At 41.9% G+C, this 135,913-nt stretch overlaps 11 protein-coding genes and 2 long non-coding RNA genes across 18 annotated transcripts; 11 read left to right on the top strand and 2 right to left on the bottom strand.

The window, feature by feature from the left end:
* Positions 1 to 18,108: 18,108 nt before the first annotated feature.
* evx1 (even-skipped homeobox 1) lies at positions 18,109 to 21,460 on the bottom strand. Its single transcript, XM_038725417.1, has 3 exons — positions 21,058 to 21,460; positions 19,844 to 20,079; positions 18,109 to 19,312 (listed from the first exon to the last, which is right to left on the bottom strand). The coding sequence occupies exons 1-3, from the start codon at positions 21,419 to 21,421 to the stop codon at positions 18,785 to 18,787; spliced, it is 1,128 nt and encodes a 375-aa protein (XP_038581345.1). The 5' UTR covers positions 21,422 to 21,460; the 3' UTR covers positions 18,109 to 18,784.
* Positions 21,461 to 29,172: 7,712 nt separating this feature from the next.
* On the top strand, positions 29,173 to 32,049 carry LOC119906723 (homeobox protein Hox-A13a). The gene is made up of 2 exons (XM_038724057.1): positions 29,173 to 31,069; positions 31,556 to 32,049. Exons 1-2 carry the CDS (start codon positions 30,409 to 30,411, stop codon positions 31,801 to 31,803), a joined length of 909 nt encoding a protein of 302 aa, XP_038579985.1. The 5' UTR covers positions 29,173 to 30,408; the 3' UTR covers positions 31,804 to 32,049.
* Positions 32,050 to 37,401: 5,352 nt separating this feature from the next.
* LOC119907612 lies at positions 37,402 to 40,231 on the bottom strand. Its single transcript, XR_005445124.1, has 2 exons — positions 39,662 to 40,231; positions 37,402 to 37,905 (listed from the first exon to the last, which is right to left on the bottom strand). It is a non-coding gene; the product is annotated as an uncharacterized LOC119907612 (long non-coding RNA).
* Positions 40,232 to 41,868: 1,637 nt separating this feature from the next.
* hoxa11a (homeobox A11a) lies at positions 41,869 to 44,879 on the top strand. Its single transcript, XM_038725692.1, has 2 exons — positions 41,869 to 42,709; positions 43,508 to 44,879. Exons 1-2 carry the CDS (start codon positions 42,043 to 42,045, stop codon positions 43,738 to 43,740), a joined length of 900 nt encoding a protein of 299 aa, XP_038581620.1. The 5' UTR covers positions 41,869 to 42,042; the 3' UTR covers positions 43,741 to 44,879.
* Positions 44,880 to 49,486: 4,607 nt separating this feature from the next.
* Positions 49,487 to 51,465, top strand: LOC119907791 (homeobox protein Hox-A10). The gene is made up of 2 exons (XM_038725472.1): positions 49,487 to 50,354; positions 51,191 to 51,465. The coding sequence occupies exons 1-2, from the start codon at positions 49,487 to 49,489 to the stop codon at positions 51,463 to 51,465; spliced, it is 1,143 nt and encodes a 380-aa protein (XP_038581400.1).
* A 4,310-nt stretch (positions 51,466 to 55,775) lies between these two features.
* Positions 55,776 to 60,252, top strand: hoxa9a (homeobox A9a). Its single transcript, XM_038724313.1, has 2 exons — positions 55,776 to 56,459; positions 56,843 to 60,252. Exons 1-2 carry the CDS (start codon positions 55,910 to 55,912, stop codon positions 57,082 to 57,084), a joined length of 792 nt encoding a protein of 263 aa, XP_038580241.1. The 5' UTR covers positions 55,776 to 55,909; the 3' UTR covers positions 57,085 to 60,252.
* Positions 60,253 to 60,728: 476 nt separating this feature from the next.
* Positions 60,729 to 63,524, top strand: LOC119906878 (homeobox protein Hox-A7-like). Its single transcript, XM_038724315.1, has 2 exons — positions 60,729 to 61,214; positions 62,109 to 63,524. The coding sequence occupies exons 1-2, from the start codon at positions 60,848 to 60,850 to the stop codon at positions 62,420 to 62,422; spliced, it is 681 nt and encodes a 226-aa protein (XP_038580243.1). The 5' UTR covers positions 60,729 to 60,847; the 3' UTR covers positions 62,423 to 63,524.
* A 637-nt stretch (positions 63,525 to 64,161) lies between these two features.
* hoxa3a (homeobox A3a) lies at positions 64,162 to 94,844 on the top strand. 6 transcript variants are annotated; one of them, XM_038724305.1, is made up of 6 exons: positions 64,162 to 64,441; positions 70,749 to 70,844; positions 76,263 to 76,399; positions 86,298 to 86,358; positions 90,090 to 90,669; positions 93,123 to 94,844. In XM_038724305.1, the coding sequence occupies exons 5-6, from the start codon at positions 90,207 to 90,209 to the stop codon at positions 93,914 to 93,916; spliced, it is 1,257 nt and encodes a 418-aa protein (XP_038580233.1). In that variant the 5' UTR covers positions 64,162 to 64,441; positions 70,749 to 70,844; positions 76,263 to 76,399; positions 86,298 to 86,358; positions 90,090 to 90,206; the 3' UTR covers positions 93,917 to 94,844. The 6 variants fall into 6 exon arrangements, with proteins under 6 accessions (XP_038580233.1, XP_038580235.1, XP_038580234.1 ...); XM_038724307.1 differs by lacking the exons at positions 64,162 to 64,441; positions 70,749 to 70,844; positions 76,263 to 76,399 and adding an exon at positions 81,407 to 81,709; XM_038724306.1 differs by lacking the exons at positions 64,162 to 64,441; positions 70,749 to 70,844; positions 76,263 to 76,399 and adding an exon at positions 83,887 to 84,039.
* Positions 64,436 to 70,175, top strand: hoxa5a (homeobox A5a). Its single transcript, XM_038724311.1, has 2 exons — positions 64,436 to 68,412; positions 68,987 to 70,175. The coding sequence occupies exons 1-2, from the start codon at positions 67,818 to 67,820 to the stop codon at positions 69,235 to 69,237; spliced, it is 846 nt and encodes a 281-aa protein (XP_038580239.1). The 5' UTR covers positions 64,436 to 67,817; the 3' UTR covers positions 69,238 to 70,175.
* On the top strand, positions 76,429 to 79,933 carry hoxa4a (homeobox A4a). The gene is made up of 2 exons (XM_038724314.1): positions 76,429 to 78,272; positions 78,802 to 79,933. The coding sequence occupies exons 1-2, from the start codon at positions 77,855 to 77,857 to the stop codon at positions 79,131 to 79,133; spliced, it is 750 nt and encodes a 249-aa protein (XP_038580242.1). The 5' UTR covers positions 76,429 to 77,854; the 3' UTR covers positions 79,134 to 79,933.
* Positions 94,845 to 95,827: 983 nt separating the features above from the next.
* Positions 95,828 to 100,281, top strand: LOC119906874 (homeobox protein Hox-A2a). Its single transcript, XM_038724310.1, has 2 exons — positions 95,828 to 98,616; positions 99,207 to 100,281. The coding sequence occupies exons 1-2, from the start codon at positions 98,253 to 98,255 to the stop codon at positions 99,935 to 99,937; spliced, it is 1,095 nt and encodes a 364-aa protein (XP_038580238.1). The 5' UTR covers positions 95,828 to 98,252; the 3' UTR covers positions 99,938 to 100,281.
* A 3,078-nt stretch (positions 100,282 to 103,359) lies between these two features.
* On the top strand, positions 103,360 to 105,896 carry hoxa1a (homeobox A1a). Its single transcript, XM_038724082.1, has 2 exons — positions 103,360 to 104,419; positions 104,735 to 105,896. Exons 1-2 carry the CDS (start codon positions 103,813 to 103,815, stop codon positions 105,112 to 105,114), a joined length of 987 nt encoding a protein of 328 aa, XP_038580010.1. The 5' UTR covers positions 103,360 to 103,812; the 3' UTR covers positions 105,115 to 105,896.
* Positions 105,897 to 106,825: 929 nt separating this feature from the next.
* On the top strand, positions 106,826 to 127,247 carry LOC119906806. Its single transcript, XR_005445038.1, has 4 exons — positions 106,826 to 106,942; positions 109,627 to 109,711; positions 124,460 to 124,577; positions 126,738 to 127,247. It is a non-coding gene; the product is annotated as an uncharacterized LOC119906806 (long non-coding RNA).
* The last annotated feature ends 8,666 nt before the right edge of the window (positions 127,248 to 135,913 follow it).

The following is a 135,913-nucleotide window of genomic DNA, read 5'->3' as shown; positions in this document are numbered from 1 at the left end:
ATAAGGTTTTCTTTGTGAAGTTTTTCCAAAATTCAAAAAGGAAACAGATCCGGTCATATTCCGTACAGATTGTGATGCCCGTCAGGGCCAAACTTGTGTTTTGGCCTATTTAAACAAACTTGACTTGATTACTTAACAAGTTAAGGTGACTAACAGGACAATAACACAAAATTACTTAGCAGTCCTTTGGTTTTTCAACATTATATTTCTATCCATGTGCCATCACTGTCTTCTGGTTCCATTTTTCAGAGGCTGTTACACAAGTCTTATTTAACTTGTGTGTTTGCTCTGATCTAGCCATCCTGATGTTTAGTTGTTCCATTATTTCTCCAGAGCTCTTCAGCAGGCGCTCATATAATGCTTAACGTCAGTCGGGGAGAAATAGCAGCACTAATCTCAGAATGATGCCCTTATTTCCATCATTACAATGAAATGAGAGGAAAAAAACAAATGCGGTTTTGTTTTATTTTACTGTCTTTTTTTCTGAGGGCTGGTGTTTCTTCGCGACTTTTTATGGAGCTGCTGTCGTCTAAGTGGCAGCCATAGTTGTAGCAGACTGCGGCAAGCCGTTGGTGGTGGGAGTCGTGTCGTGGGCTTGTGACTCACTCTGTTATTGTTCTTTGGGAAGTACTTGCCCCGGCTGTGTTCTTTGAAGATTATCTCCATCTGATTTAAAAGAAGAGAACTTCTAGGTTTAGATAAAGAAGCCATTGCTATCACATCTCTTCCCATGAAAAAGCTGGGGTCACATGTCAGGCAGGATTTGGTATCCTTTAGCCTCCAACACCATCTTGGCCTTTGCAGACAACAGACTGTGGTCTTCCTGAGGTCTCACTAAAGAAGAGTTACGCCTCTGTCCTGGCCTGCTGAATTAGACAGTGTAGCTGATTCATATTTGGGTGTTTTCATTTGCCTGTGTTTAATAGCAGGCTGCTGAGCCGGCGGTTTCCTCATTAAAGGACACATGAAAGCAGGCTGTAAAGGAGCCTTGGTGAGACCGGCCTGCGCTGACGTCTGAAAGGGACGCAAGTGACTGAAGGACCAACCAAGTCCCAAGCCAGCCAGTCTGAGCCAGAGGGCCTCACCCTCTCACCCAGGCAGCCAGTGGCGGGACACCAGACACACCACAGTCAATTGTGTCCACACCAGGATACAAAACCAGTCTGATGTGTCAGCAGGAGTTCACTATTGACTTGTGTCTGTTTTGTGGGATTCAAACAATAGTCTAATCTGACAGTACTGAGCTGAGAGGTATCATAGTCTTGCACATGCACATTAACCTGAGCTACATTAGTCTTGTAATTAAATGTATGTACGTTAAACACAGATGATCAAGTTTTTTATCTTCATGTTTCTGCTGGTTTTTCAGACTTTGAAGTTAATTGTCCACCTGGTAAACCCCTTCTCTGCCATTTAGAGAATAAAACAGCATCCGCTCTGAGAGTTGCTGCTGTGATAAATACCTGAGACAACAGCATTCATTATTTTACCATTATAACGGATGGTGGATCCTCTCTGCTGTTTAACGACTCACTCTTTAAGGAAGTAAGAGAGGTGGGTTCACACGGGGGAGAGGGGGTGCCTCTAAACACCCTGTGATCCATATCAAACGCATGTTAAGTGGCATGTGGCTAAATTAGTGGCTGGAATCTAGCAGGTATAATAGCTCGCCCAGCGGTGCGTAACGAGCCACTGTCTCCCTGGGTAGTAATGTTGCCATGATATCTTTTCCATGGACCCACCATTAATAGTCAGGCTATTTAGCCCTAGCCCATATCCACACCCACAGCATCTGCACATCCGCCCAACACCCACACAAGTCTTCTTCCTGTTTTGTAGACAACATTCCCCCATCCTGAGTCATTGACTCCGCTTAGGTTCATTAGAGAAGATAATTCTATTGCAGACAGCAGGTTAGCACATAACATGTCATGACGACAGCGAGGCACGTAACAGCAGCTAATTATAACTATGAAGGCCTCATTAGAATATCTATGGGGGTGTGGTAAGTTGATGTGAAATACAAAGCCACTACCTGGTTAAAAGGTTATGTCTCAACAATATTAGTAAACATCTGAGGGAGAAAGGGCCCCGTATAACCTGCCCAGGCTTGTCTTGGCACACTATCCTGTTTTCACTCACTTTCACTCTCACTTTTCCTGCCTATGTAACTTTCTGCATGGATGCTAGACATGAGGTGTTTAATGTTGTGCAAATAATTTAATCAATGTGTCCCCTGATATCTAAGATGTTATCATCCCTGCTATCATCCAACGTTATGTTGATTCATTCATACTTTCCTATGCTGCTCTGGCTTTCTCTTACGGCCCTTTCCTCCTCTTTTACATTACCCCCCACACACCCTATGTCACCTGTGAGTAATGACAATATGTGCACTCTATTCATCATAGACTACTGCACATGCTCAGTAGCTCTTCATTATATTAATTACTCTCATTGGAAGAGTGATCATCAGCCCCGTCAGAATCCACCACCGCCCGGTTCCCACAAAGACCCAAGCCCGGTAAATAATCACCGGTGTCGGTAACAGGGCTTCGGCCCACCGTTCCCGACGGGCCCACCAGGGTGGGCCCTAAGTACCCAAGGGGGTGCAGCTCCCGCTGAGCCACATTCATCTCTGCCATGGAGAAGGTAGCTGTAGGGCTGGTTCCAGAGGCTGCTGGTGCTGCTTCAGACCTGTAATGGGTGAGAGCAGAGTAAAGGTAGTCTGAGCCCTGCTCAGCAGTCAGAAGGGAATAACACATTCTGTTTTACAGCAAACTCTGGAAAAGTGTATGAGGTTATGTGGATTAATCTATGTGGGGTAATAATGGTTCAAATGAAAAATTAGATCTGGACTCCAAACAAATATATGAACTGTACAAAATCAACCACAGGACCATGAGGGAGACCAAAGGGTAGAGTGCACACCAAGCATGCACGTTGTGGTTTATCAAACTGTGGAATGTTAACTTGATTTGATTTCAGGTTTTTGTCAGGTGAAAAAATTTCACTGAAGCGACCTTGCACATCGCCTTAATATTAGGGATGCACCAGTGCAACTTTTTATCCTAATAGAGATACCCACACATCCACTCAGTATCTGTTGATACGCAGTAACAATCCAATACCATTGCCCTTCCCAAATTTAAAATCTGTGAACTTTACTGCACTGACTTCAACTGAATCATTTTGACGAGAGGTAACATGAGGCCAGGGACTGCTGTGGCATAGCCAGCCATGATAGAATGCAAGCAATTGTTGTATTTAGCGTAACTTGCTAATCATCTTTCTTTGAAAAACAAAATTAGTCTCTGAAGGACATACAAGGCAGTGCCACGTAAACAATTCATGGTTCCTGACTGTCTTTTGTCACACATCATTCAGGAAAGCCATACAGATAAAATGGTAGTACGTTTCATAAATAGAGTTGAAACTATCCTCTTACCAGAGGAAGCCAGTCAACCAACCAGTTGGCCGTGATCGTATAGTTGTTAATACTCTGTGTTGTGGCTGCAACAACCCTGGTTCAAATCCAGCTCATGACAGCAGTGGAGAGCCATGTTTCTATTATTTTGTTGCTTAAACATACTCCAGGCTCTGCTTCATTTTAAATAGTTTAAAACTGGCTAATTTTCCTGTGTGACGCCCCATATTTCCCAACCTGACCACTCGTTTCACCTGCTTTCCCAACACATAAACAAAGTACAACACCACTGGCTGTTTGTATTCAGTACTGTGAGAACCAAGCTGTTCCCAAAGAAAGAGGCAGGCAGGGCTAGTGGTGCAAGGGATAGTCCATCTGATTACAGATCAGAAGATTCTAGGTTTGACTCCTGGCTGGCTTGTTGTGACCTTTAGTTTGTAAATCAATTGCAACATTCTGTCTCTATACACCAGGCTATACTTTGTATCAAATTACATTGGCATGTCAATGTAGCCAAATCATAGATGCTGAAAGATGTCTGAACCCTTCACTTTCACTCACTAACAGCAATCGTGAGGCTACTGTTGTATTTAACATAAACTTGCTAATCATCTTTCATAAACCGTTCATGTATCGTGACTGTCTTTTGTCACACATCATTCAGGAAAGCCATACAGATAAAACAGTTGTACTTTTGATATATAGAATTGAAACTATCCTCTGACAAGTACAAGGCCCTCAACTAATCAGGTGGCTGTGATCGTATAGTGGTTAGTACTCTGCGTTGTGACCGCAGCAACCCCAGTTCAAATCTGGGTCACTGCTGCAGTGTTAATTTTTTTTTTAAATTCTTTAACCTCCTTAAGGCTCTGCTTCATTTGAAATAGTTTTAAACTGAAGCTAAAGCTAATCATTTCGTGCATGAGGCTCCATATTTTCTTACGTGAATGAACAGTCGTGTATACTGATTCATTGTATTTTCATTCGTTATCATGATAAGAACATGCACAATAAACACATTGCATATACAATTTTGCTGAGAGAATACCTTTTTGGAACACAGATCAGGACAACAGCACCATTTAAAATGCTAATCTGATACTTCAGGACTCCAAAATATACCAAACTCCAGCCTTGTGTTGTCCTGAGCATAGCACTTTGTAATGACCTCATCTTACTCTGTTTATAGCTCTCTTCATGGCCAATTGACCTGATACCTCACTCTTGTCTCTTGCTAATTGAACAGAAAAGAAAAAGAGTGAGGGGAAGAGGGAGATAGAGAACATGAGTGGGATTGAGGAGGAAGGAATGATGTGATAAGAGGACGAGTGAGAGGAGAGAAGCGAGGGGTGGTGTAGCATGCAAAGCCTCATTGATTAGGTGGTGAGCGGTGCAATGTTTCTCTCCTGACGCTTACACGCATTAAAGCTACATAAACACCCATAATTGGTTCGTTTAAAGTAGAGTGGATGGAAACTGCACACACACACACACACACACACACACACACACACACACACACACACACACACACACACACACACACACACACACACACACATACAGCCATCATCTTCTGTACGTTTATGAGGAATATATAGAGAGGGAAAAAAGTAGCAAAATTAAATGCTGATAAAATAGCTTGCAGAGTGGTTGGTGTGGGTGGAAAGATAAAGTGTGTGTGTGTGTGTGTGTTTTGTGTCAAATGTGCCAGTGCTGTACTAAGCAGGAATGATAAAACCATCCTCAGAGACTTGGGATGACAATAACACTCACTTCAGGGAGAGGAAGAAATGGGAGGGACGCTGCTGACTGTGACAAATTAGCTCTCAAATATCGAGGTTGCCGATTGGCTGTAGGCGTCAGGAGGGAGAGATACGGTTGGCTGGCTGAGTTGATGAATAGTTATTATGCCATTCTATTAAAAGAAGATGCAACTTTGGGGCTTCGCAGTTCAATGATAGTTGTCGAGAGCTGCTCAGATTTGTCACATGGGATCCTACAAAGTGTGGGTGCTCATCTATGCATTTGTGCAGTTCTGTCTGTGCATGGAACATACAATCAAACACAAATGTGGTAAAGCAAAAAGACACTATGAGAGCCTACCACCGTTCTTGGAAGTGTGTGAGAGAGGCAATATTCAGGGTGTTCCCTGCATCCTGTAGCATCACATCCATCTGGTCCTATGACCACCTGACAGAGCATAACTGGCACCCCCACCTCCTGCCCCACCCCAGAGGGCTGTGTCACTGGCTGAATGGAGCGCTCCCTGGACATGGAATGATCGGATTCCTCGGTCGTGGCTGTCATCTCTAATCTGACACTCTCACCCACACAGCTGAATCTTCATCTCTCTCCCTCTCATGCTGTGCACCGCATGCACACACACACACACACACACACACACACACACACACACACACACACAGCTTCTCCCAACACTCTGGGCCACAAATGCATTTGCATTCACTGCCAATTCAGATGCTGCATCAACATCGCTGAATCTACATATTGTTGACGTGTCCAGGTGCTAAGTCACCATTATGTCTCTCTGCAACACACACACACACACACACACACACACACACACACACACACACACACACACACACACACACACACACACACAAAGGGGCAGGCAGGTCACAGTGGCCCCAGAGCACTGGACTGTGCTAAGCAGGTAAATATAGCGCGGACAGGCTTTATTAGAATAGAAAAAGCTCTGTTACTGTCACGGGTAAGCATGACCGATTGGGACCTCCACGCCCAGAGTCCAACAGTCGTCCTCAGCTATTCAGAGAAGCCTCCACACTCTGGGTTGTGCATATTCTGTTTTACCATTCCTAAAAGAAGAAATGTCTCATAAGGCCATGTTTGCTCCCACGTTAACTATTTAACAGTTTAAAAAAGAAAATATCTGGGCTTTGGTGTGTGTGTGCAACTATAATTTACTACTAATATCCTTGGTCTATAAAAAATGAGAAGGTGTGTGTATGTCATGTCTTCCTAATGTAACTGCCCAACAGATTACTGCCTTATTGCCTCCAAATCAATACCCCAGAGTGGGTGAAAAATAAGACTCATTTAATCTCAAGTCACCTCAGCATCCGCCCTCCCACATACACTCACACACACTGTCAATACATGCGTTTCCACATGCATGTCCATTGTAGTGTTCAAATGTAAAAATATCATTGGCAAATGAGGTAGAAATAGAGAGATGAGAGAGATGTGGAGCCCAGGTCGTGTAATCTCTCTGGCCTTGTTGCTGCCACTGAGCCTACACACAAAGAGCCATCCATTCTCAATCCTCTAAAGCTCATTGATCCGATCAGCATCCAGACAGAGTAAGGCGCCCCCCCCCCATCTCATTGCCCCACACTCACTCTGTAACTGGGATCAATATTGATCATCGTCTTTAAACTGCCTGTCTTTGACCATGTGTTTCAGGGGCTTAAATACCCTAAAAAATGGGTTGTGGAGCTTTGAGGAAACAATAAAAAACGGTAATGACTTTAGTTTTGGGCTTATCATTTTTGGGTTTTGTGACTCAAAGGGGTAGCGGTAATGGAGCATGAGAAATCACATGAAGAGAAGAATGTTAACGATATGGAAACATATGGATATGAGAGGCAAAGTCAGTCTTGTAAATTAGTTTTCTAGTTTGTGGGATGAGCCCTGAATCACTATGTTTGTGTACTTTCTCTCCGTATTGCTCTGAGTTCATCAGTAGCTGGCTGCTGTACCCTTTTGCCACCAAAGGCACGTACATGTCAGCAGCAGTGTCCAGCTCCCTTCTGTCCTCCTTTATCCCACTTTCCCACCCCACAGATCTGACTCTATCCCGTCAATCATGCCTCTCAGATAGCCCCATGATCGCAATCGACACTCAAATGATGGAAGTGAATAAAACTCATTACTGACAGTCAGTGTGAGTCATAGCCGGACATTAAAAGTTGCGTCTGGCCTGCAGCCGCTCATCTCTCAGCCATGCTTTATGATAGGGGAGACCTGGTCGGGTTCCCATCGCCTTTCTGAGCCAATCTCCATCAATCCACCACACCTACAGACATCCCCACCTCCTCTATCCTTAATGCACCTTGTGTTGTCAGACATCTTTGCCCTTTTATCCAAGTGGTGGGAGAGTTTTTAGTTGTGGGGTTTGGGCGAATGGTGTCATAGAAGTCTTGGTGTCTGGGGTTGCAAATGTGGTTCTTGCAATAAACCAAATGAGCTACTACTTTTTATTTTTAATTAAACACCCATTGCCACTCTCTAGAACTTGGGACCAATTATTGCTCATGCTGGTGAAGGCAATGGTTGGACAAAAAAAGACCTCTGTGCAGCCATTATACTGCTGTTGTCCATAGTCTCCACCTGACTATGCTAACCACTGCTTAAACAAGTCTTTACCTTATGTAAACTAAGCCGGACCAGCGAGTCCCCCACAGTCTTAAACCTCCTCCTAACTGGTCCTGTCCTCATAAACCCAATGCAGTGAGACAGAGCAGTGTTTACAGAAACACAGGAGCGGCTCACCTCTGATCTTCCCTGCGATAGGGGGAAATGAAAAAAAAAAGAGAGAGAAAGACAGAGAGAGAGAAAGAAACAGAGAGGCAAGAAGACGCCATGGGTTACATGATTGCAGGACAAACTCATAAAAGTTCCATTAACCCACGAGGAGTTAAAGAGGCCCTGTTTTCATCCAGCAGACAGCCATCACAAACAGAGCATCACCATAAACCGTATCCTCCTTCCTTACGTCCATCTTTCTCTTGATCTCTGCCGCCCTCGCTCCACTGTCTCTTTGTCTGGTTCTCTGTCACCCCTCTTTTCATTTTCTTTTCCTCTGCTTTCCTGGTGTTTGATTTTTGACTAATTTCTTTCTTCCTAAGCACAATGTACAAGCACAGACATAACAAACACAGATCTATAAAACAAGGATTCCCTATTACCTCTCCTCTTTCAGCTCTTTGACACTCTCTCTCCCTCCCCCAGTCCAATCTGGGTTCCTGGTCTGTGAGTCACAACCTGAAGACGCCACAGGTCTGTCAGCGTCAGTCTGTCTGTCTTATTAAACCAGCTCACCATTCTTCCATGTTTATTTGCTAACTACTTTGCAGTTGATCTGACTGCTTTAAAGAGAAATTTGCATCATAATGTGATTATAGTCTTTTATAAAGGGTATATATGTGATCCGCAGATAGCACGCATTATTTAAAATTTTGTTGCAATCTTTGGTATTGAGCTCAGCATCTGCTCTACTCAACTCTGCACTTTTCAGAAAGTTCCCTGTAAATCCAGTCTCTGGCAATTTCATTCCTGCTGTCTCTTGTTCAATATGCTAACTAAGCAGCTCTTCTTTGATTGATTCTCAGTGAACCACTGTGGCTTCTGCCAGAAACAAAAACACATCACTTGCTTCATCTTCACTAGGGTAATTAATTGTAAAGGTTTTCCTGAACAGGGTGTGAGCTGAAACATAACAGTTTTATCAATCAGTGATTAGTAAGAGTAATAACTGATGTAATATAAGTAAAGGTCTTACTTCAAATTCAGCCATAAAATTCTAACAGTTATATTTAATCTTAGTCTTCACTACATTATGAATTGAAATCACTGCAATTAATTTCACAAGCAAAAAATATATATTTCCCAATTTAAGCTTTACTTATTTAGGAAGTCTCATTATGAACTCTTTTGCAACAGATACGTGAGAAAAAATTGCATGCAAGAACAAATCACACAACAATCACACACATACTACCTAATAACAATGAAATATCATTAACACTGGGTCTAACAATTTAATAAGTAATAACTGCAGAATAACTACAAATAAATGACTAAATGGGTTATATCTGCATATCAGGATTAATAATCATGCATCTAGGGAGCCATACATGGATAGTAATCAGATACTTTGATCCTACAGATAAATGTTTTTTCTGTTGAATATTCCCGGCAAATTTGTTTGTGGAGATACTGTGAGCACTGGATACAGACACAGCCCCCCCCGACCCCACATTTACCTTGTCTATCACAACAGTTTTATGGCGGTTTTGGAGGCCTGCTCCCAGCCAAACAGTATGAGTGTTCTTTTAAATTATCCATTAAGACACTAAGTACAGGCTCTTTGCTCCTCTTTTGATGCCCTCAGTATCTGGTACCACTATCTCCCTTTCCCATGGTGTAACCTTACCTCCCAAAGTTTGCCTCAACACATACACTCATACACGCCACATTGGTCCTGCTTGATTCGTACTAGTATGAGCTGCTTCATTGGGAATTAACCGTTTGTTACTGCTGCTATACCTATGCATACAGTTAACAATCATAACAGGGGCAGATTTACTACACAAATGTCTTTGTAATTTTTTAAACACTGGCTCTTTGATTTCAAACAAAGGAAGACAAAACAGGCCTCTCATTTCTAGCTGGATGTTTTGATGTTTCTGGCAAACTTAAAAAAGGCTACAGGTCCCAGGCAAAACAAAAATTATCCTCACCAGTCAATGATCCATGTAAAAGCCATGGAAATAAAAAACAGTGTCAAAGTAGGCTATAATAAGAAAACGGGAAAAAGGACACACTTGTTAGTATTTTCAAACTGTATCTCCAAATACAATTGACAACAGGACAGACAAGCTAATGTCAGCCTAAACTCTGATAAACACACCACCCTCAAAACTCTTTAAATGCAGAGTATCCTATGTCCATATGAGGTCACTACACATGACCCTCAATTCAGCTGTGAATAATTTCCCAATGTAAGCTTTTTATGTTCATTAACATTACCAAACCGTAGCAGTGAAGAGGTCAGCAGGACGACTCAGCACTTCACCCTGAATGACGGTTGGGGGATGGTGGGGTTGGAGTCCGAAGGGCAGGGGGTTTGGGAGATGGAGGAAAGAGAGAAGGGGAAGCCCAGACATCCCGTTCCCCCAGGAGAGGACCAGTAGGCTGGGTGTGACGGTCATGGGACAGGGGCATAATGAGGATACATCACTGCAGCAATGAGGTGCTCTATCACAGGCACACCAACAGGCAGACAAACCTCTGAGCTGATCATGGCAGAAGATGTCAAATAAGCCTCAATCTCAGCTCATTCCCACTGTAAAAGTCAACGTGCTGCATTTTGAGTGATGGAAGTTCAGTACGACTGTGGGAACAGGCTTTTCCTTATACTCTGCTCTGGAGTCTGGTGATTCTCTGGGAAAGAAGGGGTACAACTTTTCCTGTCGCTTTCAGCCACCGCTATTGCCGAGTAGTAAAGCAGCCAGCGTGCAGTAAAATAAAATGAGGTGCGGAGAGAATTGGACTGATCTGCAAAGCCATTGGCTGCCGAGAGGGTCATAAAATAATAACACTCTGTCGTAAAACAAAGTGCTTATTAAATCATTTTGAACAATATCGCACAATGTGGTGTACTCCGTGAGTGGTTCCACAAAACAAAAAAAGATCTCATGGGGAAAGCAGCTGAACAATCAAATGAAATTTAATAAGTTGATCATCATCACAACGCTGAGTAAGACTTTTGGGAGACCTTGGTGGCTGAGCTCCTCCCACCCCTATCAATAAAGTGACACTTGGCCATTATTTGGCCATTATTTGGCCATTATTTGGCCTTTAAGTGACAATTATACATCAGAGGAGCACAGCCTCCCTTGTATTATTAAACTTAGAAGCATTGAAGGGCTGATAAAGGACCTTGTGACGATTGTCACTCTAACAGGAGGTGCCGTATGGATTTGTGCATTAGTACAAGTAAGAAGAGGATGTAGAATCAGTTCAGGAGGACAGAAAACATGAGCTGCACTATTGTTAGGATATTAACATGCTCAGCTACAGTGGTGGACTCGGTTTCCCCATGTTAGGAAAAAAACAAAGTGCCCTCTTGAAAGCCCCTTTCATAGATAAAACAAGATAATATACCCTCTATGGTGGCCCAGTGTGCAAGAAAACAGGATGTGGTGCCCTCTAGAGTGCCCAATCGTGTGAGAAATTGTGATGCAGTGCCCTAACAGGAGCCCTTTAAATAGAGAAATTGTAATGCATTGCCCTCCAAGGTGCCCCTTTGTGCAAACAATGTGATGGAGGCTGTAATGGGAATTCCAAACATATTGCATGTAACCCTGGACTCAGGGTCTGTGATGTGGCACTGAATCTGTGTAAACGTAACAGTCAAAATATCTCTGTTCTCTGTGTTATCCAGACTTCAGGGACAATGTGTCTCTGTGGGATGATATGATTGACTCCACCACAAGGCCCAGAATCCCAAAGCAGCCCATAGAACTTTATCAATAATTGCCAAAGTTACGCTGCGCAGAAGTTTGGTTCCAGGGGCACTCTGGAATGATGATCGTCTACGCTAGCTTTTTGACGCTTGAAAGTCATGAATTTCCAATGATTATGCATCAACATGCGTTGTTCACTTTCTGTCTGCTACTGTTCAGCTATGGAAGTTGGATAGACTAAGTCACTTTGCACAGAAGAATCTGCGAAATTAATGTGATGTAATATAGCTACAGTGTACAAGTTACAAGTGTACAGTTTTCGGTTATCTCATGACAGGACAGCATCATCACCACAGAGTTAAAACTTTCCCCGTCCTCTTACTTTGGTCAATTCACCAGTTCTTTACTTGCAGACCTGTATTAATCAATGTATTGGGCACTTCCAATTCAAAAGCTTTTGTTTTAATAAAGATCCCTCATGTATAATATAAGCCTCAGAATACCAAGCTGTATTTATCACTGCAAATTGTTGTATATGTCTGAAAAATAAACTGATTCAAATGTTTGATGCAAGTAGTGAAATCACTACCAGAAAGGAATAACACAACACAATTACTTAAGTACTTTGAGTTTTCGAAGAGGGATGACTATAATAACAGGGACAACTGCATCACCAGAAATGAAGACCAAACAAAAGGCAGCAAGTACTCATATGTTAGGTTGAAGTGCAGCTGCTCTGATCATGACTGCTACTCATTTTAAAAATCAGCTTTGTATTGTGTTCTTTGAATTTGCTGATGAAACTTATCCCTCTCTGTCTCTATGCTTCCTGTTTGTGTTCTGGCCAGTATAGGTAAAACACCAAAATCTTACCTTTGAAATAAAGTAACCATACGTCACACTTGCTCACTCTACATTTGATGATTTTTCTACAGGAAAATTCAGTTTCCTCACCTGTGAATTTCAGTGTGAATGATTACAGCAACGTGTAATGTTTTTACCATTTCCTGCACTATAAATCACGGCAGAAAAAATGCTTCCACCTGGACAAAGCATAATTCCTTATTGTAGCACAGAGTGCCTGCAAATTGAAGTATGATGATGACTAATTTGTGAAAATTAGAAAAAAAATTTATTGTGCTGGCATACACACTCATTTACACATGTAAATCAACATTTTGCTTAAGGTTCATAATCCATAGATCATGATGCAAAACACCTGCATGGTATTTGCCACTGTACATTGCCTTGGTTGTTTTCATGTGTACAGTACTTCTGACATGGATTGCACATTATCTTTTCATGTGTAATCCATAACCAGCTAATGTCCAGCTTCACAACATTTTAGAAAATTGCACTAACTTGGTACCTTCCTGTGATGGCCCCCTTTTCTAACAACTGTATAACTGAATGTTGAGTCTTGGTCATCCTCCAGTATAGACATATTAACACCCACCAGGTTCCCTATCACCAACATACAAAAGAAATCATTTGAAATTATGCTCTTTCTGTTGAAAAAGTCTGATCCTTGTGAGTCAAATCAATAATCAAATCATGCTATCCTTTCCCAGTCTGAAATGGCTCAAAGTCCAAGAACACTAATGATGGCAAAGAGGCTAGAAATGAGTAAGGATCAATACAAACAAAATAAACACCAAATAAAAGTTCCCCCAGGAGACTGTTCTGATTCACCACCCATCAACCCAAAAGATGTGACACTAACCAACCCTGTCCATGCCCTTTACTTTCACTATAATCAATGAATAATCAAACTGTTCTCTATGATATATTCATATTTTTTTGTTATCTCATCTCATATCATTGTACTCCGTATTCTGTGTTTTTTTGTTACACAACTTTAGTGCCCAACATAACACTTTGCATCTTTGTTAACTAAACACAAAACCATAATCTGGAATATGTCATTCAAAGCTTTACTTCGAGGGAGAATAAAAGGTGACTGGGACACTGAAATCCTGTCTCAGCTCTTTTTAAATTGTTAAAATATTAGAAATTATTGTGAGGGGTCAGTGTACATGACTTCAGTATATTCTAAACCATCCATCAACCTTGTCCTGATTTACTTACACTAATTATTAAATGTGTATCATAATAATAGCCTTAAAAAGCCACAGCTCATTGTACAAATTTTAGTCAAAACTCAAGACTGCTTTTGTAAAGGAAAATAACTTGTGTTCAAATATGGGCGTCGGTGCAGAATTCATTTGAATGGATTGTGAACGTCCAAATGGTTGAAAGAAACATGCCAAAATCATCTCAGACAAAGTGCAGACAAATGATTAATTGTCAACAATGGTGCTGCTGCCCAACATCCTTTAATATGTACAACAACACTGTAATTTTCACCATTCCCAAGCAGCACGTATGCTACTACATTAAACCTCATATATTTCCTTATTGGAAATAAATATAAAAGCAGTGATTATTTGACACAACATCCTTAAAGTTGACAAAGAACAATCAGTAATGAATTAAAAGTGTTCCTGCAAGGGATGGGCTGAGACAGAAGGTTCTCAACTTCATTTGTTCCTAGCTGAATTTCTCCATCTTGAAAAAATGTCCTAAAACTTTAATATACACTAGATTCCATGCTAAGCTAGGCTATATGTTTTCTTATGCTGTATTGTATCTTTATAATTGGAGGCTCTATTACCTTAAAAAAAAATCATTGCCCAAGCCCACTGATTGAATTAGCAAGCATATGTTCTATACCTAAAGGATTAATTGTACAAAAGATGTTGATTTTCAATTTTTATTGAACACTGACACGTTCGTTTCTTTAGTGCTAGGAAGGAGGCAGATGGTGACTGGCCATTTCTTCATTTTAAATATAAAGCGTAGGCCTATCCCTTTATTTTCGAAAAAGAGTGAGCTTATAAAGAAAGAAAAACAAATGGTTATTCAAATTGGTTATAAATACTCACCTCTTCTGTGTTCCCATCAGCATAGTTTTAAAGGGCCACACACCTGCTTAAAAGCTCCAGGAGCAGACCATTAGTAAAGAGGGGAGTCTAGTGCAGACACAGCATGGATTTGTGTTATTATATTTTATACTGTGTGTCACTGTATCAGTTACGTGAATTTGCACTTGGGCAAATATTTATTTTGATGTAAAACATTAATATTTGGTGCGTTTTTGTAAATATGTATTCTCTTAGTGTCTATGTCCCACCTACGTGGTATTTTCCAACGTCTTACCTGCGGATCTATAAAAAGCATCGAGTTGCTCCACTTTTTCCTTTCTGTTTGAATTCCCACTTAACATCAATAGACTTACACTGAAATAAGTTAATGGTTCATCTGGTGGCCAAAATATTGTTCTGACGCGCGCGAGATTATGTGGTGGGCCTGTCAAATAAATCTCAGAGTTGCCATATTCTAAAGTTTACATATATGTAAACTTTAGAATATATTCTAAAGTTTAGAATATATTCTAAAGTTTACATATGTGTAAACTTCACATATATGTAAACTTTAGAGGGATGTATATGCTTTTGGGTATAGTTCACACTGTGACAATTAACCACTTTGTGCGGATGGGAAAGATAACTGTGAAGCAAAACAGGCATTATAGGCTGTATCTGCTCTCTTATTGAATGTTTTAAACACAGTGAAGGAACCCCAACATAAACTACATTTGTTGACACAACACAAATAGGCCTATGCATATATTTTGAATGTGCAATGTGTTTTGTTAGTCCTGCCCTCCGTTCAACGACCTGTGTCTTTTGCAGAAATATACAGCAAGGAACTCAAAACCCCAACAATGTGAGTTTATTTGGATTAAAGATGTTAATTTTCAGTCCAAATTTTAGCATGAATGCGCACAGAAACGCTGAAAACATCTTCGTCTCCACTTGATTTAAACAACTAGCCTAAATAATAGGATTTAAGAGGAGCTTTTTATATCCTGAATCCATCCTGCTCCGTTTTTCTTGTTCTTGTATGTCACATAAGCACGTAGCAGCCGGCCCATTTTCCAGCTGCATATAGCCTAGCTGTCTCCGGTGCACCGTAAATAAGGTTGATAAAGACGCCGCCGAAAACGACTTTCACGCGTCCCCCGATTGATTTAACGTGACCCCCGTTTCCAAATGATATTGGAAGCCTATTTAAACAGATGAAGGCTTAAATTGTCTTGCTTGTATGCGCATTAATCTCCCATTCATCATCATTACTGTGTGATTGGTCCGTCCACGCCTCCGCCAGCCCCTTGCGTTACGACAAGGGCCTGTAAATTAGGATGTAATCCAATTTAAACAGCGGTAGCAGCAGCCACAGATCCATTTGGTGTCTTTTTTTTGAATTGGCTGTCGGTGGACAGCTGCACTGCACCGCCCCTATCAAAATGCTTTGTGCTAGTTGTGGGAGCTGGGGAGCCCTGAGCCAATTCTCACAAATAGGATCTTATAAGGCTGATGTAATTGGTGTTATGCGCGCAATCTATGAGCCCATCATATCTTGAAGCTCAGTCATAGGCAATCTTTCAGCGATTAAATGGCATGTTGATGCTGGATTAGGCCACTGAGGATTCAGCAGTGTGGTTTACCAGTGAAGAGAGATAGAGATCCATATGCGTGGCTGGCTAAATGTGGCTGTAATTTGCCTCACTTTAATGTGTCATTTTGGCACAGTGTGACGCGGGTTTAGAAGATGATCGCATAGTGTTGCTGCTCCTGTGCATCCAAATAAAAATCAGCTCCAAGCTTTCCAGGCTGATAAAAATAACCAGACTTTTCGAGAGACTGCGCCTTTTGAATATTCAGCTAGTCTGACCGTTTCGTCTTTATTTTATGGCACCATTTTATTATGCACAAACCAAAGCCATTTTCCCGCATGACCCGTGTCCCTATCAGGCTTAAAGACACCGTCTGATAGTTTACATAAATCTGTCTTGTGGTTTCGCTCCGACTCGGGCGGCTTAAACGGTGTATTATTCCAAACATATGCATTTTAATCAGCTCGGTCACACTTACAAGAACTCCAGTTAATAAGGCCATCAATCAAATGCATGTGCGGGAGGGAGTAGGGGGAGAGAGGGGGCTCATCGGTGTGGTGTGTAGGCTATGTGTGGGTGGGTGCAGTACTGTCTGATGAACCTTTTACCTCAGAAAGCATATGTGGAGGAAGAAGAAAGTCGGACTTTAGAAGACATTTTGGTGTTAGGTTTTCCCATTTTGGGCTCAGAATTCGTGTTCACAATAAAGATCACTTGGAAATAATAATAGAATAATTTGTTAGTTCGTTAAATCCTGTAGGATTATGCTTCATCTAAAAAAAAGAGCATTTTGAATTGCAATCTTACTTGTTAAATTATAGCTGCAGTGACTCAATTGGCCAGTATTTTTGCCTGTTGGACTTGAAGGCCCACGCTAAACGCCAGCCTTTTCTTTGCACATTACTGCAGTAACGTCTGATCTCTCTCCCATCTACGGCATAGAAACACCTTTTAAAATGTGATTTGTGGGTGTCTCTGCGGGGCCAAAACGCCTCGCAGATCCTATTACGCTCAGAAAACTCTCTTAATTTGCGCAGCCCCGGTCAAACGCAGCCAATTAAGAGCCCGCTGATTGGTGGCGTGCCTCTCTGAATCATCGATCTCTTTGCATTCCCAATATCTCCAGACAACTAATTCTGTCGTGTTTTATTAAGTGGTCGGAGAGAAAAGATGAGAACCGTTAACGGAGCCCGGGGACCACTTAACTGTCACGGTCAATCTAGCGCTCCCATCAGGAGATATGGGGGCACACTGGTGTTTTTGACACCGACCGCTTGAGAACAAAATTATTGTTATTATTGGAAGGGGGGTGGGGGTGGTAGACCAATTGTGAGCATAGAAAATCCTTAACAGCCTAGAAACGAAATACAAGTAGCCTACCTGAATGGAGGAAAATTGTTTGTAGGCCTATCTGATTTTTATTCGGTTATATGGATTAAAGTATCATTTATGTAGATAGAATAATTCTCATTTATCCTGGTTCTGCGTTCTACATAGGTTCTATATAAAGGTGTTTAAACACTTACACACTTTACACACACTTCGTTGCTCCATTGATTCGTTGACAGTGTTTATTGCAAATTAGAAGTTGAGGACAACCCAGCCAAAAAAAACCTAGATCAAAACAACAAACAAACAAACAAACAAACAAAAACAACATAAAGACAAAATCAGTCACTTGTCTACTTTCTCCACAAAATGCCACTAAACTGGTGCCATTGTAGAAGTGCAAAGCCAGAGAAATATTTTAAAGGCCTAGGATATATTAATCACATTTTCATAATAAGAACTGACTCTCGTATCATTAAGGGAGAAAACAAAGTGTTTGATGGCCTTTAAAAATTTTCACTTTTATTATTATTATTATTTTTCATTTTGATTGTCCTCCCTCTCTCTCTCCATCCTCTTCTGGGACCCCCCCCCCCCCTCCTCCTCCGTCAAACCGTGCTGGCTGTAGTAATCCGTTCCCTTGGCGCCTTGTTACCTTTTGGCAGTAACGATCCCTTTCTGGTATTATCATTAATTCAGCACTCAAAATTCACCGGGTCGTACATATACATCACTTACTAATTTTACTAGCATCTGCACATTTCGGCCGGGGCCGCCTTGGAGGGCCCCGGTGTGGAGAACTGCTTTATAATGAGACGGCCACAGTCTCAACTAACAAATCCCCTTGTTAAAAAGAGAGATGGAAAACATCATTCTCGCGTAACTAACAATAGGCCTACATGTAGGTTTGGACGCGTAAAGAACAGGACAAGTAATGATAAAAAAACATAACGCTATCCATCACGTAGATTTAAACGTTATCTGGATCCCCCGCCCCCTCACACATCAAATGAATCTTCTAAAAATCAAATGTGGTTTTGTGTCCATGCCGTCATATTTCAGCCCGCTGTCCCGGCTCTGCAATGGGATTAGCTATTATTTTTCAGTAGTGGGAGATCCACTGTGCTGAAGATCTGGCTAATTATCTTGCCCCAAGTTTAAGCTGGCGTTCACTGCTTACAGGCTACCTCTTCATGCTGTTTCAGTCCTGATCATATAATATGTTAGGTTAAAAAGCTTATGGTAAAGGCTTATATAGGACACGTTTTGGTTTTATCTGGTCAGAGGCACTTCTTCCCTCTGATCTAATGTCACAGATGAGGATTTGCTGAGCACTGAAGGCGTGAAAGTGACAAAAGCGTCAGTCCTGCTAGTTGGGGAGCAAGCGAAGTCCGAGCCGGAGGGCCTGGTTGAGATACCGTTGGATTGACTGGAGTGACAGGCCAGGCAGGAACAGGGGCTTCCCCCGGGACCGAGGCCGTGGGTCGGACCCGGGTACAGGGAGGGGTGTCTGAAGGCGCACAGGAGCTCCGGCCTCTGGTAGGGGTGAGACAGCATCCGGAAACTGTCGAGGGAGCGCAGAGGGTTGGAGAAAGGGGTGGCGGCCGGAGCCGCGCCAGCTCCTACACCCAGGTGGGAGTAGTAAGGCAGCGGCAGGTGGGATGGGAAGGGGTAGGGCAGGTTCCCCGTGGCCGCCGCGTGGCTCATCATGTAGGTGTAGAAGGCCGGGTCGGCGGGGTGAGGCCACGTCATGGCCAGACGCTGGCGCTTGTCTTTCATCCTGCGGTTCTGAAACCACACCTGTGAAAGAGACACACAGAGTCAAATATTAACCACAACTACCGGTGATCCAAAGACAATAATAAAAGCATAGTTTCGCTTTTCCGCACCTGGATGGGTTACAGCGAGTTTATGCTTTTTTTTATTTTTGTTTTGGGTTTTATGTGGGATTTTACTGTAAACAAGCAATTGCAATTTGTACTTCTTATGCCAGTTGAAAATAATAATATCCTACAAACAATACAATACAAATAGCCTAATTTAAAAATCCAGGCCTCTGCTCTCAGCAAACACTTATTCTGTAGGTTTTAGTCTCTTCTCAACATTTGGTTATAAGCTATTCTTGGTGTTCGGCTGATTTTATGGGGGTTTTTTTGGGGACATTTCCTGCATATATAAAATGACCTTTCGGCATCAGTTATTTAAACACGAAACCGTTGTGCAACACTAGTTTTGATAGACCTTTATAAATACAAGCTCACAAAATGTGAGCTCGTATTCCCAGCCCGAGGCCTGATGCAGCTCTGCTCCTCTGAGACAAAGTCGTCTTACCTTGATTGTAGTTTCAGGTAGATTTAAAGCAGCCGCCAGTTCGCATCTCCGCGGCCTGGACACGTAGTTCTCCCGGTAAAATTCCTTCTCCAGCCGTGCGATCTGCTCTCTAGTGAACGCTGTCCGGTACCGGCGAATCTGATCCGCTGAATAGGACAGAGAGCCCTGACCCGGGACAATGTTACCCGGATCTGCACCAGTCTCACTCGGGTGACTCGGAGAATCCCCATTTCGACCTGAATTCGTATGCAGAATAACGAATCAGATATAATTAGCATAAACTTTAAAACACACTCATCGGAATAATTGCATTGCAATAAAATCACATTGAAACGTTTTATTTCTTTCATTCGTTTATTATTAATAAGCTGGTTTCCTAAGAGGAGGCATTCAAAGACTAGGCTAATTTTATTATTTTAGCTGCACTGTGTTTCACTTTTATTAGGGGCCCTCCTGACATAGTTCAGGTACAACTAGGCCTACCTGCTAATATTTCTGTTGTAAATATTATTTTCCAGATGTAGGCTATTGGACGGTCATTTTACTTGACAAAATTGCTGAATAATAAAGTTGTATTCTTGTCATTCGTTTGTATTCTTGCTATCCTTTTGGTTTGAGGCAAGTACAAATTATAGGCTACCTATATTTTTATATTAAGTTTAATATTTGTTCACATAATTTCGGTAGCCTGTAGGATGGGACACATTTGCAGCAAGTATTAGAGTATTAAGTATGTGCACCTAAGAAGATACCAGATAGACACTCCAGAAATTCCCATGTCTGCGGCCTCCACTTCATGTTTTTGCTTGTGGTTTACATAAAATCTTGCATTCTTCCTCATTCCGTAAATATGCGTAGACCTATAGGCTGATTTGCCGAGTGACTCATTGTCAAACTCAGAGGGGAAAATGCATCGTTAGATTGTGGGTGTCACCACAGCGTGTTTCCAGCCACAGTGGTCACTTGACAGCACAGCTGTGCAGCACCGACTGCAGTTACATTCTGTTACTGAGCCTAAACTGTATTTCATAGAGGATCTATTTCTAAATTTCGATTTAATTATGCATGTTCATATAGACAAATGATAATAACAATTTTTGTCCGAGTGTATACGGACATTTTTGAGTGGCATCAACCACGTTGGCATTCAATCAACTTCATTAGTACAGCCACAGAATATCCGCAGTGGCATGCAGCTCGTAAACATCGCCTACCTTTAGCTGTCGGGTAGTCCATGCTTTCAGGCGTGCAGCTGACATCAATTTCCTCGTAGAAGTCCGACTCCGTGTCTGAGCTGCTGCCGTCTTTGTGGAGATGATCAGTCCGGTGCCTCTCTCCGGAGGAAGATGTGCCAACTGGCCTCATTTCGGCGCACATATTCCTCCGTGCGCTTTCCTCCATCACCACCTCCGTTCTGTCCCGAGAGTAAGGCGCACCGCCGGGGCTCAAACAGCTTCTGTGACCAGGCTTTCCCTGCGGTTCTCGCACTGGGCTCCCGATGGCTCCAGACAAATTAGAGCCGCTCTTGCCAAGCTGACCTCCCTCCGCCAGCATCACCATCTCCTCTCTGCTTTCCATCACAAGTACGACTTAAAAACCTCGACTTCGCGGGAGAGTGCAAGCAGTCAAAACCAAAGGCGATGATTTTCAGGTCGGAGGGGTGTGTGTGTAGTGGTGGTGGTGGGTGGGGGGGTTGAGTCCCAAGGAGAAGGAGGAGAGGCTTCTGGAAAAGAGGGGATGCAATCCGGTCTGACCCCGAGAGAAGAGCGCTCCAGAGTGCGCAGAGGGAGCTCTGGGAGGGATCACCATTTACCCTCTCTCTCTCTCGTCCTCCAGAGCTGTCATTCTTAATAGGCCAGTCGTCATGATGGTCCCCCCTCTGATGACGACACGCATTGATTGGATATGGGTAAACAGACGGAGAAATGGCAGCGTCGAGATGGAGGTGGGGGGTGTCGTGTGGGGGGGGGGGGGGGGGTTCTCTCACTCTTGCATTTTGAACTGAGTTAAGAAAACATAGCCTATACAGATATTTAATTATTATTTAGGGTTTCAAAAAATGTACAAATAAATTTTCTAAATAAATAAATATAATTACTATGAAATTTAAACGAAAAAAAAAACAAGTTAACAATTTTATATGAACTTATATGCATTTTATCCTTAGTGATTACAACTAAGTGCAGTGCAGTTTTATTAAAGTTATAATTTAAAAAAATCTCTTTTATGAATCAAAGTGAATTCTTTACTTGCATTTTAGTGTACCATCACCCCTCCATTCTCCCCCTTTTCTCTGTCTTTAGTGCCTCTCTCATCTCCAAGTGGAGTCAAGTCAAGTCCTCAAAGGTCAAGTCTTGCAGTCAAAGTTTAGATAAGAGGCCATTTGGCAGGAAGGTTAAAGTCAACAGCACGGATTAGAACAACAGCCAGGCAGAGAACCTCAATTAATTTTCTGTGTCTCTTAAACGAGTTATGATGGCTATCATTAGCTTGCTGTTTAACTGTGGAAGATGCAGTGCACAGAATGTCCACTGAATGTTTTCTGAGGTTAATGCTTCTTCAGGCTGTGATCCAACTTGCAACATTATACCAAAAATATGGGTGCCATTTGACTGTGACAAATGTTCACTTCTTTGAGCCTAAGTAACTCTAGATTGTATCCTTAATAAACATAATTGGAAGCAAATATTGTAAGTGTATGGGAGTCATAATGGGTTGTGGTGGTGGGGCATCAGAAAGACCAGCACTCACTCACTCACTCACTCACTCACTCACTCACATTAATGTACTGAGTAGTAATATTTCCAAGAACTGCATCAGATAACTGCCTTAACTTGTGATTTATGATAATATGTTGTCAGACATATTGTTCCACTCTGTCCTCCTGATATTTAATCTCTTTAATCAGAGCTTCAAGCTGTGGTGATAAATTACATTATAAGGCCCTAACTATACTGGATTTTTAATCAGATTCGAGATCTGCAGCTGTAGGGCATGCTGGCATACTTGGACGGCCATGATGTTGTGTAGAGAGGTGGAGTCATGCGGTCTCAAAGAGAGGAGAGGGAGGCAGACTGTGGAGCTCCAGCAGCCTCCGCTGTCCTTGTGCGCCCTCGCCTGTCCGAATGAGGGAAAAGGCCGCCCCCTCCCCCAGCCCGGCAGCTGAGGAGTGAGGGAAATTCCTTTGGCTTTCTCCCCTGACTCTTTCATCTGGCCAGCAAAGGAAAAAAAGTAACCCCCTCCCTTCTCCTCACTCTCTGACAATTTGATGTAGCTGCCTTTAAGAGTTTGTAAAGCAGACTCGGATAGTTTTTTTTATCAGAAAAGTAGTAGGTTATATCAGAAAAAGTTATCACTGTTATCTACTACTATCTAGCTCTCATGTAATCTATTACTTGTGTAAATGTGCTTTAAGTAGCCTAATGAATGTGTTTTAGTGGCGTAAACTCCGGTGGTATTTCAATATAATATGAGTAATAGTTTTGGAGACAGAACCAAGAGCACTATAGATGAGACTTAAAGATCAGTCTGCAAATTGTTAATGAAGAACCAGAAACTAATAGAAATGTACTGAAGGAACGTATCAGTTTAACCATATTTATCTTTTTGAGTCAGAAGAGAGGAAAATTGAATTTGTTTATTTTCGGTCATTTTGGCAAAAGTTTGCTTCTGTAATGTATGGACCTGATTTACATTGCCTATACTGGGTTAGTTAACTGGCATACAAGTGAAATTATAAATTATGATTAGTCTTGTAGTTTCTTTCATATTAATATGCTTTGTGCTGCCAAGATTTAGTCTAGTCTCTGTGTTAAAATGTACTAAAGTATATACTTTCATTTAGGCAGATTCTTTGGCAGACTCTAAACTTCCCTTGCTTTTAGAGACGAGATTGTTCTATTTCTCCTCTCAAAATCATAAATGTGGGGTTACCATGAAGCCTTTTAGTGAAGCGTCCAAAGATGGCAAAGGTCTCTTGTTTTGCTGCTTACCAGGAGTTATGCAATGGGTCTTGGCTAGGGCAGATGGATCTTGTGATCATCCGGAGATAACACTTGGAAAAGGGTTTACGCAACAAATGAATGACCTTGCAGGTTTACAGTAGTGTCACTTATATTGTGTGTGTTTTAGATAGGGAAGTACAGCAGATGGGTTTGGAGAGTTGGCTGATTGTGGAAAATGTTCTCCCTATTTCCACGAAGAAATTAATATACTTATGCAACATAGTTCTTTTAAAACACGTAGTTGGTCCAAATCGCGCACATTTGTGGTTGCAGAAGTGCAGAAAACTGGACTGCAGTTTTGCAGGAGGAGATCAAAGAGGGGGAGCGCCCCCCGCGGCAGACGCTGCAGAATGCGCCCCTCAGTTTTACTAGCCAGCCCAACTTGAACTTGACCATGGAGCTTGCGCAGTGCGCATGTAATCTAATCCATGGCCCTAGCAGCACAGACCTGCCAGAATATTTGCTTTTAGCACAAAAAAGTGTTTCAGTGTGATAGAAAAATGCATGAATGCGTTTGGTAGATGTTCAGCATGCCGCTGGCTGAGGTGCACCGTGTTTCAGACGAGGAGTCAGAACCTGGAAGAAAATAACAAATCCTCTCCTTCATTATCGTGGCCCCTCCCGTCTCCATTGCTTCAACTTGGCCTTGAAACAGGATGACGCAGCTACCAGAGAGTTAACTCGATGACCTTGGAGCGAAACATGTCCTGATGACTATACAGCTGGAAATCTCTGCGCTGTAAGACCCGCTTTTATCGCTCTTCCCTGCACCATCCTGCAAACCCCGCGCTATTCAACGTAGGGCTTAGCAAGCCACTGAGATCAGGCCTGTGTTACACCATTAAAGGGGGAAACATCATGGGGTATGGCTTACCACCAATTCAGCAGTAGCAAGGCAACACACCAGGTGCAAAGCCCTGACGTTTCACAAGACTGCATGTAATTCTTTAGACTGGTCGGTGCGTCCCTGGCATCTTTGAGAAAGGTGATATTTACAAGTCTGTGTGGTTGCAAATGGCTTTTTATTTTTAGAGAGTGTTGCTGTCATCAGTTCCATTGCAAGTATATCCCACTGTTCTTTAAATCTGGTCTAACAATTTGTAGCTGTTAATAATCTATATTGGACCAGGGGGTAGATTTCGTTGTTACTATACTTCTACTGATTTTTAAACTGTACTCGAATTTAAGGTGTTTTGCGAGTTCAGGTGCTGATGTTGTGTGGGTGGAATGTAACGCTCAGACTGGCATTTGCATGATCTGTCATGCCGGCCTGTAAGTTACATTATTTGTCACAGCTCAGTTGACTAATGTAAAGAGCATACAGGAAATGAAAATAATGCTGTTTTTGGATAAGTTTAATGGTGAACACGGCGTTGCTTGTAATCAATTTTATTATGAATGAATGAATCCATCCGTAATTTAAAACGAAACAGTTCATTAGAATGATCGATCACAAAACATAGCCTCTATGGACATGAATGAACTAATGTGAGGATGAATGAATGTGTGTTTTGGCACCTCACAGTAGTAGCACTCCAAATTTTGTTGTATGGTTTTTAACGATGCAGTAAGAATAAAGGCTATTCTCTTCACTTTATTCTTTATTCTATCAACTTATGAAAACAATAAGATGCATTTCCAAGAAATGGATTATGCTTTAAAAGTAATTAGATGAAACAAATCACGCAAAAGAAATGTTAATATAATAAAGGCGCTAATTTAAAATCTTGTTTTATTCTGCCTTAAAAATCTTTAACGGAATCAAAATAAATACAAATGTTTCCAGTTCAATTGTTTTCACTGATCAGAGCTGTCTTTTTCATTTGGATATTTTGACAATTGGTTGATCTTTCAGGGCTGGACAGGCTTTTGCATTATTTTCGTTTTGTTTTATCTGGTTCTGTAAAAAGTTTAAAGAAAGCTAAATTAAACCCAGTGCAGCATCTTCATATATAGACCTTTAGCATACAAGCGGCGCCGTTACTTCACTGTCTATGCATATTTTTCTTTTCAATGAGGAAACGGCAAAACATCTTGAATATAACCGCTGTATGCTTTAACCTCAGTGCACTGGGTTATTTGATGCATGAAGTTGTGTGTTACATAGGTTACATTAAGTTTCTATTGAATGTAACTTATTTGTAGCTTATATTTGCGATGCACGTGGTTTCTAAAGCTGGACAGAAATATGTTCTTTCATTTCGGCCTTTGTGCTGCCTGCACAAAACAAGAGGCCAAAATGGCCGATTCTGTAGATCACACCGCATCCTGATGATGATGATGATGATTAATAATAAGGCTTATCGCAAGTCCACTTTCTCCAGTGAATACATTTTAGTACTAAGTACTTAAATTATGTCTCTTTTTTACAGTCTGGTTATCTGTAGCCTAGAGGGGCAGGGGCAGAAAGGCACCCCGCCAGAATGATGAAATTTATAAAGCAGCTATTTTCCCCACTCCTCCATCACAGCTTATACCTATTCAGTTGCAAGCCGGTGGCCCCTAAAGTCAAGAATAAACATATGTGGAACTGAGTACCGGCTGAACTTTCAATAAAACAAACTACAGACCTTTAGTATTTGGTGAGATTCCTGTATGCCAATAAATGATTCCCCATGCAGCTTACAGGCTGTAGCTTTAGCAGGCTGTTAACGCACATGTAAGACTTCTGCTGGAGAAATTGAAACAGACTGAGATGAACAGCGAGCGCGTCAGTCAAAAGCACACGTTAAGAAAACCTTGAGAGTGAAACTTTACAGTTAACCATAGACTTTTTAGGCGCTTCCTGTGTGTGTGCGCGTGTGTGTCCGAAAATGAAGTAACTTTTCCTTGTTATTTTTATGCAATCCTTCGTAATCACACCGCAGGCGACCGTCCAGAAATATGGCAAAGTCAAGTGTGTGACCGCCCTGTGGTTCACTGCTTTGACCACAAAAACATATTGGTTGTTATGTTTTGACAACTTTTTGACAGCCGTCCACTTTAAACACGTGTTGTCCACAAGGCTGAAATTTGACTGCATGTAGTTCGTCTTAGCAGCCCGTTTTATAACACAATTTATGCTATTAACGATAGAAATTTATTGCTGAGCATAACTTTATATAGACCTTTCCCTATTTTACCCATGCAGGCTTCAGGCGCTGAGGCCGTGGAATAAATGTGCTCTTTCTCTCCGGTACTGCGTAATTTGGATGCCAGTATAAACATGGGGCTGAACCTTGATAATGACCTCAGAGAAAAGCCTTTAGGCTGTGCTGCCAAGTCCCAAAGTGGAGTCCTGGGAATCCCCAGGGGTCCATCAAATTGAAGTGAATTTAAACTATTACTGATATCAAAATCATGAATGGTTTAAACCACTCTTATTTTGGTTATTTAGCTACCTCACTTGAAACATGTATGAAAATACAATTTTAACCACCATTCAGTCTGATCACTGCTATCTTCCAAACGTTTTCTGCAGACAACTGAATAAGAACTAAGTGCCAAGTTAACAATAGATACGTGTTTCCAACGAAGATCCCTGCGACACAGTGTTTAGTGTTAACTCCATGGTGAAATGTGCGTGTATTTGGCGGGACAATGCGTTGGCAGCTCCTGTAGAGGGTGTGTGTTGTGTGTGTGTTCATTTTACTCTGGGATGTCTCACGTCTGGACTGACCACATGTGCGCGCCAAAGGCCACCTTGGCGATGGCGCAGGGTTGCTGTGACTGCAGGACTGTAGCACGAAGAATAAAATGATCTACTCCTTTATAAAACATCCCATATTTCGTCCATGAATGAAAACACCTCCTGGCAGCATATTTAAAAAACAAACGAACAAGCAAAAAGCCGGATATGGCGGCTTAAGTACTGATGGAGGATGATTAACGCATTTGTGTTTATTTTGAATCTTGATTTGCCTAAGAAAACGCCACAGGGCAGCACACAACAGGCCAGGCCTTGTAGAGTTACTCAATGACTCAGTTGTTGCTCCACGTTGTTGCTGAATGATTTCATTATCTAGCCTTTCTTGTATGATAACGTCAAGACACATCATTATATCATTGTCCCATTATATTTTAGCTGGGATTTTGAATCTGGAAATTGTGAAGTCAAAACAAATATTCAAATTTAGTTTATTAGGACTACTGCAGATAATCACACATGATTTGGCTAATGGTAAACTAGAGAAATAGTCCATGTAAAATTGTTTAATACCTTAAATACTTTTATTTATGTATTATTTGTATTATATTATTTATTTATTATTACTTTAAGAGTCATTGCAAATGCAAGAAGGATGGTACCGCATGCAACACGCACGTGTTTAGTGGCTGTTATTTCATAAGGCCTTGTATTAAAAGGATCTTCTTTTAAATTTTAAATCAAACACATGACAATCATTTGAATTGAAGTTGACTTGATCAAATGACTTAAATACCAAAAAAATAAATATCGTAGCTCCATTATATTCCACAGAAATGATGCACCTTTCCCAGAGACAAAACAAAGCACATTTCAGCATTTGTGTTGCTATAACACAAACCACCTTTCAATTTTAGGTCTTGCAAAGTGAAACAATCTTAGTCCATAATTGTTTGCTGTGTTTGGCACTTTTTTGTTTAAAGTTCCACAGTATTGTTGTTGTTTTTTCAGTGCCAGTAGGCTCACAACACAAATCACCTAATTGAATTAGAAAATTCCCATATAACACTGTGAATAGCATCAATCAGCGCTTACAGTTAATACTTTAGGGTTTTAAATAGGCTTTAAAACGTAAAATCTGGGTAATTCAAAAATGATTTGACGTGTTAATGAAGTTTATTTAAAAGTGCAGCTTTTGATATATCAAATGAAGCAGACGAGAGAAAGAAGCTTTTTATAATTTACATATACATTACACGTCTATAGGCTGGAAACCAAACGTCTGTATCCGATTTTTACACCCTTGAGTGGCAGCTTGTGTTATAGCAGATAACACAGCAGTACAATTACACTCCATTAGTTCAGAAGGCATGCAGGATTTGAAACAAATTCAGTTAAAAACTCCATCAGGTCCATTTCCTCCACAACACAGAATAGACGGAGAGCCACTAGTCGTAAACCAGCAGACCAGACACACACACACACACACACACACACACACACACACACACACACACACACACACACACACACACACACACACACACACTAGACACGACACGTCTATCCTGTAACCTCTTCTCGGAGATCAACATCATTTTCACACGTATCCGCCAACAACACCTCCAAAAAGATCTGCAAATAAAAATACAGCAACCTTTTTATATTTCCAACGTTGGGATACAAAAGTACGCACCACCCAAGTGAAGCGGGTACAGACTAGTTCGTGAGAATAAACGGTGGAGAAAACAAAATGATAGTAAAAGTTAATGTCCTCCAATAGCTTTCATTGGGACAGGAATTCTCACCCCTCTTCCGCTCTTTTCAAGAGCTCAGACGGTCCCTTCAAAGCCTGAATAGCCCGACAGGCTGGATGGCTAGACAGCAACTTTCAACTTGACCTTGGCCTCCAGCCGCATCTACCTCCTATGTAAAAACACGCATGCACTGTCAAGTGGAGAGCTTTTTTCTGTCTTTGCATATTGCAAACATGTCGGAAGTCTAGTGTCTTTAATATTTACCTAAAACCATGACGTTACATCCGATTTTCTTTTATTTCTAACTGAATTTGGCATGGAGATATTTAAAGGAGACCGTGTCTCTGACTGTTTTCTAGAAATATTTGCATAGGCTACATGAATGAAATTCCTTGAAATATGTCGACTCTCATACTTTTCTGTACCATTTCTACATCCTATACTGAACGCTGTTTGAGGTCGGACTGAGGGGTATAGCATACTGCTTAGTGGATCTATGCATCAACGGGCGGCAGAAGTAGTCTACGATTATTTCCTTGTATATCCCGTGGAATAAATATCTTTTAACATTGTGTTTTTCTAAATGGGAATCTCATGTGGTAAATGTCTGTGTAATTACACCCAGTAAGTATAGCGTCGCAGACAAAGGCTAGGCTAGTCAATGTGCGTGCGTATAGGCCATAAAGAAATGCATAGTCATATGTAGATGGATGAGTCATAGCTGTTTTGACCACTTTTCAATAATCGAGTCTTATTTGAACTTCACACATAAAGCGAATCATTTTCATACCAATAATATCTAATTCGGGCATTTGGGATTCTGGAATAAAAAGTAATATGAAAAAGAAGAGGCCACTGTATGTGTATCTGCCGTAATTTTTAAATAAAGGGACAACATCCATCTCAATTGAAGCAGACACGATCAAAACCAAGTCCCTTTATAGGTACGGTCACCTTACTTCGCCGCATTTTTCTCCATTTAATTATCTGTACTGGGTGATGTTTACCGTCCTCTTTGCATAGCCTGGTCACGTGATAACATCTGGACCAATGACGGAGCAACCTCTGCGCTCTTGTGCGCGTCAGAGTGGCATTACTCTCTGGGAACCAGTATCTCCTTTTTTCAGTCTCTGGGCTTTTTAAAAAAGAGCCAGAAGCCTCAATGTTGGATGCCGTGCTATGACAACGTCACTGCTCCTCCGTCCTCGCTGGGTCGACCCGTCGGTGATGTTCCTCTACGACAACGGCGGCGGTTCCGATGAAGTGAGCAAGAACATGGAGGGTTTTGCTGGTGGCAACTTTGCTGCGAACCAGTGTAGGAATCTGATGGCGCACCCCGCGTCCCTGGCACCCAGCACGGCTTACTCGTCCAGCGACGTGCCCACCTCCGGTATGGGCGAGCCAGTGAAACAGTGCAGCCCTTGCTCTGCAGCTCAGAATTCATCCAGCGCGTCCCTGCCATATGGGTACTTCGGTAGTGGCTATTACCCGTGCAGAATGTCGCATCACAGCAGCATAAAGTCGTGCGGAGCGCAGCCCCCCTCCGTGTACGGAGAGAAATACATGGACACGTCCGCCTCGGGCGACGACTTCACTTCTCGAGCAAAGGAATTCGCTTTTTATCCGACATACCCTTCAGGTCCATACCAACCTGTTCCCAGTTACCTGGACGTTCCTGTGGTGCCAACTATCGGTGCGCCGTCAGACGCCAGACATGAGTCCCTGCTGCCTATGGAGAGCTACCAACCGTGGACTCTCGCCGCCAACGGCTGGAATGGCCAGGTTTACTGCGCCAAGGAGCAGCCCCAGCCTGGACACATGTGGAAGTCCTCCATACCAGGTAGGCTCTATCCCTCAGAGTCCAGCCTTCACAGGACAGAGCTGTTTGACAAACAGAAAGCACATTGTACAGAATGGCAGTTGCTGTGTCAACTTGCAGAAGAAAGTACAGTATGATAAATAGGTCACAACAAAATGACTGAAATTTAATTAATGCACGGAATGGAAAAATCTTTAGTTTACATGAAAGAAGTGAAATCACTATGCGCTGAGATTATTTTTTAAATTTCCTTTCCAAAAAAAAAGTAAACATTTTTTTTTATTAATAAACTGTTATTATCACGAAGTTGTTATTTTTCCTTGATTTATGGATATATTATCCTACATAATCCTACAGGAAATCTTCAAATATGTGATATTACTTGAAAGCATGTGGAAATGTGCTGAGATTTTTATTTGTTTGAAGAAAAATATCATTTTGAGAGTGAGGTTGAACCACTTGTTGAGAAGCAGCTTTTAACACCTTCTTTTGTCTCTTTTCTCTCAGACGCGGTGTCCCACGCCGGAGGAGATTCTGTCTCTTATCGACGTGGAAGAAAGAAGCGCGTGCCATACACCAAGGTGCAACTGAAGGAACTCGAGCGCGAGTACGGCGCCAATAAATTTATCACGAAGGACAAAAGGAGGAGGATATCTGCCCAGACGAACCTGTCCGAGAGACAGGTCACGATATGGTTTCAGAACAGACGCGTGAAGGAGAAGAAAGTTGTCAACAAATTGAAAACCATCAGCTAGTTTTGTATTACGGACACTATCTGTGGGAGATAAACTGCCAGGCCTACACACACACACACACACACACACACACATGCTCACGCGCTAGGACTTATGGATTGGAACAACGAAACTCCTTCCTGACTGAACATGATTTATTTGAATGTCTCCAAATGATTTCCCGGAGCTTCTGGAACAAAATTTTCCTCCATTTCCTGCCACTTGTTAAATGTTCCTTACGGAATCAAGCGGGTCGGGGGGGGGGGGGGGGGGTATAAAATATAGCCTATAGCTGCAGAATGTGTGACTTTCTTTTTCTTTTGGCATGCTCACTCTCAACACAACTGACCCCAGCTCAGAAAGACGTGCGCCACCGAGCTACGCCTTTATCTGCAAGTTTAACGAGAGTGATAAATGCGAAGATTCACAGGAAGTGACGGTGATTCGGATTTGGACCTTGGGAATGTTAAATATTAATCTTTCCTGGTTTCTTTTAAAAACCTACTCACATGCTTAGCTTGTATGAAGTTTAGTCTTATCATATGAACCCGTGCTCTCATTCGTATCACATCCATGGTGCAATTCTTATTATTATAATGCTTAGATAATCGTTCGGGATATGTCTTCATATCAATTATAGCTTTTATAATGTCTGCGTATTCATGTGGTTGTATATAAAGTAAATTTCGGCATGATATCCAGGTTGTTTGTGTTCGTGAGTCCAGTATGTCGGTATTAAAGTCCGTCCCAATAAAATATGGACTTGGTTTTTTATCCATATTATGTTGAAAATGGATCAGATTCATCGCACGAGACCCTGATGATAGCTCAGTTTATATATATATATATTACATTCAACCTCTTGTCAAAAAAAATGCTCTTCTATGATCCCAACACTTTAAAAAACAATTTAAGGCCCATTTTCCTGCTGCATGTTACACATTAGTTTTCAATGGAGAAGAATTTCTTGTAGTGGCTTTGCAAACAGCTTTCTTTATCCACTAATACAAATATGCTATACAAATTCTGTTTTGAAATCCAAATATTTGCAATGTGTAGTATTGCCCTGTTTGGCTCTGGAAAAAGAGGAAATAAGTCAGATGGGCCTTGTCTGTTCTGGAAAATAGTCTGGCATCGCCATCTAGCGACGACTTTGTGACATACTCAAGTGGATTATCAGGATTATCACTGGTCCTATACAGAGTTTGAAGGCCTACTTCTTCTTCTTCTTCTACTACTACTAGTACTACTGCTACTACTAATAATAGCAGTAAATTATTGTTATTATTATTCATTTCATTCTATAGCCTAATAGATAGTTGCCTTAATATTTTGACCGAGACAGCAGCCCTAATAGTCTAAACAAATGCAGGTGGAAAGCGCTGGAAAACTTTTAATAATTAAGATGTATAAACCACTGCAAAGGAAAAAAGACTATTACTCACTATTTTGTGTGTGTGACTGTAAAATTAAAACAATCGCTGAAGTAACAAAATTATAGCAAGGGCATTTAAAGTTGAAGGGCATTGAGGTAAACGTGTCATTTTCTCCCCAAGTGTGTTTCTTAGTGCTTTTGTTTTATTCATAAATATGTTAAAGGTAAAATCCATACGTTCAAGGTTACTTTTCAACTGCGTGTCACACTTTTGATAAATTCAAATATTAACGTTGCCTTTATGCGTTGTGTTTACTGATATGCAGCTACTTTACTCGTACAACTTTGCATATGCATACATATATATATATATATATATATATACATATACACACACACAAATTTATGAACATTCAACCGCGTTATTTATTTGTCTCCTCTAAGCTTTTTAAATACATAGGCCTATGTGTATGTAGGCTATACAAAGGAGTCCCTTTGTCTCTTTGATTCTAGTTTGACCATTTCTGTAGGCTTCCCGTGATTGCTGCATTAATCAGAAATAAGAAAATTACTCTGGGTCACTGTATTTAACATTTTTCTATATGGTTTGAATTTAATTGATTGATTAAATTTGGTGCATTTTCTAAAGGATACATGGACATGTTTTGCTTGAAAATGCGTCACTTTCTTAAATAAAATATAGGAAAATATTGGTAGGCCACTAAATGAGGTGAACTGCAGTTTTCATTTAAGGGAATTCAATTCAATTGAATTGATTTTAACGTTCGCTGTTAGCAGTTTGGTGGTGTGGAAAAGACGGCACGTACTGAACGTATTTGGGCCACTTCGTCCCCGGTCACGCGCTTATCGTCCGTCGTTCACTGTCGATAATAACGTGGTAGCGTATAGAATGTGAATATTTACTTTTTGTTCTAAAATAATTTATTTTTGATTGACTAGGTTGTAATGCAGCAGCAGCAAAAATAACAAAAAAAACAACAACCCAACATCCCAGTGTGCTTGGTTTGGCTGCATTAATGACTATGATTCAATCTTACTGGCAGTCAAATGTCAGGCATGAAACCAAATCCCTCCTTATTCACAGCTCCAGCTCCTCCGGCTGTCTTTCCCACCTGTTTGGCAGATTTACGTGGTGATATAACTGTTTTAGCCCGTTTAGTGAAATGTAATGGCTTTATGCATTAGATGTTCTCACAATAATTTCAAGCACAACGGCCTGTTGGTTTCTGTCGTAAATTGGGTTAGGCCTAGATATTTTAATAATACTATTTTTAAAACTTCTACCAATAATTATATCTATATAAACATAGGCATACGTGTTACACTCATACATAAGGTGTGTGTGTGCGGAAAAAAAAAGAAAAATAAAATAAAGGCTATATATTATAGGATATCTAAAATTGTTTTTATTCTGAGAGTCCTTATCCGGAACCTGGGTGCTAAATTATTCTGTTATAAGTATTATTGTTAAATGTTAGTATTATTAGCAGGCCTTTAAGTAGTAGTCATATCAATAGTAGCTGTGTTATTGGTCGTAGAGGTGGTGATAATTAATGATGCTGTTGTCAGTTGTAGATATAGGCCTACATTGTCTATTATTTCCCACTACACTTAAGTTTTTATTAATTGTATATTTATTTTTGACGTCTAATATCTCATCTTAATGGGTTAACATTTCGAAGCACATTCTTAATGAGAGTTTCATGCAGGCCTCATAATTTATAGAACTGAAGAAGCCCCTTGAATAAGAGGCGAAACGTCTTCATGTGTCTTCAGCGAAGTCCAGTTGCCCTTGTTTTAACTTCCCCTGAATAATTATGACCTGATGAATATTCACAAACATATTCATGGTTTGTTTCACGGTTTTGTGAAAAAAACTTCAAATACTCAGTAGCCTAAACAAACACTGATTCTGGGTTATTTACAGTCAACCTAAGGCTGGCCCTGCAGAGTATTTTTTAAATAGTAGCCTAGTAGTCTGATATCTTGTGCTGATTTGCGCATGACCAGCAGGCTGGGAGAAACAAACAGCAGACAAATGTGAGAGACTATACTGTCTCACATTTGTCTGGTGTTTATACGTCCACGACCACAGAATGCACCGTTGCCATTCTCCCAAGTCCTCTGACGCGTTATAAATACAATAAGCTCAGAGATGGGAGAAATGAGCGACGTCTGACTGCGCCGTGCATCCTGTAGTCCAAAAATACAGAAGAGCGGAAGTGGACTGCAGTGACGTCACTGGCGCGGCAGCTCATTGGCTGCGAGGGAGCACGTCCGCGTCTTATTGGCTTGCAGAGAACCACAACAAAGCCCACAAGTCCCGCCTCCAAGCAGGGGCATAACGTGACAGTCCAAAGCTCACAGCACAACGCTCCGCCTCCCTCCCTTCTCGCAGGAGCCCTCTTTAATGGGACAGCCCAAGGACTGTGGCAGGAAAACAGAGGAGGCTGGACTGCATCCTTGTGCAATACTTGAGTTCTGCTGCCACACTAAGGCAAAAGAGTGAATCACAGTTAATTTCAGATAGACATGGAGTCCCATGTTTCATTCACAAATAAGTGAAGAAAGTGAAGTAAGAATGAAATTATTGTCTGTTAAGTGCACTCTCAAACAACACATCGACTATTTTAAAGCCTGTGACGTTTTAGTATTCAGTGCCATGTTACACGAACAGTGAAAAATAGCCTCTTTCAAGATATTTTTTTTTAGTCAAATTATTCGAAACGGCTATTTTGCATCATCAGAGATAATCTGTAGGATATAATTAAGGCAGAAACTCTGTATTATGGAACAAACACATAACTTATGAGGTTTTCTGATCAGTGCATTGGTCTAATTCACCACATATCCCATAAGCAGCACGGTCTGTCTCTCGCCTGCCTGTCCGACCTGGTTGAACACAGACGGGGCCAACACTAGGCAATGCTCTTTACATTGACCTTCGCTGCCTCTGTCTATAATGGAGGCGAGGTCAGCAATATAGCTCTGGTCAAGCTTGAAAGCACGAGTTTGGAAGGTAATCTCGTAATACACCACAGAGACCTGAACAGGCATAAGATTATCCAAGGCCGTGACAGCGGTCAAATGGAAGCACTTGACCGAGATTATGTGAAAGCCATGTCCCAGTCGGCGCCTTATTCCTCCACAGACAGGCTTTTCCCGTCCTGATGCCTGCGTAGATCATCTTCTTTAGTTTGAAATATAAATGCCAAATAATTTACTGTGCTCCTTCATGTAGGTTGTATGGCCCAAGTGTTTTTTTGTTTTTTTTTAAATGACGATAGCGAGCATCAACGGATTACATTGAATCTATTCAGTGTGTTTGCTTCGCTTGGCTTCTGTTTGCGAAACACATTAAGTGAATTCCCTCAAAACAAAATACATATTTCACGTTAATTATAATCAAAGAATAGGCCTACACTTAGCTTGCAAATGATAATAGATAATAAGGCCGATTTCTGCAGCACTCTTTTATTTATCTTTATCTTTAATTGGTTATGGAAAAGTGCTTACAAAAAGCGATTAGGCTACTGAAATCTGTCTCTTTTAAAAATGTAAAGCATGAACCGATGCTTCATATTCGCAGGTACTTCAGACAGTATTCAGAGTTCTTGTTTTAATCCTAAATAAATTAATGTAAGAGCCAATGGTAAGAGTTTTACATAGTTTAGTCTTCTTACCAAGTAAAATAGACTTTTTGATTGAACTACACGATTTAAAAAAGAGAGATAGTAGAAGCAGTTATTGTATGATAATTTGGTGGCCACGATCATTAACAGCCAGGATCCGCAGGCTACATAAAAGGCAAGTGTAGTCATTTAATCCAGCGGCAACGTTTTCTTGATGTCAACTGAATAAACCTGACTACCATGAGATAGAATATGCCTAGAACCTATTTGATATAAATACTAGTTGAGACAGACTATATCTGCTGTCTGTGGCCGTTAACTGAAAATTTCACATTTGGAACAAACAAACAAAAAACGCAATGGCATCTAAATGTCAGATTAAACTAGACTGTGAGGGTTGGGTTAGTTTGACTTGCACATTTCAAAACGGCACGTTAGCATCGACGACTTTTAAATATTCTAATTCATTGTGGGAGATCACGTCCAAAGGCAGATGCAAATGCTGAAATACAACCAAACATATAATATAGGCTATTTTACGCCTAAGTCAAAGCATCCAAGGGAATAAAAAAGAAAAGAAAAAATGTCTACTGATCACCAGACTCAATCCGACTTTATTAAATGTATTAGATGTTTCAATTTTTGAGCATGCGCACACATTTTGAAGACTGAAATGAAAGTGGAAATTAATTTTCTAAACTTCTGACTGTTGTTTTGTGCTACGATCCCCCAGGCCACAAATAGCAAGTGCGCAATTAAGATAAGAGGCTAAGCCTGTTGCAAAAGCCTAGTTTGTATCCCTGCATCACAAATTGCGACTTATTTCTGTCTTTCACATTCTATCTCTATTTTTACTTTACAAAAGGTAATTTATTTCCTCCAAAGAAGTCCAGTTTATGTCCTTTTGTCCTGCTCCTGCTGACGCCTCGTTTCCCAGGATAAACTCTGCAGGCTAATCCAGCATCGTGAGTCTCCGCCGGTTTGCCAGAGGTGCTCCAGTTGACCATGGAGTTGGTCAGTTTCCCTGCATGGTCCCTGTGTGGTCCACCCGGCACCTCTGTCGTCGCCATCGCTGTCGGCCGACATTTCTGTCACCTGTGGATAAATCAACAGTTGTTCGCCGAATCAGGTTCTAATTTACTCACATATTCCTGCTCGTTCATTTGTAGGCAACTAAGTGCAAGTCCGATTGTTTCATGTTTTAGTCTGACGGTTTTATAATCCCCCCATGCAACCCCAGGCTCGTATCAGTGTAGCCAGCAACATAACAGCTGAGCCAAGACCATGCGCCACTCAAGTTCAAAAACACGTTTGTGGAGAAAGTCAATGTTTAAACATACAAAGGAGAAGAAAGTGAACACGTATATTTATATTTTTAATGAATGTTTTGTCTGAAAAATATAAATGCATTGATTAGCTCAGCCTAGTTTTGGCTATGAGACCACTGATTTGTCTTACTTTTCGCAAACCTCCATGTTTCGTTAAGTTGTATTTTGGGACCTTTAAATGCATCTATAAGACTGTGAATTAAAAGGCCGCAGTTGGCACCAGTCTTCTTTTTGTATAATCACACTGTACCTTTTCGGCCTCCTGCTCAGCACACTTCACTAGAGATGGTGTTTTCATTTAGAGCTTATAGAATATAGTCAATGGATGCTTTGAGGCGCAGGTGGGGTGGCCCTTCTTTCTACCACAAAATGAAGACAACAAAACAGCCTGTACTAAAGCTCTGGGGCTTTTCATTTCTCTGCAAGACTTAAACTACAGGAGGTTTCTTTGCAAGACACTGAGGGCGCCAAACTGTACTGTCAGTTCCACCCCAGACTTGATTGTTTACTTGTTGTCTAACAAGGTTTTATGGCATGTGGATTGGGCTATCTGTACGTTGCTTTCTTTTCCCGACAAAACCACTGCGGTTCTATCACTCCAGGAAGGGATTTACACTTCATTTAAAGTTAAATAGGTTGCGTCGATATCTGTGAAATCATATTATAGTGAGCTTTTAGTGTCTGAATTAATCTAAACATCATAAGCCAATTGTTTGTGTGCGTGCATGTGTGTGTGCGTGTGTGCGTGCGTGCGTGTGTGTGCGCGCACTTAGGTAGAAAGACAGTGCGAAGGACTTAAAGGCCAAGAAAACACTATCCCTGAGTAAATACACTGATTCTGTCTATCTCCATATCAAATCTCTTTCACAGTAATGCATGGCCTGTAATTATGATTATATTTCTATTTGTCCAAAGTCTGCAACAAACTGAATGTTTTCTTTGCATAAGGCGCATTAGGGGAAGTTATTATCAACCAAAGGGGTTTTGATGAGAACAATTCTCCCAAGTACGGTCATGAGTTAGTAACTATTAAGAGATCTGGAGTCAAAATCAAACTTACACCAGATAGTGTATTAGAGGCCTACATCTCATTAAACTCTATTAATGCAAGGTGAAGTTAATTTGACTTTTTCTCGACTTAGCGTTACAGGCTCACATTATCGACCAATCTTGTAACCTTAAGCCTTCCTAAATGCAAAAGCAATTAAAGGAACTCCATCCGGGGCACGGTGGGCCCTTTGCTCTCTGCAGAGGACCCTCTCCCTCCCCCGAACTTGAAGTCGACCGTACAGACAAAGCTTTGGCTTTGAGAGCTTTAACGCAGCGCCAGGCTCTAGTTTTGATGGCCAAATACCGCACAAGGATGGTGAGACGATCAGCAGAACGACCTACTTTAATACAATTGACATTTGACAGAAATGTGGCGTTTAATTTTTAATTATTTTCTCTTTTTTTGGGTAATTGTTTAAATTAATTTAGTCAAATGGTTAACGATACTTGTCTATTGTAAGTAGAAATCTTACCGTAGTTATGTACAGAAATGATATGTTTCTATGTCTTTGAAAATCCTCAGCTGCTGACTTTGAGTCCGTGTAGGTGGCGACTTCCTATCACGCTTGACCAGTTTTGTGGTGTCTGTCTGTCAGGGGGAAAAAAAGGCGCAGCAGAATACTATAGCAGCTATAAAAACGCAGGTCTGTGTAGAGCTGGCTTTGGTTTTCCTGTGCATCCTGTGCTCAATTACAGCGTAAAAGCTTCAGCACAACTCGTAGAATTTGTCTGGATTGACTAAGAGGCGGAGCGTGTGGTCTCAAAGACACTCCAGTTGTTTGTGCCCCTGCAATTTATCCATATAAAACGGCCTGCAAGCAGGACGGTGGATAGCACAGATTGCATGTTTTTTGAGTGTTTTGGTACACTCACGGGGCATTACTTGTTGCTTGCACCGTCTTAAGTGTGTGATATTTTAAGGTTGTGTTTCACATGTAGGCCTTCCATCAGGAGCCCCTTGGATCCCCAATGTGCACATCGGGCTGTGGGTCCAGGCAAGCCGCGGCGGTCTTAATCCGAGCTCAGGTCTCTTATTCACAGCACATTAGAGTCAGGTTGCAGCCTGTCCAAAACAAGCTCCACGGTGGCCTCAGAGCAGAGAGCAAGGGAATGTGCACAGGGACATATTTACCAAATTCCTGCATTTCAAAAGATACTGAGAACTATCTTCATTGGAAAATAAACCTTTAAACTAAAAATATTTGCGTAGTCTTGTATGGCAATTTATAGACCGTGGATATTTTAATTATTCACAATTAGAATTTTAAATTAAATTTAAAAATGTTGCTTGTATATTTCGGACTATCACTGTATTTTTGATTTTTTAAATCCTGCGCAACATGAACCCTTTAGAAACAATGCTTGCCCCTCTGGTTTTGCGTGCATGTTGATGGGTTTTACGCAATGTATGCATATACCCGTCATGGGAATAAATAGAACAAAATAGGCATCTGATGGAAATTATTATTCATCAGCACATAAACGTGTCTTGTGAAATTTTGGAAGCTGTCTTCTTACCGAACGACGCACAGTTGAATAAGTATTTGCACCAACACATTAAGAAATAGCCGTGCGTAAAAGTGCAGCAGGCTTGAATGTTGAGCCATTTGGAGCTGTTAGTGGATCTATTGCATGTAAATATGAATCAAAACAGAGCAGAAAGACGAGGATCATTCAAAAATGTAGTTTTATAATAATAAAGAGCTTTTAGCGTTTCACTGTTGAAGAAGCAAGAATATGTTCATGATTGTAGGCGAGCCTCCGGTCTTTTCTGAGACGTACATGTCGGCTTCGTCTATTGTTAGTCACAAATAAATACCATATTACAATAATAAAATGTATTTATTATTATGTATTATCTCAACACAATTAAAAATACCTGTTCATTTTTTGCACGATTTCACAGAACAAAGTTCATTTTTTGCCTTAAATGTGTATTCTATGACACCATATCCTTTATTTATTTCTTCAACATTTCAGTCTGGTCTTTGTTATACTGGTGCTAACACAAGGCTGTAGCCAGCTGAAACATTAGCCGCTACTTTGAACATGACCCTGATAACCAAATGCCCACTGGGCCAAATGCTACGTTGTAAAACCACCAAATGATGATGACTAAGACATTTCTAAAAGCAGACTTTAGAGATAAGCTGGTGGTGTCCTTCCTCCAATTCAGGTCCATGTTATCTATGCACAGTAATACTGGTTTAGTTAATGTTGGTGTCAGGTATGGCTCTGGAAAATTGGCTGGGAGAAACCTGTTTATTTTTTTTACTCATTTTACATGTAACTTCAGAACGTGGAGAATCAGAAAAGCTTAAAACACGCGCACATATTGTTTTCAGGGCAATCTGAGGGTGGAAAAGCACAGAACATCTGGGAAATTGATAACTATATTTTGGTTAAAGCTTCGATGGAAATCTCTCTTCTAACAGCCAGCATCAGAGAATAGTTATCTCTTCATCTGCCTTCGTTGCATGCTAAAGAATTAAATTTTATGCCAACATGGCGATAAACAACCAATGTCAAGACTTAGGACACATAGCAGTCATGTATCTTACACTCTTACACACACTCTTTCTCTTTCCCACACACAGACACACGCGCGCGCGCACGCAGGCACGCACACACATATACGCAGCCTGAAAATCTGTCAATTTCTGCGGTGTAGTCACGTGACCTCCTCCTCCGTGGAGTGGACGGAGATGGCTCTCCACGTCAGCTTACGTCTCCAAATTTCTGCTTAGCGAACCTGCTTCAAAGAGGCAGGAGGCACGGCGCTTCAGAGCCATGTTCAGGGCGGTTATAGACGAATCAAACCCCAACATAGAGTTATAGTAGAGGGTGAACTACGATGATGGATTTTGACGAAAGGGTCCCCGTCGGATCGAACATGTATTTACCCAGTTGCACTTATTACGTATCGGCGGGGGCTGATTTCTCCGGTCTACCCTCGTTTTTATCCCAGACCCCGTCCACCCGCCCCATGACATACTCCTACTCCTCTAACCTGCCGCAAGTCCAACCCGTCAGAGAGGTGACGTTCAGGGACTATGCAGCCATTGACGCGTCCGGTAAATGGCCGCACAGGGGCAACTTGCCCCAGTGCTACCCCAGCGCGGAGGACATGGTGCACCGGGACTGTCTGTCGGCGCAAACTGCCGTCGTAGGGGACATGTTCGGTAAAAACAGCCCCGCAGCCGCAGCCGCCGCGTACCACCACCACCACCACCACCACCATACGGGCACAGGCTCCGCTGCCACCAATTTCTACGGGAACGTGGGCAGAAATGGCGTCCTGCCACAAGCCTTCGATCAGTTTTACGAGACGGCGTACGGGAATGCGTCGGAGAGCTCCTCGACAAATGGCTACTCAGGGGACAAAACACCGACCAAACAGCCCAGCTCTGCGCCGGAGGACGCGCCGTCGTGCAGGGATACCGAGGCGAAGGAGCAGCGGGATGAGAGGAGCAGCCCGGAGTTATCTTCCGGCAACAATGAGGAGAAATCCAGCAGCAGCAGTACGTATTAAAGTCAGCGCCTAGGTTATGAGAGAAAGTTTGCAATCTTGCGCGCTGCTGTTAAAATTTTTATATGCTGTTTTATAAGCATATAAGGTTTATAGAGGGCCTGTAGACCCCCCCACCCCCCAACAAAACTTTGTTATAAACTGCAGGATCACGTGTTTGGAATTGAAATTGGCCGTGAAAGACATCAGGCCAGTGATTTTTCTATCACACTCCCTGACGTTTCCAAAAAACACCCAGATATGAATGTGAATTCCAAAGACAGACCTGCATTAATTCCATGTTATAAACATGCCTGTTTCACGGGTTCTTAGCGTTAAAAGAGCACTTGCATGTAATTAGGGTGGTTTAAGGTTTAGCACACACGAGCTCTTGTGTTAAAGCTATCATGGACTTTGTACATTTCCCCTTTTGTGTTCTATAAAACCAAACCAATATGTTCATATAAACTGTCTCATGCAGTACGGTCTCCTTTTTCTTTAGCTATTATTATTAATTATTGCGCATATTTAAAAGTGAGCTTGTTGTTTTCATTTGCTAGGAAAGGTCAAAGCCCAAGTGTATTATTATCCAGCGAACCTATGGTTTAGTAATCTTGTCAGTGTGATATAATATCACTACACTTGAAATGTTGAAATGGGGAATATGTTATTAATGCAGAGGAAATCCGCCCATACCTAATCTGGGCAACGTCCAGGGCTTATAAATCTTTTTTTTGTAACATAGTCATGGCTAATTTGAAATGTTTATATTATTCTGTGACCGGTGTACTTGTCTTTTTGTGCCTTCCAGATGGACAGAGGACCCGCAAGAAAAGGTGCCCTTATTCCAAATATCAGATCAGAGAACTTGAAAGAGAATTCTTTTTCAGTGTATACATTAACAAGGAGAAACGCCTGCAACTGTCTCGGATGCTCAACCTCACCGACCGACAAGTGAAGATTTGGTTTCAAAACCGTCGCATGAAGGAGAAGAAACTGAACAGAGATAGATTACAATATTATACGTCTAACCCCCTACTTTAGGGGTCAAAATCAGCACCGTCACAGCCTCCAAGGTCCTCTGCTGTGGGGCTGACTGCGTTTACAGACAGACTGACTCTCCGGCTGTGACTTTCCAAGTGTACATTGTGTACCACAATGGCCGCGACTGCAGCAGCTACACTGCTCAATGGTTAATTTCAAGTTCGAGGACAACAGTCTCCTGTGATCAGAGTTGCCTCAAGAGTGAGCATGAATTAACAGTCTGTGGACTTTGATCCCGCTCTTCAAACTCTTTATTGGGAAAAATGTAGAAAAGGATTTTTGTCCTAGCCAGGACTGTGTGCTTGCGAGGGCCCATGTTGATATCATTGTGACTCACAGACGCCTTGTTTATTTTTCCTTTCTCTTGGGCAAAAATTAGGAGTCACCAATTGACTGACCCCATGTATTCTTTAATCAACGATTTTATTTTATTCGCGTTTTTCTGTTTTTAAAATCAGAAAAGTGGTGGATTTAGGATGATGGCGACTTTAAAAACTGAATCTATATTGGTGTGACCAAATATTGAGTCCGAACGGATGAGAATGTAATGTGTTTCTGTTTTGTGTGCTTATTTATTTTGTAGCCACTCGTTCACTATCTCGTTTTCATGTCACGGCTAACCAAGTCAAAGTCCATTATTACAGGCGGGCTTTTGGGATTCCGTGTTCAGTCTGGGCTGACCTCAAAACGAGCTCTTGGCGTCTTTTCCTGTAGCCTGCAGAATGAGGGCTATAAGTATTTATATTTTGCGTATCTTTCAATACCTTAACCCATGTTGTCCCTTTCGATTTTTGGAGACTATCAGTCCAGTATTGATGATGCAGGCCAAACCAGAAAGATAAGCTTATCTACTGGATCCGTGTGGAGTTGCACTGAGGTACACGCCCAACATATTCACACAGGTATATATGCAGCGGGCCTCCTCGGTCTCATATTGATACGCATAACAGAATATTTTTCTCATGACTCTCTTTTGGTGCTTGCTGTCTAAAGAACATATAAAGCAACATTTTCAAGTGTGCTGTCAGGGCAAGGCTGGTCAGGGTCATTGCATTGAATCAATTGCTTGGTATGCCCAAACTATTGTGTATTATACTATATTTCCAAATAAAAAAAAACAACAAAAACAAATGACAAGATTATTGAAAAAAATAATCTATTTCTGCGTGGTCATTCTGTCTTTTCACAAGCTCTTCTTTTTAAAATTATAGCTATGGAACACATTTGGTGAATACAAATAGGCACAAGTGAAACATTTTAAGCACGCAAAATCAACACAGTACGCTCACACTGATTGCAGTAGAATTATCACAATGGGAGCAATGGTATAGCAAACATTGGTGTAGTGTGTAAAAAAATACACACAGAGTGCAGCAGACCTGAGGGCTCTCATGCAAATTTTGAACCGTCCAACCTTATGGAGAGACACACAGACACACTACCTGATGCAAATAGAACCTGTTTAGTAACAAATAAAGTAATGAAATTACCGATTCTTGTTGGATGTTATCAAATTATCTTAAATCTTTAATTATGGGTTTCCATGGATCAAATTTAGATATAAACTGATAAGGAATGTCATTATTGTTAGATATACACTGATAAGGTATGTCATTATTGTGATCTTAAATTATGTTTGTGCTGTTTTGCAATTGTTTTGAACCATTTCTCGATATTTTTTTTAGCAACATACGATATTTTACAACTTTTGCATTCCATCTCAAGGAAAATATTTGTTATTGAACCACTGTGGATAGGTTGTAGGTCCACCTCCTTAAAATTTACTGTTGCCAAACACTCGCCATTTCACCGTGCACACATTCGTTTCTCACTATGTCTCCCTCTCACTGAAGTCTGTTTGTGCGTAAGCTGTCATTTCGCTGATTGGCTTTGGAAACACTGTTCCAACAGCAGTCTCCTTTGGCGAGGGTCGCCATATTTGCTGTTGTTATCACTGTGTTTATGGGAGCTAGCCGCAGCGCATTGGCGTTCATATATGACAGTCAAAAGGGCCATAAACGCGGGGAGAGAGGCTGAAGTTTATGGTTGCCTCTCTCTGCCATAGTCCGGCCTTGCCTTGCGCATCCTTTACTGCGCGCTGGAATTCCGTCCCTAATTACGGGACATCCTCCCCGTTGCCGAGGCAACGCGGCCATAAAAGCTGTCTGAGAGTCTGGAGCATTTGTACAATTGGAGTGCAGTGTAATAAACCGTCTGAGACCCAAGGTTATTAACTGTGTTACCAAGGAGGCGAGAGCAACGACAGGGAGAGGACGGATAGGAGAAGCCTCTGCTTGCATCGACTTCATTTGAGAGGCTTTTCCCCCTCGTGTGGTTTATCCACCTCGAAACAGTTTAGTGGCAACGGCTGCACTGAGGATAAGACGCTCCTCTACCACCGAGCGGCGCTGTTGGGACCAATGTCACGGCCGTGGATCTTTTCTGCAAGCTCACCTCGAATGCGCGCAGGTAAAAGTTGTCGTCAACACAGTCTGGAGCTCGAATAGTTTCCTTTGTCACAAGAACAGACTCTTTGTATGTTCAGCCCTTGGATTCCTCTCTTGCATGCGAGGCCTGCTAGTCTGAGATAGGAGCCGTTTTGAGTTTTACTTTCCACATTTCTCTCTGGTGCTCACTGGGCGTTCGGTAGAGAAAGTCTTCCTGGGGGCCCTAATAAGGCAACACATCTGTGCCAAGCCTTCATGCTGCATGTGCTACTCATTTTGCTGAGCTTCAGCTTTTTAATGGTTGAAGTATAGCATGGCCGGCTTGTACCTGGAGAGATCTGCAGTCCCGTCTAGTCTAACCACAAATGTTTTGGATTTGGGAAAGGTCTGCTTTAATTATGATACAGCAGTAAGCAATGGGTGCTTGGATACAAAACAAATGATTTAATTTTTCAGATGGTTCTCGTGCTAATGCGGCTCATCTTAAATCACAGCAGCTGGCTTGTATCTCATTCTTCTTCTTCGTCTTCCTCTTCAAATAATCCTCTAACAACATTTGACGTCCTTCCAAATCGCATTATTCTCTGTACGTGCCAAGTGTACAAACAGCGCTATTAGAAGAGTCGATTCAGTGGTGATAGGGCAGCAATCGCGTCTCCCTTTCCTTCCTGTCATGGACACGGAGCTACACTTTCAGGCTATCAGTGTCAGTCCAAGTGGCGAGTGGCTATTCTGGACCTGAATGCGTGTGGACTCTTTCTCCTTTGTCTCTCGTGAAAAATAAATGCTTCCGCTGGATGTAATAAAACGCCGCATTATTGTCCATAACTGCACTCGGGATGAACATGATACGACTCAAACGGCCTCTTCGGCCACGATTATATGGGCCGGATCAAAGCCAGTGGGCAGAGTAAACTGTTTTGAGGATATAATAGCCGGGCAGCTGTGAAAATGAAGATTTAATAGCTACAATTAATAACTGTAACACAAAGATATCGATAGGCCCCCATGCCAGTACAACACCACGAAGTGTGCAGGCCAAAACAATTTAATACTGGGCACACATAATTAATTGATGTATTTAGTTTCCTTACTGGCTCATGTGTCCCGTAAGGAACAGGCTGTGGGGAAGAGTACACATGCTTTGGACCTAGTGCTGTTAGTGTGTTTCTATTTAGAAGTTTTCATGTTTTAGGGAATTATTTTGTTTTTTGGGGAAGCTAGGCGTACCGCCACCGTCTTTAAAAATCCCGCACTACAGAAAATTCTTTTTGCTTATATTGCTATATTTTTATAATACATATTTTTCTTTTGGAATATAATATTGTATTATATTAACATGCACATAAATAACCTTCAACCAACTTCCAGTCATTTAAGTCATTTGAAATATGTACGTTTTGAGCAGGAGGGAGTGACAAATGTCCGCCGTCGACGCGCTAAAAAAATCTAAGCCAGTGTACATAAATGAGCTGTCAATGACATAGCGTTTGAAAACATAAATGGGCTCAATTTATGAAATTCTCCTAAATGTCCACATTTCAGTACAACAGGCTGCAAACAAACCCGGGGGGCTAGAGCCCACCTGGGCCTGGTAATGGCAAAGCTGGCCGAGATTAACTTCAACCTGGGGAGAGCAATAGAGTGCACAGGGCCAAGGACACTACGAGATGGAAGGAGAGTTTTATTGTGGCCCTTATTGCCCCAAATTGGACCGACAGGATGACTTGTATGTGCAACCTTTATGTCTGCTTTACTGTAGCACATTGTGCCTGTTACCTCACAACGCTGTGATCAATATTTTGGCAGTTTAACAAATTTGAATTTTTACACTGATATACACAGTTTGGATTTGTTGATGTTTATAACAAGGGCAACAACAAAACTATATTTGGGTTCTCATAGCTTTTGAACGAATGTTTAATCTTTTTTGTGTGTTGTGCGTAATAACTACTTAGGTACAGATGATCCTAAATTAGTGATTCGTATTATTAATATAAATCTGAATTTCAAATAGATATATGAAAATAGTTTTATGTTTTAATGTGAAATGTAAAATTATATGCGCCTAAGCTTCATTAAGAAAAACCAGCGCTTTATCCAGGCTCCAGTAAAGGAAGCTATTGTATATCCTGTTACAAATGATATTTTAAGAATTGAATGTTTAAAGGCAGCAGTAAGTGGTCAAGTACTGAGCGCATTTGTTGTATAAAACCTTTTTTGTTACTATAATTTAAAATGCTTTGAATTGTTGGTGGCAGGGAATTGGTTCGCCGTCATTTATGCACCGGGAATTTTTTTTACAAGTCAATATTAGTCCAACATCACTGGCAAAAAAGGCTTTTGTTTGATGTAATATATCATTTTAGGAGTACACCAAAACAGTTATAGATGTAAAGTACTTCAGAGACCTTCCCTGTGGAAAAATAAATAAACGAACCCCCCCCCCCCCCCCCCCCCCCAAAGTAGTAGGCTATATTTGATATTATTCTCTCTATCTCCAGGCAACATTTGTCTTAACAGCGCTTGCTTTTAGTGCGATCGAGTTCAGACTGTGTTTAGGATAAAGGATGTACAAAATGAAAGGGCTTCTTGCCAAGTCATTTCGCCAAAGGCAAATTCTCCCTACAATTAAACATTTTATTACCACTAAGTTCCTATGGGTTTGTTATTGTATGTCTTTGTTGGTGGGGTTCTGCAGCCCGACACCCTTTAACTTAAAGCACCACACTACCTTACAGCAACCTTAATGTTTTCTACCATAATGTAGACCAGTATTTAGAAAAGGAGTTTGGCTTTTTGTTGTTTTATTTTCCCTCCCGCCATTATTACTTCAGCTATAGGTAACTGCAGGGGTTTGAGCTTTTATAAATCGGATGCTCCTTCTGTTTCACTTATTGTTGAGGTTTGTGGTAACTTTTGATTTGCATGTAGTAGCAATCAGTGCTTCTGACATCATTTTGTGGTTTGTACAGTTGAGAAGTGATTTCAAAGCTCGTTTAATTATTAATTTACGAAATTCTGATTTTTAAATATGTGTTGTTAAACTTTGTATCGTGCTGGACCTCGCCCCTTAAACGGGGTGATGGTGGTGCATTAAGGCGAGGTGAGGGAACACACTGATTGCTGTGCCTGTCTCCTTTCTCTGCCTCAGCTCCATGATGGATATCGCTCTAGCTGCTACGTAGCCGCGGAGTGGGAGGGACTGCCCAGCCATTCCAGCATTTCCATTGGTTTTACAGTCCGCTCGGCGGAGAGGGGGGTGCCTCTAATCATATCCAGCATGTTTTGCACAAGAAATGTCAGCCAGAAAGGGCTATCTTCTCCCCTCGCCAAAATACACCACAATGTCATGTTCGGACACTCCGTCAGGAAATGCGTTTTTAGTGGATTCTCTGATCAGTGGCCGCAGCGACAGCGGCGGAGGTCACTACACTGGGAGCGCGGTGTGTGTGCCCCATAGCACCGCTACAGACGTGCCTTACGGACTACACAACTATGGATACTTCCCAGGTATGGGTAAGCGCAGCGAGGTGCCCCCCCAAAACATGGTTTCCGCCTCAGGCGCGTACATGTCCAGCATGGAAATGTGGATGGACGCGCAGAGGTCATGTCGAATGGACCAAGAGCACCCGGTGGGTCCCCAGGTCGCGCCCTGCTCGTTCCCGCAAAACATTAAGGAAGAGAGCACCTACTGCTTGTATGAGCAGCCGAAGTGCCCTAAAGCCTCCACTGCTGAAGATCTTACATATTCGAGGTTAACAGCAGCCGGCCTCGGCTCGAGTTCTTGTACAGTTACCGATGGCGGTGGTGTGGGCTCTGTGCCTGTGCCGGGCTACTTCCGCTTGTCTCAGACGCACGCACATTCTCATAAACTTTACAACACCAACGGCCCCCAGCCGAACCCTTCCCATTCTCATTTTGGCCTACACCCCACTGCTCCAGCTCGCTTCCACACGCCACCAGCCTCGACTTCTGCTCCAGCCACGGCGCAGGAAGGCAGGAACACCGAGGAGCCCGTGCCCTCTGGAAACGCAGACCTGCAGCCTCACGCTGCTCCGGGTACAGAGGAGGCACCCGAGTCCTCGGATGCAGAACCCTCATCAGCTGACGAGACAGAAGATCACGATAAAGAGAGACCAGCAAAGTCCACTAAAGGTAATCACAGTTCGCCATAGGTGTGGTTCTGCACTGTTTCTTTGCATGCAGCGCAGGTAGAGCAAGGCTTTTTTATTGGCACCTGTCAAGTTGTATTTTACTGGTTAGACTGCAGTGACAAGTCAAGACACGGATATGGAAACTTTGCATTTACATATTGTCTCTAATAATACAAGTTTAAATGCATTAAATGATGTATATGTGCATGAATACGCCCGGCAAGATTATGCGTAAAATTAAACTAAAGATTATAAAACTAAGCTAGATTTGGTTTAATTAAACAATACTATAGTGATATAGAAAATAAGGAATCATTTTTAAATGCACGCAGTAACATACATCCTAAATACTTACAGGCTTAGCTAGTATTTCTTTGAGCGCTGCGTAATAGTAGTTATAGTAAATAGGCCTGCATTAGGGTATGTCTAAATATTTTTCTGTGCCACGATGTCTTCGTTTTTGTCATGAAGAGTAAAAGAATACACTTTACTAACGTATTTACTGGACTGTTGGTGGAAAATGTTACATGCAATGTTATGTAATAATGTCTATTACTGGCATTCCAATCCAAGTCTAACAAAGAAGCTATACTTTATACATAAGACTCTCTCTATAACTGTATATTTGTAATATTTGTGTATAATACAACTATATACGCAAATACACTCCTAGTTACACTCTCTCTCTTTCTAACACACACACACACACACACACACACACACACACACACACACACCACACCACACACACACACACACACCACACACACACACACACACACACACACACACACACACCTCATCATGTTGTAGTGCGTAAAACCATGTATCTGCCATTTTCTTTAGGAGACAAAAAAAGTGAAAACACGGCCAACTGGCTGACAGCAAAAAGCGGCCGGAAGAAACGCTGTCCATACACCAAGCACCAGACACTGGAACTGGAGAAGGAGTTCCTCTTCAACATGTACCTGACCCGAGAGCGCCGCCTAGAGATCAGTAAAAGCGTCCACCTGACGGACAGACAGGTTAAAATCTGGTTCCAGAACCGCAGGATGAAACTGAAGAAAATGACGCGGGAAAACAGGATCCGGGAGCTCACCTCCAACTACGGATTTTCATGATGAACGAGGTGATCACATTGAAATAGAAGAGAATTGGTGAAATAAATGACAACCACCCTTTCTCCAGCACCCCCCCCCCCCCCCCATCTACTCATCTCCTTCCCCCCAGCCCCACAACCACTGCCCCCCCCCCCCCTTCTTCACGTTCTCCACATAATGACTCATTTCACTGTGGGGTTCAACTTTCTTTTATTTGCAGACAGGATCAAAGTCAAAGCATCGTACTCTGTGAGCCATTGAGAAAACACAAGGAAATAACTTGGGTTATATCTGATTGTTTTCCGATGTCGTGTTTTTGTATTGTCGACATGTTTCTGTCACTTCTGTCGTGTGGTTGCATAGTGTCAGTGGAGTTAAATTACCGCAATTAAGAAAACAACAAACCCAAACAGATTGTGCCCTGGAAGGTGGCTTAAATTGTTCACCACTCCACCCCACTGCTGGCAATTAATCTATTTCTAAATTTATTCAAACAAACATGAATTTATTTTATATTAATTGGAATTGCATGGTATATGGTTCCCCTACATTTCTAAAATTAAATTTAACCCACCTGGAATATAATGCCCATGTATCACCAAGGGAAGAAAAATTCCCCTATGATCATTAGATGTAGTCTACCATGATATAGGCCTAATCTACGTATGAGCTAAATGTATAAATTGAATCTTTATTCACATTGAGGACGTTTACACGAAAACGGTGTGCAGAGTGAAGGAGGAATGTTTTTATTGTATATTTCTCTGTACATATGACATTGTGTTTTTGTGTAATGCTTAATAAATTATCAGCTGGCGTTGAGGAGTAGCTGCTTGTATTTTTGTGCCGTGGTTTTATACGATTTTATTGTCGGTTAGATAATTCTACAGACAGCTTTGTTTTGAAATTTAAAATTCAAACTAACATGTGCTCCTCTACGCTACTGGAGATTCCCTATTTATTTATTTTTTGTGAACCAGCTAAGCAACGTTTCTAGCGGCCAATGTAACGACCATCGGAAATAATTAAGATATTAGGCTATAAGCCGTCTAGCTGCATGCCCAGCCGGCTATTGTAGAGTTTTATGACTGGCTGGTATATGAGGTTTCTCCCTCTACTCTAAGAGCTGCTTCAGTCGTGGGAGAGCCTTTCAGACGGAGAGGAGGCCCGGCTCTCAGCTAGAAATCTGAAGTGTACAGATACACTGTGGATAAAACATTACCTTCTGCTTTAGTTTGGGAATAATGGTATTCGTGTATCCAGGATCGGGTAAGTCCATTTATCATTCCGAATTTGTCCATTTTGCGCCTTGTTGCTGCGGCTTCACTACAGAGTGTACACTACAGTTGTACTTTCTCAATGCGGGGGATTTTTGGACACTTGATGAAGGGACCGGCGACCACGGTGTATTATGAATTGGCTGATTGTGTTTCACTTGAGGCCCGGATCGACTGTCGAGTGGTTTAGGTAGTTTCATGTTGTTGGGGTCCATTTCTAACTCTGCAACATGAAACTGTCTTAATTGCCCCAGTTACACACTTCGAAACCAAAAGGAGAGCAAATCAGATACACAAAGATGGTGGGATTTGTTGAAAATTGTAGATAGGTGTTTTTGAAGCATGTTCTAAACCTCTCCGGCTTATAAATTGGGGAGCCGTGACTGGCTGCTGTGTAGCCTATATTCTTAACCTGTCTCCTGTAATGTTTTCTTTAGACTTCTCCACTTGTTTTTACGTCGCTAAAACAGGCCCGAGCTGGCAAGCGTGCTGAATTTAAACGTGATCAAAGATGAACTGCAGTATGCATCGTGGACTTGGGATTAAGGGTAAAGCCGCGAGTGTTTTCCGTGAGTAGTAGTGACGCAGACACGCCAGACAAGGCCTCGGTTACGACCACTGCAGTGGAGGGGAAGGGGAAGGTGAATGGGGCAACAGCGACCTCCGTGGGCGATGAGACCGGATGCTTCCGCTGCGCAATAGTGGCTCAGACAAAAGGAGGGGAAGGGCTTTATGGCGATATTTAGATCCGCCAGACAGGCTGTTATCTGCAGAGGCAAAAGAAGTGAATAGCCCCTGCGGTAAACTGGGTGAAAAAACACCCTGATTTAGGTTTACAGCCTGAGAGCCATTGGCGTGGTGGCGTCTTTTCCTGCTCTAAAGGTGTTTGTCTATTCTAACTTTTAGTGCACAAATAGGCGCACAGACGCTGCCCCCCTCCCTCGGCTTGTTTGATGTCTGTTGGCCAAATAATATGCAAGTTCCAGCGAGGTAATAGCTTGCAATTACAATACACATTATGGGCAGCTTGTGAATTCTATTTTTCTGTGCTTCTCATCTAAATGCAATAGTACTAGCAGAGTGGAGAGAATTCCTGCGTGTTGAGATTTGCCTGTGGCCTTGTGGGGTGTTGGCCAAGCTCTCCGTTTATTTGCTGGTAATAAATAAAACACGCAGCGTAGAGTGTGAGAACTCAAGGTTGCTGCTTTGGGGACGTGATCTGCAATGTGGGGTTTGGTACAGGGGATTATGGACATTGATACACACACAGCCACCACATTTAGTGAAATCCACAATGTGTTTAAGCTATTGAATATTGTCCCACATAAATTCTCAATGTACTGTGATTATTGTGTTGCAGCAATATATTTTCAGCTAAATGCATGTTGTGATTGATTAATTTCAACAAATACACTGTTTACATTTCTGTATGTATTAATTTCTTGTATTGTAGAACACTTCCAGGGCAATTTTCTGAATATTCAGTCCTTTATTTATTTTATTTATTTGTTGAATTGTATAATCTTAATTTACACTATACATACAGTATTTCTGTTATGGTGTTTTCGCCACTCCTCGCAATATTTAATCTCAAAAGGAGGAAACCACAAAAGCCACATGAGGTATATTTTTGGCTCCGTTTAAAGTGTAACGTTATACCGAGGCACTGGCTGCGGTCGGGCATTAGAGTCAATTTGTTGATGGCGGTGATGATGGCAACATGTAGGCCCGTACAAGTGATAACGGCGGTGTAAATAATAAACGGGTCAAACGGCAGGTTAAGCAAGGAGAAGCCGGGGATCCACCACCAGTGTTATTGTGAAAATGTTTAATAAATAATCGGCTATCTTGCTTCAATTCAGTGGGTCAATAAATGCAATATGCACCACGTTTATTCAGTTGTCTTTTTCTCGTTTTTTAATCATGATCTATTATTTATGTTTTCAATTTTGTAACACACACAATTACTTCATATTTTCTAACATCCAGTCACGGGCTATCCATTAGGCTAAATGTTATTTTATTTGTTATATAGACCAACGGTTTTACAACGTAATATAACCAAAAAAGTACTAGTCTTTAATGGCAAATAACAAGACAAACTTGGAAATAAAATAGTCTCCATTCTTTTTTCTTTTTATTAATCTGATTAATCTTTTCCAAATTTTTTCAGAAATATTCTCATGTTTATTTATTACTTTTTCAACTGCAACAAATGTACTAAATTGTGCATTATCTTCGCTAAATTATATAAATGATGTAACGTGGATCATTAGATGTTAGAGATGTAGCCCTAACATATGTACGGTGATGTGTATCCTCGTCCAAACCACGAAATATAATATATAATGTATAAGCGTCATGCTAATGTCTTTAAATCAGTACAGCAACTATTTAAACTAGCTACATGTTAAAGTGATAATAACTGAATTAGTCTAATATTAGCTATGACCCACATACCTTTGGGTGTCTTTGTCAGTTTTGTCTGTAAAATATGTTTGTTGTTTAAAGCTGAAAAGAAGAAAACATGGGGACACTGGAAGATGTCTGACAGCCGAAAAAGAATAAACTAAAAAATAATGTAATTCGTGTGGTTGTTATTTGAGATCCAGTCGTTGTTTCAGCTTTGAGCTACTAAATTTCTTTAATATAATGGTGGTTAAAATGTGTTTTGGTGAGCAGCAATGGGTGCTTACGTGTCCTATAAAGTACCTCGTAAAATAAGGTTTCCAAAAACATATTGTATCGTTTTGGATAACCAAGAAGGGATTTTAACAGCAGCAGTAGGGTAAGATACTGTAAAGGATTTGTTTTTCATCAGTCATTCATATTTTCCATCTCACAGATAACAGATCTAACTCATATCTTGATCATTCTTAGCTTTAAAACTAGAAGTTGTTATGGGAGAGCGGGCGAGTATTTAATGACCAAAGGGATTGATTTATCCTTTATTGTTCAGCCTTTATGATCACGTGTGTCTCTTACCCAATGGCGTGGCACCCTGTCTCCCCGTTACTAGCCCACTGTAGTTCTCTGTGGGGCCAAGTTGCTACTTGATTTCTCCACATTGTTATTTTGTGAGGCTGGGTTTACTGCGTGTGTGTGTGGTGTGTGTGTGTGCGCGTTTTACTGTTTTGCATGTATCTGTTTGTATGACTGCGTACATGTGAACGTCTAATTTTTCTGCCATGTCGACATCCGGAACACTGACTAGTTACTACGTCGATTCCCTCATTCTGCCCGAGAGCGAGGAGCTCTCTGTGCCGAGATATCCCCCCGGCCCAGGGCTCCAACACGGCAGACAGTCCGCCTCCATCAGCGACCACAGCGAGCTTGGTACCTGCACCTTCCCGTCTAAACCTCCGGTGTTCGGGCCGTCATGGAGCCACGTTCCTGCTCAGTTCCCTGGCACAGTTTCCTCTGTGTATCACCACTATGGGCATCCTCAGGGCCCGATCGGTGCAGATACAGATGGCCGCTATCAGTCGTGGTTGCTGGAGCCCATGTCCGGTTCCCTGCCCATGGCCGGATTACCGACGACCCATCACTACGGAATCAAACCGGAGGGTCTGGGGACGCGAGCTGACGGCGCGCTGCCCGGCTCACACACGGCGCTGCTGCTCTCTGATTACGCCAACGGGACGGTGGCGACGGCATCACCGGTGGAAAAGGACGCACTCTCGGGCCAAGCAGGGGACATGAGCGGGGAAGCTGAAGAGAAACCGGGCCTTGATCCAAGTAAGTCGCTGCACGCTCCTTTTATGTTTATAGCCTACTATTTATACTGCATGAAGCTGTGAGGATTGGGGTGCGTGATGGAAGTTTGCGCCTGAACAGATGCCATTCTGAACGTGCCATTTCCTTATGGGAACTGTTAATGGCCCAGCTCCCATTGCTATATTAGATAACCTTTTGCAGCTTTTAAAGTGAATGTGAGCAGAGAGCCGTGAGGTAGAGTTGTTTTTGGTTGTAGCTGCGTGTATTTACATGTGTAGCCATTTCCTTCTCACCAGAATTTCTTTTGGTCTAAGCCAAATTATGAGTGATGTTTTTGTTTTTTTTTACAATTGGTCGCTCGGTACCGGGCCCTTCACACCAGTGTCGCACCCCACTCTTTCCAGATAACCCAGTGTCCAACTGGCTCCACGCGAGTGCCACGAGAAAAAAGCGCTGTCCGTACACCAAGCACCAGATCCTGGAGCTGGAGAAAGAGTTCCTCTTTAACACCTACCTGACCAGGGACCGTAGGTACGAGGTGGCGAGGCTGTTAAACCTCACCGAGAGACAGGTTAAAATCTGGTTCCAGAACCGCAGGATGAAGATGAAGAAGTTTAATAAAGACGGCGCACCGAAAGACGAGTGACTGAACCGAAAAACAGTATTTAGGCTGTTAGCGAGCTTTGTGTGTGGAAGCTCTTTGCTGGACCTTGTTTTTAAACTTCCTTGTCTTATTGTTCTATATAACAGAAGCTATTAAGCTTATGTGTCTTGTAAAAAAAGCATGTTGGGCTTCAGTTTGATGCGACTACCTTTATATTGCACAATTTTAACAGTGCCCACTCGTTCTTTTATTTGTTCTTATGTTGATTTTAAATAATACCTCGTTAAAGTGTATTAGTTGGCCTGGTCCATGTGCTTGTTTGTGTATGGATGTTTCTAGCTGTGTGTGTTCTGGTTTGTAGCTATATTTGTTGTCTATCTCACAGTCACCTGAGCGTATAGTTTGTAAAAACGTATTAATTTTATTGCTGTTTCTCCCTTACTGCTAGAACTATGACTGATGACCATGAGTTTGAATCTAACATCGGAACCGTAGAAAAACAGACTGAACGCATTTCGAAGTATAGGTGCAGAAACCTCAGACACCTCTTGAAAATACTAAATTAAAAGATGTTATATTATATGTTATATATTACGTGACACGGTTGACTACCTATGTCTTTCAACTACCTACAATAACCTATTTTTTTCGATGGCGGATTATAGTTGCTTTGCTTGCATTAGATGCTGAACTATGAATTTCAGGGAGTAACATTTTGAAAGATAATAATGTTAGTGAGAGAAAATAAATAAAACACTGTAGGCTACTTATTGAATACCTCACGGTCTGTTGACCGTCTGACCTTTGGTTCACAAATGTAATTTGTACTTTATTTATTAAATAAAACAAATTATATCTGCGAATGCATGCACGTTAGATTCTTATTTAATGTTGGCCTCGCATCGAAATACATGATTTTATAATAGCTTTTTTTGTTTTTTGTTTATTGGTGCTTCATGGCACTGCCAGAAAATATGGTTACTGTTGTCAACTTGATATCCACACAAACAACATCACACAAGGTACATATACAAACATTTTGGATACTTGATTAAAATATTCTTTACACACACACACACACACACACACACACACACACACACACACACACACACACACATTCTCTCTAATTAAAACGCACACACCTATAGGTGAAAGTCTGTGTGTGTGTGTGTGTGTGTGTGTGTGTGTGTGCGGATTGGGGACAGAGCTGTGTCTTGGCAGAGGATGTTGTTAGCTGTATACATGCCATAAAAGACAATTACCGCTATAACCTTTTATGGGGTGCAAAGCGCTGCGAGGCGAGAGGATACAAAACAAAAAAAAGACATCGGGGCTTCGACAGCTGAAGCTCAAAATAATGCAGCCGATGTATTCAGCTCAGATATGACACGGCCGCTCAGCCTAAAGCCCCATTAGAGCTATCTTGACAGTACCAATTTACATGAATATTTATTTGATAATGTATAATAATGTGAACTCTAACAGAATTTAAAACGCAAAGTGACCTCAGTCAAAACGGTCTAGGTCTTGTGTTAAAATATGGCCCCTGCGTTTGTAAGGCCGGTTCAAGTCTCTGCACGTTGGCGAAAATATTTGACACAAAGACATAGAAAATACGCAGAAGAAGCTAATCCACTGTGATCTTTAGATGCAGAGCTGCTATATCTGATGGTCGACCAGGGTCTAGGCGCGCCTCTGTCACATAACCAGCTCCTTTAGTTCTCATTAAGGGCCGTGCAGAAACTGATTTTTTAGTTAGCAGGCAAGTCGGACTGGAGTGCTGTTGTGACGCGTTAGGGGACGCAGATGGACCCAAACTTCAAAGACTCGACCAGAGACAGTGCAATAAAACGCCTGGTCTGCTATACTGTCTGGCATTCCAGTTTTAATGGCTTTATGGCCGTCCAGACACAATTAGGCCGTTTCCAGAATGGCACCCATTTGTTTTTCCTTCCCTTTCTGTGGGACTGCGCTCTGGACAAAAGGCCTAGCGGAAATGATCAGCTTTATTGGATTCTCCCCGACGGAGACGCGCAGGACTCACGGTCATTTGGAGTGATCCTTTGTTTCTACCTGGGAACCTTCCGCCCTCTGCTCCTTTACTGGGCCCGTCCTAAAGGAGAAGGAGCAATAAACCCAGCAGCTAGTTTCAGACACAGTAGTAGGCCTTTAGCTAGATGATTCTTTTTCAAAATCCATCTGGTCTGCAAAAAGACACCAGCGCTTTGATTAAAATTACAACCGAGGAGACATAACGTTACCTTTTAAGCGTCATTTCTCTTACGTTTGTATTTATTCCCGGATTGCAGCAGAAAGAGAACACGCCTGCGCACTGCTGCCTCCACACACTGCAAACCTTGCATGTCACCAGAGGATGGCGACACTGTTCCACAACATCACCCTAACACTTCTCCCTAATGAACCTGCAATGGGGAACTGAAGTAATGTCCAGCAAAAAATATTTCACACCTTTTTTACAGTCTCAGTGCAAAAGCTGCTTCTACAGCCTGCGGCTCTGCGGGGAAGAATGAAACAGCCAGCAAGGCAGCCAGCAAGGCTGTTTCATTCTTCCCCGTGACTGCTATAGATTACTGCTTTTGGCCACATGTAGCCTTCTGTTCAGGGTTTTTTTCTTCTCAGATGTTTCTATTTAATCATTTTAAATGTATTTAAACTTGTTAAATTGTATTGTTATTAAGGCTAACATGACATCTTAACAGTTTTCCTTTTTGCATTTATGAACCTAGATTATAGCCTAGATTTAAATGTCCAATCTAAGATGTTTTAATTGAAGTTACAATACACAAAACACAATCGGCTGGCTGTGTAGCGCAATTATAAACAACAGTTTTCCATTTTCAATATTGGTTATAGTAATAATTGTTTTGTTTTCCTTCTTCCTCCTATTTTCAGTTTAATTTGCTTTCTTTTATCTTTGTGTGTCTATGCTCAATGCTAAAGTATTGCTATGGTCCATTTAGGTAACATTGTAATATCAGTAAGAAATGTAGGATTATTATTATTATTATTATTATTAGTAGTAGTAGTAGTAGTACTAGTAGTAGTAGTGGTATTATACTTTTGCAAATTAAAAAGGTTTCATTTATTTCCCTGCCAAATTATCACCACAAAAATCACATAGTAAGTGCATAGTATTCAAAACTATCATGTTCAAACATACATGGAAATAAACAGTTTGTTTCTGTACAGCGTGGGTTTTTTGCACTATTGATACTTATATAGAATATACATATATAATCAAAATATTGTCATATATTTACTCGAGATTGTATAGAAGTAACTATATAGACATAGTATTTTTTAAGCAACAAAATCATTTTTAAATAATAGTTCTTATAACCAGTTATCATGCATATTAATGTAGACAATTTTTGAAGAGTGTAGATTATCATTACAAGTATTTCCACGAAGATACATGAAATAATAAGAAACAAAGCTTTTAAATATTTGATTATTTGTATAATATATACTAAGTATATAAGTGATGTAAAACATGATCTTAAATTACCTAAATTACCTCCAGATCTCTGGGAATTTGTGAGTTTCTGTGTTTCTGTGTGTGAGGTGTTAATCCCACTCTGCAGTCCTGCGCCATAATGAAATTCATGTCTGCGTACTGATTGGATAAGAGCGGCCAGGCCAGAGTCACGTGGGTGAGTTCTTTGGTCCAGAGTAAAAATGGAGTTTGGTGTAAATCTAGGGTGTATTGCTGTCATATATCACACTACCTCGTAAAAACGACACAGAGGATTCTGGGCCAACAAATCAGAGAGAAAAAAATATGAGTTCTTATTATGTGGACGGTCTTCTTAGCAAATATACGGCGGGCAGTTCTCTCTTCCCAAACGTAGAGCGGGCGTCTTGCAGCATTGGACCCAGTGGAGAGGACTACGGCTCGGCTCGGACTGCTGCGGCTATCGCTTTTCCACCGTCGTTGTCTGGAGTTTACAGCGTCAATAATGCAGTGTACCAGAGCCGCCCCATGTTTACCTCGGGATATGGCCAGGGGCAGGACGCACACACACTGCACTGCAGCCTGTTTGACCAGAGCCGCCTGTTCTCCGACAGCTGCTGCCACCCGGAGCCGGGACCTCTCACCTCACCTCCGGACAAACAGCACGGGATGTACCCCTGGATGAGAGCATCAGGTATGTGCTGATTCTGTCTCTTATGTGCTATTTCAAAGCCCTCAGGTTAGTGCTTTTACAAAACATTGGGATACTTACACTGGCCGTTAGTGGTTCAATTAATTTCGTGAAGCCATTGGTGTTGCGTGGAAAGAATCGTAAAACTTTTATTGCGCAACTAATGAGTTCTGCAGCCATAAATTCATTTGGCCAGCGCTCCTGTGTGTTCAGTACGCAGAGACCTTGCCGCTGGGGGTTTTCTCTGCACTCCTATTACTCTTATAGCCTCTTCTCCCCTTTGTGGTTGTAAAAAAGACCGGCCTGTTGTGTAAATCTGTTCTCTTGCACTCTGCTGCTCCTTTCTAATTGGGTCTGCACTGCACAGGCTCTGTCATTTTCTGAAACCCGTTCGTTCACATTGCTGGATCAATATGCACCAGGACTGTCGACTACACATAGGAGTCAAGTGGATTTAGAATCATTTTGAAGGAGAAGGTGTTGTGGCTGTATAATCTAATTACTTATGGCCCCTTCGGTGCTCAGAACATCGCTGGCTTTTAATTGGAAAAGCATGTAGAGTATCAAAGGAGACCTGTTCCAAACATCCCAGCAGGACTACTTAAAAAAGCGATTTGAGTGTGTTCTGGAAGTGTGTGTCTGTGTAGGAGTGAGCATGTGTGTGTGAGGGAGTGTGTGTGTGGGGGGTAATGTAATAATATGAGCCACAATTAATAGCGCAATCAGAAATAAATGAATGAGTCCCAAGATGAATCCAACTACAAGTTTTTATTGTTAGCAACAGATTCAACACCACTTTAATGAATGTTTTATGCTGTATCATATTTCATACATTTAGGGCAAAAAAAATCTATTTTCTGCCAGTTACACTGAACTTGGGCATCCCATCTTCCACAGATCCAACTCGAAAGCGGGGGCGGCAGACATACTCGCGGTACCAGACCCTGGAGCTGGAGAAGGAGTTCCACTTCAACCGGTACCTGACGCGCAGGAGGAGGATCGAGATAGCCCATGCCCTCTGCCTCTCAGAGAGACAGATCAAAATCTGGTTTCAGAACCGCAGGATGAAGTGGAAGAAAGACCACAAGGAGGAACCGGCGTCGACCCCCGGGGATAAGGACGGTGAAATCCAAGGCGTGTCAGAGATCGCAGAGCCCGAAGATGGAGACACCCGGAGCGCCGGGTTGGAGTCAGAAACGGCTGCAAAGTAACGAAATAGACGGACAAAGCATTAAATGAAAGAAACACACTTTACCATAAGTGTGGTATAGAAATATCTGAGATGTTTCTCACGTACCATTCATGCACTGAAAGCTTTTTAGGCTGATTAAGTTAATGACAGCTGAAGGCAGTTAGCCTATGTATTAAGCATTTATGCTGTATTTCAGATTTGAACCGAAAATGCGTAAAATGGCTTCGCATGAAACATTAACTACCTATCCAAACTATATTTTTTATATGCAATACGGTATGTAATTTAACCTTACTGTACTACTGAATTTACATTCCTTAACGAAAAAACTACCTAATAATTACCTGATAATATTAAAACACTAACACTAAATGTATGTGAGTTGAAATTGACTGTAAATGGAAATATGATTAGAATGTTCTTTTTCTCCACCAACCCGAGACGGTTGTATTTTCTGAAGCGTAACAAACACTCTATTTTGCGCAAATGTGCCTTATTGTGAATAAAGGCTAATTTAAAGTGAATGTTTTGTTAGTTAAATGCCTCCAAATGTGATTTAGTTGCTTCTGTAGATTTGAGTAAGTGTACCACTGTATCATTTTAAAAAAAATGATCACTGCTTATCACTTAGGATGTTGAGATGCTAGTTTTCGACCCTTATTTACCCTCCATACATCCCAGGGTTAACAGAACTATATGTTTAGTTTCAGATGAACTCATGTAAGCTACCTCAGATTCTCATAAAGTGAACTTGCTTATTATACTGTAAACAGGAATACCCTGACGTAAATGTTTAGCCGTGTACTGTAAAATGTTTTATTTCATTTAGGAAAATTTCCAGACTCAGCATTTCACACGTGTTTTTGAACGCCAACAACAAACGCACGCCCTTTTAATTAGGCGACATTAGATTTCCGAATCGTCACACTTTTTTTGAGTTTAAAATGAATAGGTTATTGTACTCCAACATGTGCAAATACTGTGATAGGCTCGGTGACGACGTTTTCAATGTGACGTATAAGTATTGTGAACAAATAAAAATAAAAAGTCTTAAACCTCTGGGAATGTCTTATATCTGTAAATGAAAATATAATTATTGAATAAACTAGCTTTCACCTGTCTATTTGTTTGCATGTACTATTTACATTCAATATTAGCGAACTAATATTGTGTAACCACAACAAGCATAATAATAATCACAGCAGTTACACGCCGTTTGAGTGATAATATGTCGCTGACTGTCACCAGTAAGTGTGTAAGTCACTGTGGCCAATATTAGGTTGCATGTAATGAGACATGTTGCAGTCCATTATGAGGGTTAGGTAAACACTGGAGCTGGGGAATGTGAACTATGAGGATGCGAGATGGGGCAGGCTACAGATGAAGGGAAATTACTGTTGAACTCTGCATTCCCTCTTCCTTCTGTAAGATGGCGCCTGACGGTGACCTGCCCCCCTTCCTTCGCTGTCTCTCCCCCCTACCGCCCTCCCACCTTTTCTCCCCGTCTCTCCCTCCAGCGCTGGGTCATAAATCCGTTGTTGTTTATGAAAATTTACAACATAGCAATACAACTTTACGACCCTTCCCGTCTTCCTATTGGCCACAGCTTGTCACGTGGCAGGGAGCCGTGAACATGAACTTTTTATATATAATTTCCAATAGAGGAATAGAGCAGCCTTTCATTTAACGGTTTTGGCATCCACACGGCAGTTTTCACTCGCGACCTTCTATATTTTTATCCCTCTCACATCTCCACCCCCTTTTTTGGGGGGAGTTTGGACTTTTCTCTCGGTCATGCAGAGGCTCCACACACAGGAGCTTACCGCGGAACGTGACTGGATCGTTTTGGTGCTCTGCTGTCGGTTTCCCGACACGTTTTGGCGAGAAGGGTGGAAGGAGCCCCAGTGCGTCACTCACCCCCGGGAGCCCCAGTTTCCGTCCGGGCACTCAGCTGGATACTTCCCTCCGTCACTACCCGTCTGCACCTGCCAACTCTCTCCCCACACCTCCTCTGTTTACAAGCAGAAACCCTCACAAGGTAAGACAAATCAAACTTGCATGTGTTTGCTATTTTAGCAATTTGCAATGTCAAACAACATAAACAAATAATAATAATTTCGTTATGTAAAGATTAAGTCTCATTTGTTTTTGTTTAAATAACCGGATGGTTAAATCCTGTGGAGGAAATTGTTTTATGTTACAGTTTATTTGATCCTGATTTGAATACCACGTTCAACGCGGTATAAATCTGATCATCCTGAATCAAATCACTTATAAAACTTGTGTTGCTTTGTCTTGATTTTCCTGTTGGCTTTTGCATGCTGCCAAGACCTTGTTTGTTGTTGGATTTGAATGGGGATGAGCTTGCGGCTGCATAATCCATGGGGTGGATGGTGGCCAAAAGATGTGCTCTTGGTCGCCCTCCTGTGGAAACATCGGGGGCATTGCGGTTGCAGCTCTGCCTGTTTTGCTGCAAATGGACATCACACAAGTCGACCTCTAGCCTGTTTGTACCTGTGTGTCCACACGTAATGCTAAAGCGTTGTTCTTCATACGTATGCATGCAGGCCCCACTCACTGTACACTCAACTGATAAATAGGATAACTCTCAATGAACAGTTATTTTACAATTTGAATGACCTTTAATTGACACACAGGAATGTCCCTGTCGAAAAATGTAAAATATTTCTGTTAGAAAATATTATTCGCACTCTTTGTTTGCACATCAGTGTCGTTCACGGTGTTCCTGAACACGCACTAGGCCTACTGTATAATGTGCAATAAAGTAGCAACCAAATTTTAAAGAGTTAAAATGCAAGGCATGAGCAGGTTTTTTTTGTAAGATATACATAGTGCAAAGGTATATGTAGTTGAATGGTTCCAAAATAATAATTAATTTGCTATTTTGAATTCTCCTCATCTGAATTCTTTTCTTTGCAAAAAAAATCCTAGTTTCACATTAATGTGTCGTGGAAGAAAAACCTTGCTGTCTGTAGATATTCTCCCATAACTGTTAATTTCTGTTGTAAGCAGTGTGTTTGTTGCTATCAGGTTGAGACTTGCTCTGCTCATCATATTTTTTTTAAATGGCATAACCATCCCGAATGTGACCATTGGGATTTTTACTGCAGTCGTGCTTAATGATATTCATTACGTCATTGAATTCAAATATTGTGGATATTCTTATTCTCACAAGTGCTGGTGTGTGAGGGTGCCTGCAGAGTGCACTGCCCTCCTGTTTTTCCAACAGCAGTGGCCCCCTTGGCTCCCAGCCCAATATATTTGACACCAGCGCGTACTCACTTCTTTCATCTCCTTTCTTTTGGTTATTTAGTTCCTGGGTGTGTCCCTGGCTCGACTCGGAGAAATAATTTTCGTGGGAACTTTGTTGCCATTGGCCAGCCATAAATCAGCTGTTGGAACATGACTGTTTAGCCAACACACACTGCGTGGTGCTTCTCTTATTGTGGATACACTGGATGTGGGAGCCCGGTATTCACCCTTCCTCGCGTCGTGCCTTCTGGGGGTCTGACTGTTAACGCAAAGGGCACACATACCTGGAACAGAATAAATAACCTATATCTCGCTCGTTTTGTCAGTAACTCTTGATTGGGCTTGTGCTGGGTAAAGGGCCTGCTCTGGGGAAATAGCACGTTAGGGGGGAAACAGAGGACAAGTCGCTGCCTTTGAGAGACGAAGGAGCCATAAAAATTCCACAAGGAGAAAACCAAACGGACGAGGCGTCATGCCTCTATTTAGGCTTCGCGTCTGTGTCAGGCTCTGTGCGGATCCCCTGTTCTTCCTGTCTTCCTGCTCAGAATTAACCTAGCCTACATCAACAATAGTAGATAGTTGATTTACCCGTTTCAGTAAGCTACGTTAGGTTTTTAACATAGGAAAAATTTTACTCAGTCGGGCCTGCTTTTTTAAAACGACTTTATTTTTGATTATGCTAATTATTACACATTCTTTCTTTGCTGTGCTGTAATTGATCGAAGGCATTTTGGGGTTACTATGTTTGCTTCAATATCAAATATAACAACATATTTTAAAAATAAATAAGTGGAAGAGAAGGAACTGAAAACAGGGCGCCAATTCTTCGTACCAAAATACGAATAGCCTACAGCACAGAAACTAAAAATATAAATGATTAACTGAATATTGTGGTTATTTTACATTAAACATTTCAGTTGCGTTGGCTTTATATTATCCATGAATCTTTTCAATTATTTCCCTTTTCAGTCGTTTCTAAATGGAGCCCCTTGTTTCTTTGAATTGCAGAGTGTCTGTACTGATCTCCACACGGTGTAGCTGCTTATGGAAAAGAGATTGTATGTTGCTGTCAATCTTGTGTTGATGATCTCACAAACATGCAAAATACTAAAACTGCAATTTGAAAATATATTGACTGTTTAAAAGTCAACATGAACGATGATCAAGCGTAATAAACTCGGGTTTCATGCAAAAAAAAAAAAAAAGCTTATAACAGGGGCTTATTGTTTGGAATCGTAATTTTTAACTAGTTTAAAATAAGCAGTAACGTGGGTTTCTGTGTGTTCATATGCAGCCTATATTTAAAGGTATTAATTCTTCAGTGTGGCATAAAGGACAGGCCTTGAATGGCAGTCTGTCATATTATTCGACAATGTGGTGTTTGGCTTTTATCTTTTCCCTAAACATTTATTCATTAGTCTTTTCCCACACGAGTGCTTGTTCACTTGTTTTATTGCTATAAGAAAAAGCGTAAGAAAACACGCAGCCCTGTTTTGAATGGGCTTTTATTCTATTAACTGCGCAGACTATTTGCACTCATCGCCTATCATAGCATGCATAACAGATTCTGATCGAATTATTCCTGTACACTTTCCTCGCAGAGATTGCACTCTCAGCGTGTCACTTGTTGTATTGTTTAGGAGCCCGTTGATTTTTGCCGCAATGGTCGTTAACCTCTGAATGACCCCGTGTGGAGCCCACGCCTCAGAAAGCGCCGCAGACAGGCAGTGCAGCAGTTGAGCCAGAGGATGGCGCACCACGACAATTCAAAACACCCGAGTCCTGGCTCTGAGTATGCCCGAGCCACGAGCGCATGGAGGCGCGCGCCCTAAACATCCCACCCAGTATTTCCTCTGTGCACGAGTTTACCTCTGGAGGTCACCAAGCAGGATTTACGACTGGTCAACAAAAGCACGTGATTCTCCGCCGTACCCCATATTTGGGTGCCTACGTAAGAGAGAATCAAGTCCATGTCCCACTCATTTCCATAATTCATCATAAATTGTGCAAGGGTGCTATAGGACGCGCTAAACCATAAGAGCCACAAATCAAGCCCACAGGTTTATGCTATTTTACCTCCAAAAACATTTAAAAAAACAGCAACAATACCTACAACGAGCAAACGGTGGAATTGTCAACAAATGAGCTCCTATTTTGTGAACTCATTCTGCGGTCGCTATCCCAATGGCGCGGACTTCCAGTTACATAATTATGGAGACCATAGTACGGCAAACGAGCAATACAGGGACTCAACAGCCATGCATTCCAGCAGGTACGGCTATGGCTACAACGGGATGGACCTAACAGTCGGGCGGGCCGGTACCGGACACTTTGTGGGCAACGAGCGGACGCAGGGTTACTCCCCGAGTCACTCAGCGGCGACAACGCCCTCGGTGGAACCGGTCAGGTACACCCAGTCCGCCGGCAGCACCGGGACATCGTCTCTATCGCCAACACCTGACCCACTACCGTGCTCCTCGGTCGCCACCTCGTCCCCGGTCACCGAGGCTCAGTCTCAACACCGAGCCGTAAAGAACTCTATAACGACCCCGTGCTCAACCCCGTGCTCGAGCTCGAACGGAAGCACGCTGCTGCTCAGCCGGGACTGTGTGTCCAAAGCTTCCCCCCTCGAGGAAGAGAAGCCTGCGGGAAGCACACCAGCAACTCCTCAAAATGTCACCGACTCTTCACAGCCTCAGATATATCCGTGGATGAGAAAACTGCATATAAATCACGGTAAACTGCTTTTTTAAAATGCTCTTGTATTGATTTTAGAGAGTGCTGTGTTATTGTTTGGTAAAGGTGTGATCATGTTCATCTTATTCAGGTACTTTTTAACCATGTGAAATGCCAAAGTGGACAAAAGTGGACACTTTATGACATTTATATGACATTTATATCATTAAAAAACACAACATACAGAGGCATGTGGCGCCATGTGCGGCCATCACCTGTTTGGTATAGTCTATTATTGCTTTTCAATGTCAACATAGACCAGGTATGGGATATGTAAGAACAAAACGCTGTTAAAATATATTAGATATTTAGAGGATATATGCGTTTTTTGGTTCATTATACTATACATTTTTTAAATGTTTAATAGCCCACATTTTACATCCTTTTACTGTGGTAATTCATTTTCGCAAGGTGCAGTTGAAAAGGTGTGTATATTACTTTTGTAACTTGACCGCTTGACAACTTTTACGCCAGTCCCATCCGCAGAAATGTGGTCAAAAAAGTTTTTGCAAATCTTTACATTTTTTTCACATCTACTGTATCTCATGTGCCCCCCTACCCCTCTCTGCAAAAGATTTGGCAGGACCAGAGGGGAAGAGAGCCAGGACTGCATACACCCGCTACCAGACTCTGGAGCTTGAGAAGGAGTTTCACTTCAACCGGTATCTGACCCGCAGGCGGAGGATCGAGATAGCCCATGCCCTCTGCCTCTCAGAGAGACAGATCAAAATCTGGTTTCAGAACCGCAGGATGAAGTGGAAGAAAGACAACAAGCTGAAGAGCATGAACATGGCGGCTGCAGGCGGGGGAGGCTACAGGCCTTGATATTCACTCCCCTTCCCCCTGATAGCGGGCACTATGAAAATAAAACTAAGATTGTCATATCAAGTTCTCTTCCTCCCATTTCCAAGAGCGCCGAGACTTTGTTAACGGACTGAATGCGGGACAGGGGACAACCCACCTAAGCCCACTGTATGTCCAACAACCGTCCCATTATATTGCTTAATATTATTTCCTTTTTATTTCCACCGTGATAATGCTTATGTGAGTAAAAAAACGCACTAGGTTATGTACAGTTCTGTCTAGATTTAGAGGAAAAGGAAACCCATGAAAATAAATGTTTGTTTAAATTATTTCTTGTTCAGACGAAAAAAATACATAAAAACGTCAAAGCTTGAAATGCTACCTACCGCAAATAAATCCAGTAAAAGTTGTGTGATGCTCTCAGAACATTAACAACCTAATAAATAGAGGGTTGAGGTCGAGCTGCCTTTGTGTTTAGCCTTCGTTTTCTATGTATGTACTATATATGTATGTATTTATTTGTTTGATGTATTGTACCAACTTGTCAGATAACTTGCTTCCAAAAGTAGAGCCAGCAGAGTACGTAAACCTTTGTGTGGTTATTGTGTGCGTTGTGAACACATGTATGGACAGAGGTGCCGACTCAGTCTTGTATGTACAGTAACTGTGCCTTGTATCTTTTTTTGTTGTTGTTTTTTTATTTTTTTTGCAGGAGATACATTTTGCATCGTCCACCTGGGCGCAACATCTTGGTAAAAAAGTGTTTTTCGTCTTTGTTTTCTCTAGCTGTTTTTTATGTGGAGGTAAACACAGTACATTTCATTGCCTAAGTGTATAACTCCATCGTGATTAGCTTTTTGTAAATGTTTTTCAAAGACTGGAAGTCAAGAATATACTATAATAACAATGATGATGATGATGATGATGGCCATTATAATAAACTTTTTACTGGAACGGCAGCATTACAGTGAGTGTACCTTTTTTTGTAAAATTTCAAAGATTCATTTGCGCTTTTACCACAACTGACGCGTGGCAAAAAGAGAAGAAGAAGAATTTGCTATTTGGTCTGAAATCTTCAAGTCACTTGCGCGAGCTGTCAAAAAATGGTCAAAGTTTCTTCGAGTTAAATCTCCTTGAATTCAACAGGTCCTCTTGAATGAAAGCTTCATGTTTTACTCACCTTTGCTGTGGAGCAGGGGGCTTTTGGAGGTCCTTGGCCACTCACCGGCTCCATGGGCCAGGCGCACATATTCCTGGGCTATTCCCGGAGAATCAGCTCGACTTTTCAAGCTGTAAACTTTATTAGGGCCGATTCTGGCTCTCTGACATTTGGGTGCTAAATGAATGGGGGGTTTTGTCTATGAATTAGATCGTAAAAATCATCCGGAGCGCGGCCAGATAGGCTCACTGGCCATAAACGGTCACGTGGTGGCCATTAAAGTAAGTTTTATGGTTTTGGGGAGTTGACAGTATATTGCACATAACATATAATCGCACTGACGGCGAGGCTTCGTCTGACTCTCTCTTTGCAGGCTGTAAGTGTTACTTGACCGGTACAGACAGTCTCTATTGCTCTGTCTGCCTCAGTATGGACCGGACGCTCTCCAGGATGAGGACCGCGTCTCTGGGTAAGTTTCTGCAGACTATCCGGTAGCCCGAGAACACCAAGCCTGTGTTAAATAGCCTTATTATTGTATTCGCTCCCTCTATCCGTCCCTATTAGTCCATTACACTAATTTGTCAGTTGTGCAGCGCTGAATACTGGTCCCGGCAGATGTTGCGCAGGGTTGGGTCCGGCTCATGGCTATTTAATTGCTTCCTTCCCTGTGTAACTTGTTTCCCTCCATCTGTGGTGTAACTCATAATCCATTTTTACATGTTGGATAATTATCTCTGTGTCCATTTCCACCCCCACAAACTTCTAGTTGTTGTCGTTTTATTACATTGGAGAATTCACAGACCGTGAGCCAGAAAGTTTCCAAGGGGTGTGTGGAGTATTGTAGATTTCCTTGATAAAGTTGAGCACTAATGCAGGCCTACAGATTTACAGCTAGCTCCGTCTGATTGAATTCTGTTTGCTGATGACTTCTGGAAGTTGTTGGTCAGTCCCTGAAAAAAAGTTTCAGTTGTTTCGCTGAGCGCTGCGCTTTGGGACAGGCTGTAAACTGTGTCAAGTAAACACAACATGGGAACAAACAACAGCGGGGCGACATTTGAAAAGGAATTCCGTTTTGTGTCTGCCACGTAGTGTTGTGTTTGGGGTTGAAAAGTTCAGATGACCCCTTTAAAAGTCACTCTCGCTTCGTGGTGACCTCTTGTCCGACCAGCGCCCGTGCGAAACCAGTCACCAGTGGACCCTGACTCCAAATAACATGGACTGAAAACTGAAGGATGGGGGGTGGTCGTTTTTTTTGGACACATTGACCACGTCTTTTTCTTCCTTTTTTCGTTTTGGCATTTTTTTCAATTAAACGGCGTGTGACTCCATGCTCCGTTTCTAATTTGAGATATCTAGGCCAAACATCTACGAAAACAAAAAAATCGGATTTTAAAATTTAAGATTTATGAGATTTTGGCAGCAAATAACCAGTCAGCTTTCTTTATGTTGTTGTCTGGGCAGATTTGCAAAGGTTACATTGTCCGCCAGCCACGATAACCTATACCAGGTTTTTATTTTTTGTGCAAAGGCCTAAATCACATTGTCTAGAATCATTCCCGGTTATTTCTGAACTATGTTAAAATCAATACATTTGTTTATCACGATAATCAACTTTAAATAACTTCTTAATTCCATTTTCACATACGGTGGAGTGGAATTTACCGGACTGGACAGACAATGTAGAATTCTTCCCTAAATTGATTTTACTTTTTAAACAAGAATCATAAAGTTTTGAGGTTGCACCAATTGTCAAATTCACCAGAATAACCCAAACCACATTGCTTTTATATCCTTCCGTTTATTGCTTAACAAATTTTGATCATTGTTTTGTAAAGAAGTCACCAGCATAACAAAATACGGGACTTACACTCTTTCCAGTTTGATTTTAGACACACTGAAAATGCATCAGGACACACCGAGAGTGAGTCTATTTGGATATTAAAACCCTTGCCAATATTTCAAAAGGAGAGATTTCGACAGGGCCCCATGTGCGGCATACTGCCAAGCAGAGAGACAGAGAGAAGCGCTGTATAGGTTCATCTGGAGGTCAGCCACAGCACCAAGATAAATCTGCATCCTCTCCGAGCCACCAGCAGAGCTCGCTTTAGGCCAAGTTCACTGTCACCCTGCTTGCATAGAGAGAGGGAAACTGCTCACACATCCACTGTACCGCGCGCGCACACACACGCCTTCACGTTAATGACACGTTCGCTTGGCCTTGCCTATAAGCATAATGCGTATAAATGAATTTACCGAGGGACACAGAGCCTGTGGTAACATCCTGCACTGGAGGAAAATACTCCGTGAAGAGAGAGGGAGAGATGACTTTAAGTGTTGCCTCCAACAAAGACTTTTGGCTGCTTTGGTTGCTCTATAAAGCTAATGAATGATTTGCATATTTTACGGCCCTATTAGTCTTGAGTGGGAGCCTATTGGATTTATCTTTTCACTCCCTCGTTGGAAACTCAAAATCATAAAGCTACAATTGCATTTTAGGTCTTGTGCTGGCATCTTCTCTAATTATGAAATTTGGGGAAAATGATCCTCGTGATGATGCACCTTGTTTAAATCAATTTTTCGTTTCAAGAGGGGCAGATATCTCACTGGGCTGGGACAGATGAGAGCGAGATAGCTGCAGAAGAGGAGGAAAAATTGGGGTCAAAAGTTTACGCGCTGAGCAAGTCTCCGTCATCTGTTCACTCGGAGCTTGATGCCAGCCTTATAATAGCGATCTTGACTCTCCACACAAAAGACAGAATAGCTTTGAATTACATATGTTGCACGGTGCACTCCAGGTGAACCCTGAAAGCGCGGTGACCTCGCTTTTGGAACCGGGGGATGGGACCCCCCACCCGTCCCCCGCAACAAGATTGAGTGGTTGGCGTTTTATTAGGGCGGTTGATTGGTGAATTTCCTTTGAATAAATTGCATTTGATATGTTTAGGGACGAGGGCAAAATTTGCATTTTGAGGATTGATACTCTCGACCCGGTCACAGGGTAATGGGAAGGCCCACAGCCCCCAAACTGAGCCCCCAGACCCCTTAAAAAACATTTAGCCCCTCTCTTCCTGATCGGTTGAATAGAAGCCTTTTAAGAAAGCAGATGTTTTTTGTGTGTCATACAGAGAAAGTTTGAAAAATATTTTTTTTTGTGGCAATACATTCACTATATATGTATGTATTTAATGTTTTTCATTGGGCCTATGCTTTTGAGAAAGAACGCAGATCTTTCTCAAAGCACACTAAAATATTGAACCTTTGGTTGAAAATGTAAACGCGCAATAAAAAATACAATAAATTAGTGAAAAATGGCTGACAACAAATCTAAATCGATACCAAAAATAGAATTATTTTATTGAAATTTAGATTAAAAAGCATGTTTTGCCTAAATCGCATTTACTTATATGCAACCGACCACAAGGCGCACACGAACTTAACAACCTTTTGTTAAAAAAGTACACTTTTCATTTCAAACCAGAATAAGACAACTTATCATCTGAGATCCCTTTGATAAAAAAGGATCAATTAAATCAGACTATATTGGCACTTTCGATTTCATCAACGTTTTATCGTCTTCTTAACAGGAAATGAATAGAAAACAAACACTTAATTTCAAACAAAGCAACGTCATTTTATTTGTAGAAATGTAACATATTTTCAGAAACAATAACACACAATGCAAACATATTTTTTGCACACAAGTGTTGACATGTCAATGCCAAACTTGTTCATTCACAACTTGTTTATTGAAGTAGTAAGGAGAAGTAAGAGCTCGTCACTGAAGGCTGTAAGTCCGTTCACCCAAAGTCTCAGCGCTGAACGTTATTAGGCCTATTTCATACGTTTTTTTTTTAAATTACGTTAATTCAAACGTTGGCAGCTTGATTGTTAGCACTTACATCACCTTAAAGTGCACATAGCAACATATTTAACCTTTTGAAATATATCTGCAACTTCCTTCAGTCATTTGTAAACATTTCTTCTGGCGCCCGTGTCTAAAATATTCTGGCGCAGTTTCAATTACGACAACATATTAAAAGAGTAAGGAAGCTGTCCATGCACTTTCTAAAGGATGTAGCTGCTCATATGCTCCTCTTCTTGGTTTGAAGGTCACTAAGTTGTTGGTGTGATCCAAGTTTGCTAGTGACCATTCTTAGTTATTGTGCTTTTGCCGATAGAGGTAAAAGGAACAAGTGGTGGAAAGGACAGTCACACGTGACACACACAATCTTGTGTGTGTGAGTGTTTACCTATATCAAAATATTTCCATTAAGGTATGAAAGGTGTTTTCTAGCCCGGATCCTTGGCACATCTTGAATGCAGGGAGAATTTTTTATCCTGCTGTCAGGGCTCCGTATAGACAAGAGACCTTGTGAGAGCCATCTGCAATCTGTCACTATCGTCACAGCACTTCTATGATAATCTAAATTTACAGTAAACTGTCAGCATGATGTATATAGGTTAAACAGACCTTCACTTCACACTATATGCTCTGAAAGAGAACACCATGATCTGTCTGCTAGCTTATTTTGTCCTAAAATACAATCTCTGCCACGATGTTGTAATGGGTTTTCCTTCACATTAAGAGCAAAATAGCTCTTTAAATTTGGTGGAAAATTACTTAGATAGTGAAAGCTAGTTCAACGTTGTTTCCAAATGCTCCCTTTTAGTCCAATGGTCAATTGAATGATCATTATCCTTTTTATATGTTGTGTACGCTGCATTGTTCAAAAAGATGTTCCAGATGCTTTATTCAGACATTCAAACATGCAGCATCACCTTGCAGGCCTGGACTATAGATAACGGATATTACCGGGACTTTTATCTAAAATGTTTGTTTTTGAGCACTAAATCGGATTCTTGGACCTTCGTGATAATATGTATTAATAAAGATATTCACAGCTGAACATTAAAGAAAAAAGTAGTCCGTAGCAACAAGTTGAATGACCTGTAAAAACAGTTGTTCATGCAAGGATAACTTGGAGAGTAAGTGGATAATGGCCAAGCTGATCTGGCCCATATTTATACAGGACCTATATATAATAGAATGGCAGCAGACAGTAAATTTAGATATCATGTGAAGTCGTCTTACCGCTGACATTATGTTGACATATTGCCACTCAGGTGGTCTCTTGGCCATACGGATGCAGTGGATATATGGCAGAAAGTACATCAGCTGCCATTTACAATGAGTTAGATGCGAGAAAGCCTGTAACATGCACAAGATAGCAGCAGCTCTATACCTTATAGCAACAGCGTGCTCACATTGAAGAGCAAAATCTGAGGCCTGCCTCTGGTCACTGTGAAAAAAAAGAAGAATTCATCTGTTTTAAGTCGTCTCCATCAGCACATCCAAAAACTAGAGGTTCAGAGATGGAGATCAGCACTGTGGGAAAAAAACATTTAATATTAAAAATATCAGCAGATCTCTGTAGTTGCATGACAGACAATTCCACAAATGCATGTCCAACTGTTCGACGTGTGATTTTCGAGATAGTTGGAGGTCTTTGGCACATTTTAAAAATCCTTTGGGGACCTTTATAGAGTGTTGACCCGCGCTAAGTGCTCCCCCAACTCCCCAGAGTTGAACAGTCCCTGTAAAACTGAAGTCCAAGTCCGGGGTGAACCCCAGGTCACTGCGTCTAACAAATATGAAAATGTCGCCTCTTTGGAAAAAGGGCACGCCTTGTTGTTTAACAAAGACTGTCAATGGGTAAGATTAATCAGAAACAAAATGGAAACGGTGTCACTTCGGGGTCAGGCAGAAGTTATCTCTGTTTAGGGGAGCGAATAGAATAGGGGGTGGGGGGGACCAGGAAAAAGAAAAAAAGAGAGAAAAGAAAGCTTTCAATATTTCCGAAGTTTGGCCTCTTGTTTCTCCACGCAGAGGCCTTGTTGACGTGGACAGTGTGGATCAGCTTTGCGAAGAGCTGCTGCATCTTCAAGGGACACAGATACAGTGTGCCACCTCGGACATGGAGGGGAAACACGACCTGGACGTGATGGCTAATGGCGAGGAACACGGTCAGACACTTTTACATATTTTCTACCTTAAAAAAACATGCATTTTCAAAAATGTGGCTTCTATATTTTTTGCTATATTTAAATATATGGGGGTCTGAAAAAGGATGATCTGAACATGTACAATTTATTTCCCTAAAATAATTATATTAAAAGTTGTTATTATTATTATAACAGTTATTATTATTGTACCTTGGAATATTAGCCCCTTTAAACTTATAGTACTCCCAACAGATTAGCATTTTTACAGCACAACGTTATTATATTTGCCAGTGTTGTTTACATTTAAGTGTTACTGCAGCAAGCGCAGAGACTCTGTTAATCAACATATTCCAGATGTGTATTGAAATGTTGGCAAATTGTTTGTGGAAAATTATTTTTATATATTTCCAAATGTATCAGAATTGGAAAGTTGTTTTGGATATGAGGTTGCTTGTGCTGGGCAGAGTAATTCTAGTATCTCTTCCTGTAAATGGTCTTCATCCCAAATCCCACGCTTTGTTTTTGGCATCTGGCTATGATGATGCAAGTTAGGTGTCCAGTAAGTGTTTGTCCAGTGTTTGGATGAGCTTTTCATTGGCGGTTAACACAGGAGAGGTTGCAAAACGTGATGTCGGTGCAGTCAGTGCCAGATAAGTTTCATTTGGTATTATAGGGACAAATGGCAGACCAGAAATGACTTGAAATTATTGCCATGTCCTGGCAAATTGCAGAAACCCACCGTTTTCACATTTATAACCGTGGAAATGATGCATGTACACAGTTGTGCAACGTGAGAGATGAGGGTTCTCTGTTTGTGTGTGTGTCATAGTAGGGTATTAACCAGGTTTTACAGAAATCATATGCTTTACATGTAGGCTTGTATGTCCGCAGAGCAGCGGCTCGTCAGTGCTTGCAGGAAGCTTGTGCACTGACACTGTTGTCTTATTCGATAATTTAAGACACAACAATGGGATTTGTATTGTGCAGTCATGTTTTTGTTTGTTTTCCTCACCTCACCTCTTTGTTAGAATTCAACACATTTTAAACTCCAACGACCAATATTCTCGCCACTACTAGAAATAGCTTTTTGTATGTGATAACCTTTATTTTCTCGGGGCTTGAATTTCACATGCACTTTCTTTTCCAGAGGAGATGGATTTTTTCCCATGCAGGAAAGCCTCACCCACATAAGTTTGGCCCCATGCAGTAAACAAGTTAGTTGATTGGTTTTGCTTTATATACTGTGATTTAATAAGGAAAACACCAACGTAAGCCAGTGCGAGCAGTGTTGGTGGTGCCAGTGCCATGCTTTCCATTGGTTCCTGTTTACATGATGCCCACAGGACGCGCGGTGATTGGTGGCGCTTCACACGTGACCAGGCAACTTTGTACATTTGACAGGGAGTAGGAGGGTTTTGTGGAGATCAGAAAAACGACAGCGCGATAAAAATTAGTATTGTTGCACTTCACAAATTAATGACCATGAGTTCCTACTTGATAAACTCCAACTATATCGAGCCTTCCTTTCCTCCATGCGACGAATACCAACAGAGCGGATACATCCCCAACCCTGGTGATTACTACGAGCGGCCAAAAGATACGGGCTTCCCCCATCACGACGAGCCATCCTATCCGAGGTCAAACTACACAGAATCTGGCTACGATTACGGTAACATCCCCGCCAACGGACTCGATGATTTCAGCGAGGGACATCACGCACAGCCGCAGCCGGTTCCACAGAGCCACGGTCCTCGCCTCACCGCGGCCCCAGACGGTGGCGCAGGGGCAAATCCCAGCAAAGACTGCAGCCTCGCAAGTGAGGTCTATCCCGGCGTAGCGAAGGGCAAGGAGCCGGTGGTCTATCCTTGGATGAAAAAGGTCCACGTTAACACCGGTGAGTTATCGTCACGGTTAAATAGCAGAACCACAGAGAAACAACCACTGGAACACGCAAGCCTATTGAGGCAGCACTAGTAGCAGCCCTTACAACAGCAATTTACGACTATCGAGCAGCAGGGTCGGTAATTAAGGACCCTCGTAAATTTTATTGCTGTGTTCGTCTGTCGGGGCCATGTGCCTTTGTTGCTTTTTAACCCAAACTACCTCCACCACTGGAGCCGAGCCAAACTGTAATATCCAACCCTGCTGTTTTGTTAATCATTTCTAAGCTTGATCTGTCCCTGGATGCGAGTGCTTGTACACTCGGCATCTCCACATTAAGGTCATGTCCGTAAACTGAAACAAGAGCGAGAGTAAAACAAACAGGGCGGCTGTGATTTCCCACCAAACCCAGAATATGTTTTAGAGTTTTTCAACCTTGTTATGTGTCCAGTGGAGGAAACGATATGGGTTTGGAATAAACGCTATCAGCCTGCATGTAACACCTGCTTGCTTGCCTGTGTATGGCTTTTTCCCCCCTCCAGTCAATGCCAATTACGCTGGAGGAGTGCCCAAGAGGTCCCGCACTGCCTACACCCGCCAGCAGGCTCTGGAGCTGGAGAAGGAGTTCCACTTCAACCGGTACCTGACCCGGCGCAGGCGGGTAGAGATTGCGCACACCATGTGTCTGTCTGAGCGCCAGGTCAAGATCTGGTTTCAGAACCGGCGGATGAAGTGGAAGAAGGAGCACAAGCTCCCCAACACCAAGATCCGTTCCTCAAGCTCGGCCTCGTCCTCAGCCTCGGGGGCCCAGCAGCAGCAGCAGATCAAAACAGGCCAGCAGCTTGTCCCCACGCCGTGCACCGCAGGCCTATAGTGCTTGAACGAACCCCACCCCACAAAAACCCAATCCAGACTGAGATGGCATAACACAAGTGGAATTTGATGGACCGATTCTCAGTATTTTACACATGGTGTTATCTCTTTCACTTTGCCTCCGCCATTGGGCCCCTGTCACGTCCTTTGTACCCTTTCCCTCTCCGGTCGTCCTAGCCCTCTTCATATAAGCTTGAAATTCACCTTTAATTGCCAAGGTGGCAACAAAGTGTTTATATATTTGTTTATTATTATGAAAGGAGGATAACGCACATTCAAACGTAGGACTTGGATCAAAATGTATCTTTACGGTTAAAAATGAATGAGGTAAAAGTATTTGAACTCATTTTTCTATGTTCTCTTTGATGATTGTTTTTCTGTTTAGTTTTTTAATTATTGCTCAAGGAAGGTTCTAATATACTTGAAAGATATTTAGCGAGACTCTAGATGCCTGTTAGAAAACCGTACGGCTGTTTTTAGAGGTATGGCATCAGTCAGAGTAACAGTGTACTTTGTGTGTTTGAGTGGGTTGGTTTACTGTTGAATGTAGTCCAGGTGACTTTCACATTTAATGTACATAGGCATATCATAATGAAGGCACAATAAGGAAAGAATTTCGTCCAGTAGAATTCTGTTTGTTGGTGTTGTAAGGTCTAGTTTTAATTGTGCTAGTCTGTCTCATGTTGTGTTGTGTTCTAAACTGTGAATATTTGTATGTGTCGTCTCAGTAATGACCGTTGTGATGTAGGCTAGTGTAGGCTCAATCTGTCCCTGTGAAATAAATATGTACTTCAGTTATAAGGCTGACTTTGGATATTTTGTCATTGGAAATACTGATTTGGTTTGAGCGCAACATGCATTTTTGAAGTCGCGCGAATGGCAAATGCCTTTAGGTGCCTCCCTTTTTGTTTTATAGATTCATAATTTGGGGATTGCATTTTCAAACTAAAACATTTTATTTTCATGCCGTTTGTTTTTATTTCAGTACATGGAGAATTTTTTTTAGAACTTTTATTTAAAGTATTTTAATCAGTTATCCAGTGTTTGGAGATGCGTGCATAAAATTGTGATGTGAGCATTGGATAATTTACTGCGCCACACTTTCATAATGTCTTATGTATTTTTTTCACTTTGCTACATTTTATGTTATTTGCAGAGAGGATTACCTTGGTAATCAGGGCCCAACGTTGCGCAGTTTCTCTTAAAAGAATATTTACAGAGGGGAAAACAATTTCAACGTTTTAAAGTGTTTAATATCTATAACCTATTCAGAATGAAGAAGGTCTTACAGGCTGCATTCCCATCTAAAAAACATGTCTTAAAAATGATATGTCTGAGTCCATTGTGTCTTTTAATGCTCAACTGGCTGAAATTCTAATCCGTAAAATGTGCATGAATGTCATGCGCATTTTTTTGGATTAAGATGAAATGTGGTTTAAATTTAAGGGTCAAATATCAGCTGCTTAAGTGTTGCAGGCTTTGCTGCGTACATGGGAACCAAACCAACCTAAAATTGTTAAATGTATCCGGCCACACATATTGTTCTCACTTGCCATTATAAGGAGATCTCAGCCAACTTCAGTGCACCAGCGTGTGAGTGTTGGTCACTACCTGCTACATCCAAACAATGGCGAGTTCAACCAGGGGACACGGCCGGTTCTGGCCAATCACCGACTCAGAGCACTTCTTCTGACCCCTGACCTTTCGACACACACAGTGTTCAGACCATACATCAGTGCTGAGACATCCACGAGCTTTTTCTTCCCATTTAAGATTTACGCGGAAAACAAAAACGGTGTTTAGGTGCGAATCTGAGCCATGAATTTCCCCAAAATTATTCTTAGAGACAGCTCTTCTGCAATTCATCACAGAAACACCCTTGTCAGGCCACGTAGAGAGGGCAGATATTAGCTGAAAGATGCTGGCATTGTGCGTGTAATTTAGTATGGTTTTCAATATGTTTTTTAGCACTGATGGTTTCTGCTCAGCATTTATGGAAATAATGGCATAATTAATGGATTAGCAATGCTTTGAATCGTAAATTAGATAAAACTGTCACTCCCCACAATTCCCATAGTAAAAACCACAGAGTGGTAGGCTGAATTTACACAAACAGTATTTTAGTAGAAGCTTTACATCACTGTTTATAGTTTTCGTTGCATCGTTCAAATGTATTCACTTCTTTGTCAGCATAAGAAAAATAATCTTGCAGAAATGATAGAAACCCTCTTTGCTTATACCCCTCAGCCCCTCTGTGCAGCAGTTGCCGCAGACATGGAAGCTGTGCAGAAGATGGCGTTGAGGCTGATTGGAAACGGTTTTGCGCAGACTCAAAGAAGTCCAACTAGTTAAATTACAGCTTTCAAGTCATTTGATTCGCGAATAGAGGTCACTTCCAATGTACTGAAATTTTAATTCGCCCGTTCACGTGACTTGTTGAATAATGAATGCCCCGGGGTCAGAAATAGATCTGAAAATCTGACTTATTTTCATTTGAAGTGATCCTCTGCAGGGTGCGAGTCAGATCTCTTCTCCCTTGACAAAACTCTGTCCGTTGGACACAGACCGTCATGACTTGTGAGTAGATTTGGCTGTTTTTTATCTTAAATGTTGTGGAGGTATTGGGCATTTTAAAAGTTGTAAAAAAAAATATCCCGGAAGTTGAGTTTTTTCACGATCTTCTGCCACATATACATGGATATTAATATGACATTTTTATTTCCAGCTATATGTTGCTGTAGAGTTACTGAGCTTTGTAATATCACACTTTGTTATTAGTAAACTTGATTGCAAAACAATGTAAATTGCTTAAAAAATTATTACATGATATGTGTGTGTATTTTGTGCGTTATACAAACGTTATGTATTCAACCTACTTGATCCTTGTTTCATATTGTTCTTCTTCTTAAATGTATAAACCATGACAATATAGGATGATAAAATTCAACCTTCAATTTATGAGACTAAATAATTGTACTAATTTAGTTCAAATGAAACGATACTGGCTGCAGAGGTAAAAATGTTGTACAGGTGTAGCCTGGATGTATACATAACGACTTAAAAACAAAAGAAGCAACAGTCTGCATTTATGTTTGAAAAGTGTGCCTCAAAAATGCTACATGCCTTAAAAGATAGAGCAAAGCTCAGTTGCTTAGATGATTTGATTAATTTATTAATTTCAATCTTAAATTTACAAAAGCAGTGTAGGCCTATACAAGATACAAGAGTTAGCGCAGTTAAACAACAGTAACAATGCAAAGAGGGTATCTGTTGCTTGAATGAGCCTTTCAATGAGAGTGAACACAATAGTCAATTTAGACACTTGTTAAACATTAACAAAGTCCTTAGGTTATGTGACAGAGTTTACAATAATACTAATGGTTTATCGTTGTAGTTTTTATCATTATTAGTGTTAGTATTGTTATTGTTCGGCTATTTGCACTTACCTGGCACAAAAGGCACAAAAGCCTGTTACTGTGATCGGGGAACTTTTTCAGTCATAATAAAGAGCCAGTACGTTCAGCATAAAAATTCAATTTGCTTTATTACAACCACCTTTACGCAAACAATTACGGCCGTCCTAGTCCTTCTGCATCCATGAGAGATTGTTCCAAGTCAGCTTAAGGCGTTGAATTTCGCATTAGCCTTCATGTTGGTCGGTGTAAACCTCGCAGAAAGAGTTATTTTCGGCTGAGTGTATCGGTAACCCAAGCCTGGCTGTTAAGAGCTTCGAGTGTCAACATTGTGGGAAGATATGGACCGCCGTCTGGCCATCATCCAGAGGTCTGCGCATCTAACTCCTGCTCGCTGACAGTGACAAGGAGCATTGATTTGTGTAAATAACATTTGTTTTATGTTAAAACTGTTGAGATTTAGAACATAATCAATCATCTGCTATTTTAAGTCTGAACAAAATGCCACAAAAAAGTGAAAAAAGTAAGCTACCAGCTCAGGGCCTCTGCTTTCCATGTTCTCCTTGTTTTTGAACCCAAAATAACTTCCCACTCGACTCTGTATGTCTCTGCCCGGGTCAGGGAAAAGTTCAGGTATGGTGGCGAAAGGCAATGTGGGATTAACTTCCAGTGCACGGTCCTGGTGACAGCTCCACATCTGTAATTGTAGAAGAACAAGAACAAAATAACATGTACCAGACACAAGCATTCTGTTAGAAAAAAGAGAAATAGTCTTTTCATAATCATGCGTCCAAAGCATCTGCGCAAAACTTGATCTTTAACCGTGTTCATTAATATTCTTTCTCTTCTCTTCAGTTTTAGAAACGTTGAAGATGAATTATTAAGAGCTGGTCTGCTTCTGTTCCTGTCTTTAAAAGTTTAGCGCTCAAGTTGTAGTTTGAGAAGACAAAGGCTGGTGTGGGTGTGGGATGCTGTCTATGTCCGCCCCGAATGATTAATAGTTGCGGTGGGATTTTTCCACGCCCGCTGCTTGGTGTTGACGGAAAACAAGCGCCAAACGGTGCCCAGAGCAGAGAAGCTCTTCCGGGCTAGGACATTTGGCAACACCTGGAGTGGCAGAAGCCAGATTTCTTCCATGGCGCACACATGACGCGTTGTTTAGATAGAAATTGGTTATTACAATTATATTGGTGGTTTTGGAAATCTACAGCAGGATTATGGCTTACTAGCTACTATACTTCTACAACTTTGCCATCATAACCCCCTTCCCCCTCCCTAAAAAAAGATCTAAAACTTCCTTTGCACAAACCTGTAATTTCACTGAGATGGTCATAGGAAACGCGTAAGCGCATGTAGGTCGAATGGGGGTCCATGTAGTGATCAACGGGGTCGAGCAGCCACTCTTTGGTTTCCTCACCTCCACTTTCGGCTCACTGCTGACTGACACGCACCCCTCACGACCACCAGGACGCTCGCCCTCCTTATGTAGGACAGGTAAATGAGTGACTTTGTTTTTTAATTTGGCCAACAGCATGCAGGCTTTTGCTGATTGAGAACCAGGAGCTGACTAAGTGGTACTACAACCAAACTGTAACACTGAAGACAGGGGGGCGATATTGAGTAAAGCTCTATCCAGCCCTGCCTGTGTTGTAAAGAGAAAGGACAAGAGGTTTGCTAGACTGATGAGTAATCATTATGCCACCCTTAAATGGCATTTTGTAGAGGGAAGCCCTCTCCATCTCACATAGTGCAAATTATCACGCTGCTGTGCAAAACTTTCTGGTTTTAGCTTGGCTCAGAGCTGTGGCTGCACTTTAGACTCAGCATAATACAGCAGGATTAGCTCTTTCAGCCGCTAACAGGCACCAAAATATATGGCACTTTAAAACTGACAGAACAGTCTTCCCTCTGAATGGGCGACACGTGGAAAAGCTGCTTCTCCGCGAGAGACTCGCTCCTCTGCCAGATACATTGCAGTGTCACATACCCCTCTTTTTTCTCCCTCCAAACTGATCCGATTCTCCTCAGGGGCAATGACTGCTTCCATTAATGATTCACGGGCTCAAATAAAAGGGATTTAAGTTGACGTTGCGTCACGTGAGCGCGGCGCATAATACTGCGCGATGTTATGGCACGGGGAAGAAAACTGGAGCCCCGGTCTGGCCATATGATGCTGATTATATGCGGGTTACCCCCACTTTCCGTGAGGGGAGTCCGGGCTTTGTAGTTTATTTATCGACAGGGAGAAAAAGAAAAGACTGAAAGAGAGAGGATTCCGGATTTTGTGGATGTATTATTCTGCTGTCACGGACGGATATGTTTTTCCACGCGGACAGAGTCCTAGCCCGAGCTTTGGGAGGATGGATTTTATTTTGAGGTATTTCCGCCGATTGTTCATTACTGTCGTGAGTTATTGCTGTGCGAGGCAGAGGTCAGAAAGAAAAGGGTCCAGGGTTTATGCAGGGCAAGAAAATGAACAGGTACTACGAAGCTATCGATATCCGTCTATCTGTTATTATCTCAGATTCATCATAGCTAATCAAGCGAAACATAAATAGGCCCACAGCATTTACACACAACATAGATAGGCAACAACTGAATGATGTATCTGGGCCGTTAAGATTCAGGCTTTATTCCTCGTTATGCTTCCTAGTCTAAACATGATATTAAAGCTATATTAAAATTAATATTATTCGTTTCAGTGTAAACTTAGAATAGATGCAGCAAGGAATGAAATGTCTGTTTTAAATGCAACTTGAATAGCACGAGCAGACGGCTATTTATTCAGATAAATAGGCCTGTACAACCGTTTGTAAATAAAGCGGCCATTTAAATATCGGCTTCCAAGAAAAAGTCAAACAGAGAGCGCGGCCGCTCAAAGGTGCAACCGGTCCTATAAAACAAAACATCTTGAGTCTTTACGTGGGTTTTTTGTGAGCAAATGATACATCAAGATGAACTCCATTTAAAAAAAGTAGGGAAAAGCGGTGGGGTTGTGTCGCTCCGCCAGGGAAACGAGGATATAATGGAAGACGGAGTGCCATCCAGGACCAGCGCGGCCGCGCTGAGGTCACGGCGCTCCTGCTTGATTTATGGGCGCGGGGACCTGGGGAAGACGGTGCGCGAGAACTAATGACTATTCGATCCGTTGGTGGAGAAAATGCTTACCGGCCAACAGGGAAACAATAAACATGTTATTTGCATAGACCCATTTTTGTGTTATTAGGGATATCACTCTGATAGGCAGCAATATTTGGTTGTGATGTCTCTGTGTGAGAAGAATCTTTGCATTTAGGCTTTTATTTATTCAGTTTCTTTATTCGTTTGTATTTGCCTTGTGTTTCACATGGATGGACATATTTAGGTTGATATTTTGTTACAAAATTTTAAAAGGAATCGAGATGTTATGGTTCCTCGAAGCTGTCAAGATATTAACAGGCCCCTTTAACACAGACCTGGAGCCTGCTGTTAAATCTAAACATTTGACCCAAATAATTTATCTTGAAAATACCTTCGAATTTGACTAGATTTGGGTTAATCTATTTACCAGATGTTGGTTTTTGTGACGTTTCAAAATAAGGCCTAAAGAGTTACGCATAATAAGAATATACTTATGTACAATCAGATTCTGTAACTAGGCTACATGTAGAGCGCTTATTCGAAAATAAAATTCACACTAATACATTTTACAGAAAAGGTTAAAAGGTTGTATTATCCTCTGAGAAATTCAAAATATTTATTCCTCATTGCAGAAATCCAGCCAAGTAAAATCAGGCCATCGCGCGGTCTCCGAGACACCTTGAACTGCCTTCGGTAAGTCCATACATCTTTATTGATTTGTGTTATGAATGGTTGATGGTGATATCCTTATTCAATTTCTAATAAGTACCACACACGCCCACCAAAGCACTAGCAGGGACAGGGAAGCAGCTTATGGCTTGTACATTTCCTTGTAGCAGCAATACGACCAGCCCGAGAGCAATAATTCCTTCTCTTCCACTTGTCTTTGTAGTGTAATTTGTCACTATAAAAGTGACGAGGGGAATCGCAGCTCTTGGAGCAGTGCCTCACTCCTTTCAAAAACTACTTTCTGTGAAAGCCATCTGCTTGTAGCTGCAATAGTTTACTGCAGTGTAGTTTTAAAAATGTTTTTTTCTTTCATCAACATTTTCAGATTCTTTCCCCCTAACATTGTTTTACTGCTTATTATGCACGGCAGCAAACGGCCACCACCTCACTGACATTTAACCCTCTGCTCAGGACCACATTAAAGAGAGAGACGAATCAGCATTTTAACACAACACAAAGAAGTAAATAATTATACAATGTGACTACTTTGTTTTAGAATAGAAATAGCCGCGTTGGCTTAAAAAATCCTCACTCGTGGATTTTTGTCCCACTCACCCTCCCACGCCGTCCGTGTGTTCTACCTTTTTTAATTGTGTCATTGAATTTTGTCCCAGAGCCTGAAACCAACAGAGAAGCTGCAGCCCTGGACGTGTTTACAGCCCGGGGAAGCTGAGAGGACATAAATCTATAATTTTTTTTTTTTCAGTCATTCTCTTGGCTGCATGGCCAGCATTACCACGCAGAGGGATTCCCCCTGCTACCGACTCTCTTCTCCTCTGCGCCTCGCCGCATGTCCTCCGCTTTGCCTTTTGGTGATGAAACTTCTTCACATATTTCACACCGTGCTCCCCGGTGGGGTTTTCCCTTGATATACACCGAACACGGCTTTGATCTGAAGTTGTTGTGATTTCTAATTAAAAAAAAAAAAATACATACATATATTCTACATACAAGAAGCCATGCAGGCAGTGGGAGAGCTGGTGCTGAAATGAAAACGAATTGCGTGTCCTTGTGCCAAAAAATGAGGATCGTATGCTAAAATGCGGGTTAATGATTAAGCCGTGGATAGAAGCCCTTTTATGTCCTGTGGAAATGGAAATGCAGCATGGTCAGCGGCTGATTATTCCTTTGTATTCTTCCCCTCTCTCCAACATCTCATCCACTGGGCTCATAATTCCACTGCAGGACGTGGAGTAAATAATAACAAAACGATTTAAAATACTGTAAGGATGGACTTCCATGCCATTTGTAACGATGTATTATTTTTCCTAGACACACTACCTCATTTGGTTGGGGGAGGAGGAGAGGCAACCACTTGATTTGAACTGGCTTTCCAAGGCGCTACTTATTTGCATAATTTTTTTGTCTATGGTGACGCTCTGGTTCGGGGCAGTTCACTGGTGTCTGCATGGTACTGGTGAAGGATCACATAGTCCAGCATAGCCTTGGCTGAGTTTAATATTGCCATGAAGCCCTGGCCATTGCTCTATAGCATGACGATAAATTCAGTCGTGAGGCCAGATAACTCTTATCTCGCTGACCCGACTGCTCACGCCTGCTTTCGTAATCTCAGTTTACCCATCCACGTCGAGTAGGAAAAAAAGAAAAGCAAGAAAGGAAAGGGGTTTCTCTCGGCTCTTCCCTTTTTTGTTGTGGCTGCTAATGCCTGCTGTATGGCAGGGCGCGTTCTGCTGCTGCTGCTTCACCCAGCCAGCCCTGCCTTTAAACTTTTCCGTGGATTACTGCTTTGATCGATTTCGTCGCTGAATGAGAAAATATCTCTTGGTGCTCTGCATTCGTCGTCAGAGGATAAGGTAAGCAGGCCAGAAATAGGCTCCCTCGGTTGTAGATGGCGGAGTTTGTGTGTCGCGCGGTGATTTATCATCGTATGACTTAGATCTCGGTTCAGGAAGAGTTCACACACACAGTCAGGCAGCCAGATTTTTCAAACGTGGAGCAGGCGGCTCGTAGAGAAGCTCAAGTCTGTCATTTGTCTCTCTTTCTCTGCCATTTACGACTATCGCAATGGCTTGCCTGGAGATATTCACCTCAAAGCTTTCTGATATCTTTTCCAGGTCATCGTGAGTGCAGATATAGTGAAGACACCTTCTTTCACTCTGCGGTTTAGCTGCGTTGAGGGCAAGCTCAGGGCTCATTTTATAGTGATTTGCTTCTTGTTATGCACGGCTGCACAAACCAGAGTTGTTCGACATTGCCTTTTCATTTCTCTGTGCTCATTCTGCGAAAAGGCATCCTAGTTATGTGCCTGCTCCTGGATCATACTATACATATGGATTGTGAAATAAACATAATAATTTTTTTTTAAAGTAATACCATCGTTATTATAGGGATCAGATTTACTGACAGAAACATAACAACAGGGACTATTAGTTTCAGCAGTTTTTGAAGTTGCAGTCAACTTATTTAGATTTTATTTAGTTTTATTTATTTTAATTTAATTCAAATAATCTGCTCCCTTGATTGGGGCGACTGCAATGGTTAACCTAATGCGACATGAGTGCAGACAAAAGACCTGTAGTAAAAATAGCATTAAATAGTAAATTAATAGGGCGGGTATAAATTGTATTTGTACTGAAAAAGATATACTTTATTAAATTACGGCATTATTATTAGTATTGTTTGTAGAATTATTAGTGTTATTTTATTTATTATTAGTATTACTATTATGCATTGCACTTTTCTATGTTTAATGGCAATGGTTAAACAAGGAGTCCACATTAAATATTCCACCATTTCATTATAAAATATTTTATCAAAATGACCCGTAGATCTGTGTCTATATGGTTTTATAGTTTCCCCAATAATCTTTCAGCGGCTGATCCCCATGGTTACCTATATGAATTATGGTGGTTTAACAGCAAGCTCTATCTGTGCCACCCCTGATTTCTGTCCGCCTGAGTACCGGGCTAGGCTACACACCGGGCCGCTCATTCCGAGCAGGCCGTCCCGACCCACTGACCCCCATATATCACCATGACTGGCCGCCGTGCAGACAGCACCATTATGGGCCTGCAAGGAAAAGTTCGTACAGTGCTCATGAAGATGCACGGATACCCGCCCGGTTTTTCAGGTTTCCTCGTGGCCCTTCCATTTATCTTGCAGCATGTAAAGAAAAGAAAAAGAAGAGAATGCGGTTGTTGGCCGAGGAAGCACAGCGAATTGAGGTCTATCCTGTTACTCAAGGAAAATGAGTTTAAATATTTGTGGTATATGTGGACTATTTTCTGTTGCTACACAGGAAATAAGATATAGTACTGTTGACAGCCCTGTTGGTAGCATAACATTATAAAAAAGATATTATTTTCCTGTGTGGTAACCAGCTAATAAGCTTTTCCTACAGCACCCCTTGTACCTGCAGCCGTAACTCTATTCAGTCTAATTGTTAATAGGCTCAGAGGTTTAAAATGTCATGCAGTTTCTTGTTAGGTCCTAAAATTGATTTGGCAACCCGAAATGCTTTTGAAAAGGTTTTTGTTTTGATGTGGTTTAGCACAGATGGTAATACAAGGTTAGTGCATGCCTTTGTGCCCTGTGTAAGCCATAAGGTAAACGGTAATAGTCTACAGAACGGTTGGGCCTATCTTGCTTCCATAGTCTCCAGTGTCAGGCCTGTATTGAAAAGTAAGATGGATCGCTACCATTTCTTCTCCTCACAGTGCTTCTTGTAACCCTAGGTTCACCCGAGGAGGCCATTGGCGGAGAGGCGTCACGTGACCACGGGGTGCCAATGTTATTCTACAAGGGTGTCAAGACCCTGTCAGTTTCTGAAATAAATATTGGGAAACGGCGAGATGCAAAAGGCAACCTACTACGACAGCTCCGCAATTTACAGTGGCTACCCATATCAAAGCGCAAATGGCTTCAGTTATGATGCCAATCAGGTCCAATATCCCCGGGCCTCTCATGTGGAAAGTGAGTACCATCGACCTGCCTGCTCCCTGCAGACTCCTGACGGCTCCGTGGCTCTGCAGAAGCCGGGGGAGATGGCGGAGAGCTGCGACAGGACCACAGCCATTCAGGCGGCGCAGTCTAAGGTTCATCCCGAAAGCAATCAACCGCAGGTGCCGGTGTCAGGCCCACCCCCTCCCTCACAATCCCCCGGTGCTATCAGCCAAAACACAAGCAACGGGTCCAACCAGCCCAGTGCCAAGAACGGCTCCCCGACCTCCACTGGTCGCAGCAAACATATCTTCCCCTGGATGAAGGAATCCCGTCAGAACACCAAGCAGAAACCCACCAGTAGCTCCAGTTCAGGTACTTTCAACTTTAACACTGCTGCTTCTGCTGACACACACATTCAGCTTGATATAATCTGACCAGAAAGTTACATAAGTTTTGTTGAGGGGGGACACAATACACAGAGGGAGTGGGTGGGTGGTAAGGTAAAGGGTTAGGGGGAAAAAAAGGGGGGGGGGGGCAACCACGTTAGGAAGGTTATAATATTTTGGGGGGTCCAACAACATCTAAAATTGACCACAGAGTGTAATCAAGTAAAAGTGTGCAAGTGTTACTTTTATTGGATCTACCTCCTGAAGTGATTTAATCATATATTCTTGAAAATTATCCAAAATGACCAAACCTTGTATTCTACACCATAAGGTTGTATACTGTGGAAGAAATGTGTGCCTCAACATTGGAAGTGTCCCACCAATTGTTGTCCCTGTGCCCTGAAGCTGACCTGTCCCTACTGTAAACACGCATCTCCACTGATCACATAATGTTCTCGGAGAGACAACAAACAAACACGCACAACAGTTGTTTCAGTTTGTCCTGCTGTTTTGATTAGAGGGAAACTTGGTGGGCCAGTGTGTGTGTGTATGGGGGGCGGGTGGGGGTGTGGGGGGTTGTGTTTGGGGGTGTTTATTTACATGGAGTCGACCTAAAAATTCAGTGATGCTCATCTTCCTGGTCTATTTTGTAATTTTTGTGGGTAATGTTTCAATTACTGTACAGTTAGTATTCGAAAGTAAGAAATGATAACGCAAAGTGGTGTGGCTTCATTTTAATTTTTAACAACCCCTAAAAGTCCTAACCTTTTATGCACGTAGGGAAGCCAGATCCTGCTGTTTTGATTAGAGGGAAACTTGGTGGGTCAGTGTGGGGAGTTTGCCTTTTGGGAGGCTTTATTTACAAAGACTCAAAACCAAAAAATCAAGAGATGCCAGTGACCTTGTTTTGTAAATTAAGTGGGCCATTTTGTAGTTAAAGGTAGCCTCCCACAGTAAAAGTTGAAAATATAAATAAAGGAGGTGCCTTTAATTTAATTTAATAATGATTTATGTTTGATAATGTTTTTTTAAATTAGTTTGTAACAACACGTGAATGTGCACTTTTACGCACATTTTATGCTCGTACGTAAGCTGGATCCTGCTGAAAACTTGGTGCGTCAGAGAATTTTGGTTTGGGGGGTGTTTCCGTGCATAGTGCTAATCTAAAAAAAAAGACAAAAGAAAGATGCTTATCTTCCTGTGCCCTTAATATTTTGTTTATTAAGTGGGTACATTTTCTAATTAGGTTATAGGTAGTCGTATACAGTAAGAGCTAAAAAGCAAAGCAGTATGGGGTCCACTTTAACACATACACAAGCCAGATCCCGGGTAATTTTAAATGCAGTAGTCTACAGCAAGAGTTTAAATTGCAAAACAGTGTGTCGCCCTTCATTATGATTTATGTTTGGGAAGGTGTTTTCATTTATTTTAACAACATGTTGTGGTGCTAACACATTTATGAAAAGCCTTTTTACGCACGTCTTAACGCGCTTACAGACAGATAACAATATTCATGTGCTTAACACACGTTTCCCAAATCATTCTCTTTCATAAATTAAGCAAACTAGCCTCTTAAAAATGAATTCATAAATACTCATACAGTAATAATCGTTATCACAAGTGATTGCCCTACATACATGGGTATTCCTCCTTTCCCTCGTGTTATCTTCTCTTTCATCTCAGTAATAACCTAATCGGTCAGGTTATGTCATGCTGCATCCCTTTTTGCTCCAGGTTTGGGCGACAGGTAGTGAAATGTATTAAGTGTTGGCCGCCTGCCACAGTGGTAAGTAGACCAACACCTTGCTATTCTGCAGCCAAGCTCCAGCCTCTTAGAAGGGGAGTCTTATCAGTAAGGGCAATGCAAACTGCTTTATACACCCAGAGGAATACATAATGCTTGTGTTTGCATTACGCGTGTGCTACACTGTGACTACGGGGGAAGATGAGGTTCAAAGTGTTTTAGTAGGAAGTCTGAGGTTACCTGTTTCCATATTAGATATTGACCTACTCTTCTCCAGTTACATTTCCCCCCCTTTGCAGATAATGTGGCGTGCACACAGGCGTAGTGTCAATACATTGATTGTTAATCGTCTTATGGAGCCCCCATGATGACCCTTGTGATTTGAAGTATATGAAACAGATTTATTTAAACGTTTTGATGTTTGTGACACACGTGCATGTGAAGAGGGAGAAGGAGGACATAGAGAAAGAGCCGATGATAAAACCCCTATTTAAGTAGTGGACCAGGGCATATTTATCTAGTGAATAGTTTGCTTACCATCCCCACCGCCTCATGATGGTTGAAAGTTATCAGCCTGTTGTCACACGGTTTGGCTTTCACTCTCACTCCCTATCTCTGCTCTCTCTCTCTCTCTCTCTCTCTGTCTGCTTGTAATGGATTACTGATTGACATCCTCCTCTCCTCCTCCCTGACAGTGGAGAGTTGCCCCGGAGACAAGAGTCCTCCGGGGTCAGCAGCATCGAAGAGGGCCCGGACAGCCTACACCAGCGCCCAGCTTGTGGAGCTGGAGAAGGAGTTTCACTTTAACCGGTACCTCTGCAGACCTCGGAGGGTTGAGATGGCCAACCTGCTTAACCTCACCGAGAGACAGATCAAAATCTGGTTCCAGAATCGCAGGATGAAATACAAGAAGGATCAGAAAGGTGTCGGAATGATGCCTTCCCCTGGTGGACAGTCCCCCCGGAGTCCTGTGGGCCCACCCTCTGGTGGTGGCGGCGGCGGAGGAGGATACCTCAACTCTATGCATTCTCTTGTAAACAGTGTACCTTATGACTCCCAGTCGCCGACGTCTTACAATAAACCTCATCAAAATGCATACGGTATGGCCACGTCATACCCCCCTCCTTTAAACAGCTCCCTCAACAACTGCCCGCCCTCCCAGAAGAGGTATCCCGGGACCGACTCGGCCACGCCCGATTATGACGCGCATCCTCTCCAAGGCAATGGCAACTATGGGACGCATATGCAAGGCAGCCCCGTTTATGTCGGCGGAGGTTACATCGACTCAATGCCCAATACTGGGACCTCCGTTTTCGGTCTGACCCACCTCCCGCACCCGCCGCCCGCAAACATGGACTACAATGGAGCAATCACAATGGGCAACAGTCAGCATCACGGAGTGTGTGATCCGACACCGACGTATACAGACCTAACGTCGCACTACTCTCAGGGAAGAATCCAGGAAGCGCCCAAACTGACGCATCTGTAGCGGTGGCGCTGCCTGGATCACTCCGCCCATTGTCTTCTCCACCTCCAGACACATTACTGCTTTGTTTCTGCGCCTTCTCACGGCTCCCACCTTCTCTCTGCTTTTTGTTTATGTTTTCTATAGTTTGATGTGTGAAGTAGCGTAGGATAAATAATCATGACTTGCTTGAATTTTTCTCTATTTGCTCGTGTAATTGTCTCACGATGACCTTTATCTGGCCTGTAGACGTCTAGAGCGGGAGGGAGGGGGGCACAGTATATGCATAGGCCTATTTAATCTTTTTTTTTATTTTTTTTTATCTTGTTTTAAAATCGCAACTCAAACAGGGTATTATGAACATGTTATTCATTTTAATGTGAATTTGTCCGTCTTTTATTTATCCGCAGTTGAAGAATTGTGTTTTGCATTTTGTTGCACTTGTGAAGGGTTCCTTCAAGAGCCACGAGTTGGGGTAATGAGGGATATACATTTTCAAAAACAAGGGTCATGAGCTTACACGCAACTTCCCTTGCTTGTGTTGTTCTATTGGATTTTCTAATGTTATTTATTTTGTTCGGTGTAAAGATAAAATAGTCCTTTAGTATTATTTGACACCTCTGCGATCCTTGTGTGGGGAGAAGGTTAGGGGAAAATTAGCGTATCTGCCCCTTTCAGCTCATACACGTAGTCTGCAGAAGGTCCTGCAGCAGCAGCACACCATGCTGCTATTATAGGCTATGTTTCCATTTTTTCTACTTCGAGGAGGTGTTTCCTTTTCTCAGCGAATGTAAAATCAATCAGTCATGCAATAAGGGTGGACAGAAGGACACACGTTAAACGTTTCTTTATTGAAGAAAAAAAACAAAAAACATTTTCTTTCGATGTCATACATTCCATGCTGCTCCGGTTCAAGAAATAAATAAAACAATTGAAATATAATTGCAGCAAACCTTGTAGTTTTAATTTAGACACGAGAAGCATTTCACAAGATTACAAAATTAAATTTCAATTCAAGTTTCTTAAATAAAAATGTTATAATATATTCCTAGTTTTGCAATCATTTCATGACGGTGTAGAATTGTTGAAGGTGATAATCCAAAAAAACAATTTTTTTTTGACAATTGGCAATATAAGAGAAGGCTAAAACAATAAAATGTTAGTAGTTAGGCTAAATAATAAACCATGGATGATAATTGGTGAATTTCTATAGTTGTACAATATTTCACAACACAAAATAATGTGAAACCAACGGCCATATTTCAATAACATAAAAGGGAATGGCCGCAGATAAAGTCAAATACTGAAATGCTACTTTTTTTTCTCCCTTCTTGATTCTACGTGAAGAAAAACTCTCGGGTGGCCTTCTCCCCTCTTCTCATCTGCGTGGGCACATCCATAATAATAAAAATGTCACCCGGGCCGTTGATGGAGATTCTGCAAGAAGACAACACGCCAAATGAGAAATCGTTTGAAAAATAATTCCCTGACATGCGGTCAGAGAGGATACATGCCGGACTAGAATCGTAACTGGGCTTTTTTTGTGTCATTATTCTACAGATTTGCAGATGCCAGTCCCATACGAAATGCCTCGGTTATGTTGTTACAGCAAAGCAAATTATCAGCGCAAAGCTGAAAAACGACAGTATTCCCATATGTATTTTGTTGAAATGAAGGGTCTGTAAATACATTATATATATTTATTTTTCATTAGAATTTCTTTTCATTGTTTCTAGTAATTTCTTAACAGTGCTGATTCCTATAAAAAATACAATACATGCACACATGGAGGTATAATGATTATGTTGTTTTGTGAAGCTCACATTTTTCAGGAGAAAATGCAGGCAATTGTTTTTAAGCCTGTTTATTTTCTAGTCAAATTATCCAAACTTTTTTGTACATGTTTCCTCTCTGTGGTTATCAAGCAAGTGCAGTATTATTTGTTCTCACTGATTTTGCACCAAGAAATCATTTTCATCCTAATCTGATTTATATAAGAGGGCATGGACATTAGTAGCCCTGCCATATGGTTAGCAGGGAAACCTAGAACAATTGAACCATGGTGTGTCACAGTAAAAAAAAAGAAAGAAAAAAAAGCTGATGCACTGAGTATTTCTGCATCCAACACACACGCACACATGCACACGCATACAATGCAAGACACTGATTTGACCCATATACGCCATACCCAGGTAGCACATAAATAACGTTTTAACTGAAACAGAAGATTTGTATTTCTTTCATTGCATTTCCATCCGTGGGAAAGTGGTCCTAAATCAATCCTGCTGTAAAGACAAGTGTGTAGGACAGGCTGGGGTCCACTTAATGCCGCCACCCACTCCTTTCCTTGCACACAAAGCCTGTGCGTAATTCCAAAAAAGCCATCCATCTCTTCCCCTAGCAACTCCTTCAACACAAGGTCTGGTCTCCTCACAGACCCTGCAAGTCTACCAAAACGACAAATACATGGCGTTGTGTAAATGCATTCAATTCAAGGATAAAAGCCAGGTGGAGAAGCTGCTTCGCCCTGCTCACCGTTGGCGCGTTACCTCCTCCTCAGAAGGGAAATGGTCGCATCTTGTGGAGCTGGATTCGTATTTATCTTTCAAAACAACCCTCCAGCGACAGCCTGACTTTAACTGCGAGCAGAAACTGGTTCTAATCTGAGTGGCCAGTGTTTCTCGCCGCTTCCTGGCTGCATTTGATCCGGGGGAGAGTTAGAAGCCTTAAATGTGTTGTGAGGGCACCGAGCTGTCAGACCTTTTGGCGAGTAAGATTGATCGCGCGCAGGCTTCCAGGACTCTTTGTTTGCTATATAAGCAACAAACTGAGAGAGGCCTACCACTTCTCTTCTTCCTCTCTCTTACTCACTAAGCCATATTTTTTTTGAATGAAAATACAACATGTATTGCTTGACGAAGAACATCCTAAATGTGGCTTTCGGGGATTAATCTGGAAGGGCTATAAAACCAAACACTGCGGGGAAGAGTTATTCAATAACATCCATCTACATAATAACGCTGCAAATGGATTCGTTGTAAATGGTCGATTGTGAACGTGTTGGTGTTTGCTTCATTGCAAATTCAGGTGGAATTGATCATGGAAATACAGTGAGATGCCTTTCTCAGCATTGTAGCTACTGTCCTTCCAGTAAAGCCTGCTCTGTCTAGCCTTGCTCTTTTCCCCCCTTAACATCAGTATGAAGCTATTCGAAATATTAAGATCGTATATAAAATAAATTACTAATGATGTCAGCTTTTGTTATTCCAAAATATGGACGGTTAACAATCACAAAAGAATGAGAGTCTCTGTGTTAAACTTAGTGTTTGGGGGTATGATCACGCACGTGCACGCGCATGACCTCGTTATAAAATTGACCTTTTGTGGAATAAACGAAAAACCTTTGTGCTTTAATACCATATCTATAGAGGCCGCATAAATAGCCCATAATAAAACATTTTTTTAGAGTGTGCACGCACATGTATGCGCGTTTACTCTTTAAGTTTCTGGACATTCTCTGCAAATGTTAAACAGCTGTTATGCGATGAAATGGTTTGAACGTGTCATATCCGTCAGTATTAACTTAATGGATGGGCTTTCTATTGCAACACATGTCCATGGATACACTGCATATTTCATTATTATGCATATCTGAAGAAAACCATCTATTCTGGAGTCCAAACTCACTGAACATTGTTGGGGTTTGTTTCTGTCGAGAAGTCTCAATATCAGTTTTTGGGGTATGCTTTTTTTTTCACATCTGAAGCCAGACTCTTGCCTATATGAATAGCTACTGGCGTGAAATGTGTGAGTGTGTGTGTCTGTCTGTGTGTGTGTGTGTGTGGTGGGGGCGTTCTCGACTGACATCCTCAAACAATACGAGAAAGAGGAGTGCACGAATCCGCGCACCCTAGGCTGGGCTCCTTCCCTGTAATAGTGAGCGTCAGCCATTCTTAAAAAACACATTTTGTAGCTTAGTGGACTGGACTGGAGGGGCAAGAGGAGGATAAACTGAGCGGACAAAGATGTAAATAAAAACAGTCGTCCCCCAGCTGAGCGAGGCGTTCTTCATCAGAGTTTTTGGATCAATCAGGCAGACAGTGGCTTCTTTTGATTAAACCCCAAATTGTCATTGGGCAGAGGTAATCATGTGACAGGCAATTCGGTCCAATTTCAACCTTGTCTCCATGAATTCAATAGTTTAATAGTAGCTCGGTCCCCATACGGCCGTAATCAGTGAAATAGGGGAAAAAACACCAACAGGAGAATTTTTAAATGATTTTTTCTTTCTCGTCCTCACTGAGCCGCAACATTTATAAAAATACGCGTGCAAACTTTCCCCGGCTCTCAGGGAGCGGAGATGAATTACGAATTCGAGCGAGAGAGCGGTTTTATCAATAGTCAGCCGTCGCTTGCTGAGTGCCTGACATCTTTCCCCCCTGTCGCTGATTCATTTCAAAGTTCATCAATCAAGAGCTCGACGCTTTCACGCCCGACACTGATTCCTCCTCCCTTTGAGCAGACCATTCCCAGCCTGAATCCGGGCAGCCATCCGCGGCACGGCCGGCCCAGACACAGCCCCGACGGATGCAGCCCGCTGCCCACAGCCTCCTTACCCCCGGAGTACCCGTGGATGCGGGAGAAGAAAGCCTCCAAGAGGAACCACCTGCCGACCTCCACCGCTACGACCATCTCCAATGGACCTGTGTGTTTCTCTCCAAAAGGTGGGTGATTAAAAAAAACATGGGCTCTTACTGCAAAAGTATTTACTATCTGTTGCTAAATTGGAGCTCAGCACAGAGGCCTTTCAAAGAATACAAATAGGCTGGGGACGTTTTATTCTCATAGATTCGTGGTTGTCGCTTTGCTGTGACTGTGTGAAGCAAGAACAAAAAAGTTTGGCTAAAGTTTGGTGATGTAAGATGATTTATTCCCCTAGCCGTAGCAGAGTTTTGATGTGTGACAGTAATGAAGAGTGATGGAGTGCCGTTGCCGAGGAGGGCAGCTGGAGCATTCATTAGTACCCCACACCAGCCTGGACCTCACTGCTTTTATAGTGCACCTTGTTTGCTTCAAGCTCAGGCTGGACGTTGTATTATGTGTAAAATAACCTGATGAGTATATTTATGCTGCACTGATTTTTGGATAAAAGGTTTACAAGCTATAGGCTTGAGTCAGTAGCTCCAGCGGCCATTTTGCTGCAGCGTGTTGTCAGCCACTCTCTGGTGGCCATAATGTTAGATTCACGGACAGGGTTATGTAACTGTTGGGTCCTGCGTTTTAATCCCACGCTACCGTGCTGCTTATTTTTCAGGCTCGCCTGAGATTGTGGAGAGCGCTGGGGGAGGAGGGGGTTCCCGTCGGCTGAGGACAGCTTACACCAACACACAGCTGCTGGAGCTGGAGAAGGAGTTCCACTTCAACAAGTATCTGTGTCGGCCGAGGAGGGTGGAAATAGCGGCCCTGCTGGACCTGACTGAGAGGCAGGTCAAAGTGTGGTTCCAGAACCGGCGCATGAAACACAAGCGGCAGACCCAGAGCAAGGAGAACCACAACGGGGAAGGGGAAGGGAAAGGGCCGAGCGCTGAGGACGGCATCCACAGCGACGAGGAGGACGAGGCCCCCCTGTATGAGCGGAGCGGGGCCCTGCTGGAGAGAGATACCTGCTCCTTTCAGAACAACTCTCTTAGCTCCACACAGCAGCTCCACAATGGCGAGTCCATGGGCTTTGCTGCTGCGCCGCTGAACAGCAATGACAAAAATCTGAAACATTTTCCCAACCCGTCACCCACTGTTCCGGGCTGCATGTCAACAATGGGCCCAGGCTCGGCATCTGGCCCGGACAATAGCGACAGTCCCCCGGCCCTGGATGTTTCTATACACGATTTTCAACCTTTCTCCTCGGATTCCTGCCTGCAGCTCTCCGATGCAGCCTCGCCGAGCTTGTCAGAGTCTTTGGACAGCCCCGTGGACATTTCTACGGACAGTTTCTATTTTTTCTCGGAGTCCTTAACTACAATCGACCTGCAGCATCTGAACTATTAACTGAACTCAATCACAAAAACTGTTTTTTGGGGGGACAATACATATCAGCCTAAAATGGTATTAACTCTAATGTTATTTGTATAGGCTATTCGGCACAATTACGCTGTTGATATTTGACTTGACGATTAATGCAAGGTAAGGATGAAATGAAATCACTGAAATAGCTCTACTCAAACGTGACTTGTAATTACCATAACAAACTGATCTCTTGGAATGGAAATTATGAGTGTGTGTGAATAATTATACAATATTAGGCCTATGGAACCTGGTCGTTTTTATTTTTGTATAGCTTCCAATGTCTTGGATATTTTTGTTAGAATACAATTAACTTGCTACAATCCTATGTCTCTGCTGTTTTGAGTTGTTTCATTTTCTATTTGCAGAATTAGTGTTTTTGAATTATTCATACAGGAAACGTGCAAAATAAAAGAAGTAGGGCATAGAAAGATAGAGACGTTAAATTTAACAACAGGTTGGCAATGAATATAAATACACTAGTCCGCGTTGAGTTGTGAAGACACACAAGTGTTTGAATTTTACTTATATTGTAGGATTTAATTTCAACACATTAAGTAGACTACTGTTTTCAAATAGTTTACTGAAAGATATGAAGTCTGTCGTTTTGCAAATAAATGCAAAGGCATCCGTTTTTTATTTAAAACTTTGATGATACAACTTTTTTAATGTAGTAAAATTACTTTTAAATGTGCAAATTAGCAGTTTATTAACAAATTCTGGATGCCAAATAGTAGCATTCCTTTTGCTAAAATATCATTATATTTCTCTTTTAGATTTACACTGAAATGTTAGCACCCTTTCATGCTGCCTGGAGAAACCCTAACGCAGATTATTTTTATTTTCAGCTTCAAACTTCAAACTTTGCAGAGTAAAAACAAATACGCCTGCTCGGATCTTAGCATGACAGGACTCTTAACATTGTGTGCATGTTGCAGGCAAATACCCGAGCCATGTTTGCCTTCAGGAGCTCATAAATCACTTCGTGGCATGAATGAGACGGACATTAAAGAGGCCAATTGTGGCGTAATGTGCACAAATAAAACCCCACTTACATTTTCATATGGGACTCCCCAATTCCTGGGTTAAAAGGGGCTGTCTCTGCATGCGTTTGGTAATAATTCATTTTTATAGCTTGTTTAAACACGGGTCTGGCTCGGCGACAGCGGCAACATGCAGTAGCTGCTTACTCAGGTTATGAGGCTGCACTCGTGTGTTAAAAGTAGCCCAAACTCAAAGCAGGCTGCTTCTGGATTAGATGAAATGTATCATACCAAGAATAGCTGCGGAGAGAGGATCATTATGCAATATCTGAATTTCTTTAAAGAGCATTTTGGGGGGATTTTACAACATTATAGGAGCAGTTATGTAGGTATAGTATTGGAGTTCAATATAGGGATTATGAATGGTCTTGCTCTATCGTATTGCACTTGAGTTGATTTATGGGAATCAGTTATTAGCTGATGCACAACTTGACTCAATAGGTAATTCCACTTTAGCAGCTTTGTGTGTGAAAACAGCAAAACAACCACCGGTTGCGACGCTGGCCTGCACAGATCGATTAAGAAAGTCATCAACACGTGTGAAATTCATAAACTCGAAGTTCAGCGGCGGTCTATCGAATAATCTGGAAGCCATAAAAAGCCCATCGACTGGCTGAACATTAGCCTACTAGTTAACTGGAGTGTGTGCGTGTGTGTGTGTGTGTTTAAGGAGGGGGGTATAGGGGTAAAAGGAGTGGGTGGGCAGATTCTCTACACCCCTGCACTCCAGCACCCAGTCACTAACCACAGGGCCAGTAACCAAATCATTCCGAGACAGCGCGCCTTTTCTGCGCACATGTGTTCACACAAAGAGCCAAGAAAGCTCCAGGCCTGGCGAAGTTTCCATGCGCAGGCAAGGCAGGATCCACTGCGCCCACTCACTGCTGTTGCAGAGGCAGCTGTGAAGACAGAGGGGAGAGGGGAGAGGAGAGAGGAGAGGGGGCGGGGTGGGGTGGGAGTAATATTGACCCCACTGCGCTTTTTTCACTGGTGGGAAGTTTGCATCACTTCTTCACTTTCTTTAATACTCCATGAACCTGAAATTTATGTATACTTTAAGTATCAAATTTGACAACCATGTCTATATTTCATTGTCTATTCATTTATAATCTGATTTACATCTTCATCTAAAAGCAGGGAAGAAATATTCAGATCCTTTATGTAGCCTAAAAGTAGCAGTAGGCACACTGTAGAAACACTTCATTACAAGGAAAAGTCATTTTCAAAACTTTACTTAAAGAACAAGTATTAGCAACAAAATTAACGTATCAAAAGTCAAATGAACCATGAGGCAGCAAAATGCTGATTATAATAGTCTTAACTTCTCTATATAGTGTGGGGTAGTTTCATTTTGAAAAAGTACAACATATCCTCTAAGATGTAGTGGAGTATAAGTATAAAAGCTATGTCTATCTATCTATCCGAATACTCATACTTTTACAAACATGCTGAATTTTTGGTATTTGACCAAATACGGCCTATGGGGGCGCTCATCTCCCCCATGTGATCTTCTCTCCCTCCCTCCTTCCCTGCTTTTCCCCTCCCCTCTTTTTCTTCCTCAGTGAGAGGTTGGCCAGGCACTCTGCTGTCGCTACAGCGCAGCTCTCCCACGCACGCTCTCCCTCTGCTCTGTCTTTTTTTCACCGCAGCTTTCCGTGGCCATTAATTTCTCCAACAGCTTTATTTGATGAAGTTAACAGGATAATCAGCCCGCACTCGTACCTCAGGCTATATAGGCACATTAGCTCCACGACAGGCCTCGCATTATCAGATCATTTGATCACTATACATGCATAATGAATACATGTGGGAGTGAAATCGGAGCTGATAGCGAACCCTATGACCCTGGGAGAGAAAAAATGAATACCACATCATCTTAATGTTTTATATGTTGTCTTGTCCTTACACCACCTGTGACCCCCCAGCAAGTACTGAAAAGCATGCCAAACACCTCTAATGCGACCTTGATGGGCAACAAAGTTATATAAAAACTGAACTGGAGGACTTTTTGCTTGTGTCAGGAGTGAAACCTTCCTGCCTCTCCCTCACTGTCACACTGTGACAATATTTGCTGAGCAAATCCTTCACAGTGTTAAAGCGTGAAACACTAAGCATTGGAATTGGACACTGATAGCCCACATCGCCCGTGGCAGTGGCACACACACTGAGCTATCCATCCATCGAGAAAAGAATGACACTATTATACATATGACATCACGGCTGTTATGCTTGGGCGAATACAGACACGCACGGAGGGCACATGCACGGCCGCGTGCGCGCACACGCACCAACACATACACGCACGCACACCTATTCTCCTCTCCATGCCAAAAATACCGTACCTGAGGTTAGAGTGCTAGGTCGTCCTCCTGAGAGGTTGCAGAGGGTGAAACGTTAATCTTTCCCCAGGCGGGAGAGCGCACAGCGGGGCTCAGAAAGACACCGTGTTTGTCGTTCCCCGCTCTTCATGCGACCCCGGAGCTGTCCACTGCCTTCTGCCTCCCGGCTCATTGTTTGCTCCGCCAATACATTAGTGGAGACGCGCGTCACCTTGATCGACGAGCGCCTGGAATTTAAATAGCCACTCAAACACCAATCTGTCACAGACTAAGGGGATAAGGACAAGTACCTCACTGGCTGACCCGGGCCCACGTGACAGCACTCGTTCATTGATATCGGCCCGTGCGCCCCCCTCCCTCTTATGATAAGGACAGAGTATAGGTAAAGGTTGGCACGGTCACTCAGGGTAAGAGAGGAATAGATCAGAGGGTGTCTGTTGCGCGGACGGTCCCTCGGCCCTGGCAGAACAATGCTACAATGAGCAGCTTCTTAGACTACTCGGTGATGAGCGGCGAAAGTGGCTCATGCTCTGTCAGGGCTTTCCACTCGGACCACGGGATTACAACTTTCCAGTCCTGCGCGGTTACTGTCAACAACTGCGGGGCAGATGACCGCTTCATGGCAAGCAGGGCTTCCCCTGACGGCATCCCTCACCAGGCGGGGTCATACCAGGCTACTGCGAACTCTGTGGGTCTCGCCTATGGGGCCCATCCGGCCTGCAGCTCCAGCTATGGACCCCAAAGTTTCTGTACTACTTATAACCATTACGCGCTCAACCAGGAAGTGGACTCCACAGCGAGCTTCCCCCAGTGCGGCCCACTGATGTACTCGGGTAACATTTCTTCCTCCATGGTCTCTCAGCATCGCCAAGGTTTCAGTGCCGCCCCCCTGGGTCAGCTGCAGTATGCCCACGCTGCCTATGGCGGCGGGCACGAGCAAGCAACCCCTTTTCCTGGGTGCTCAAACCCGCTGTCACCACTGCACGCCGCTCACTTGGAGGCTTGCTGTTCACCTCTGTCTGAAGGCGCATCTTCTGCACAGACCTTCGATTGGATGAAAGTCAAGAGGAACCCACCAAAAACAGGTGGGTACCATTTGGGCCGAGTTGTTGAGTTAAAACTTTACAATGTAGAGACACCTCTAGCCTGATTGTGCCATTGTCATATTTTTATGCTTTTATAATGCATACAGTAGCAGATGCTATTTAAAGTCTTATGTTAGACTTATGACAGATGTATAATGGAATGGTTGAAAGCGGCTGACATTAATTGACTGCATGCGTAAAAGTTACTTTTGTTGCGTAAAAGTTGCTGCCGGGCGCAGGCAGTTGTGTTCTGAGCAGAAAACATGTGGCTTAACTCTGTTCTGTAAGTTCACTGTGTTGTTTCACTGTCTGCAGGCAGGTCTGGCGAGTACGGTTATGGGGGTCAGCCGAACACGGTCCGGACCAACTTTACCACCAAGCAGCTGACGGAGCTGGAAAAGGAGTTCCACTTCAACAAGTACCTGACCCGTGCGCGGCGCGTTGAGATCGCGGCCGCGCTGCTGCTGAACGAGACTCAGGTGAAAATCTGGTTCCAGAACCGGAGGATGAAGCAGAAGAAGAGGGAGAAAGAAGGGATGCTGCCTGCCAAAGCTCCATCCTCAGACCCGGGAGAGAGGATTCAAAAGAAAATGGACGATGTAGAGTCAGAGAAGTCTGTCTCAGCCCCTTCTACTCCATCTCCCACATCCTCCACGGTGTCTTCCACGGGAACTGATGCTTATTCCTCCAACTAAGAACCAACTGCCTCTTTACCTCTTTGGGCCACAGGCGGCCTGTATATATCAAAGCTCATACCCACTGTATCAAAGCCAAAGTCCTGGTTGATGGACGACATATGTGGACGTTAAGGATGAGTTAATGCACTATTTGGGACATGGATAATAATACTATGGACCATTTCTGAGTTAAAGATTTTGTTTATAATGTGTACTGTGTTCGGAAGACTGATGCCATTGCTGTCCAAACCAATGTAGGTCATGGTTCAAAATGTGTCCACTTTCTTTTGAAATTTGGCAGAAAATACGCGTTGCGTCACAAATATGATGGTGCCAGAGATATCATGTACCTTCCTTACACCTGCCCCTGACCCAGCTCCTGATTAGTGCTGCTGAGTGTGCCAGCATAAAGTCACAAAGCTGCACACACAAACAAATACCTCAAATGTGCCAAAGTTGTGCGTCATGGCCACGGCCAAGCTGGTTGCACTGGGTGTCGTCAATTAGGCATCAAACAATCAACGACGTGACCTCGTTTATTAATCGTTATAGAGTGCATTGTTGTTGTAACTCTTAATCAGTGTCACCTCTGTGTTTAAGGCCTGTGTGTTTGTGTGTCACGACTGTCTGAATGTCCATTGTGTGAGATTTGCATGATGCGTAATGCTTTCATGTATTATTAGCGGGGGGCTGAGTTTTATCAGTTGGGGAACCGGTCACGTATGGCCATGGAGGTTCCAGGCATTTATCTTTTATCTGTTTAATCCAGTGGAGCACATACAAAATGTTTTGTCCAGAGAGACGTTTACGGGTCAATCATGTGTATTAAAGTGCGTTTACCTCTAAAAAAACGATTCCTCTGTGTCGTTACTGAGGGGAAGTCTTGGGAGAGTTAGAATTAGACTTTTCATAAGATTTTAAAGCAAATCTTCCATCATAATCCGCCCATCAGACCTTTCTTCTGTTAAGCTCTACAGACATGAAATGAAAGCTCTGTCCATTTTCCCATCGTTTGAGAGGCTACACGAGTCTTTAAATGTATGCGGCCGTGCGCGCTCCCGTCCCTGGGGTGAACAGTTATTGGCATAATAAAGGCATGTTTATCCACGGAGGAGATGAGAGCGCGGAAGTCAGCGTCATTTGTGATGACAACCTTATCGAGCTCATGGCTTATTGAGGGGACAAAAAAACACCCTATTGATTTAAACATCGAGGTTAGGCTATCGACAAGGATGGGGCCCCACTGGTCCTGTCAGCGTTGACTCCGGTTCCCCAAGTCACACGGAGGTGTCATCATCCCCACCTGATGACAAGCTGAACAGTGAAAACTTGCAGCAGTGAATGTAGCAGTGAAAGGGCTACACAATTTGGCTTTAACAAGAGCTATTATTTCAGGTTTTGTTATATTTAGGCTACACCTGGTTTATAAATCTGCCCTTTCAGGATAACGCATTTTAATTGAATAACTATCATATTGTCTTTAAATCAGCTTGTAAGTGGAATCATATTTACAAGGATACTATGTATTCCTCAAATCAAACGCGTGTGTCTTAACTGGACTGTCATGTGGACGTTTACAATTCCCAAGGTAGATTATATCCTCTCTCCAATTTCCAAATCTAAAAGAAAGGGTTTCCTGATTCTTTTGCTGTTGTAATTCCTGGTGTGCAGGCTGCGAGTCCTTTTTACCATAAAAGGGCAAAAAACGCTGAAAGAGCCGTGATTAATGAGCAACGTTCACCTTTACCTTAGATCCACCTGCAGGAGCTGCCCTATTGGAGCTGTGGAGACCTGCTCAGGCTGCAGCAAGCTGCTCATTCAGCAACGGCAAACATGGAAAAGGACAGTAAGTTCTGTTGCCAACCTCTTTTTTATTCATCTCACCTCTAATAATCCTTGTTCGACATTTTTAGGGCGTTGTATTAGGTGGTTCTCTACATGCAGGGCAGATTAAGCTGTGTATGTAACCTGTGACAAGGTCCGTTTGGTAACTGCAGACACCCTCATTTTGTTGAGGAGTTGTTTCAGTATAAATAGTAAAGTATGCACACAGACTTGTTGCTCAAGGGCCTGTTTGTGTTTGTCAGGCCAATCTGGATGAGAATGAGGTGAAAGATTATCTCTTTTAATTCTGTAAAAAAGAAAAAAACGTCAAAGGGATGTTTATGTGCTCTATTTGTATGACAAACTATTTAGTTTTAGCAAAATTCTACTTGATCTTCAGCAGGAGATTGGGAGTAATTTAAATTAATTTTACTATTTGTATATATTCACTATTTTAATAGAGCTTGTAATGCATTTGAATATTTTAAGACAAACGAAAAAATAGTTAGACTTTGCACACTATTACATCAGTATTTGGGCTTTTTGTGTAACATGTTTTGCAATTATTATCCTACAGATCTATTGAGAAAGTTTAGACTGACACCACATGGAGCAGCCTAGCTTTATTTTATGTTAATTTCTTTCATTCTTCTAAACTGTTGAGGTTCCACATCATTTTGAACAAAGGGAGACATATTTTAAATAGACTTATTTAAAAGTCAGAGAACAGGTCTAAATAAAAGAAACATATTGTCAGAAATGTAACAACCTATTAAAAACGTATTATTTCAATGCGAGAACGGTTGTTCGAGAAATTTGTTCTCATCACAATATTATATACATACAAAGATATGTTTCTCTTATGGCTATTATTTCACTGCCTAATCTGCATATTTATGTCTTGCAACGAGTGTTTTTAAATCGTTGGGATTTTGTTTACGACCTTGGACCACTTTTAATCAAGAGCCTTATTTCACATTTAAAATAAGGCTTTCTACACATCTGGTGTCCCTCTATTTTGCTTGCAATTACAAACAGGGACTGACATCATTGAGGCACATAGTTACTCATTTGGTCCGATTTATTTATTTATTTTCCCCGTGTGCCTGTCCAAACCTGACCAGATTTTAGACGTTAAATGACTTGACCTGTAGATAGAATAGAAGGCTATTTTCTCTTTGCACACAGGTATTAGCTAAGTTGTGTGCATTAGCCTATTGGAAAAAAGAAATATTAAAATAAAATAAAATCCTAGTGTTTCTGGAGACCGCCATAAAACTCCTCAAGGACCCTTAGGTTTCCCCGGACCCCACTTTTGAGATGTTTTAGCTCCCTCCAGGCCCCTGTGCGCTATGCAGGAGCCACGCAGAGTGGATTAGAAAAGCAGCTGATCCTCAAAAGAAACCCAAGGGTCAATCCTCGGTCACAGTTTAAGTTTGTTGTCACAGCACCACCCACACCTAAACAACAGTTTACAGACCATACTGGGCAAACAAGCACCTCAACAACGCAGTCACAGTTCCGCTCCGGCGGCCTGTTTGACCAAAACACATTCAGAGTCTAAATGCTAAAAGTGACCTCATCTATGTGAAGTTAAGACGTTTTTTTCTTGTTCCGAGCGCCAGAATCTGTCCCGGCGCAGCTGATGGTTCCCATTAGGGCCCTCGGACAAACACATGGATGATGACAGATGTTTGACGATAACCATTAAGGCTTTGTGAAGGAGGAAAAGATGTTTAAAGCTTTTGACTCAAGGGGGTGACACAGAAAATAGATGCCGAATTCATTTGCGCGTCCTTGATGTGGCCGAAAATAGACGTGCTCTTGTGCCAACAAAAAATGTGTGCCATGCAAATGACTTGAACACAACTTGTGAAAAAAGTCGGTCAAATGAACTCTTATAAAACCTGTGGCAAGTAATTTATTTTTTAGGCTGTGCCTTTGAAATAAATCTAAACAATGAATCTCAATTCAAATACATTCACTCACCTTTTAATTTTAATTTCCCCCTTAGATTCTGAAACTTCATAAAATACAAATGATGCAAGGATTACTTCATACAAAACTCATGTGTTGAGCAGTTAAAATATCTTTATCATTTTAAGATTTTAAGAAGCTGAAGCATTACTATATTTATATATTATATTTACCAAAAATCACTTTAGGTCTACAATTACAAGAAGCAAAGTCACAATAAAACCTTATTTATAAACATAAAATTTTACATTTCAATTTGTAAATTTCTTTTAAATTATATTTAAGCCCTGTTTATAATTTTGATTTCTTCTTTAACATAATCTTCAACATTTTGTGTAAATGCAAGCTGATATAAATATTTAGTAGCATTTAAAAAACATTACCTTAAATACAAAGAAATAAGATTCCCCAATATTTAAAAGGACATTTATCTCAGATTTCTTTAGCTACATGTTCTTATATATTTGCATTTTTCTTTTAGTTTTGATAGATTTCTAACCTAGTAAATTATACAACATAATAATAATAATCCATTAATTGTAACCTTTTGGAGGATGTCGGGGAATATTTCCCCCCTCAAATTTTTATATTCTCAATAGAATCTAAGTAGAGTCTAAGTTGTGAAGGAAACTGTTTTCACAGGCTGCAATCACAATGAATTTTTCCCCTAAGACTGAATTAAAGCAAAGAAAAGAAACTTGTCATAATGTCACCATTTTTCTCCTACAGCGATCGGTGGACATCAGTAGATCAGTAGAAAGATGATTTGCAGAGTTGACCACAAGATTCACATGGACCACATGAGAGTGTACAGGTATTTACCGCACAACCACACACACACACACACACACACGCATACGAATATATTCATGTGAACATACATAAATGCAGTAACATTTACAAGACATTTGTATTGAGGTAGTGCGTAAACTAATGCAAATACAGGTGCTTGAGAATATGAAGTCAGGGAAGACACACACAGAGACACACAGAGGGAGAAACAGATAGGAAATGCTTTTTAAAAATTTTACCCTGGAGTGTCAAACTGATGTCTCTGCCTCTGAAGTCTCACCTTGTTGACTTTATTTTCTTGTTTTTCTTAGAGGTTTATGTGCATTTATGTGTGTGTGTCTGTGTGTGCATGCACAAAAATACAGTGGAAAGGACCATTAAGCTCATAGAGAATTACCTAAAAAGTGTCAAATAAGAGGATTTGGAAGCACATGAGAATGCTTTTGCAGAGAGAAGTAAGTTCAGAGGCCCAGGTCATTGTACCACCTATAGAAAATATCCATTTGGCATTGCCATCAAACCTTATTGACCAAAGCTTATGAGGTTCAGCCTATTTTTTCCAGTGTAATAAAGATATCCACTATGCAAATTAAATGTTCAGGGATGTGAACACAAATATAGTCTGTGTGTCCTCGAGGCCTCTGCAGTGACACCTGCACTGATCAGACTTACACAAACAGTAGATCTTAGTTGTAGTTTGTTTATGGTCAGCTTGCCCTGGACACACACAAACACAAACACAGACACACACAAACACACATACACACACACACACACACACACGCGCACACGCAATGAAAATCAAAACAAGAGAGTGAGAGACAGTTTCTACTTTCTGACAGACTGACTCTTGGTCTACTTGTGCTCACAAAGAGGCAGACAGAAAGTGCTGGAAGAGAGACAGAGAGGCAGACAGACAGAAGTCACTCAACAGGGTAGTTGAGGTATTGGCACGTCTGTGCTCATTGACCACTCCCCTGTTGTGACTGGCAGCCAAAATGAATTCCTCCATCGACAGATGTGTGTCTCCATATGCCGATAAAGGGATGAAGCCGATAGAAGGATTGACAGTATGATGGAGGAAGAGAAGGAAGGGAAAGAGCGGAGAGATGACATCATGTCGTTGGTGCTTGTTTGTCGTGTGTACATGTATGTGATGAGAGAGTTACTGAAACAGTGAAGTGTGTCATGCTGTTTAGAATAAGGAAAGGCAGAGATTACGTGGTAGGTTAGAGGCTGACTGTAGCACTGTACGTCCACAGCAGAACTCACCTCAAAGAGTTATCTGCAATTTTCGTTAAGCTCCTTGTGTCTGTTGAAGTCGTCCCACTTGGCCAAATCGAGTGAAACAAAGACATGTGAACAGAGGAGAGCACAGCCAGTGCGCCTTAGCAGGTCTGAGGCCCAGAGGAGGAAAGAGGACTGGGAGAAGGGCAGTGGTCTAGAGACAGGGGTCCATCCATCACACATGTCCTGACCTCAGCTTGACCCCAGCATGGCAGCCAATGAGGCGCCCTCGCCTCTTAAAGAAAGCCCCTCACCACACACACACACGCACACACACACACACACTTATTTACCCCCCCCCCCCCCCAACACACACACACACACACACACACACACACAAGAGATCGGGTGACACTGAGTGGAGTCTGGATGCTCTTTGTGTTGGCTATTGTCGCTTCAGAGAATCCTTTGTTTTTTACATGACTAATGTGAGTACCAACACCTGACAGACAGGCTGTTCATCCCATCTCTCTCTCTCTCTCTCTCTCTCTCTCTCTCTCTCTCTCTCACACACACACACACACACACACACACCAGACAGGAATAACCACTTAGGAATATCCTAGCTGAAAAGCTGTGGAAGTCAGAATAGTTATACACAGATACAACAAACCATACATCTTTGTGACAACAGTAAAGTACATTACAAATTTACACCCTTGATCGTTTTCCACCATTCACATGAACCAGAAAGGAGGGTAACAAGTGGAAGTTAAAGAAATAAAGAAATTTAGGCATTAAGTGAAGTTGGGATTGCAGAACAAAACTGTTCAAAACACTCTATATTGTTCAAAAGAGAAATATAAAAGTTTGACCTGTGTTTTATCTACATTTGGGCTCTTTTTTAAGGCAAAAGGTGTGTTTCTGAGTACTATGTATTTTCATCACAAAAATGTTACCATATTTCTGCTACAAACCCAATTCCAGGTCAGTGGTGCATCTGTATATCTGAGTGCAGTGAGACTTAAAAGTGTTTTCTACGAATAACACCCTTGAAACACCATCTGCAAGGCCAGGCAAGTTTATTTGTATAGCATATTTCAGCAACAAGAAAATTCCCCCAAAAGTGCTTTACATAAAACATAAAAGCAATATAGCAAAGCAATTCATTCTACAATTAATGACAAAGACAGGGTTCTGGCAGATGTCACCACCATGACAATGTAGCAGATATCTAAAATAATTTCATATTCTCTTTGACAGCTGAATAAAAATCTATAATAAGAAAAGAGAATAATTCTAATTGCCTCACTTTACTAATTACTCAACAGCAAAAGCAATTGCTACATTACTTTAGTTATTAAGCACAAGTGCCTTTAAACTACTCAAAATCCTCTACACCCTCAACTCACATTTAAAGTAAGTGTATTTACAAGCAGACAGCATTAGGTTGGGAGTTATCCATTGATCATCAACAGCTAACGTTAGCTAAGACTGGTGACTGACTGCATGCAGCAGTCCAGATAAGTGTCGTCCTCAACTGAAGGCTACCCAACTGAATGTGAGCTAAGCTATCAGTGGCTGGCTAGCAGCTAAGAAGACGCATAAGGTAAATAGGTAAATCCTGCACAGAGACGAGATTCATGTCAACCCTCCATCAAATTCACATGCCCTCACACAACATAAAGTCGACCCCCAAATTGTCAAAGTAACTGAGTGCTGAATTTCAAATTGTAATCCCTTACACAACTTGTTGCTGAGAAAAGTCATCCCGTTAGTGTAATGCTAATCTACAGTATGTGATGTTGACCACCCAGGAGGCCTGTTTGTCCCAGTGCATGTCAAACACAATACCTGTACTGAAGTCGCAAATTATAAGCATAATAATTAGCAGATGTAAAATAATGTCTATTTTAGTCTTCTTTGGCAGATAAAACAAGGGCATATATCATTGATAGTCTCATATTTTGTCAGATAGATATACATAGATGGCATAAGTACCGCAGTGTGCCTTAAATAATCATAGCTGACCTGATTAGCTCATTAATTTCTAAAACTAAAAAAATATTTTCCTTGTGAAGCCAAGATGAAAAGAATTGTTGCTTTGTACTTTATATACTAAACGTTTTCATACACAGTTGCCTTTGTTGTGCTTGTTGTAATTTCCGTATTGAGCCAAAGATGTAAGATTAACACACAAAGCTAAAACATAATCCCAAACCCTAAACTGCATTTCCAGCAACACACCCAACAGTCATTCCTGAGTGCTTGTCAATAAGTGAGTACTGACTGAGCCAAAACCTTTATATGAAGACCTGAACCTTTGGTCTCATGAGTAACTAGACAAGTGAAGTAGCACGTGTTACAACAGCCTCAAGGAGATAATTGCTAACACCCCACAGAGAAAAGCACAGAAGCACAGTCACTACTTTCACACACAAACACACACAGCTCCAGGGCAAAAGAGAGGTTTCAGCAGCTGAGATTAAACGTCTCCATGTCAGGGAGAATTTGGAGATGTGTGATCGTTTGGACTCTGCTCTGGGCGACGTGCAACAATTGTCAAGACGTTTGAGCTCACCTGACACCGCTATACCTGAAAACCACCTGTCCACCCCCCCCCATCCATTGCAAGAGCAATGCTCACGCGCGACTGTGTGGAAACACAATCTCGGAGGGATTAGGGAGCAATTTGTGCGTTAACTGACACAAAATGGAGCGCTCAACCTCTTTGATGGCTGCTGACAAGAGATATTAGACCAGGTCACATCAAGATATTTTGAGATTGCTTTTTCTTCCATTTGTTTAACTGATGTCTTAAAACATTTCTTATGTTGTTAGCACTATTTTAAATTAACATATTTAAACATTTTTGAACCGGTGGATGAGCATCGCCCCTGTGTCAAATTTACTGATCCCAATTACTAGAATGCTTCAGTGTATTTTATGAGTGTTTAAATGCCAGAAATCACACACACACACACACACACACACACACACACACACACACACACACACACACACACACAGCAGCAGCAGCAGCAGCAGTATAGCCAGCGTGGATGTTAAAACAGGCAGTTAATACAGCAGCTTGTTATTGTTAAGAATGACTTAGATGTTTCAGTGACATTTGTAAGGCTCAGTGTAACTCTAAGCCTCTCGTTTGTACACACCCTGAAGCCCATCGCAATGTGGGAGTCTGAGAGGCAGGGTGCAACTATGCACTGATAGGCTGCCTGTCCCCTTCAGGCAAAGAGCAGTGTAGATTTGAATCTTCAGCACTCGTAACAGTGAGCTTAGCAAGACAAATTGATTTAAAGTAAAATCTGTGCAATACTGTATGTTTAGGGCTGTGTAAACATACTAGATAAAAGCTTCTTATCACACTTTTGGCGCTGAGATGCTGACAGAGCAGCAGAAGCCATCAGAAAACATGATTCTACATAAACCATGATGTGTGAAAGTCTTCCTAGATTTCCTTTTCTTTTTGTATCCCAGTCTTATCCCCCCTCTCCTCCTCATCCCCCTCCAGCTGGTTGATCAACTATGCCAGAAAGCATGTTATGTAGCATTACCATTACAGTAATGACTGCACAGCACTTTGATAGAGAGACATGTTGGCCACCATTTACTGCATTAACTTTGTTGTGAATATAGTTTTTCTATGTCCTTGTTAAAGAATGTCTCACTCCAGACAGAGGAAGACATGTACATTAAGAGTGTTAATCTGATGACAGAGGCAACACCTGCACAAAATGTTGATGCCTCTCATCTATGTAGGAAGCTTATGTGAACTGTGGATCTGAGAATAGTTTATACTCTGACTGATCAAAGCACACTATTTTTACTTTCCCACAATTTTTACTTGTTATTTTGAGTGATATATAACATTTTACATGGTACATATAGAATCTAAAAGAAACCCAGTACAACAGCACAGCAAGTTTCTGTTGACACTTTATCAGAGGGGTGTAGATTAAACTCCTCACAGTTTTACTGGAATGCATTATATTGAAAGTTTTCAGGTCATTTCCCACTTTGAAAGTCCCCTAAACATGTGCTGTTTTCCAGTGTAATATCATGGGATGGTGTATAACATGTCACTTTTAAGGACATTTCGCATTTCATGTCGACACATTTTAAGCTTTTCAAGAGTCATTTAACGCCATTAGAGATGCCACATTTCATGTGTTTTGGATTTACAGGAATGTCAGGTTAATGATAGTCAGGTGACCTTTGCTGTCATGTAGCAAGAACAAACATGTGGGTAATATTATGACACTGTCACAGTTTGGTTAACAACTTAGTGTGGGTTAAGTAACATATAAAATATTAAATAAGTCAACACTGACATTTGGTTTCACAGGGACTCAGCATAACACAAGTCAGTACAAAGTAAATGGCGTGAAATGAAACACTAAAAGCAAATGACTTAAGACACTGGTTAGTCACATGCCCTTTGGTGATATCAGGTTGCATTGCATTTTTTTTTCTATACAGAAAGAATTCAGAATTCAATATAATTCAAATATTTCAATAGTAAAACAGAAGAAATCAATATTACAGAAATTGTAATGTGTAGTTATAATTTAACCAGCTAGAGAGTTTTATTGGAGTATTTTCGTATTTCCAAGAGTTCCCATAAACATAAGATTGTCTGGCTCTTGTGAAACTCCCCAGAAACCAAAATATTATTTCAGCAGTAGCTGTGCAAGAGAATGAATGGCACTTGTGTTTGTGTGTGCGTGTGTGTGTTAAAGCGAGCTGACCTCTCCAACGCCACATGCTCACCTGCAGACAGCAACATCCCCCCCTTACTCCTCCTTGCTCGTTATCATTTCAGCTCCGCAGAGACTCTCCTAATGACAGCGCTTGTCTATAATGTCGTCGTCACGGTTCGTGTACGTGTGTGTATTACTCCTTGTGTGTGTGCGTTTGTGCACCCGTACGGGTGCATGTTTGCCCTGTAATGACAGCGGCTGTCTATAACGGCTCGTCCTGGCAGGGATCATTCGGTCCTCCCTCTCTCCCACGTCTGCTGTCCGGTGTCACCCGTGTCCGGGTGGACGATGATGTGATCTTTAGTCCCCTCTGCGATCTATAGACTGGCATTTGGCTCAGGGAGCGTCCCCGGCCCTGACATGCATGCTAAAGCTTGCCGCTGCTCTGCCGATATCCCCCCTGCCCATCTTACCTCCCCCAACAGGAAGTTAATGCCAGCCAGCGCAATATTCCGACAGGCAGCATTAGATTCTGGAGTGGCAGTTAGCCACTGAAGTTCGAGCCCCCGTGGGGAAAAGTATAGACAGTTTGTGTGTATGCATGAATGTGTAGAGCAGTGTGTCTTTTGTCCTTGCATTAGCGATTGGATGTCAAGAACTCATTTGGTTTCATTTGTACATGTTATTAAAGAGCCATTTTAGTTTTTGGATGTTACTTGTAGCAAACGCAGGCCTATTGCTATTACTGGCCAGGAAGTGTAATTTTCTCTGCTGATAGTTAAGCTCAAACTCTCCCAACAATACCTGACATTGCAACATGTTCTCATCTCAGGGCGTCAAATACGACTCTTTGAGGAATCCTGACAAATCGTCAGTACTTGAGGCACAAGGTATAGCATTTGTATGAGACACCTTTTTAATATGTGGACTTAAGTGTCCATTTGAAATGCTTTTTTAATGTGTAGTATATATGCAGTTTGGTCAGTTTTAGGCACAAAAAACTTTAGGAAAACATCATGGTTTTGGTTTGGTTTAGGCACCAAGGTTTGGTTAGATTTTAGGAAAACATAGTGTTTTAGGTTGAAATAAGTACATTATGTGATAGGTTACAATGGAGTTATTTGAAAGGACAGGGCATCTCATATGGACGTTGAAGGGTACCTTGTGTGTCTAATACTGACGCTTTGTCAGACTTCCCCAAATCATTGGTATCAGACGCCCTGGGATGAGACGGTACACGGTATTGACATACTGTATTCTCCAACACGTCCTGACTAAATAGGTCGAACGTCAAGAGTCCCAAAATTACATATAAGACTGTTTTCCAAAAGTACATGTCCTTTGGAAAGTAAAACAACATATGACCATTCTCCAAAACGACATCTACGAGCGTTGACAAGTACCAGTCCAGCAGCAGGCGTATAGGACCTTAAGTACATTAGTAAGGCACGTGTCCTAAGTCACACAATGTTTAGCGCATGGTAAACGATGTGAAACGGTAGTAGTTTGGTTTGGTTTAGGCAAGAAAACCACTTAGATTTAGGAAAACACCTCGGTTTGGGTTAAAATAAGTGCATTATGTAAGTCACGTGGTAAATAGTGTAATTCACACAGGCCTCGGTTGGCTGAGTGAAAGTCTTGTCTGATGTCTGTCTGGGCACAGACATCAAGCTAATCAAGGAACCACCTCAAAAATATTCCAAAAGAAATTAGCAAGCATATCATAGCTGCTAATTGTAGCTAGCTGGAAAATTATCATCAAGTGTCAATCCAGATATCTCTTGTTGATAGCACCACCACAACAGTGGACAGTTTTTATATGATCATGGTGTATGTGCCTTAAATTATATTACCCACTAGTTGTTTTGACAATCTTCATTTACTTATGATAGGAATGACGGTGGAAAGGTCCTTTGTTTCATTACTGCATATGAGACTATTCTGTGTTTTGCCAGGTTTACAGTGTTTCATTAACTGTGATGTACAGAGAGACTCGCGGTGAGCAGGGATAGTGGAGATATCTTTGTTAAGTGTGTGTTAGTGAAAGGAGAACTGAGCCTTTTTAAACTTACTTCACTTTGCCATCAATCTCTTCTATCTCTACCGGCATCAAAAACTTGTAGGACAAAACACAATCAGTGCATGCTGACCAGTCAAGCCAAGTTTTTGGGACCCCAGTTAATATCTTCATAGTTGCTGTAACCTAGACATGTTGTTAGTTGAATGTTTAATGAGGCATATGTCAGCTACGTGGTGTAACCCCTTAACGTAGAACTATAAATTATGCTTTACTTTCAAAGCACACAGATAGTGGCCATTTTTAGTCCAAAGTCAAGTAAAGTCAATAATATTCTTTGTCCGTCATTTTTGGAACTGTTTGGTGGAAGGATGTGGTAGTTGTCTGATTTTAAAAACACTGCCTTTCTTGCCTTCAGAGGCAGCTACGCTTAGTAAAATGAAGCATTTCATTAGTTCTGGTGGAGCATTTCAGCTGTGCACACACATCAGCACCAGACTGCCAACAGTTAAAACCAAAATAATTCATCAAGTGAGTAATAATCTGACAAGATGTTATATCACTGCTACTTATACTTTCCTCCTATCTGCTTATAAATGTGCTACATGTGGCTGTTTCTGTCTCTTAGTTGATTTCTCAGTCCACCATGCCAGACTGTAGCTTCTTATTGTGATACATGGTGTTAGCCTCTTTTGCCTTGAGCATTTTTAGGTATCACATACTGCAGTGTCATGTGTCTGTTTAGTTATTTTTTATGTACCACTGGCAGTATTTATTGTGCTCCTCAGGAGCTGAGCTATTCTGCCAATAATACTATATATTAATTGGTGCATTAAAAGTTCCAGCAACCTCTGTGTCTGATATGGAAAACAGCCGAACATTGTTCATGAAAAATGAAGCCAACCTGGATGTGCCATAAGATGCTTTTCGTTGAATGGCCACTTCAGGCTGGCTCCAAAAGCTAGTCAATCCCCATAGCCCTCATGTTAAAATGTTAAATTTTAAAGCAAAAATAAACATGTTTACAGTCGGGTACAAAAATCTTATTTGTCCCTATAGCTAATTTCAGGGGATGAATATTCCAACACATTCTCGTCTCAATGCGTCATAACTGACGCTTTCAGAAAGCGTGACAAAGCGTAAGGATTTTACGCTAAAGGTACCCTTCAGCGTCCGTATGAAACGCCCCCGTTTCCTACGTTGCAGCAACACAAGGGAGGCTAACCCTACCTGTTGGCCGATGTGCGCAGCTGTAGGGTTAGTCGGTCGACATGCATAAATTCAGTGACTTAGGTTTAGGTACTAACATTTCTGATGGTTGTGGTAAGGGTAGGGGCTTTGGGGGGCTGTCAACACCTTTATCATGAATGTAGCTAGCACTTCGGGTCTTCCGGAAGCGTCTCATAGAGAAACACCCTGTGCGTCTCACACAAGGGGGTAAGCCAGAGATCGGATAGTGAAGCCGACCAATGCCTGCATGGAGGGATCCATGTAGGCCCGTCGCACATGAGAGATGTAACTGTATTGCTTAGATTATAAGCTCTCAGCAATCTAAAAAAACTATTCGGCCATCAGTGACGCTGCGTTGGTGTTTCACAGGTGAGCCTTGTAGGTGGGATGATTAATCAGTGACAATCCGAGTTAGACAAACAAACTGAGCCATGAAACTTTTTGTTGGTGCAGCTACGCAGCTACCAGAATTACGGTGTTTCTTCCGTTGTTCTACGTCATTAAACCACGGTTATGCTGCGCGATCATGCACGGCCCGTGCTAGAGTACTAATCCATTAATCTTTTATGTAGTGTAGTTCTATCTACCTCTGACATAATAAAACATTGATTCAATCCATGTCCAGTTAATGAAACATTTTACATATTGTTTCAAGTGTTTGCAACATCTTCAGGATATACATATTCTCCAGCCCACTGGAAGCAATGTGCAAGGGGACGTCCAGAAAGGTCCTTTCATCTCTTCCTTCATTTTCTATATTTCAGAAACAACTGCAGTTCAGAAACATCACACAAATTTCCCCATAGCTTTAGACAATGATGTTTTAATGAAAAAGAAACTACAGCATCTTATAAATTAAAGTTGCTTTAAATGTGCTCATTAAGCTCCTTGTTTGACCATAGAAAGTCTCTATCTCAACCCTTATTAGCTTATTGTATTGACATGTGTGTTCTGTTCATGTGTCCGTGTTTTCTGGCTCTAATGTAGGCTTATCTGCTCTTTGTTTTGCCTTTTGGTGTGTGTGTGTTCTGGCTGGTGTGTGGTCCTGAGGGACTGGTTGTGTCCACTCCTGCATTGATGCCATCACGCTCTCATCTGCATACCCGACAGTTCCTCCTTCCACACCCCTTTCCTCCATCTCTCTCTATCCATGTGCTTCCTAAACTGCAACCTTTGACTGTCATTTCTTGTTATTTCTCACTGACTTTTCTCTTTCCTTCAATTGCCTTTCTTGGTTGTTCTGTCTTACTCTCTCACTCTCATTCTTTGCCTTGCTATTTTTCTCTCTGGGTCAATACTGTGTGTGTTGGGGATTCAGCAGTTGCAGTTTCTAGATAAACACCCCGTTAGCAGGATTATCCCTGTTGTCCTAACAATGTAAACCCTGGATTAGCCTGACTCTCCAGGGATATAACGTGTGTTCATGTTTGTGACTGTGTGTGTGTGTGTGCCTGTTGTCCTAACCCTGTAAGCTCGCCATCTGAAAAGGATGCCTTTCAGAGCATGTAAAATCCCAGTAGCTCACTGCACATCAGAAGTGAGTGTAATTCATATGTGTGTTCAAGGTGTCAAAATGTGTGTATTTACATTATATCATTTTAATTCGTTTAACTTAACAAAGTTGATGGTGTGGAACCCTCTACTTGCTGTTGTCTTCTTTTCTTGCCATAGCTGTAGTACCAACCGTTCTTACTCCCAAGTCGTCACATGTGGACTGAAAAGTCAGAGTAGGGAGGCATATGTGACTTATGTACGTAACTTACTGCAACACACCGGGACAAAGTGACAAAAAATACCAGGTGTAAACACAAAGGCAAGATCAGATAATTTAATATCCAGATAATAGATACAGATCATATTTTAATACCAGGTGTAAATGGGGTGTTCTGTGATGGAGAAGGGATCATCCAACCGTACTGTGGTGGTTAAGATGGGGCGTGAGATCCAATGAGGTTTAGGAAGATAAGTTTAGTATTTTGAAAATATATATAAATACATAATAAAATAAATACAAACACTTCCATTTAAACTTTTTTTAAGGAACGCCACCGATAAACAGTCACTAGCATTAAAAGCATTGTGTGTATCCTGGAGGTCTAGCAAATGGCTTGATTGTTTACATCCATGTTAGCTATGGACATTATAGTAAATGGATGAAGCTACTCTGCATGTTTGAATGGAGAGCAGTGAAGCCAATTTTGGTCCTATGTAGTACAACTATATGGCTACTTTCTACTGGCACCAGAGTCTACTGCACATGATTGTGCAGCATAAGACACAGTTTAATGATGTAGAGCAACGGCTGAAAAACCGTAATTCTGGTAGCTGCATGGCTGCACCATGCTGCACTCAGCTTCGCCAACAAGTCTTTTGGCTCAGTGTGTTTGTCTGACTTGGATTGTGACTCTGTTTAATTAGCGCACCTACAAGTCTCATTTGCAAAACAGCAAATTAGCATCATTGATGGCCAAATATTTTTTTTTAGAATCTCAGAGAGCTTCTTATTTAAACAATATGGTTATATCTCTCATGTGCAATGGGATGTTGCAGGGTCTTGATGTAATTTTTCTGCACACATGGCACACTCCATGCAGGCTTTGGTCAGCTTCACTGCTCAAACTCTCACTTACCCCCTTGGTTGGCTAGCTAGCAGTCTTCTTCTTCATTGCTTTTGTGGGCGCATTGCCACGCTTCTTGGCATGTTACTGCCATTAACTGTCAATCAGTGGAATAATGTGAAACCGGCAACAGGAATGTAGGGGTCGCCCATATGTTCACTTGTGTGTTAACTTAAGGGGACCCACTCGTAAGAACACTGTGTTCAACAACTCTATACCTTTAAGGGGTGTTCAGACTGATAACCACTGAACTAAAAATAAGCAATGGGCTGCATTGGTGGGGTCGTTTTGTTTCAAATACCAGTAAGAAGAATGTAATCTAGAAAGACCAGTTTGAAAAATAGATTCATGTATTCAAATGCTTACCACACACCAAAACCCTGCACAGTCGTTTTTTAATATTCAAAAGAACGATTCACAACTCTGGGACGTCACTATTACAGTGAGAATCATTTTACTCTCAGTTGCAACAATCGGCAGGTAAGCAGAGGAATTACCCAGGTTACTTACTCAATTTACACAGAGCCCTCTGAATTGGGATCCCTCCTGAGTCACCTAATTAACAATGTGGGCCTTTCATTCATTGCTAATGTTTGTTTGAACGTGACCTTAGGCTTCCCTCACATGAAATCATGTTATGGAAGTAAAGCATTTTCGAAGATAAATTAAATACACAAGTTGTTTATATAGATCAGAAATCTTTATGTTAACTTACAGATAATGACCAATCAGCCAAGCACCGTTCTTAGAGCTCTGGGTAACCAAGCGCTGGCGAAGGGATGGAGGAGGAAGAGCTGAAAAGAAATAAAAGCGGGGAAGCCAGTAAGGGGGCTGTTGAGAAGGCAGGGCGAGGGCTGTGGTGGCGATGAGGAGGTGAGAGGTCAAAGGTCAGCCCCCCTAGTGATATCTCCTGTGCCAGAGAGGCAGTCACGACCCGGTCAGCGGAGGTTCAGGTGTCAGAGAGAGACGACTGACTGACGAGACCAAGTGGGACCTCTCCTGCACTCCGTCCCCGTTGGACCTTTCATCCTTCCTTCCCTCCCTCTCCCTGTCACTCCTCCGTGACCCATCCCTCCCTTCCTTCAACCGCCCTCTTCACTCTCTGTCTACCCACTGAAGCCCAACCCTGTCATCTTCCCATCCTTCCCTCCTTCCTTACCCCCCACTCACCTTCTTTTTCACCCCCTAAGCTAAACATTACCACAGGCTTTCACTCAGCAGGCCAGGCTGACTGGGGCAGCTCTCTGTGGGGCTGCATGTCTTCAGTCCACCATCATGTGCTCTCACGGTTTACATTCACACTGACACAGAAAAACACGCAAGAACACACTGCACATGTATGCACACAGGTTGTTGGCATGTAGCCTACACTGCACTACTAATCCGACAGGAAGACTTTGAGCATTTGAAATTGAAGGGAGTTTCCAGTTTTTACACACGGGTCTTATTTTTTTAGTTGTTGCTATCATGCCTGTCGTTTATGAAAACACTTCTTTCACTGACCTCATTGTAGCGATTCTGCACATGTGGACACCACTAGACAAAGATGTCAAAGAGTATGACCCTGAATATGAAAGAACATTTCTAATATAATGATTCTATCCCTGAGCTTCTTAGTTCCAATACCATACCTCTTCTTCTAAGAAGTTGGGTAAAGCTGGACTGATTTAAACAAGTGTAAGGCTCAATGCCTCCATGTTGTTTAACAATAAACTTTTCCTTTTAAGGGTCAATAAGTAAGTCTTGACTTAAATGACCTTAACTACTTAACTATTAACAACTAAGGCCTGCAGTTTGGATAATTAGTTTTGAAAGACAGAAATTGGTATCCCAAGAACAATTGTTGAGTTACTGCTATTGATTCTATTAACCTCCAGAGAATTATTATGGTCATTTTGTGCTGTGGGACAGTAAGGAATGTATTTATTGCAGCTTTAACACATATAGGGTACTCATTTCCATCTTTTGATGCAACCATTAAATCAATATAATAGTGGTAGGATGACATCATAGACTTGATACCGATCATTAAGTTGGAAAGGGACTGAGCTGCCCATTTCATCATCAGTGACTTTTTCCTAATTACAGCACACTGTATTACCAAGAATCAAAACAACATATCAGAGAAACTATGTTTACATGTCAGGATGCCTTTAGATTATGATATGCAATGTCATAACAGTAGATACTCCTAAGTTATTGACCTCTTCTGACCTGGTCGTCAGCCAGAGCAGATAGATTAATCACACCTGTCTGTAGGTCGCAGTGAGTCTCATCTTATCAACCACTAGTGATAGAAACAAAATGTAGCCATTGGTCATTGTGAAACTAACAACTATGATGCCTATTGTTTGTTCCGCACTGAAAAGAAAATTGTACTTGTGACAATTGTGACAAGTCTTGCTTTCTAAAATATCTTCATTATGACAAATAAAATAAACGTGGTTAAGACATGGTTAGGGTTTTTGCTAATTAACACTTGGTCAAAGTTAATTGCAGGCCTGTGATGTCTCCTGCACACTATTTCCTGCACTTGCGTTGGCATTGGATGTAAATCATTAGGTACAGAATCGTCCAATATAGGTGTAATTCCTGTGAACTGGGCAAACAGACCTATTACTTAACACACATTACATCATATTTGCTTTGCATTATTGTGGCTAAAATCTCTTTGTGGCAGTATGTGTGAATTTAATTTGCTGAAAAAGAACGTCAGGTAAATGACCTGCAGCTTTTTGATGGACTGGTATGCAAAATTTGACACATTGTGCACATGTCTTCTGATTCAGCAAGTCTCATTAAGATACATTAAATATTATCACTTTTTTGTAAGTGCTCATGATAATGGGGTCTCAAAATATAGCACATAGTTTTTATTTATGTTATTTTCCCCTCAGCTTTCTTACTGTGTCTTGTGTGGAAAAGAGGTTTATTTCATAACCATTTTACATCTGCAGAATGGACCTCACCCTGAAGGTATGGACAAGCTTCTCATCACTCTCTTACTGTCTCATCATCGTGTTGACTGGATGGCATGCCTGAGGACACGAGACAGCCAGACATAGGCACTGGCAGGTATGCGCACACCGACATACACTTTGGCAGGTGCAGGCTGCACAAAGACCTGCCAGTCGTTTCTTCCATGTTGCTTTTCATTAACTTGTCTAATATAATCAAAGACTGTCAGCAAGAGTGAAAGAAAGGGAAGAAGGATAGATTGCCTCCTTCTTTTCATAGATATGATTCTGTTCATGCAGCTGCATCTAAAATTAAACTTCCTTTTTCTGTCTGATAACATAGTGTCTGGCCTTTTGTTGCTCCTGAAATGTCCTTGGGCATTTTGCACACACAGATGCATCACATACACACACATACAGGTGAGAAAAGTGATGAAAGCACAAGTGCTCTGGGCAGCGTACATTCTACACTGTCAGCTCATCATATAGTATATCGACACAAGTGCACACCTGCATGTTCCACAAAAAAAACAACAACATTAAAAGGCAAGTATTATTGTTGAACGACATTTTCAGCGATGCAATCAGGACGTTTAGTGAAATGCCATCGCTTAATGAAATAACGACAGGATACATTTACCTCTCTGCATAAACTGATGGCTTATTTCTTTGCTTTCGGGAGGCGCATCACTCTGCTAAAGGTTAAAGGGAAGATATTCTAATCAGGGACTCTTTACAGAACAGCAGCTCAATAAGGTCAACTGGTGTCACAACATTCGGGTTGGAGGGAGGGACGTGTATGTGCACAAGTGTGTGTGTGTGTGTGTGTGTGTGTGTGTGTGTATGGCAGTGTGACTGTTACATCACAGTCATCCTCAGTTCACCTTTCTGCTCCTCGTGCAGCATTTCTCTTTTTCTCTTTTTCTCTATCTTTGGTTGCTTGTTTCTTGCTGTGTGCCAGGTTTCAATGAAAACACAGTGAATTCATCCCTCTAAAACAATACACTTAGCCACATGTAAAGTGCTGGTGTCTGACGGGGTGATCCGCCGGCCAATCGGCTGTATTGATTATTGGGCCAGGGGAGGCTGGTGGAGCGGCAGCAGTAATTAGGGCTTTTTGGTGTGGATTAGCTGAGAGAAAAGGTCACCCGCTCAACATCAGTAGCAGGACCACAGACAGGGACAGGGAGGGGTGGACGGATGGAGGGGACTGTCCCCAAACGTGATGACCATGATTGACAGCGCCATGTAGCCTATGTATAGCTAGGTGAGCACATGCAGAAAATGAGTGACAGACAGCTTAAACGATGAGTCCATTTTACTACAACATGGATCTTACTTTTGTGGTTTTGTAGCCATCATTTTATTGTTCATGATAACACTTTACTCACCAAAGTGATGAGGTGAAGAGATGCTGAGGTCTGGGAACGCAGTGACATAAAAAATCCAACTGGGAAGAAACAGGTTGTTAACACTTCAGCTGTTTAGATAGACTATCAAATCCACTTTTTTTGAAGGTAAAACCAAAAAGTGAGCTCATAATGTCAGTAATAATCTGCACAGAACTACAGTAAGTGAGGTATGTTATAGTTAAAGAGGTTGTCAGTATGGGTCTTCTTTTACATGTGTTCACAGGTATTGGGGAGTACTACTGCATATATGAAAAACACTGCATAAAGTGATGGCTACAACTTTGAAATAGAAAAGTGTGGATTTATATTATAACTCTATCTTATAGAAGCAATATTATCAGAGACCTGTAGCCCACTCCTTATCTCTGCTTAAGGCTACATTAGGCACCATTAGCATTGCACACCTGAATCTCTGACCAAACAGAACAACGAGAAAAGTACTCTTTTAAAACTGTATGAATGTCTGACAACTTGTCATGTTGGTTTTATTTAAACAGTGACAAATTTGCCTGAAGTCTTACAATCTTTAAAACATACCCTTTATCCTTATACACTCAATTTGGATTAGTAAAAACTACTAAGAGTTTTCCCTTTTTGGAATTGAGTTTTTTTCCCCACTGGCTGACTTCTTTTTAACAATGCAACAAAAACAGCAAAATCTTTAACACGTGCATAAATAAAGAGTATGCACATGTTTGTGTGTACATAGAACATGCAAAGACATTTGAACATAATTTACTGTAAGTGCATAAACATGGCTTTAAATGTCACTGGATTCACCCCATGTACTGCTGCATTAACAACTGTAATTCTCTTACAACTTTTCTTCCTTCTCTCTGTTTCTCTCTCTCTCTCTCTTTCTCCAGACCTGCAGGTTGACTTCTCAGTGGTATGGCAGGTCTAAGTGTATCTTAGAGGATCATGACCCTCCCAGACTGTGACCTGGAAAAACAGGACAGAGGAGCTGCAACAGGACATGGAATGTGTCTTTTGTTTTCTTTCACTTTTTTGTTGAAAAAAGTGGGAAATGTTCTCTGCACTTGCCAGAGCAAAAGAAAACAATTTCTTGGCAATGAATGAGGTAGGGTTTACATAGCAAACATTATGTGACTGTAACACAAATTATAAAAGCTCAGGCAGCGCTCTGTGTTGTAACTGAGGATGCATTATTCTTTCTCTTTGTGATTGTCGTCTTCTAAGCCACTGAAAATGTGATTTATTTTAAGAGCAGCACTTTTTCTTTGTGAACATATTTTTGGTGTTAGCACAGCCACTTGTCTGCGTTATCTATACATACCACATTATATATGTTCGCTATGCTCTGGTACCATGTGGAACCAATTGTTTCTTAATAAAAAAACCCCAATGTGAATGATTTAGAAGGTGTCTGCTTGTCTACATTTACTGGGTGTCAGCTCCCCTTCTACTGCTCCACTGCAGCTCAGTGTGAGGCGGCAGCAGCTGTGGCAGATTTGGGAGAGCTGGTTTTGTGCAAAGCTGCAGCGCTCCTAGTGGTGGAACATGGAAATGGTGCTACATTTCTGCAAAATCAACCAGACAGAAGGTGTCAAGTTCTGATTGAGAGAGCTTGTGTGCAAGAGTATTGCTTTGTATTGCATTGCCTTGTTTTTTGTGTGTTGTGTATGTGTGATGGCGGTGGTGGGAGGGGCGCACATGCATATGTGATTTTTCTGTGTCTGTCTCATCGCACAACAGTGTGTGGGTTCCATAAGTGTGTAAGCGCATCACTGAAGAAAAGTATCTGTGGCACTGTGTGTTCACTTGCACATCAGGGCTCAGGCTGTGGGCATTCGACCGTTTACATGTCTGAAACAGTGTGTGTGATTTGTAAATGTCAATGTAAATGGCATGTCAACATAGGGTCTGAAGAAGTGTTGTGTTGTGTGACAGTAAAGGAAATATATAACTTAGAGGCAAGCACGGGCCAAACAAACCTTGAATCCTAGGCTCCTAAACAGACTGCCTTTGCCTTCCAGATTAATGTGAAGACAGTGAATGTGGCAGATATCCATTTGTATCCAATGTCAACGTTTGACGCCTTTCTGCCGCTGCAGTGTTTCACTGAATATTAGACACACGAAAACACTATGAAATGGTAACAGTGACTGGTAAAGGTGAATAGGATTGTCTAAGGATTAGCTGCCTGATTAAAATCAATCTACAAAGTGAACAATCTATTATAACATATACACTCATCACAGAACACATAATCCCTGTAATACCAGGTATTCCTGTTGTAACAGCAATCTGGTGTTGATCACGATAAGACTGTTGAGATTTTATTTTGTTTCCATGACAAAGGTATGCAGCCCTGATCTTGTCTGTTTGGGACTTTGCTGGAGAATCTGTTGTCATGGCGCCACGGTCAAAGCTGACAGTACTCCTATATGGTTCACTATAGGATAGGCAGTACGGGCAAGACAGGCAGGACAGGCAGGGTCTATCTGGACTCTGTACAACTCCTGCATTATAGAGTTCACCAGAGGGTCAAAAGTGTCACCACATACATCACAGCTGTAGCAGAACGGCAGACACTGTTGCCATGGTGATCGGCCATTTTTTCCCCCCACTGTGCTAAGCCAAACAGTGGTGGGTGGGTGCCGAGATACAAGAAAAGACAAAAAGGATTGTGTGCCCAGGCTTATATGTGATTCAGAGTGTGTATATGTAACACAGTGTTTATTTGGCCGGGCAAATTTTGGTTACTGCTAAAGAGACACATGTGTGACCTCCTTGTTTGGTCTGTGTGGTCTCAGCTGTACTCATCAGGAAGGCTGTGCAACAATAGCAAAGGTGCCCGCGGTGGGAGCTGCACAGCGTGATAAAACTGGCAAAATGACGGTGTCAGAAGCCCCATTGAACATAATCAGGCTGTGGTAGATGGGCTCGGCTGTTGGGTTTGGGACCATAAGTCTGGCGATTAAACATGCATGGGGAGAATCCTTCATCACAGGGCGAAACAAAGCCGCCCTGCCCTTCCCACGTGTTCCAACATCGCCATGGAAAAAGCCTGTTTCCTTGGCAACCAAACGGGCTCTCTTTGTCACAGGAATGGGGAGAGCGGAGGAGGAGGCGGGGGGGGGGAGCTGAGTGGAGGCATGACAGTCCACGATGACCTCCACCTGACCTCTAGGTGAACATGCCGCATTGGTTTCCTGCTTTCGTGGAGGGAACACTGTGATTGGTCATTTTCGATAAAACAAAGACAAGTTCTGTCGCCTGAGTTAAATCATTCTACAACTAAATTTCTCTCTTACGTTTGACGACAACTCAGTCTTTAGACAATGTCTTATTTTGATATAAAATATCGTACAAATGTCTACAGTAAAGAGAAATAGCAAATGTTCTAGGACTGCAAGAGTAAGGACATTCACAGGGGCTATCATTACTCCATGATGATGGTGCTATCTAAATGCTTCCCTAAAAGCCGACATCTTTTCTTCTACTGCCCCCAGTGGCAGATTCTAGGGCCAGTGAAGGGGAAACAGGGAGAAGCATAAAAAGAGCTGAGTGAAAGAGAAATGACTCAAGGCAAGGAAATGGGGGATGCAGTTCAGAAAGCATAGTTGTGAGAAAGACAATGGCTTGTTAATATGGGCAGCCAGGAAAAGAGAGGAAGGGAGAGGAAGGGAGACAAAGTGAGATGCTGCTTTTATGTCGACCCACGGTTGCTCCCATAGAAAAGGCTGGTACTCTAGCTGTAATGTTAATCTAGTGTTTCCCTAATGGCCTTAATGACATATGGAGCACAGATTGCAGCAGGGGTCGTCTCTCTTTGAAACAACTGTCGCCTCCTTCAGGGCTTCGCAAGCATTACATTATGAAGATGTGGTAACTAAAGATACAGGTCATGTCTGGTGAACTTCAGTGGTCATCAGATGATATTTGAAATGATCTTTTCATGATCTGAAACATCTTTACATGTGATTCTAAACAGCTCTCAACAGGTGTATAATTTTCTTTTTCAATTCATCTCCCTAAGCATCATCCCTGCGACATATCACCCGCCATTTTGTTTCAATTTGTTCCCATCACTTATATCTCTTCCTCCTCTGAGCTGCTTTAGTCTGTCCACATCTCACTTTTCGTCTGGCCGTCATCTTCTCGTGGACTGTTACTGATGATATCGGATTGCTGTTGGCTTTACGCCACCAGAAAGTGGAGCTAATGGGCTTTCAAATGCTTTATTGTGAATGCAACCTGTCAAGAGGGGAGAGATAGGATCAGATTTGATTAGGGGGTGACAGCGGCAGAATAAAATGTTTTTAAAAAGAGAGAGAAGATTGTTTTTTTCACCGAGAAAGAAAAAGAAACTTCACAAAGTATATTTTGCCTAATCTACAGCTTTGCGCCAACCTTATTAGATGCCCTTGATTCATCCTTATCTCTGCAAGTATTTTCATCCCTGCTCCCATTCTCCACAGTTTCCCTTTTCCATATGCATCCCTCCCCAGCAGAGCAGAGAGTAACACTGCCTCTTTTGGCTGGACGCGGTAAATGTGCTCCTCTCTGGCAGATGAATGATGTCAAACAGACATATTTATATTCATTTAGGACTGAAGAGGAGGAGAACCCATCTGTAACGGATGTGATAGGAGCCACTACTTGTGAGTGTGCGTGCACTTTGCGTGTGTGGAGGCACACGCGTGTTTGAGCATGTGTTCCAAGGTATCGTTTGTGATAAATGAATCGTGCTTTTGTGTGAGTTGATACCGTGTTTTTGGATTTGGGTGTGTACGAGTTTGTGTGTGTTTACAAAATGTGTGTGCGCGTGTGTGTGTCCGTGTACGAGCGAGGTCATTCCCCGGTCACTCGTTCAGGCTGTGTGATGAATGAAGAGGAGAGGTGCCTGCAAAGCCGGAGAGATTTGGGAGAAACATTGTTCTACTAGGTTAAAAATGGTCTTGTGTTGTGCCAGAGGCTGAGGGAATGTTACTAAAAAAAAATGTAAGACTGGAACTTAAGTGGATGTTCATCATATCGGATGTTTAATACCAAGCTCGGCAAAGTAATAAACTTATAAAATATTAAAATTAGCCATTTGATTGTGCAGATTTGCTCAGTGAGATATTTTGCAAGTAAATAAAGTATCCAAAATGTGCTCCCTCTCTATGTCCATTTCAACTTTCCAGCAGGAGAAATGAGGTGGATGTGGCTGTGTTTGGTTTGGATAGCAGGCCGGTGGGGTCAAAGACATCTGACTCAACCAGGAAGTATCAGGTTGAAGTAGACAGGAAGTCAGTGGACCAAACAGGAAGGACTTTACGCAGAGGAGGCTACTGGAAGCCAGCAGCCATCAGTGTCTGTCAGCACAGGGCCAAAAAATAGTATGTGTATGTGTGTGTGAGTGTGTGTGCAAGCAGTTTTGTATCTATACTAAATAACTAGTTATGTTTTTTTTTTACTCCATAACGCTTACATGAATGTAGTTTTTTCATCAAAATCACTTTTTTGGTCATAAATCCAAATATTCAGACACTTGTGTTGTAACTAATACAAGGTGTTTCATTTGTCTGGAAGCAGGTTTGATAGAGGTCAGCTCTGATCCGAGGAACTGCTGTGGATGATTTGTGTAGGTGTGTGTGTGCGTACCTCCGAGTGTGAGTGTGCGTCTGAGAATATTTGCTTGGGACAATGTGGTCAGGCAGAAGTGCATTGTGGGATCGATGTCCACACCTCGTCCTAAATTATTCATCCTGTCAGCTGGCCTGTCCACCATCGCCGTGGAAACCGCTGACCAAGAGCTTTACCCCCATCCCTACGGATTCACCTCTTCATCCCCTCCTTGGCCTTCACTTCCTCTACTCTCTCTCTCTCTCTCTCATTATCTCCTCCCTGATTCGTTCATTTACAGCCTCTCTGGCCCCCCACTCCTACTTTTAGTCTTCCTTACTTCTCCAATCTTTTCATCTGTCTTTCTTCTACTCCCATTATTCAGTATATCTGTCTTCCTCATTAGTCCTGAACTCCCACTGACTCACTTTCTATTTCTTTCTCTCTGTTTTTTTCTCTTCATGTCTTTCCCCATGCTGACATTCTCTCCTCTGCTACCCCTCTGTTGCTGACTAAGATTATAATGTGTTGGCTTTGTAGGATGTTTATGTTTGTGTCTTTGAAGTCTGCCCCAGTGGCCTCTTGGAAGACAGCCATAATCCTAGTGAACCACCAGAGGTTGTTCAACGTGCTGTGTGTGCGCGCGCATGTATTCATACTCATACATGTGTGAATGCATGTGTACACATGATCAACTATGAGTGCTGTGTGTGTGTGTGTGTGTGTGTGTGTGTGTGTGTGTGCAAGCGTGCATGCGAGTGTGAGTCAGTAATTGTGACATGGCTCATACATCATGGCCAGAGCCCGTTTGATTACAAGCGGAGGGGCCCGGTGATTAATCGTTGGATTCAGCTTCCTGGCCCGAGTTGTGACACCCGGTCACAGAGCATCTGTACTGACACACCCCTCTAGCCCCACTGCCCTGCTCCAGCGTACCCCCATACCGCCTACACCCCTATACACGCACCCCAATACCCCCTACCTTCCCCTCAATTCCTTCCCAGCACTCCATTACCTTTTGCCCTTCTCTCGCCTCCAACAACGCACACCTTACCTTTTCCATTTCTTCCCTCACCAGTCTTGCCTCCCTTGTACTCCTCTGCCTTCTGTTTTATCTTAGCCCAACCCTCCCACTCTATTCCCCTTCTCACCCCACCTCCAGCACCACCGTATATATCTTGTCCTTACCACTTTACACTCAGCACCTCTGCACTCCTTCATCTTGCTCCTCTCCACTAACCTTTCCTTTTCACACCATTTTGTGCAACCCGCAGTCTCATATTAACCAAAGCATTACTGTTTGATCTTATCACCTTGCTGTTTTCTCCCCTTTCCCATAAGCTATGGACCCTACATTTGTTCTTTTATATATACAAGGCACACTAACCCTTTTCCCTAATCTGATTCTGCTGCTGTTGAAATGTGTCTTAACTCCCTTATGCACACACAAGAAGTCACACATACAGTATATTCATCCTTGCATGTGAGTCCAAAAAACTTGCACACATAATCTTCGAAGCCAAGCCAGAAGTCTCCTTTGTACTTCAGTTGCAGCACCTAAAAGGATCTTTAGCCCTCTCCACCTGCCAGTTAAGGCAATTCAGGTCCCTGAGGCCCAAAGCAGCCCTTAATCCTAAAGGCAAGAAACCTGGAGGGCAAGCAACTGTCCTTTTGTGCCTCGTATACTAAAATACCTGGAATTGTATCTATGAATGTTTTATTTAACCAGGACTTGTGCCAATGGCTTGATCCAAGTCTAATTGTAATTTTTAAAATGAGGGTGTAATTGTTATCAACAATGTTGATTTTCGCATATCAACATTTCTGTAGATATCTGCATGTGTACTTTGTGTTCCTATATGAAATCGTATTCTTTTATGAATTATTGTTAGTACTGTTATTGTAAGACGAAAACAGAAAAAAATAAACAATACCAGTATTGACAAGCTTCAGAATATTGATAAAAGTGCAAGCACTCCTTCAGCACACTAGGGAGTAATATATGCACAGTGCTTGACCTAGGTGCCTTTCAAGAGGAGCAGAGGAATGAAAATACCAGAACACCTGCTTAGCTAACTAAACTCTGTCTTTTCACTGCTACTACAACCAACTGAGGAGAAAACATCCAAAATAAATAATTCAAAGCTCTGAGAAAATAACAAACCAAATTAAATAAAACCAGTGTTAATCTACCCAGGTAATGTGTTTTTTTTTTCTTCCTTTAAATGGAGTGTGGTGCACTTATCAGGGTAAGGTGATGAAGAGGTGTGGAGTGAATCAGTCCTCCTGACTAGTGGGACGCTCCTCTGCTCTCCTGTCTTATGTGCTCTGCTCTTCTGTCGTGCGTTCTCTGTATGTCCTCTGCTAGTCTGCTGTATGTCCACCTGCAATTTTCTCAAGAACAGTTTCTTTCTCACAAATCATTAGATGCTAAAAAAAACAACCTGCGTAAACAGGGCAACATTTGATTATTCTTTATTAAATTAACTAATTATTAACTGAAACTAATATCACTGAAAAAAATCATGAATTTACCAACACTGCTGCACATGTAAAACTCTGGTGCTAACATAATTACCACACAACGTAATCAGCATTTTCCTTAATTCCTTCTTTTCTTTTTTTTTCTTTTTCTCTCTAGCTTATTCAATTCAAGTTCTACTCTGATTGTTTTTTTGTAAATGTGTTATCAAGAAATTGCCAGATAATAAAATGCACAACTCATTAAACAGCAAAGTTAAATGGCACCACTCTCTGTAACAGAACACATGGGCTGTGTCCAAAATCACTCACTACTCGCCATTTTGCCATTTTGTAATGCTGTCCCAATGTATAGTAAATATTATTAAACCGTATATAGTGAACTCAAAGCATTTTGAAAAGAAGTGCACAACCAATGGTCACTAACCAAGAGGTATACCACGCTGACAGAAAAACGGTCCACCAACCAACGTTGATTTGGCACATTTTAACTGTGCAACAGCAACAATGTAATTAATGGCGCAGAGAGAATGACCCTAGTAGTGTCCAAAAGCATTGTTTTAATTTTGCTGGTGAACTCACTATGTAGTCATCTACCTAGAACTATCTAGATAGTAGGAAATGATTAATGAATGTAATGAATGATTGATTATTTGCGGACACATCCATTGACTTAGCTAAAGTTAGCTAGCACAGAAAGGCAACAAACACTCACCGGAGAATGGAACAGACAATCATTAAATTACTCCTTGTAGCCCATTTGAAAGAATTACATTCAGAAGAACCTTTAGCCTAACTTTCTATCTTGTGTTTATACTTCACACTCCACATGGTTAACTTCCTTTCTGTTTTAGCTGGCTACAATTCTGCTGTCTCATTCTTTCTCCAACCAGGAAGTGGTGTTTTTCTTTTTTATCTCTGCAGCGCCACATCTGCCCTCTGCTGGAGTAAAATAAGTATTGCTAACAGGAAAGAAGGAAATTAGCTAACCGTGATAATAGGCTATTTTTTGAGTGGGATGCAAAAACAAACAATAATTTAAAGGATATAGCGTCATTCTATATTTTTAGTTTTGTCAACAAATACCATGCAAAGACTAATATCAACACTTCGTTAGTCCAACTCTAAATGCTTTCCAACTTCACAAGCATGTCCATGGCTCTCAGCGCCAAGCCCATTGGTTCATGGAGAAGGTAAATCCTTAAATACGGGTGGTGAATCTATAGTTTCATTGGGAACAAAAACTTCAGAATTTCCTCAAACTGCTGGGCACTGTAGTTTTAGCAAACATTCCTCAAACAGGAGATTTTCATAGTTTTTGACAACAATGGCACTGTATTGTAGAGAGGAAAAAGCTATATCAGGCTTTAACCACACAGATGATCCTTGATAGTAGGTATCAATTTACAGTTGTTTTTTTGTCTTTTCATAGGATTTGTTGACAAAAACGACGAAAAACATCTATAAAATATAATCATATCCTTTAAAAACAGGACAGAGATAGTTGGTACTATAAGGAAGTTAAGAAAAAGAGTGTAATGCGAGTAGGGCGAGAGATGCAGGATAAGCGTCAGTGGGAAACAAAGGAACAGAATCTGTGAGTGTGAGCAAGCAAGCTGGTGAGAAGCAGAGACGGTTTGTGCATGTGTGTGTGTGAGTGTGTGTGAGAGAGAGTGTGTGTGTGCATGAATGTGTGTGCGTTCCCCTGGCTCTCACCTCCATGCGGCATCAGGATGAGGGATGGTCCTGCCAGCGATCAGCCCAGGCCTGGACTCAAGCTCCGCACAAGGATTCCCTGCTGAAACCATTAGTGTGGGCATTAAACACCATTAGAGCACACACACACACACACACACACACACAGGGTGTAAGTGCTTTACCACAACCTTACACTCACAAATATACATCCATGGTATGAGTGTGTAGATGGATGTTCACACACACACATGATCACATACCCACGAGTTCCTGGAGGCACACACGCACA

This window comes from Micropterus salmoides, unplaced genomic scaffold (assembly GCF_014851395.1).
Source record: "Micropterus salmoides isolate LMB-PRFRI ecotype aquatic unplaced genomic scaffold, ASM1485139v1 Ms_hic_scaffold_17, whole genome shotgun sequence".
NCBI lineage: Eukaryota > Metazoa > Chordata > Actinopteri > Centrarchiformes > Centrarchidae > Micropterus > Micropterus salmoides.
The sequence above is the reverse complement of the archived record's forward strand: the minus strand, read 5'-3'. Positions and strand labels throughout refer to the sequence as shown.

Coding starts and splice junctions, on each gene's coding strand:
- evx1 (XM_038725417.1), bottom strand. CDS start 21,421: ATGGAAAGCAGAGAGGAGATGGTGATGCTGGCGGAGGGAGGTCAGCTT. Junction 20,080..21,057: donor GGACTACCCGACAGCTAAAG/GTAGGCGATGTT, acceptor ATACGAATTCAG/GTCGAAATGGGGATTCTCCG. Junction 19,313..19,843: donor TACCTGAAACTACAATCAAG/GTAAGACGACTT, acceptor TCTCTTTCACAG/GTGTGGTTTCAGAACCGCAG.
- LOC119906723 (XM_038724057.1), top strand. CDS start 30,409: ATGACAACGTCACTGCTCCTCCGTCCTCGCTGGGTCGACCCGTCGGTG. Junction 31,070..31,555: donor GTGGAAGTCCTCCATACCAG/GTAGGCTCTATC, acceptor CTTTTCTCTCAG/ACGCGGTGTCCCACGCCGGA.
- hoxa11a (XM_038725692.1), top strand. CDS start 42,043: ATGATGGATTTTGACGAAAGGGTCCCCGTCGGATCGAACATGTATTTA. Junction 42,710..43,507: donor GGAGAAATCCAGCAGCAGCA/GTACGTATTAAA, acceptor TGTGCCTTCCAG/ATGGACAGAGGACCCGCAAG.
- LOC119907791 (XM_038725472.1), top strand. CDS start 49,487: ATGTCAGCCAGAAAGGGCTATCTTCTCCCCTCGCCAAAATACACCACA. Junction 50,355..51,190: donor GTCCACTAAAGGTAATCACA/GTTCGCCATAGG, acceptor CATTTTCTTTAG/GAGACAAAAAAAGTGAAAAC.
- hoxa9a (XM_038724313.1), top strand. CDS start 55,910: ATGTCGACATCCGGAACACTGACTAGTTACTACGTCGATTCCCTCATT. Junction 56,460..56,842: donor GAAACCGGGCCTTGATCCAA/GTAAGTCGCTGC, acceptor CACTCTTTCCAG/ATAACCCAGTGTCCAACTGG.
- LOC119906878 (XM_038724315.1), top strand. CDS start 60,848: ATGAGTTCTTATTATGTGGACGGTCTTCTTAGCAAATATACGGCGGGC. Junction 61,215..62,108: donor CCCCTGGATGAGAGCATCAG/GTATGTGCTGAT, acceptor CATCTTCCACAG/ATCCAACTCGAAAGCGGGGG.
- hoxa5a (XM_038724311.1), top strand. CDS start 67,818: ATGAGCTCCTATTTTGTGAACTCATTCTGCGGTCGCTATCCCAATGGC. Junction 68,413..68,986: donor AAAACTGCATATAAATCACG/GTAAACTGCTTT, acceptor TCTCTGCAAAAG/ATTTGGCAGGACCAGAGGGG.
- hoxa4a (XM_038724314.1), top strand. CDS start 77,855: ATGACCATGAGTTCCTACTTGATAAACTCCAACTATATCGAGCCTTCC. Junction 78,273..78,801: donor AAAGGTCCACGTTAACACCG/GTGAGTTATCGT, acceptor TCCCCCCTCCAG/TCAATGCCAATTACGCTGGA.
- hoxa3a (XM_038724305.1), top strand. CDS start 90,207: ATGCAAAAGGCAACCTACTACGACAGCTCCGCAATTTACAGTGGCTAC. Junction 90,670..93,122: donor CACCAGTAGCTCCAGTTCAG/GTACTTTCAACT, acceptor CCTCCCTGACAG/TGGAGAGTTGCCCCGGAGAC.
- LOC119906874 (XM_038724310.1), top strand. CDS start 98,253: ATGAATTACGAATTCGAGCGAGAGAGCGGTTTTATCAATAGTCAGCCG. Junction 98,617..99,206: donor TGTGTGTTTCTCTCCAAAAG/GTGGGTGATTAA, acceptor CTTATTTTTCAG/GCTCGCCTGAGATTGTGGAG.
- hoxa1a (XM_038724082.1), top strand. CDS start 103,813: ATGAGCAGCTTCTTAGACTACTCGGTGATGAGCGGCGAAAGTGGCTCA. Junction 104,420..104,734: donor GAGGAACCCACCAAAAACAG/GTGGGTACCATT, acceptor CACTGTCTGCAG/GCAGGTCTGGCGAGTACGGT.